General features: G+C 48.8%; 6 protein-coding genes and 1 non-coding gene across 24 annotated transcripts; 5 read left to right on the forward strand and 2 right to left on the reverse strand.

The window, feature by feature from the left end:
- Positions 1-2,149: 2,149 nt before the first annotated feature.
- Positions 2,150-35,254, forward strand: Tango2 (transport and golgi organization 2 homolog). 6 transcript variants are annotated; one of them, XM_047562846.1, is made up of 9 exons: positions 2,150-2,206; positions 16,700-16,794; positions 19,412-19,500; positions 22,812-22,931; positions 23,608-23,722; positions 26,052-26,122; positions 31,495-31,648; positions 32,932-32,994; positions 34,137-35,254. In XM_047562846.1, the coding sequence occupies exons 2-9, from the start codon at positions 16,739-16,741 to the stop codon at positions 34,255-34,257; spliced, it is 789 nt and encodes a 262-aa protein (XP_047418802.1). In that variant the 5' UTR covers positions 2,150-2,206; positions 16,700-16,738; the 3' UTR covers positions 34,258-35,254. The 6 variants fall into 6 exon arrangements, with proteins under 6 accessions (XP_047418802.1, XP_047418803.1, XP_047418804.1 ...); XM_047562844.1 differs by having other exon boundaries at positions 2,151-2,206; positions 32,932-33,036; XM_047562845.1 differs by lacking the exon at positions 2,150-2,206 and adding an exon at positions 2,445-2,670 and having other exon boundaries at positions 32,932-33,036.
- Positions 35,255-39,698: 4,444 nt separating this feature from the next.
- Positions 39,699-76,604, forward strand: Dgcr8 (DGCR8 microprocessor complex subunit). 2 transcript variants are annotated; one of them, XM_047560189.1, is made up of 15 exons: positions 39,710-39,852; positions 40,232-40,405; positions 44,465-45,464; positions 45,925-46,084; positions 48,954-49,096; positions 49,255-49,537; positions 51,289-51,486; positions 51,743-51,844; positions 52,612-52,710; positions 54,514-54,596; positions 69,930-70,030; positions 70,326-70,432; positions 71,892-72,019; positions 73,560-73,673; positions 74,734-76,604. In XM_047560189.1, the coding sequence occupies exons 3-15, from the start codon at positions 44,745-44,747 to the stop codon at positions 74,815-74,817; spliced, it is 2,322 nt and encodes a 773-aa protein (XP_047416145.1). In that variant the 5' UTR covers positions 39,710-39,852; positions 40,232-40,405; positions 44,465-44,744; the 3' UTR covers positions 74,818-76,604. The 2 variants fall into 2 exon arrangements, with proteins under 2 accessions (XP_047416144.1, XP_047416145.1); XM_047560188.1 differs by lacking the exon at positions 40,232-40,405 and having other exon boundaries at positions 39,699-39,852.
- Positions 76,605-77,207: 603 nt separating this feature from the next.
- Trmt2a (tRNA methyltransferase 2 homolog A) lies at positions 77,208-82,388 on the reverse strand. Of its 7 annotated transcripts, none has more exons than XM_047560191.1 (12): positions 82,073-82,388; positions 81,247-81,800; positions 80,897-81,023; positions 80,349-80,530; positions 80,025-80,139; positions 79,827-79,939; positions 79,635-79,746; positions 78,673-78,795; positions 78,420-78,495; positions 78,031-78,147; positions 77,839-77,935; positions 77,208-77,724 (listed from the first exon to the last, which is right to left on the reverse strand). In XM_047560191.1, exons 1-12 carry the CDS (start codon positions 82,094-82,096, stop codon positions 77,493-77,495), a joined length of 1,872 nt encoding a protein of 623 aa, XP_047416147.1. In that variant the 5' UTR covers positions 82,097-82,388; the 3' UTR covers positions 77,208-77,492. The 7 variants fall into 7 exon arrangements, with proteins under 7 accessions (XP_047416147.1, XP_047416151.1, XP_047416150.1 ...); XM_047560195.1 differs by lacking the exon at positions 80,349-80,530 and adding an exon at positions 80,574-80,644 and having other exon boundaries at positions 79,824-79,939; XM_047560194.1 differs by having other exon boundaries at positions 77,209-77,724; positions 79,824-79,939; positions 82,093-82,388.
- A 281-nt stretch (positions 82,389-82,669) lies between these two features.
- On the forward strand, positions 82,670-90,748 carry Ranbp1 (RAN binding protein 1). Of its 3 annotated transcripts, none has more exons than XM_047560198.1 (6): positions 82,670-82,836; positions 84,146-84,282; positions 86,878-87,035; positions 88,939-89,067; positions 89,749-89,880; positions 90,341-90,748. In XM_047560198.1, exons 1-6 carry the CDS (start codon positions 82,822-82,824, stop codon positions 90,454-90,456), a joined length of 687 nt encoding a protein of 228 aa, XP_047416154.1. In that variant the 5' UTR covers positions 82,670-82,821; the 3' UTR covers positions 90,457-90,748. The 3 variants fall into 3 exon arrangements, with proteins under 3 accessions (XP_047416154.1, XP_047416155.1, XP_047416156.1); XM_047560199.1 differs by having other exon boundaries at positions 82,672-82,836; positions 89,749-89,814; positions 90,338-90,748; XM_047560200.1 differs by having other exon boundaries at positions 82,672-82,836; positions 89,749-89,814.
- On the forward strand, positions 89,848-89,973 carry LOC124992035 (small nucleolar RNA SNORA77). Its single transcript, XR_007110040.1, has one exon. It is a non-coding gene; the product is annotated as a small nucleolar RNA SNORA77 (small nucleolar RNA).
- Positions 90,749-94,519: 3,771 nt separating the features above from the next.
- Positions 94,520-110,834, forward strand: Zdhhc8 (zinc finger DHHC-type palmitoyltransferase 8). 4 transcript variants are annotated; one of them, XM_047562300.1, is made up of 12 exons: positions 95,130-95,263; positions 96,025-96,146; positions 102,280-102,401; positions 102,578-102,735; positions 102,826-102,998; positions 103,228-103,330; positions 103,692-103,783; positions 103,955-104,096; positions 104,304-104,424; positions 104,495-104,604; positions 105,846-106,846; positions 109,843-110,834. In XM_047562300.1, the coding sequence occupies exons 3-12, from the start codon at positions 102,365-102,367 to the stop codon at positions 110,051-110,053; spliced, it is 2,148 nt and encodes a 715-aa protein (XP_047418256.1). In that variant the 5' UTR covers positions 95,130-95,263; positions 96,025-96,146; positions 102,280-102,364; the 3' UTR covers positions 110,054-110,834. The 4 variants fall into 4 exon arrangements, with proteins under 4 accessions (XP_047418255.1, XP_047418253.1, XP_047418254.1 ...); XM_047562297.1 differs by lacking the exon at positions 96,025-96,146 and having other exon boundaries at positions 94,522-95,263; XM_047562298.1 differs by lacking the exon at positions 96,025-96,146 and having other exon boundaries at positions 94,525-95,263; positions 108,128-109,986.
- Positions 110,835-111,270: 436 nt separating this feature from the next.
- Positions 111,271-117,259, reverse strand: Ccdc188 (coiled-coil domain containing 188). The gene is made up of 11 exons (XM_047562562.1): positions 117,122-117,259; positions 116,922-117,043; positions 113,181-114,038; positions 112,923-113,030; positions 112,706-112,810; positions 112,579-112,635; positions 112,435-112,494; positions 112,255-112,319; positions 112,064-112,121; positions 111,711-111,760; positions 111,271-111,627 (listed from the first exon to the last, which is right to left on the reverse strand). Exons 3-11 carry the CDS (start codon positions 113,712-113,714, stop codon positions 111,441-111,443), a joined length of 1,224 nt encoding a protein of 407 aa, XP_047418518.1. The 5' UTR covers positions 113,715-114,038; positions 116,922-117,043; positions 117,122-117,259; the 3' UTR covers positions 111,271-111,440.
- Between the last annotated feature and the right edge of the window lie 21,500 nt (positions 117,260-138,759).

The following is a 138,759-nucleotide window of genomic DNA, read 5'->3' on the forward strand; positions in this document are numbered from 1 at the left end:
ATCCTGGTGCCCCTTTCCTTGGTATTACCTGGAGTGGTGGAGGAGCATTGTGGGACTTTGGCTACCTCCTGTTGAGATCAGCACAAGTCACATTTCCCTCGTGGTACCATAACCCTGTGCCAGCTCCACTTTCCTTTGTGGTGTGAGGGGAACCAGCAAGGATGCTACCCAGGAGGGCTAGTTTTGGGGGAGTCAGTGAACCTGGCTCATATTTGGTTCTAAACCTTTCCTGCCCTGATGAACCTGGAGATGACTAGTTCCTGGGTTCCTTGCATTCCCCAAGGCCACCAGAGGAACATATTTGTTTGCAGACAGTACTAATGGAAGTACAGGGGACCCAGACACTTAGATGTAATCTACCCATTTGGAGACTCCAGTTCCTTCACCCAAGTTGCTTGATCAGAACAAAGAAAGTGGCCTGGGCCAAAAACTCACCCTGGTACCACCATGGGGTCCACCTGAGTCCTGGCAGTCATGACGAATTGATTTCAGCACACTTTCAGAGAGACACAGCCACTACCAATCCATTGTAGTTGCCATTTGATATGAAAGCCATTTGGCATCTAGGAATAGGGATGCTGTTTGCATCTGGGAGGGGGGCAAAATGAAGCATCTCTCCGGGGAACACATGGGCCCCCATGAACAAGATAGCTCTCTTCCTGTGGAGCAGCACTGTGGGTAACTTCTTGGCTGAGATCCTATGTGGCTGGGTGGAGGGTGTTTGTTTTATTCCATATGGTAGATTTAATAAGTCTGTCACAGGGTTTCTCTTCAAGGACATCAGTCATATACTGCCTCTTCCCCAAAGACCCAGATCCTGCTTGTTCAACATCACTACATTTTGGTTCTATGGACGGTATGGTCTGGCTAGGTAGAGGGAGATCACTGGCACTAGCCAAGCATGATGGTGCTGCTGTTCTATAGGAGGGTGAGCAGCATGTCTGGGTATGTCTGCCACCTACTGGCCGTGAGTCCCAGAGTGTCTGGAGTTCTGTTTTGTTACCTGTAAAAGGTAATAGGTTACTGAGGAATACAAATGAGACAGCTAAAGAGCTGGGCAGAATGTGCTTTGAGTCAGTTCTGGGTTAGATTTTTGCCTTTGCCTCTCTGAGCTGCAGTTTACCACACGGTGTTAGAGACCCAGCTAAAGGTCAGGACATTTAGGTCTTCAACACAGGCCTGTGGGTATAATCCAGTCACTATTTTGACTTCAACCAGATGGCATAACTGCTCAGTGTTTGTCTGTAAACTGGATGAATAAGAAGTGTGGACTGAGGCACTTGGGTATAGTGTCTTTGGCACATTGTCATATCCTTAAGGTAGTTGTTATAGTTTGTTCAACACTCACTTTGGGGCTGGTCCTGGGCCTTTGGCCCTTGACTCTCCACTTTTGCAGTGCTCAGGCCCCTGACACACCTCAGAGGCCACTGGGGACAGGGAACCCCCAGGGAATGTCTCTTTTTGAGACCAGCCTGTGTCATCTGCTCACCTGGTACAGCTCAAGGTGGGCCACCCCCTCATCCTTGAGGCCCGGACCTGTAGAAAAATAGTTCCCATGTGGGCTCAAAAGCTTTAATCCAGGTATGGCTGAATGGCCTGGTCTGGGCTGTGTCCTGATACAGGAACATCAAGGCTTAGGGCTGCAGTGGGGAGGGGGCCAGAGGCTATAGAGGCAAACTGAGGGCAATAAAGCGAAGGAAGGGATGTCCAGAACGGAGGATGGATGAGTCCCGAGGTTGGGGTTAGGGGCCAGGGATTGGGAGACCAGGACCCAGCCTAAGAGGGGCGGGTTCTGAAGCAAGCAACCCTGTTCTCTTCCAGGAAGGGCTGCAGGGTGGACAGGTGACATGGTGCCCGCGAGGGGATAGGCTCAGGCGATGTTCGAACTTCTGAAGATACCTCAGCTGTCTGAGGAGCCCTGGAAGGTAGAAAGGCCGCGGAGTCACTTGGGATCCAGACGCCAGCGCAGCCTCCAGATTTGACGCAGCCCTGGAGGCGGGGCATCGGGAGGTGCAGCCTCTGAGCGACAGCGCTCAAAGCCAACCGGGCCCCGTCCTTAGGTACCTCGCCTCGCCCCTCGCCTCCTAGTCCAATGACTAGCGCACTGGCGGAGGGTGGGGCGGGGTCTGAACTGACTGCTGTGGTGCGCTGGCTCGCCACCCGGAAGTCGGCGGCGGCTGCGGCGGCGGCGGCGGAGGCGGAGGCGGTGAGTGCGCGGCTGGCGTCCTGGACTGGTCAACTGTGCTCCCTGCGGGGTCGGCCTGGGCCCAGGAACTCAAGGCTCTGGGGGCGCTGGTGGGGCTAGGCTGCACCAGGGCGAGGCGGGCCGCACTTACTCTCCCTGTCTCAGTTTCCCTTTTCCAAGGCGCAGAATGGAAATCTGGCGACTTGGCTCACGGATTCTTTTGGGTCCAGGGAGACCAGACCACCCCAGTCAACGAAAGCATCCCACGCAGTATTGGAAAGCGTTTGCAGTGATCCCACCCCAACAGTGTGCGGGTTGAGACCACTAGCAGACTGGAGCAGACTCGCTGCGGGAATGCTTAGAATGAAGGGTTAGGGATCTTCGTGTTGTCTGCGGCCTCAACCAGCATTAGGGACTACTCTGCTGACTGGCCCATCTCCCATGCTGTCGCCCCACAGCAGGATGACAGCTGTTGTCCCGTTAGAGTAAGTAGCAAGTGCTGGGTCATCCCTGTGTCTGGATGCGGCCTTCCGGGGTGACTTGAATAGTCAAACCCCACCTCAACCCTACCTGGAAGGCATCAGGGGTGTGGACTGGGCAGGGCTTCACCCAGGCCAGGCCTGGTCTTACTGCTGGGCTGGGCCTCTATTCTCTTGGGACACAAAGGGCCAATTACCGAGACTCCCTACCTTGTGCCTAACACCTCTCCTGTACTTCTTGGCTTCCTCCTGGGCAACAGCTTTGGAGTGAACCTCCTACCCTTGGACGAGTCCCTGAGCCTCTCAGGTCCCCTTTCTCCAACGGAACATTACATGCTTAGTGTGGGCCAGGTCTTTCATGCCTCTTTGGACCTGCTGACTGCTATTTTGCTACCACTTTGGGCTCAGAGCCATCTTCCATGAGGCAGATGTGATGGCAGCAATAAGGGGCAGCTGGGTAGTACTTTGGAAAGTATTCTCAAACTTGCTCATTAACCCTCTGGGTAACCTTGTGAGGTAAGTATATATTAGTCCAACCCTTTTCACAGTAAAGAAAATTCAGGCTAAGGGGACAGCTGGGTATTTCCAAGGTTGTTTAGGGCCAGGACTGGCTCTCAGTGCTTCTGCTCCTCCTGGTTCCCATCCCAGTAGCCCTCCTGCATCAGGTGACCTGTCTGGTGGGGTGGTGGCAGCTGGGGAGAGTGATTGTGTGATTGAATGGGCACAGCAAAACCTCTGCCTCTACCCCCAATATATTAGCACCTTGGCAGGGTTGAGTGAGATGTCCTGGTATTCCCACTTCCTTGGGACCCTATGGCATGGGTTCTCAGTTCCACATTTTCATGTTACTTGCTTATCTTTGGACTGCAGTTCTCAGTCTGAGCTTCTACCTGCTCTGATGTGTGATGATGATAATAGCCTTTTCCTAAATGAAGGTGACTGGCTACCAGCTCTACCTGGGTTGCCCTGCCCCTATGCTTCATTGATGTCTTTTCTTGTGTGTTGTATTCCAGTCATGTTCCATGATGGATATAATCACTTGCAATGCTGTGGGGTCTGGGTCTGTGCCTAACTTCTGTGTCAGATGGTGGGCTCTGCTGGCATCCTAATGTCTGCCCTCAAGTGCTCTTTTGAGGACATCTGTGGAGAAAGTGGATCTGCAGAGAAATAGTGTAGGACAGGGAGGCCTGGAGGACTTCTAGAAGTGGGGCCATGCTTGTCATTGACACTCTAGGTGGGTGAGAACTGGGGTCCATCCTTTGGTAATGTATCAATCAGCACATTATAGCAACACAGCTGAGTATGGCATTTGTTAGTTCTTACCATGGGGTTTGACAGTGTGCTCTGTGAAAACAAGGTTATCCTGAATCAACTGAGCTGCTCTTTGAGGTTATCTGTGCGGCTTCTCCCCTCCCCTTTATCTCTGTTTCCTTTTTAGACTGAAAAAATAATATATGAAAAAGGCTGACCGCCATCTCCTGATGACTGGTGCACCTGCTGACATTTGAAAGTGCATTGGCAAGGTCTTCAGTACCATGCTAACCATTTTTTTTGTGTGTGTGTGTGTGTGGTGGTACTGGAGATTAAAGCCAGGAGCACTGTGCCTCTGAACTACATTCTTAGCAGCACCTGTCCCCCCTTTTTTGAGATAGAGTCTCATTAAGTTGCTTGGGCTAGACTTGAACTTACAGTCCTGCCTCCTAAGTAGCTAGGCACATGCCACCATGCTCAACTCCGTGCATTTTTTTTGTGTGTGTTGTTGCCATACTGGGGATGGAACCTTGGTGTTCTCTACCACTGAGCTACATCCCCAGCTGTTTTTATTTTTTATTTTGAGAGGGTCTTGCTAAGCTGCTGAGGATGATCTTGAATTTGCAATCCTGGCCTTGAATTTGCAACCCTTCTGAATTGCTGGTATTACAGACGTGTGCTACTATGCCTGACCATGCTAACTTTTAAGTGCTTGCTTTTGTCCTTTTTGGAGCAGTTGTTAAGAATGTCTTTTTTTTTTTTTCTTAAATACATCACATAGGTTGCAAGGGCCACCTTAAAGCTGAACCTGTCTCTCTGTTGTGGGAAAGCCAGGTATTCCTGCCAGAAGTGTGAGATGGCAAGGGTCATTCTCTGTCTAGAGCTTTGCATCATGACCATGATGTGTCTTGTTTGTGCTGCTCCTTTGAACTATGAAAGGGCAATGATGACATCATGATGTCAGGCTGAAAAAATTTCCTTAAAACTTTGCAAAGATCCAAGGGGAGAGTATCACTGTAGACAATCTGTCATGGTAAAAAATGCCATGTAATAGTTAAAATGAGAAAGTGTAGCTTGCTAAGCTCTCTCACTGCCAAGATGGGAGGAGAGTAGGGCATTGATATGGATTGGCCACTCAGAGGATTTCCGGACGTCAGGGCTTTCTCAGCCAAGGCCCCAGGGACATGATACTGTGTTCCTGTGTATGTTTACCTCCTCTGCTGGCAGCTGCTGGGAGCCCACATCACATAACATCACCCTTCTGTGTCTGACCTGTCCTACCAAAAGAGCAACTCTGCCCCCCTGGGGGATGCCACGGTTGACAGTGATAGCCATCACAGTGACAGCTGTGCTATCAGCCATGTGGTTGCAGTTAGGCTGTTAGTGGAGTTAGGCACCTGGCTGCTCAGCCCTGCTGAGTCACTCTCTAGAAGTCTCTGGGTCTCTGTTCTCTTCTTGGCCACTCCAGACAGAGTTTGGATTGCCTGTAAAACATACACCCTACATGTTCTAAAGTACTTGGTGTAGATTGAATGTGTCAGCTCTTTGTGGGGCTCAGGTAACCTCTGTCCAGAGCCTTGATACATGCATCTCTGGTAGACCATCTTGATGGGAAGTGTGAGCCCTACTTTTCCATATGTGTTGGCCCTGTGTTTAAAAATACCTCTGTTCCCTTGTGTGTGTATCCCTGCATCTGTTGTTGCTGCATCCTGATTCTGCACTTTTCCCTTGTGCCACATGCCCTTTTTGCCTTTTCAGCTGACAAAGGGAAGTGCTTCCTCAAGGGCCCTAGGGTGACCAGGTGAGCAGTATTGTTGAAAGGCCAGCCGTGCGCCACCCTCTCTACCAAGGTGTTTTGCAGGGCTGATCTGTTCTTGTCCAGTCGTCTGTGTGCAGGCAACTCACCTTAAGTTATCTCCACCTTCCCATGTCCCTCACCTCTTCTACCTGTACCAGCAGGGTGAAGAGGGCAAGGTGTGCACACTTTCTGATGGTAGCTTTTGGGGCTGGAAAATTACTCTTTTACCTGCCATGAAATGTACATATTGAGAACACACAAGTTCTCAGTTTCTAGCCAGATGGATTGTACAAAAGGAGCCCAGTCAGGAAACCACCATCCATGCCAGGGCATGTGAGCTATCACCTGCACTCACCTATCTCCCTCATGTCTCCCAGTTGTCCCAGAGACTAGGTGGTTCTAGAAGCCTTGCCTTCTGTCCCTATGGGTCTTGTTTATTTCTGATCTCTGAACAAATGACTGAGGTGATGAGCTTTCTCCCAGGTGAATCTCCCCGCTACCCCAGGAGCTGGGCTTGTTGCTGTTTGCCACTGCATGCTTCTCTAGGGTAGAGATACCATTTTGGAAGGACACAGACTAGCTTCAAGTTCTAGGCTATGGGACCTGTAGGCGTATCTCAGTGATGGAATGCTTATCTAGCATGCAAGGCCCTGGGTTCGAGGCACTGCAAAAAAAAGAAAAAAAAAATCCAGGCTGGCACAGCTCTTGGCATGGCCAGCAGAGGGTGGGGCATGGCATGATCCAGTCAGGGTTTTAGAATATTCTGTTGTATTAATCTTTTTCATAACCATAATGAAATACTTGAGTCAGGCTAACTATAAAAAGAGGTTTATAATACATAGTTTGGATGCTAAAATGTCAGGCTCTGGCAAGAGCATATGTGGGAGCAAGCAATCAATCACATACCCAAGTTGGAGGCCAGAAGGGGATTCAGGGATGGGCTTACCCTTACGACAACTTGCTCTTTCAAGAGCTCAGGGTCATAAGAGCCACCATAATCTCTTTCAAGGACAGTGTCCTCAGTGATGTAGGGAGCATCTTTTCTTTTTTCTTTCCTTTTCTTTTTTCTTCTCTTCTTTTCTTGGCACTGGGGATTGTACTTAGGGATTCTTAACCACTGAGCCATAACTCTAGCCCTTTTTTACTTGTTATTTTGAGACCAGGTCTTGATAAGTTGCTTTAGGCCTTGCTGAATTGCTGACGCTGACTTTGAACTTGGAATCCTCCTGCCTCAACCTCCAGAGTTGCTGGAATTATAAGCATGTGCCACCATGCCTGGCAGGAGCCTTTGTTAAAGGTTCCACCACCTTTTAACACCACTGTACTGAAGACCAAACTCTCAACACATGGATCCTGAGTTTCGGGGCACACTCAAACCATAGCTTCTGGGAAAAACTAAAGGAGAAACTTGTTTTCCAGGCACCAGAGTATGCACTGGAACTAAGGTAAAACTACTGTAGCATCTGAGACCTGGTGACATATGCAGGGCTCTGAGGGACTGGGAACCTAGGGTATGACTGAGGTGGGACAGATTTGATGGCCCAGCAGCCTGTCTGGGGAGTAGTGACTGTGCTTTAGGGAAGCGTGGGTTGGGTCTTTGCCTCATACTGTCCACACAAGCAGACAGGGCAGATCCAAGAACTAAGCACATGTGCAGTCATACAAGGAAGTCAAGAAAAAGGGGTTCTCACTTTGGGACAGATAGGGTCTTATATAACAGAATGGGACACAAACACTGTGATTAGGAAATTTGCCATATAAGACCATTTTTGATAGCTTTGCAGGCAAAGCTGGAAGGCAGGGGATAGACAGGTAAAAGCAGTTGCAGGTTATGGGACACATGTGTGGATGCCCACATCCTGCCAGCCTCACTACAGGTCCATGAGACAAAGTCCCAGGAGTCAGTGACAAAGTGGCAATCTAAGAGCAAGGGCAGACAAGTGGCCAGCAGTCCTAAAACTCAGTCACTGGGAATTGCCAACAGAACTATGGTGAGAGCATTTCCTGCCACCGCATACATGTTGTCAGCTTTTGGCACTGGACGTTTGGGGACAGTTAGCCAGGTTTGCTTACAGGATACAGTCTATTTGTATATGTATGTGGGTACTTGCTGAGAAACCAATGTCACACAGCTCTCCAGATGGGACTTCTGCCTGACTTGTCATTAGAAGAATGTTCCCAGCAAGTGTGTGCTCCTGAATGGCCCAGGCAATGGAAGCAACAACTGTATAGTCCCCACTGGCTCCACAGAGCTGCCAGTTGTGGCAACTGGAGATGTGGAGTCTTGGACTACGACATGTAGAAGCTAAATGGAGTGGGGGACAAGCCAGCAGTGAGTGCAAGAGAATGGGGTGGGACAGGCTATTGGTGAAATTCCAGAGGAGGTAATGCTGGTCAGTGTTGGGTGGATAGCTGACTTGGTCAGTGTGTGATGCCTATTAACTCCTGGAAGCAGGTTAGGTCTGGAGTGCACAGGAGGGTGGCTTTGATGCCTTTCCAGGCTAAACCATACCCTGCAGTGTTGAAGCCTTCTGTGTGTCCCACTAGGGGCTGGCAGTGACTACAAAGCAGTGACATGGTTCGTGGGCCCCTCTCTTCTCTCCTCCTAGTGGACCACTCTGTCAGGTTGTTGGTCTGTGACCTGTGGACCCATTCTTCAGAGTGATGGGTCTTATCTTCACGTGGCTCTTGTCAGAGTGACTGTCATCATTGCCATGTGTCCTGGACATGTGACAAGTCTTTGACCAGGCCTGCCTGTCTGTGTCATTTTCTTGTTGTGCTCCTTTTAGACAATGCATGGAGTGAGGTTTGGGACTTGGCTCCCCTGGAAAGTCTTGTCCTTCTTGGAGAGGTGGTTTAGCCCTTTTCTACTTGGCCTTTGGGAAGAAAAGGTCCCACTGATTCCTTTGAGAATTCAAGAGAGAGGGAAGGAGCCCCAGGCTGGACCGGGGGTACCAAGGGGAGTTGCTGTCAGAGGTAGTTGGTGGGCAGATAGGACGGTGCATTTTGGGAGAGTTCTTAAAAGCATTATTAGCCGATAGGCCAGGAATGCCTGAAATCTCTGTTCCTCTCAGCCAGCACCATGCACCAAGGATAACTTGAGCCAAATCCAGGATGCTTACTTCCTGTTTTGCAGAATAACCAGTTGTTAGGCCAGGGGGACTTGAACTGTGTTTCTGGTAAGAGTTTCACTGACATTCATAGAGGATAGGAAGCCCTTGGCTATGATATGAAGGGGGCTGTTTCTTTCCTTTCACATCTTGCACATCTTCTTGCCCAGGGCCCAGTTATGTTCAGGGACTCCCAGGTGTGTGTAGAAAGCACTGGGAGTTTCCTTCTGAGAGTGACCTGTGCTATATTCCTGTATGGGCTCTGGCAGCACTCAAGATTCAATCTTGGTGATCATCTCTGTGACCTGCCTGGCAGGGTCAGCAGAGGCAGTGAGTGTCAGGTACCAAGCAGGTTTATTCCCAGGCTTCCCTGAACACAAACTATACATGTCCATTGGGCATTTGTTCTGGTAGGGGTTGGACCCTGCAGGAAGGCAGAATGCCTGGCCCAGCACCAACTCACTGGTGCCAGCCTCAGTACCTAAACTTTGGTCAGTGATGAGGTGACTAGAGATGGGGTAGCCCTGTGGCCAATGGAGGCCCATAGAGAGTTGGAGTGTCCTTTTGGGATAGTGTTGACTGTCACAGGACACTGAGACCTTCCTTTGTCATCCCATCTTCGTAAGAGGAACTTGACTTTCCTCAGACATAGAGCCTCATAACACATATGTGCATGCTCCTATTATGTTTCTGCCAGGTTCCTTTATGCCCTGGGAGGCAGGCAGGAAGGACTGTGTGAGCCATGGCACAGAACTGTGTGTGTCTTTTATTTGTTTATTTATTTTATTTTGTATCCATCAACAAGAAATTGTACTTTATTTGATGTGATACCCTTCCATGTGTTTTAGAGGGTACACCAGGGCTTTGGGAAGGAAAGATTCTCATGTAGGCAATTACTTAAAAAAAAAAAAAAAAGAATGTATATTTTGTAAATACTGAAAAAGCTCTGGCCAATTTGACTTAGATGGATTGTAACTTTGCTTACAAAGATTGCCATTAAACTCTTGCTTAAGGCACTCTGATTTTCTATAAGCATGCTAAAGGCAAAAAATTAATGTGAATAAAGTGGGGAAACAAAAAGACTGTAACTGATAATATGCAGTCACATAAAAAATGTCTTGTCTGGTTCCCTGTAATGGATCCTGGGGTGGCCCCACCCCTCAAAGAGTTGTGTTCTAGGTATCTTCTGCCCCTTGCCTCTAAAGTTACTTGAGTGGTTTGACTGTGCAGGGAAATTGTGATTCAGCTTGGACCTTACCTAGTCAGGCAGCCCATGATCAGTGGCAAATTCCAGCATCGAGATTTCTGGCCCTGTGAGGACCTCTAGGGTGATGTTTCACTAGAGCAAAGAGGCAGGTGTAATTGGGCTGAGCTGGACTGGTTTGGGCTGGGCTGGTTTGGGCCGAGAGAGCAGATTGCCCAGAATGGAGTCTGCCTATAGGCTCTGAGGCCCAGGCCCTCATAAGAAGTTTAGTGAAGTCAGCATCTCACAGGATGGAGGGGGACATGGGGTTTCAGGAAACAAAGAGCTACTTTGTAGCCTTAGCCCAGTGTGCTCACCTCTGTGAGCTACTGTGCCTTCACCCCCATAGAGTCATTATTACAGTGCTATTGAGAGACCCCAAAGCCACCCTTAACTTCAGTGATTCACTAGGAGGACTCAGAACTCAGGCCATTAAATTCAAGGAACAGATACCAATTAAGATCAGCAATGGAAAAGGTACAGAGGACAGTGTCTAGGAGAGACCATGCACCAGCTTCCAGCTTCCAGTTGCCCTCTCCCAGTGGAGTTATGTGTACCTGTTTAGTTCTCTCAGCAGTCACGTGTGACAACATATGGGGTGTTGCTGTGGTGAAACTTACCCCAACCTGGGTGTTCCCAGGTTTTTATTGGGAGTTGGTCATTTAGCTTGATTGACTACCTGTGTGGTTGACCTTACTTCCTTTTCAACCCCTCCAGAGATTGAGCTGATGCAATGTGGCCTAAGACCCTCACCATAAGTCACATTGTTAGCATAGACTATGAGGTATTGCCCAAGGCTCCAGTTGAATAAGGACACTCTTGCTAGATAGGATATTCCAGAGGCTTAGAGGATACCTCCAGGAACAGCTGTACAAGGTCAGAGCTTTTTTTGGAGTATGTAGGGTATGAAATCCTGGGCCTGCTGAACTATCCCTACATTGCACACATGGTCACCCTGGGCCCACCTGGCTGCAGGTGGGAGCACTTAGAAAAGGTACATATTTGAGTTGGTGGGTATTACCCCAGGAGATGTGGTGTTTTCTCACTTGTTACTAGTCAGGCCAAGGACACAGTGGTAGTACCCTGTCCAGGTATTGGTGGACAGATGAGAATTGTGGCTACTCTGGCCTCATTCATGCACTCACAACCTCAAGTACCTGCCCTGTCTAAATCATAGTCCCTGGGCTGGAGATCTTTGCTGGGTGTTTTCAGAGAAAGCATACTTTCCAGGGCCACAACCTCTGGTGCTCAGCAGGACTTCATGCTGGCTCCTTTTCATTTTTAGAACTTGCCAGGTAGTTTTTAAAAAGACCTTAGAACTTGGCAAAACTCACAAGAGTTGGCTTTTTAGGTGATATCTTGGTTTGACAAAGATTACCTAGTAGTCATGTACAGTGAAGTGGAGTCTATGTGAGTTGTGGAACATGGCATCACAAGGAAACCATGACAAGGAGACTCCAGAGTATAATGTTTAGGCCACTGATGGAGCCAGCTGCTGTGCTGATAGGCTCAGCTCCCTGATTTTCTTTGCAGAGCAGCTCAGGCCACAATAAGGATCCATTGAGATTCACAATGAGCATGAAGTAGAAAGCTTCCCCACACAGTGCTAAGAGAGCCACTTCTCTTGCCTTCCTGATTGGGAACCTCATCACTGTGCTATGCCATATTGCCCTTGCATCTTGACAAATGTCAGGATGTTTGGCCAAAACTCACAGACTTTGCTCTCAGCTCCTACATGTGACTTTTCCTGACTGCCACCCACATGGCCTCATTTCTTCAACTTGGACCACGCATCTGGGTTCTTCCATTCCTGTGGGCCTGAACAAGATTGACCTGTACCCCTGTGTCAAGGCTGTTGCCCTTAGGACAGTGTCGTCAGTGGGACCACCATGATGACCAGGGGAAGGCTGCTGCTCTGTCACCCCTGTTTCTCTTCCTTTGGGCAGGGTTGGAAGCCTGGCTGCAGGGAGATAAGTGAGGCGACAGGGCCTCACTACAAGTGGCATGCCAGCTTTTCGGAGATCAGTGAGGCAACAGGGCCTCACTGCAAGTGGCATGCCAGCTTCTCGTAGTTCCGTGACGTGACTGGGCAAAACAATTGTGGATCTGCTGGGGTAAAGCAGATGGGTAGAACCAGTACTGGGGGTGTCCTGGTACTGGGAGGGAAGTAGTTGCCAGGAGCAAGTGCAGGGTCCAGGAGGCCCATTTGACCCCAGCATCCCATGTATGCCCACTCTCAGTAACCAGCTCATCAATCCTTCACACCAACTCCAGTGGTCAGGCGAACCTCACTAGGCCCATCTTGTCACATCCCCACTGTGTGACCTTGGATGTGTTGCTAGAGCTCTCTGTGAGAGGGATCATACCTGTGAAACTTGAAGCCTGGGGATGACACTCCTTAGCTGTCCCCTCCCCTACCTTGTGATGCCCTGGGCTAGCCTCCTCCAGGTCAGTATGCGTGGCACCTGCACCATTTTGTTGGGGCCCCCCTCCCCTCTCCTATGACCTGGCTGTTATTCTGGTTATCTGAGGTTAAGAGAGAAAGGATGAAGGAGGGTGAACCTTTTACACCAGGAGAGTATGGGTGTGTGACCATTTGATTGCCGTTGGCAGTGTGTGTAGCTTGGTATTGTGTTCTTATTTGTTGGGCCAGGAACTGCTTGTCATAGGACATGATTTCTAGCAGAAACTCAGATGCTGCCAAACCGGGGCTCCTAAAGCCCCTGGGTGAGGCTACTTGCCAGACCCCTGGCTCTCTTCTCTGTTTCTTCCTTTACCTGCTTTTGCAGGTCTGGCTACCTGACCCTCAGAGGTCCTAAAACCCTGTGTGATCCTGACCAGGCTGCCAAAGACCTGTGGAGTTTCTACTTAGTCCATGAGCTAAGCCCAGAATTGGGGCCAGATGGTGGAGATATCAATAGGAAAATCAGGCATATTTCTCTCCTGGATACCACCCTTTCCTGCATGACTCAGGTATCCTTTAAGGTGAGGTCCTTGTGGCCCATGTAGATACCCCTGAGGATGAGCCCCAACCTCTCCTGTGGCACAGTGGATTTTCCCACAGAAGGTGTGGAAAGTAGCCTTAGGAAGTATGTAGGTGCACAGCAATGTGATCAGGATGCCCTGGGGTTTATCCTATAGGGTGATTCTGGCTGCCCGTGTGCCCAACTGCCCCTATTCTGCCCACTATGCCATGACTAGGAGGCTGGGTTTTGTACCCAGGACTTGCTCTCAGAGCTTGCAGGTCCACAGGAGTGGGAAGTGGTCCATTGAGTAGGGTATCAGGAAGGACTTTGTCAGGCCCTGAAGAAGGTGGCAGAGCTTGGGGTTGGTGGGTGGGAGCCTGGGTGGAAGATCACTGGGTCAAGGGGACCTGCCAAGAGTTTACTGATAGAGTGTATGGAGGCATGGGTTAAGGAGTGGGGTATGCTTGGGGAGCTAAAGTGGGAAAGGAAAGGGAGGTGGCCTGCTGACCAGAGCGGTTGGAGGGTCCAGTGGGCAGCGGGCCTGGCTTGAGTGGGGGGTGAGGGATTGGAGAGAAAGGCAGTTCCTGATGGTCCCCTCCCCAGGGGCTGGCTTTCCTCTGGTCTTTCCCTCCCAATGACCGCGTCTTCATCGAGACTGCAGCTCTGGGCTCTACGCCAGCATCTACAGCATCAGGCTACCTGGAGACCCATCATTGGCCTTCCTGTGGAGAGTGGAGCCCTTCCCATCACTGCTTTCTGGAGGGCTGGTGTGCTAGGATAGCAGGGTCTTAAAGCTAAAGCAGGGGGCCTTTCTGTCTGACAGTGGACAAATGCTGCTCCTGTCAGCAGACCTTGCTGAGTAGCTGGAGTCTTAAGTTATCCTGAGATAATGGTCCCAGTGGGCACTGTCAGGGTGCCCAGGGAGGGAATCCAGTCTGCTCTTGACCTCTGACTTCATTCTGTACATGACCATTCTATGTTAGTCATCCCTTTGGCTCACTGTCCTATGAAGGGCAGTGACCAGCAACCCATTTGCAATGACTGAATATCTCCTAGCACCCTGTGCTTCTGCAGAGGGTTCTCATAACCATGGTGACAACTCAGTTACACAGCCGCCGGCTCCTTCCTGGGGCAGAATATTGGTCCTCAGTGGTCATCACTAACTCCTGTGCCTGCCAGGCCCTGGTACAGAGCAGGAGCCATGGAGGAAAGATGTGTGGGTAGGTGGAGGAACACAGGTTGAAGTGCCCTGAGCCTCAGCTCAATCCTGAGGGCTTTCTCCAGAGCCAGGTGGGTTTGGATCCTTGGTAGTCCCAATGTGTAGTCTGTGGGAGCTGGCAGGGAAAGTAGCAGTTCATGAATGGAGAGTGGATCCTTTGTGCTTCTTCCTCTACCCCAGGCCTGACCAGTGAGCTGGGAACAACATTACGTTGCCTCGAAGGCCTGTGAGCTTGGCAGTGTTCCCATGACTGCGAACCCAGATATTCACTGAAGGCTGTGGCCAAAGCCCCTGCTGTCCCCATGATGCTGGCTCTGGCTTTGATGGCAGGGTTGGTGCACTGAAAATGCCCTTGTTTTGTGGTGAGATGCAGAGTCTGAAAAGTTGTCTTGTCAGATTCCTAAGAATTGGGAGTAATGGTATCAGTATCAGAGGGGGAGGTTTCAGTGAGGCCTCTTTTTTAAGAGGCTTTCTTTGGCAGTTGTTGGGGGCTCCTGGCCTGAAACAGTGATCCAGAGCCTTCCCCAGCTTATGCCTGCTGCTTATATACTCATAGGGAGGCTTTGAGGCCTGAGGTAGAGGGGACAGGAATGCTTATGACCTGTTGAAACTTGGAGATAGAATGGACCTCACTTACATAACTCTGGCTTTCTGCTTCAGCAAGGACCTGGATACACAGACCCACTTTCCAGGTATGCTGCCTCTTGAGGAGGAACCCAAGGTCTGATTGGTACCATGTGCTTAACATCTGGGACCAAGGCCACTGCAGGGATCCTCCTTATCCCAATGGTGCTCCAAGATAGAGCACAGTGCTTCCTGATTCCTAGGACTCCCCAGAGTATGGCATGACCCTCCCAAACCACCAAGGTTAACCAAGATAGGGCACAACCCACTCAGACCTCTAGGGTATCTTTGGCCAGTGCACTTGGAGCTCACTGGCCTCCATGAGATATACATAGGCTCATAAACGCAGGTGTATACGGATGCCACACACATGTGTACACACTGATACATGTATACATACACACAAGTACATATGTTAGTTGACTTTCTGTCACTGTGACAAGATAACTGAAAATCAAAGGAGGAAAGATTTATTATGGTTGATGGTTTAAGTTCATGGTTGGTTCCTTTGTTCCTGGGCTTATGGTGAGGCAGAGCATCACAGTGGAGAGGATGTGGTGAAAGGAGTTGCTCACCTTATGGAACCTGAGAGTGAGAGACAGAGACAGGCAGACAGACGAAGGTGGAGGGGAAGGGACAAGGGACAAATATACCCTTCAAAGATAGGTACCCAGTGGCCTACTTCCACCAACTAGGCCCTACCTCCTAAAGGTTGCACCATCTAGGAGCACCACAACCTGGTAGTCAAACTTTAGCACTTGGCCTTTGGGGGACACTTCAGATCCAAACCATAACACATGTACAAAGAAACAAAGACATGTTCATGCATTTACATACCTCAGCAGACTTACCTCTGTGCACTGAATACCCACACACATACCAGTTTGTTAGACTTTTTGGGGAAGAATGTTTGGCTCCCTCAGTATTAAAACAGCTTCTTGATTGTTTTATGTCTTGGCTGCAGGCATTAGCTCTGCCTGAAGCTGTCACTGAATCATTGCACACATGTAGACTTCAGTGACCTTTGAGTCACTTTTACAGGTTGGTGGCATCAGTATCTAATATTTTTTCAACTTGGTGGTGGGAAAATATCTGCTCGGCTCCAGGGACTCCTAGGCACAGGTCTGGGGTCTGTGTGGCAAGGGGGTGGGCACTTAATCCATGATCGCCCAGCACCTAGGTGTGTATACACATTGCCAGCACATTTCCTTGCCTGCTGATGTGGATGTCCAGGGCTCTTGGGTCCTGTGAGGTGTTGGGCATGAGCTGGATGAATCCCTGCTAGGAAAATATGCTGTAGAGCATCTCAGGTGGGTGGGGTGTGGTGTCCTGCTTTGATGTGCCATGGCCTGAGATGAAGGTGCCTCCCTTGGTTGCTTGTGGGGAGGATTTGGTGCCATTTCACAGGAGGTTATGCCACAGCTACCTGTGTGGTTCCTAGTCTCACTGTTGCCATTCCCTCAACACCCACTCACTATCCCCACATGGTGTATCCAGGGCCAGTGAACATCATGGGTAGCTGAGATACAGAGAGACTATGCTGATGAGTACACAGGTGAAGGGAGATGTTTTGGTTTTTTTTTTTTTTTTTTTTTTTTTGGTGCTGGGAATCGAACCCGTGGCCTTGTGCTTACAAGGCAAGCACTTTATCAACTGAACTATCTCCCCAGCCCGAAGGGAGATGTTTATGCAGTGCCAGCAAGCATGTGGTTTTTGTCCATTCATCCCTGCTTGCTGGTGTTTCTGTTGTAGGCTATTGTAAGTTCAGTGAGGCTATTCTATCATCAGCCATTTATTCAACTTATTATTTTCCTTTTCCCACAGACCTCATTGAACCTGTTGCAAAGCCATCCTTCACAACCCATGTGCATCATCTTCTTTAAGTTCGATCCTCACCCTGTTTCCAAAAATGCGTACAGGTAACACTCTAGCTCTGCATCTGTCATGCTCTGATGAATCTGGGATGCCTGGCTGGTTCTCTCCCAGCCCTGTGCACCACATGCAGGAGGGGCAAGAGCAGGTCAGAGAGCATGTGGACTGGGCCCTGGATGACTGAGTCCTGGGTTTAATCTCCAGCACCTTAAAACGAACAAACAAACAAACAACAACAACAACAACAAAAACTAAATCACTATGTTTGCAGTAATTTGATATCTGTCATAGAAAACCTAGAAAGTTCAGCAAGATAACATGATCACACTATCACATAACCACCATCTTTTTAAAAAACGTTGTTTTACACTTTCATGCTTAAGTCCTTTGTTGCCTACAACCTGGAGTGGCTGCTGGACAGAGTGTCATCCCTTGTGGTAGCTTCTGTGGGGTTATCACTGAGGGTCTGATCACTGGATCACAGCACAGGGCACCTGCTGTCTGCTGCCATACCACTCCCCAGGTGGCAACTGATCCACCCCCAAATGGTGACAGACATACCCTTCCATGATACACATATGTACCCACAGATGTTGCACACACTCACCCCCAACCATTGCACAGACACATACCAGATGTTGCACACTCTTACCTCCCTGTAACAGTGTATACTTTCACCTCCAGATGTTGCATATGCTCACCCCTCCCCCCAACTGTGTGAAGAGTTCTTGGTGGTGATGGATAATTAGTGGTTTCAATTAATGGAACAGAACAAAACCAGTGGTTGGCTTGCCATTTGCATAGTCCTTCACCATGGTGTTGTAGCCCTAAGTCCCTGAACACTGGGCATAGATCAACTTTCATCTGCATTGCAGTCCCAAGTGTTGACTGAGGGAGTTACTTCTTCCTTTCATCTAGGCCTCAGTGTAGGTAGTCATCATACTTATTTCTTTCTGAATTATGTATTTAATGAAATCCCAGGCAAGGTAGATCACTGGCAATTCAGCTAAATGCTGACTCCTATGATAAAAATAATCTAGAAATTAATGTTTCTGAATTATTAGGCAAATACATTCCTTATTTAAAAATAGACTGTTGAACATCTTAGGGTAGAAGACTGTTTTAATAAACTTTTCATTTCCTTATTATTATTATTACAATTTTTTCCTTTCCTGGAGTCTTATGTAAGAACTGGCACCCAAAGTCAACAGCCTCAGCCTGACTTTGGACTGCGGAATTTATCATCCTCTCCTTGGGAGTGCTGGTTTTATCTAATGGACCTGCCAGCTACCCCATCCCTTACTCACCCTCAGGGGTCTGGGAAGTGAGAAAAGAGAAGGAACATTCTGTATTTAAGAGAGAACACTTGAATAGACCATGTGGAAATTGACATCCCCTCCCCACCCACATAGGGACTTTTAGCCCAGTCCCTGCTGTGTCTTTACTATAGCTTATCTGTCTCCTCCCACTCAGGAGCCTCCTCTTAACCACTATCCAGACCACAGGCGAAGCAAGGACTGACTTAAGCAGGCCCAGGGACAGACATACTGCCTGTTAGAAGGTGTCTGCTAGGATGGGCCTGGGGCCAGGGAAGGTGGGCACTGCCTCTGTTGCAGAGGTGGGGGGAACTTCTGACTAGAAGAGACTTCTGAGATGTAGTGGGAGATGTAGGCTGGGGTCTGGGTTGAAACTTGGCAGTTGAAGGTGCAAAGGATTTTTTTTTTTTTTTTTGGTTGTGCTGGGGATTCAAACCCTGGCCCTTGCACTTGTGCAGAGGCTTTTGTGAATGTCTGGGGCTTATATCAGGGACAGTGCCACCCCCTCTCTACCCTGGGTGGCACATCCTTGAAACCTGATGCAGCCCTGGAACCAGCTATGTGGATAGGATAGAGAGGGGCCAAATGGGGTGCCCTGAAGGTGGTGAAGCTTCTGCAGGAGACCCAGAGGGCTCAAGGGCAATGCACAGTTCTTGGCTAGACCTGACCCCTCCCTCAAAAGAAACACACTATAAAATATGATGGAGCAGCCCTTGGAAGGCTGCTGTCATTCAGCATACATCCTCAAGTTCCTTTTGATGCATTCTTACATTCCAGGAAGCCCACAGGCTTACTGTGAGTATTCCCAAGAAATGGGACAGATAGAAGAAGGAATGGTTCCCCATCCTCCAGTCTGGGTTCCCAGTATGTGCTTGATGATTCCACTTAGGATCCTCACTTGCCCAACACTTGGTCCTGCTACTGGCTGGGAACTTTTTGGGTGGGCAGGGGCTCTGTGTAGCATGGAACAAGGGTGTCCCATGGGCCTTGGCAGACCTGTCTCTTAGCACTAAGCGAAGTAGACCTGCATCTTTGCCCAGAACCTGTCTATTTCTTGGGTAGGGCCTCTGAGTGCAATCTCCCTGGAGGCTACCTGGAATCTCTGTATACTTTTGTCTGCTATAGTTTTGGCAAGGGCTGGAGGGTTTCTGTCCTCTTTAGGGCTTGTCCCTATTGCTACTCCTTTAAGTTTCATATATTAATAAGAGAAGTTGGGAGTGTAACTTAGTGGTAGAGTGCATGCTAAGCATGTGCAAGGCCCTGAGCTCAATCCCCAGCACCAAAAGAAAGAGAGAATGTGACTTTTCTATTTCAGTCTGAGATGGCCAGTCATACTTTCTTCTCCCAGGTTCATTCTGGCAGCTAACAGGGATGAGTTCTACCACAGACCATGCAAATTGGCAGACTTCTGGGGGAACAACAATGAGATCCTCAGTGGTAAGTCTTATTTCATACTTGGTGGGCAACCATTCAGCACGGCCCCACCCAGACTCCTGGGTTGGCATGAAAGTGCAAGTCCCAGAATGATCCTAATAATGTCCTTACTTCCAAGTGTAAGTGCTAAATGTGTGCATGGATATGATGAATCTCGAGGTCTGGGTCAGTATTAGGTTATCCAGCCCCAGCATTGAGCATCCCTTGAAATTGTCCACCCAGTACTGTCCTTGTGGTTTTACATGCCCTGTGGCTCCTGAAGAAGTAAGTAATCAGTCTATACACAGGAGCTATGCTATTTGTGAGGCATCCTAATTGTGTGTGCATGCACACACATGTATGTTTGTGTCTGCATTAGTGTTTCCGCTTATCTTCTCTTGCTCCAGGGAAGATGGACTGAATTGGTGAAGCAAAGGCTTGGATGGGGCTTGTTTTGTATACTAGAAATATTATCTTTGAACTTTGTTTTAGATTAGGTAAGTTATTACGAGACCATGTTGAGTCTGGGTACATGCCTGTTGATCCCAGTGACTGGAGGCTGAGGCAGGATGATTACAAGTATGAAGACAGCCTGGGCCACTTAGTGAGACTCTTCCTTAAAACAAAATTAAAAGAGCTGGGGATGTAGGTGTCCCTGGGTTCAGTCCTTAGTATTGGGGGAAAGAAAGAGAGAGAGACACACAGTTTAAGCTGTGTGCACGCACTTGAAATGCCATGTACTCAGAGAGGCAGGAACATTTTAAGTTTGAGGCCAGCTTCAGAAACCTAGAGAGAACCTGTCTCAAAATAAAAAGGACTGAGGATGTTGCTCAGTGGTAAAATGCACCTGGGTTCAATCCCAGTACAAATGAATGAAATGAATGAATGAATGAATGCCATTTTGGTCCTTTTGTGTCTTCCGCTTAAGATTTATTTGGTAGGTGTAGAACTCGAGCCTGGCCAGGGCTAATTATTATGTGTTTTTTTCTAATCTGGCTTCTGGGAGAAGCTACTATTCCCTGTGTAAGCACTGTCCCTTCTAATCCTTCTGGTTGATTCTTTTCTGGCTTCAGTTTGTGCACTGATTAGAACTCTGGTGTTCTCTGTGTGTCTGTCCTCTCTGGTCTTTTCATGAACTCTCGCTGCCTATGTCTCCCCCAATTCTCAGTCCCTGCCCTCAGCTGGGGGACTCTGCCTATCTCTTTCTGGGTCCCCACCTCCCCTTTTCTGGATCCTGGGGACTTTCCAGTCATAGAACTCACCTCATTTGTTTCTTATCTCTCATCTCCTTTATCCTAAAACCCATTTTTTTTCACATATTTTATTTTTTGGTTATTTTATTCAGGAGAGAAAAATCTGAACCCTGTTGCTTGGCCAGATGGGAAAGTCTTGTTCATTTTTAAATTATGGTTTGTAGGATTTCTTTATGCATTCTGGATTTGAGGGTTTTTTTTATTGGTAAATGTACTGCTTACTCATTTCTTCAGTGATTTCTTCTTTCAGAAGATTTTAGCAAAATGCAGTTTATCTACTCTTTTATGGTTTGTTCTTTTTGTGTTGTATTTAAGAAAACTTTACCTTCACTAAGGTCATAAATTGCTTTCCTCTGTTTTGCTCCCAGAAGCCTTTTGATTTTGGGATCTGTGCTTTGTTTTATGATTTATCTCAAATTAATTTTTATACATTGTAGAAGATAAGGGTTGAGGTCATCTCCCCTCCATCTCTCTGGTTGTTCCAGCATTATTTATTAAATGGATATTCTTTTGCCTGTTAGCATTTTAGTTATATCAGTTGAACATATATATATCCTGTTGATCTATGTGCATCTCTCTCTCTCTCTCTCTCTCTCTTTTTTTTTTTTTGGCAGTGTTGGGGATCAAACCCAGGGCCTCATGCATGCTAGGCAAGCACTTTACCACTGAGCCATACCCAGGCCACCTCTTTGTGTCTTTTTGATGCCAGCACCACACTGTCTCAACATCCTTTTGAGCCAAGTGCAGGGGCAAATGCCTGTAGTCTTAGCTACTAAGGAGGCTGAGACAGGAGGATCACTTGAACACAGAAGTTCAAAACCAGTATGGGCAACAAAGTGAAATCCCATCTCAAAACAACAGCAACAAAAAAATTAGTTCTTTTTACTGAGTCTTAAAGTGGTGTGAGTCCTCTAGCTTTGTTCTTTCTCAGGATCGTTGGGCAATCCCCATTCCTTCATATGTTCATATAGATTTTAGAGTCAGTTTGCCAATCTCTTTGTAATTAAAAAAAAAAAAACCTGTTGCAATTTTGATTGGGGTGGTATCGAATTCATGGGTCATTTGGGGGAAAAGTGTCATGTTAACAATATTGGGTATCCCATTTGGCAAACAACACAGTATACTTCTCTTTGGTCAGCTTGACTTCTTTCTGCAGTGTTTTTTGGCTTTCTGTCTTTAGGTGTCATGTATTTTTCATTAAATGTTTTCCTAAGTATTTTAAAAATCATAAGTATGCATTTTTTTAACACTTGTGAATTGTATATTTAAGTTTTCTTTTTCTAATTCTTGCTAATGTTTATGCAACATTAGTAGATTGTTTTGGGTATTCCTTTTGGATTTTCTTAGTATTATATAATCTTGTCATCTACAAATAAAGATAATTTTGTTTCTTCCTTTCCATGTTTACATTTTTATTTCTTTTTCTGTTATAACTGATCTTTGTTATAAAAATGACATTTTCGTGACTTAGTAAAATGGCCATCTAGTCTAGCAAGGCTCCCTCTCCTGTGACTCTTTGCTTTTGTGGCAGGTGCTGTAGGCCTAACCCAGGGCCTCCTGCATGGTAGGCAAGCACTTTACCACTGAGCACACTCCCCCACCCCTACTCCTGTGTTTTTAAAGGCCTAACAGATCTTGTGGTATGGTCTGGTAACCCATGCAGGACTGACCACTGACTGGGCCTCTGCCAGTTTCCAGTAGATGTAGTAGCCTGACCTGGTTTCTGTAAGGAAGTGATCTCTAACACTGGTTCAAGCATGAGGTATGTTCTATAGAAGTCACAAATGGACTATCTGGTTTCAGGACCCCCTTTGTTGGTGTCATGATGGGTATGGTTGGTGCCCATGTTGCTCTGTAGGGCTGAGTATCACCTGTACCTCTTGTATCCCCAGGAGCTGCCTCACCTTGCAGAGTTAGAGCCATTTGATAGGTTGCGCTTTTAGACCAAGCTGTGTGTCACTGTGTGTCCTTATTGAGTAAGGGAGTTTGTTTCACAGGGGAAAGGAAGGGAGACCAGAATGGGTTGATGCCCCTCATGGTGAGTGTGCTGGTGGTAACACTGTTGCCTGCTACCTGCCATAGGGCTTGACATGGAAGAAGGCAAAGAAGGAGGCACATGGCTGGGCATCAGCACACGGGGGAAGCTGGGGGCACTCACTAACTACCTGCAGCCACGACAGAACCCAGAGGCCCGTGGCAGAGGTAGGTAGGCAGGGCAGAGCCAAGGCATAGTGGGTGGGGTGCGTGGACTGGGGATTAGCAAGGCAGTCAGGAGGCATCCCATGAGGGCTTCGGCTGATATACCCCAACCCCACTTGTTCTGCTTCTGGGACATGTGGCAGAGACAGGAGAGGAGCAAGAAGGGATGGACCTCAGGCATCACCATGGGAGTCATCTGAGACTTGTTTATCTCAGTGAATGAGCTTCAAGCTTGTTATTCCCAAAGTGTCACTTTAAGGGGCTTGGTGGCAAAGCGCTTGTGCCAGCATGTGTGAGGCCCTGGGTTCAATCCCCAGCACTGGATAAAAACAAAATACTACAGTGTCACTCCTGACCACTGTGTCATTGTCCCCAGCCTCTTGAATGTTTGCAGAGCAGATGTCTGCCCCAAGATCACACATATTGTTCCCACTGAAGTTTTTTCCTTTCATGCTGAATTTCCCTTTGGGGATATGGTAGAGAAAACTTTTTTTAAATTGAAAAATCAGAGTTCTTGATGTCAGCCTCAGTCGCAGCTCAGTCAATGAGGTGTGACTGACTTCAGTTTGTGGGACCCTTTTTCTTCCTACATCCTCATGAAGGGGCTCCACTGCAGTATTCCCAGGAAGATAGGCTCACTCTGTTTCCTCAACCATGTGTGTCTGTGCCCTGCCTACAGGAGAACTTGTGGCCCACTTTCTGACCACTGATATGGACAGCTTGTCCTACCTGAAGAAGGTCTCCACAGAAGGCCACCTATACAACGGCTTCAACCTCATAGCAGCTGACTTGAGGTGGGTCTGCCAGCAGGGGAACAGTAGCACTACCCAGCACTACCTTGAGGGCCATGTGTTCAGCTCGTTGGGAAGCAGGATTCCATTCCACCAATCAGCTTGGCAGCCTTTCCTAGACTTTGCTTCCAGTGGACTTGGCAGACATTCTGAGGACCTACCCTATTTCAGATCCACCAACTTGGGAACTGAGAACAAGGCTGAGGGCTTCCTGTGATAGTGAGGCTTCTTGCTTCCTGACTCAGGAGAATGAGGTGGGGAGCTGGCAGTGTAGGACTGTGAAGGACCTCCTGTGTGGAGAGGCCTGGCTAGGTGCCGCTCCCTTCCCATAAGAAGGCTCCACAATGCATACTATGGCAGCCCTAACCAAATACTATGCTCCCAGGTGACTCTCATATAATTGAGATGTAGCCATAGGAACTGCAGAAGTTTTGTATGTTTTGCCTTTCAGTGAAGGGAGCATCCTTCTTCCTGTGCTCCCCCTTCCCCTCCTGGATCCTCTTCCTTCCCTCTCCAAAGCCCAGAAACCAGTGAATGTTGTTAGCCTAGGGGCTTCCTCCAGTACAGACAGATAGTGAGGGAGGCCATTAGTACCCTCTGGTTAGCCCATATTCAGATGCCCATCCCGAGGTGCTTCATTCCATGAGGGGAGGTCAATGGATCTCTGGACTCTTGAGCCCCAGGCCCATTATTCCTTTGAGCATCGATTTCATGTGTCATTCTCTGCCCACCTCTGTCCCACATGAGTAGACATACTCAGTGTGGAGGTTGAGCAAGCTGTAGTAACCTATAAGAGGAAGGCCCAGGGTAGAGGCTGATGATGGTTTTGCTGGCTAGAGCTCTCCTCCCTGCTGACCTTCAGCTTCTGAATACCAAGTCCATGTGCTCTCTAGGCTCCCCACACTTGGTTATCACACTCAGTAGTTCCATGCTTATCTGACCCAACCCCAAGAAACCAGACTAGTAACTATAATGCTGGTGGGACTAGGTGCTCAGCAGTTGCGTTGAGTGTCCAGGGAACAAGGGAGCTGTGCTCTGAATGGATGTATGATCAAATGTGAGGTGTGGCTCCTGCAGTTGTGGAAAGTGAGGGCCTATATCTTTGGGAGCCTGAGTAGCACTTCTGGTTCCTGGTTCAGGGCATGCCATCTCAACACTGCACAAGAATGCTGACAGTGGCCAGAAGAGTAGGTCAGGTGGAAGATGGAGCCAGCCCTGTTGGTGGGTGCTGAAGAAGAAACCAAGTCCTGTTATGGGTCAGGCCCTTCTTTTGCCTGGCCTGTGTTGATACTAGCATCAGCCCCAGCATCTATTTCTGTAGGTCCTTAGGCAAAAAGTTTAAAAGAACTTTTACCAGCAAACAAAATCTCTGAAGTTATTAACCAAACATCTTGAAGAAATTGCCAAGGATTGTAGTGAGAAAGAATGTGAAAGAAATGTGAACACAGACTAGGGGTTCTAGATGGCTGTGTGGACTGGGGGCTGGTTGGAGAGTTGGGGGGGGGGCGTTCTACCTGGTAGCATCATGAAGCAGGAAGAAGGGCAGGTACTCATGTCTGCCCTTTGCTCTGCATTTGTCTATATGGAAGACAAGGGTCTCCTTGTCCAGTTTTTTGGCTTGGGAAGATGTCTCATAGGTCATAAAGAGTCCCTGTTTATTTATTTGAGACAGGATCTTGGTCAGTTGTCTATGTGGGCCTCAACTCACAATCCTCTTCCTTCAACCTTCCAAGTAGCTGGGATTACAGGGGAGTCCCTCTTTAGTTTCCATAAAAGGCATTCTAAGTTCTAGCAGAAAGACTTACTGAAATATTGAGGAACTGGGATATCTTCAGCAGTGGAGCAGTTTAAACTATTTTTAAAATGTGCAGTCAGTATGTAAAAGTATATTTTCATATGATATTTTGTTGAGAAGCCTATGTCACCCTGAGGACAACTGCCCAGGAACAGTTTGAGATGAACTGTGGAGGTGAGGACCTTGGCCCCCTGTAGTGTTCTGGTGTTTTTCAGGGTGGGGCTCAGCTCTGCAATTGTCACCACATACCTGTGCTATGAGGCATTCAGCCAGCCAGGAGGGTCTTTTACATGCTGCTGCCTCCCAGGCTGGTATTACCCAAGGTGAGCTAGGAATGTACTTGTGATGTTAGACAGGAGCCAGGGTCTCTATGACTCTGCCTTCCAGTACCCCAGCCTGGATAAAGTGGGCCATTGTTTTTATGCTGGCTGCCATTGGGGCTCTGGGAATAGGGCCATGAGATCAAACTGGGTAATGTGGTGGCAGGATACCCTGTGGCTCCCATTTTACCTTCTTCTCCCCTTCCTCCACCCACAGCACAACAAAAGGAGACTTGGTTTGCTACTATGGAAACCGGGGGAAGCCTGAGCCCATTGTCCTGAAACCAGGTGAGTCTGTACTGGGAGCCTGACAGAGTAGGGGGCTGCTCTTAATGCAGGGGACACCCTGTACTTTTCAGAGACCAAACTCCTTTTGCAGTACTCTCCTGGGACTTTTTGACCATTTGATGCCTAATGGTCTGTACAAGATTGTGGCCCATATCTGCCACAAGAGAGCCCTGTACCCTCCCTGCCACCTTCCTTGTGCTTTTCCTACAGAGTAAGACTGCACTTGCTCTGAACTTCCCACCTTAGCCCCAAAACCCAGCTGGTGACCCCCAACCCCATCTCACAGCCCCATCACCAGCCCCACCTCATAGCCCCATCTTTCTCTCAGATCCTTTGGGCTATCCCACCCAGGCTCCTCCCTGGGACCTCTTCCCTGATGCACAAACACCACACTCCAACTTCTCACAAATACATATCTCCTGCATCTGGCCCTATGCCTGGCCAATGTCCTTGGAGACTTGTCTCTCTCATCATCTGCCTGCCTCACCCCTGTACCCCACAGCACACTCGACCTAGATAACCCCTCACCCTCTAGCTACATCTTTGCCTAGGCTGGGCCTTCTGTTGCTCTACTCTTCTGTTCCTTTCCTCTTTATGTATTATGATTTCCTGGAAGTCTCCTTTTCCAGCACCCCTCCCCATAATTTGGGCAGAGAGTGTTACATTGCCTTCCCTGCTATAAACCACTTTGGGAAGAAGGAGGTCTGGGTCTTCAGGTCTGGAAAGTAGCACAAATGGGGTCTAGCACAGTATACCAGGTGAGCAAAACTACTGGGACCAGAACCCAGGCTTTAGACCTGCTTCCTCCCTCCCCAGCTTGCTGCTTGAGGCCTATTCTCATTCATGATATCTTGGGACTGTAGACCTCAGACACCTACTCTGGTCCCTGTATCTGAGCTGTTAGCCCATATCTGATGACCTAGCCCATGGATAGAGTATCAACATTCTTGTCATCACCCTCATCCCTGCCTCTATGAGCTCTTTTGTAGCACAGTTTGTGTGTTCCCCAGGTCCCAGGGATTTTCTTTGCAGTTGGCACCAGTCACTAAGTGAGGTTGTAGGACACAAGTCATCCATTCCCATTGGGGGTTAATGGTGCACATGCCCGCTGGCACCCATTCCTCAGGTGGGGCTCTGTGCCAGCCACAAGGTGCTCTGGAGCCACAGCAGGACCCCAGCTGCTCTCTGTGATGCTAGTTTTTCCTTTTCTCACCTTAGAGCCATGGGGACCCAGAGTGGGCCCAGCCAAGCTCCCAAGAGCTGGGTGATGCCTAACCAGCAGCAAGGAACAGGGACATGGTGCTCAGGGATCCTGGGTTTGGGAAGAATCATTATGGCTCATCTTGTGACTGTTCTCACCATTTTGTTTGCCTCAGTGTCTCCCATCAGTTCAACCTTTTTGGGATTTGGGTATGTGGTGAGGTAGGTTTGTACCCTGGAGTCAGTCTCTCCTTCCACATTTTGTTGAGGCTGTCCTGAGCCAGTGATTTCCTAGCAGAGAATTGGAAACCAAAACCCCAAAGGATGGAAATAGCTTCACTTCTCTTTTTAAAAACATTGGCCCAGAGGCCTTTGCGGAAGCATCTAGAAGCTTTTTCTTCTCAGCGTGAGACCCCCTGACTGGAGACACTTGTTTTCTGCTAAGTCATTTTTGATAGAAATTCTTCATCTACCTCCTATTTTTATCCCTGAGTCTGCCCCCATCTGATCTGCGTTCTTCCTTTACTTTTTTTAGGAATTGAACCAGGCACCTCATGCCTGCTAAGTACACATTCTTACTACTGAACTATACCCCCAGCTACTGCTTTTCCTTTTTTTTTTTTTTTTTTTAAACAGGCAAAGTACAGACTTGTCAAAGGTGAAAGTGGAAGTAGCATTCCATTAGGTGGAAAGTAAAGGTGAAAGTAGCACTTTGTAAGGTGGAGCCGAGTGGGCTGAGTAAGAGAGAGGCTCATGGCCCAGCTATCATTTTTTACAATAACAGTTTTACTGAGATATGGCTCACATGCTGTACGGTTCACCCATTTAAAGTGTATCAAATTCAATGCATTTTAGTATATGCACAAGATTATGCAACTATCACTACTAATTCCAGAAAATTTTCATCATCTCTCAAAGAAGTCTCACATCCATTTGCACATATCCTCCTTCCCCCTTGTTCCCCAGCCTCTGGCAACCTTTATTTTATTTATTTTTCTTTTTGGTACTAGAGATTGAACCCAGGGGCACTCTATCACAGAACTATAACCCCAACCCTTTTTATGTTTTGAGATAGGATCTTACTAAGTGGCCCAGATTGGCCTCAGACTTGAGATCCTCTTTCTTCAGCCTCCTGAGTCTCTGGGATTATAGTTGTGGGCTACCATGTCTGCCCCCTGGCAACTTTTAATTTGCTGTCTCTATGGACTTGCTCATTCTGGATGTTTCATATAGATGGAATCATGTACTGTGTGGTCTTGGGGACTGACTTCTGACTTCTTTCACTTACTTAATGTTTTCAAGATTCATCTTGTAGCCTGAAACAGCTTGTTGATTCTTTTTAAGGCTGAGTAGTACTGTATGGATATATATTTTGTTTCTCTATCTACCCATTAATGAATACTTTTGGCTATTGTGAATAATGCTGCTATGAACATTTGTTTAAAGTTTTTGTGTGGACATGTTTTTACCTCTCTTGGGGTGAACAGTACAGACACACATACATATACCTTGTAGTGGAATGGCTGGATCATGTGGTAACTTTGTTAGCTTTTTGAGGAACTTCTAAAATGTTTTACAAAGCATCTATACCATTTTACATTTCTTTTTTAAAATTTTTAAATTTGTAGATGGACACAATACCTTTATTTTATTTATTTTTGTGTGATGCTGAGACTTAGAACCCATTGGTCACACATGATAGGCAAGCACTGTACCACTGACTTATAACCACAGCCCCCCATTTTACATTTTACATTTCTAACAGCAATGTAAAAGGGTTTCAGTTTCTCTGAATCCTCACCAATACTTGTTATTGTCTTTTTTTTTTTTTTGCAGTGCAGAGATGTAGATGCTGGGATTGAATCCAGGCCTGGTGCTTGCTAAGCTCATGTACTAGTGAGCTGCATTCCCCAGCCTTCCTTCTTTGTGTGTGTGTGTGTGTGTGTGTGTGTGTGTGTGTGTGTGGTGTTGGGGATTGAACCCAGGGCTTCAACACATTAGGCAAGAGCTCTACTGCTGAGTCATATCCCAGCTCTGGACTCTTTTTGATTATAGCTGTCCTAGCAGGTATGAAGTGGCATCTCATTGTGGTTTTTATTACATTTGTCTGGTGGTTATTGATGTTGAGCATATTTTCATGTACTTTTTGGTCACTTTTTCTGCAGAGAAATGTTTATTCGGGTCTTTGCTCATTTTAAAATTTGGTTCTCTGCCTGGTGCAGTAGAGCATGCCTGTAACTCAGAAGGCTGAGGCAGGAGGATCCCAAGTTCAAAGCCCAGCAACTTATTGAGGCCCTAATCAACCTAGTGAGACCTTGTCTCAAAAAAATTAAAAAGGACTGAGGATGTGGCTCAGTGGTTAAGTGCCTCTGGGTTCAATCCCCTAATGAATGAATAAATAAATAAATAAAGAGGTAATAAATAGGTTTTCTCTTTGAGTTTTAGAATTTCTTTATTCTAACAATGTGACAAGTCTCTTAGATATTTGATTTGCAAAAATTCTTTCCCATTTCATGGATTTTTTTTTTTTTACTTTCTTGGTATCTTTTGAAGCACAAAGCTTTAAGTTTGGATGAAGCCCCAACTATCTATTTTTTTCTTCTGTTGCTTATGTTTTTGCTGTCTTATCTAATAAGTTATTGCCTGATCCAAGGTTATAATGTTTTCTACTCATGTTTTCTTCTAAGGGTTCATAGTTTTAGCTCTTTCATTAGGTCTTTGGTCCAATTTGAGTTAGTTTTTCTGTATGGTGTGAGGTAAGATCAAACTCCAGTCTTTGCCTGTGGCTACCTAATTTCCTAGCTCCGATTATTAAATTGCCTTCCCAGTTGCTCCTGAAGGAAAAAACACAGTGACATCAGGGACTGGCAACTTGACTGTGGGGGCTCGAGCAGAGCTAGGGCAATCTTCCTGGACTTTACTGGAACTGGAGCTGCTTCAGACTCTGCTTCATTGGTGCCTTATCCAGGATGCAGAGCTGTGTGCTCCCTGACCACCTGGACCTCTGGAGAAGAGGCTCTGAGGGGCTTCTCTCCCTCAAGTATGTGTCCCTCACTTTTGTAACATGAGAAACCCTTTCTCTTTTGGTCACACCTTCTATCACCACTTTAGAACTTCCTTGTTCTGAGAAACTATAGCTCAGAGTCCTTGTATTGAGTCCACCTGCTCCCTTAGCTAGGAACCTAGCCAGTATACAGAGGTGGGTCAGGCTCCACCCAGGCTCTCCATGTACCCACTGGCTGGAGCTGTCTTTGTCCCCACTGTCTAGGATTTCCTAACTGTTACGTGTGTCAGGACCTATCATGGTGGGTGCCCTCCTGCCCTTGGGTTGCTGGTTGTGCCACCCTTGATTTTGGCAGGTAACCCTTATATTGTAGCTTATAAATGGATGCCCATTAGAGTTCAGGTTTTTTATTCTATGTTAGTCTGTCCACCTAGTCCCCTAGGCATCTGTACTTTGTGAACTCTCGAGGTTGCCACTTGCCTCTGCCCTGCCTTGAGTTCTGTACCCCTTGCTACAGATGAATCAGGTATAGAGTATGAGAGAGAGTGTCAAGTGTGGGGGCAGCTTGGATGCAATCTGATTTGGTTTTGCTGTCACCTGCTATACCCCTGTCATCTTTTTTTTTTTTTTTTTCGGTACCAGGAATTGAACCCAGGGGTGCTTAACCACTGAGCCATATCCCTAGCCCTTTTTATATTTTATTTCGAGATAAGGTCTTGCTAAGTTACTTAGGACCTTGAAAAGTTGCTGAGGCTGGCCTTGAACTTGGGATCCTCCTGCCTCAACCACCTGAGTGATTGGGATTACAGGCATGTGCCACCACACCTGGCTACCCCTGACAATTTTTTTTTGTGTGCCAGGGATTGAACCCAGGGGTGCTTAACCACTGAGCCACATCCTCAGCCCTTTTTATATTTTATTTAAAAATTTTTTTTCTTTGTAGTCGAGATGGACAGCATGCTTGTATTTTATTTGCTTATTTTTGTATGAGGTGCTAAGGATTGAATCCAGTGCCTCACACGTGGTAGGCAAGCGCTCAGCCACTGAGCCCCAGCCCCAGTCCCACACCCCTGACATCTTATGTTGGGTGAACCAGTAGGTGTTAGAAGCTTACTTTGAAATCACATAGTTGGACCTCTGCATGGCTAAACTGGCCTCCTCCCTGCAGGGACCTATGGGCTGAGCAATGCGCTGCTGGAGACACCCTGGAGGAAGCTATGCTTTGGCAAACAGCTCTTCCTGGAGGTTGTGGAGCAGAGCCATGTGCTCCCCAAGGATACTCTTGTTACCCAGCTCCTGGATGTGCTCAACAATGAGGAGGCGTAAGTGGACAGACCCTTCTGGGGTGGCCACTCAGGCTTTGAGGCAGAGAGGAAGGCAGACTGTGCTACCCTAGAGGCCTATGAAAGTAACCAGGGCTGTCTTCTCAGATTCAAAGAGCCTGACAAATAAACTGTCCTTGACCCTGTGCTACTCTCCACCTGCTTCCCTTGATTTCTAGTAAGGGCCTTTGATGATGAGAGATGGGGCAGCCAGGATCCTGTTTACTGGGAGGCTCAGTGCTCACGGAGATCTGATACATGTTGGCCTGAGGCCAGAACTGCTAGGGGTTCTCTTCTGTGTGAGAAGGGATAGTGAGAGATTCTGTAACGTTCCAGATATTTAAGTCCTGAGGGGAAGAACCACAGAATGGAGCAGCGAGAGTCAGCAGGTTTGGGATTAGACAGAGCTTCCCACATGCTGTTCCCCTAGTGACTTTAGGGTTGAACATTGGGCACAGACACACCTGTTCCTGGGGGTAGGGGAGCCCCCTCCCCAACCCTCTTCCTTGCCCATAGGCCTCTGCACAAGGCACCCTCAGATACTGGGCACTTAGGTCTTAGCTGTCCCAGCCAGGGATCCTGGTGCTCATCAACCTGGCTTTTGTCCCACAAGTGGCCCCATCTGCCCCTTCCCCATACCTACCCATGCTATTTTCCTGCCCAGATAACCCAGCATCCACCCCCACCCTGTGGGTCACACTTCCTCCAGTGGACCCTCAAAGGAAACCTCACAGCCTGTGTCCTGCTCTTTTCTCTCTGTCCTCCCACAATTGCCTCCAGGCCTCTGAGCCAGGATTACCCTTCAGCCTCAGAATCACCACACCCTTGGGGGAGCTGTGCTGGCCCAGCCCTCTGCTCAGCTCTAAGTCTACATAGTCCTCAGTCAGTGTGTTATCCTGGGCAGAGCCATGATAGGCCCTGGCTGCCCTTATTGATTACTGTGGCTGTGGTGCCCGTTGTGGTGGCTGGCAAGTCTCAATGCTGGAGTGGACACTTGTCATATGAACAGATGCCCACAGGGCTCTTCTAGGGGCACTAAGAGAATATACATACTATCTGGCTGCCTGGGCTCAGTGATGGAGTCATAAATAGATGGGTGGACAGAGATGTGAGGCATTGTGTATGAAAGAGAATAAACCAACACTTCCCAGTTACTTCCCAAGACCAGAGAGCTCACTAGGAACCTCAAGGCTATAAGCATATTAGGCAAGTCTACCTGGCTACACAGGGTTGTGGACAGGCAGCAGAGGGAATGATGGTCTTTTTTTCTCTCTGTCTTCCAGACAGCTGCCAGACCCAGCTATTGAAGACCAGGGCCGGGAGTATGTGCAGCCTATACTGAGCAAGTATGCAGCTGTGTGTGTGCGCTGCCCCAACTATGGTACCAGGTATGGAGTGGCTGGAGGCGCTGGCTGCGTCACCTTCCTGCCCTACTCTCCAACATCCCAGGCTGGAGTGGGAACAAAGAAACTGAGCTTCCCTATGTTCCATAGCTAGTCAGGACCTGGCTGTTTCCCTAACTGAGTAGATTCCAAAGCCTTTGCCCTGTCTAGACTAAGGGCTACAGAGACAAGCAACTCCCCAGTTAAGGGCTTGCATAAATAAGCATCAATTCCTAGGGGCTCTGTAGATCAGGGCTTGAGGTCCCCGAGGTTTCAGTTGTTTCTAGATTGGAGCCCTTGGACTGCCCTCTTATGGTGAGGCGTCAGTATACAACTGCCAGGGAGCCAGGGATGAGATTAGGGATGCTGCTCCTGTCTGCAAATTCTGGTGGGCAAATGCCCTGGTACTGATACTCCAGGGACTCTCAGTTACATATGTGGAAGGTGGCTGCAGGCTGGTCATTCCTCTGTGTGTGTGTGTGTGTGTGTGTGTGTGTGTGTTTGTACAAACTCTTTCTGTAGGAGACAGGCACTTACAACATGAGGACCCACTGTGGGAAGGGTTAGGCAAGAGGGGAGGAGGGTGCACTGAGTATTTGAGGTAGCCAGCAGAGTTATGGATGGCCTGAATGGTGAGAGAATAAGGGGACAGAGAAAGTGTTCAGGTGGGCAAGTCCTGGGCCCCAAGTGGTTGAGAGTTTGATTTCTTGGAAGAACTGAGTATGGCCAAGTGTCTGGAATCCTGGGGCACTGAGTGTGGAAATGCATGGTCAGCCCATGTGAAGGTGTTGGGCAGGCAGGTGGGGCTCTTCCTGCAGAGGGGAGGCAGGGCAGGCTGGGGATGTTGCAGAGTAGAGGTAATAGGACTCACCCAGTGTGGACCTGTAGGGCTGATCAGGAAGCTTCGATGCCCCTGACAAGCCCTTCCACGTCCTTAAGACTGAGGTTTCTTCTCATTTGTGACCTACTGCAAAGCTGGAGCCAGGTGCCCAGTACAGACTCTACACCTGGTGAATCTTCCCTTTCCTGCCTCAAGTCTGGCACAAGCTGTGACTTTGACAAACAGGACTGGGGGTAAGGGATACAGGGTGAACACTGTCTTTCAGAACCAACACCATCATCCTTGTGGACGCAGATGGTCATGTGACCTTCACGGAGCGCAGCATGCTGAACAAGGACCCCTCCTGCTGGGAGACCAACACCTATGAATTCATGTTACAGAGCTAATCCTCCACTCCTGGGTATGGTCAGCAGGCTCTTGGGAGGCCCTGTCTCAAGGGCCAGTGTGGACAGGAACCTGCCATGGCCACACTGCACTACTGATGACTTGACTAACATCCTCCAGGACCTGAGCCTTCTGATTTGTTTATTATCCATCCATGTCTTGTACCCAGCTCAGGGTCTGCCTTTATGCCAATGGGGAGTTACAGAGTCTAATGTCAGGTCTGGGACAGAACCAGGTGTGCCCTATGTGTGGGAATGCATCTGGGCCTACCTTGTCCACATGTGGAGGCACACACACACATTTAGGACACATGCCCATACACATACACACCCACATGTGCACAGACGCATATAAGCACACAAAGTTGCACTAGTGTATACATATTTGAACACTTGCTCAGGAGTGTACACACACGTGTGCATGCCAAGCAGGCAGAGGAGAACTTCTTACCTTACATACACTTGTAATCAGTGACTCTTTGCTCTGGTCAAATGACAGGAGTAGACTTTTATTTAAATGGTGCCTTAAGTGATATTTAAAGTGGTGCATAGGACACCACTGTGCTTTACTTCCTGACAACCATAACTGCTCCTGAGAGGATATGGGCCATATTTGGAATCACACACGGAGAGGACCAGAGAAAAACTCACTTTTACAATAGAAGCTTAGCCTTATTAGAGATCCAATGGTCCTGTGTATGCCAGAGTCCCATGTGCATTGGATAGTCTTGAATTGGGGAGGTGGCCCCATGTATGCTGGGTGTTTTTTTTTGCACCAGGGGTCCTCCTGAATGGTCAGTTCCATGGTGGAGGATGATTGTGTGTGTGCCAGGGGCTCTTAGGCCTCCACTTACCCAAGTGGGCATTATGGGTTCTGGGTAGGCCCATCTCAGCAAGTGGACTTAGCTACCCCTTGCTGTCTCCCTTCTTGGTATGTCAAACTTCATAGGACTCTGAACTTGAATGTGAGCTGTTGATAATAAAACTTTAAACTGTGGTGAGTAAATGGGTTTCAAGGTCCTTCCTTTGTGTGATAGTTATGACAGGAACTCCTGTGGTGGCACAGATGCCCACATGAGGCTCTTTCTACCTCCTTTTGTCACAGCCTCCTGAGTACCATGATGGAAGCCTCTGGGTCAGGCTATCTGTGGGCAGAGTCCAGGGTGCAAGAGAGCCCATTTATATGGGACCCAGGTGTTGATTACTGGGTGAGCCCACCCACCACCAGAGATTCGTTAGCAGGAGCCCCCAGAGAGAGAGGCATGGGATGGTGGAAAGGGGTAGAATCAAGGGCTAGAGGACAAATAGAGTTACCCTCAGCCCTGGCACTGGGGAACTGAAGTCCTTAGCACTGACAAGCACAAGTCCCACATATCCATTGCTTAGTTCCATGCTTCCTTTTGCCTTTGGAGCTGACCCCTGAGCAATGAGTAGAGTGGATATGGACCTGCACTGGATATCCCAGCCTAGGTATGACAGTTTGCTAGTCCATCTGGGAATGAGTAGAGGTCTGACTTCCCTCTTCCTGTCCCTCCACCCCCCTGGAGTCTGAGGGCCTCCATGCTTCACTTTAAACTCAGAAGAAAAGTGGTTAAGCCAGGCCAGGCTTGAAAGGGACTTCCAGTGGTGATAAAACCCATGTCTAGGCCAAAGGTCTCAAGATCCACATGTGTCTGGCAGTCAGAATGACAGGTTTCCAGCCACTTCCACTGCCAACATTCTCCATGTGCCTCAGTGGGTTGCCCCATGTCTTGTACCCATGTTCCATGCCAGCACTCACCCCAGCCAGGCACACTGCTTTCATGCAGAGCCTCCCCAGATGTTCGTCTCTGCCCTAGAGACTGGGTCTGCCCAGGGAAAGCTTTTAAGCCCTTGTCATGAACCCCTCTGCCCCGCCACCCCTTCCTTACAGCCTAGCCAGGGCTCCCCAATAGCCTCCACCTCCTGAGGTGGTGCTGGGTGCATCACCTTCTTGCCCTAGTCTCTTGAAGCAGCCCAAGATGTAGATTCTATTGTTATGGATTGAGTTCTGTCCACCCCACACCCCCAAGTTGGAGTCCTAACTCCACCACCTCAGAATGTGACTATTTGGAGACAAGGTCTTTCCAGATATAATCAAGATAAAATTAGGCTAAGCCCTAATCCAATGTGACTCTTGACCTTATCTGAAATGAAACTTGGATTTAGGATTGCAGATAGGGAGAACAGTGCTTGAAGTTCTATTGTACCAGAATAAGCCAGGAGTGTACCAGAAGCTGGGAGAGAGACTGGATGATAGCTTCCCTAGAGTGTCCAGAAAGAGCATGAATCTGCTGCCCCTTGATCTCAAACTTCCAACCTCCATAGCTGTGAGACAACAGATTATTATTTAAGCCACTCTATTTGTCATATTTTGTTATGTCAGCCCTAGCAGACTAAAACAACTGTGATCCTTACTACATAGGTGGAGAAATAGATTTGAGGAGACACCTTAATAGTCCTCCACTTCCCAGTGAGGTGGGGAGGCAGAGCCATGAGGCCAGGATGGACAGGACAAGGACTGGTGGCACCTCGGGGGGGTACCTTCTCTGTCAGCCAGTGGTCCTCCCACAGAGGTCTCACCACAATGCCTGGCACCCCTCCTATCTTCACTTTACATGTCCCCGACCCTTTCCAGTGCTCATAGTCACAATTCTTGCCTGAGGGTGTTTGCACTCACGCTCCCCTATGCCTGAAAAATTCCTCCCGTAGACATCCAAACCATGCTGTCCCTCACTTCCTACAGGTCTTTGCTAAAGTCTCTGGGGTGGGGGGGAAGTACCTGTTTAAAGTTATTTGTATTTTTTTTTTTTTTTGGTACCTTAGGCACTGGGGGTATAGCTCAGTGCTAGACTGCTTGCATTGCATGTGCAAGGTCCAGTCCCCAGCACTGCAAAAATAAATAAAGTTGCAGCCTTCCGTAGAGAGCATTACCTGGTGTATACATATTTTTAAAAAACATTTTTTAGTTGTAGATGGACACAATACCTTTATTTTATTTATTTTTATGTAGTGCTGAGGATTGAACCCAGTGCCTCACACACTCTAGGCTAGCACTTTACCACTGAGCCACATCCCTGGCCCTATTTATTTTTTATTTTAAAACAGGGTCTTGCTAAGTTGCTTAGGGCCTCGCTAATTTGCTGAGGCTGGCTTTGAACTTGAACTTGAAATCCTCCTGCTTCAGCCTCCTGAGTCACTGGGATTACACCTGGCAACTTAACCTTTTTCATATAAAAATGATTTCAACTTAATAAAGCAACTAAAAAATAGAGCAAAGAATTCCATTATCTTTCACTTAGTTTCTCCAAATGTTAACAACACAGCTCCAAACTGCAGTAAAATGATTATAACCAGAAAATTAACATTGATTCTGTTAAAATATGATTCAGAAATACTAATTAAAGCATGGTAAGGAATACTTTATTCAGGACCATCACCATAGTTATAGGGATCACTAGTTATACCTCTGACTTTACAATGGGAGGGGAGAGATTGGGTGCAGCTCTGAAAACAGCCTGGACAAGTGGGAATTTGTCTCTAAGGAGCAGGGTGGGGGTCAGTGGGTAGAAAATTGCTAAGAGAAAATAGAGGGGTATGGGGGGATTCCAGCAACCTAAGAGGGTTCTTGCTAAGGGCAGGCCAGGTGATCAGTCATCCCCTGGGGGATGTTTGAAGATACTGTTCAGATACAAAAGTTGGGAGAGAGGGTTTTTGCCAAACTAACTTGGAGTGCTTAGCTAAAACTGGAATTTATAAGGAAGAACACAAATGGTCTTAAGAGAAGGTTGACCAAGTGAAGAATCTTTCAATAGAATAGTATTAACTAATCAATAGACTTTATTTGAATTTTACCATTCATCCCACTATGTCCATTTTCTAAGCCAGGATTCCATTTAGGGTCTAGACTTTACATTGTGCTTAGTTGTGTGTGTCTCTCTCTTTTTTTGGGGGGGGGGTTACCCAGGATTAACTCAGGTATTTGACCATTGAGTCACATTGCCAGCTCTATTTTGCATTTTATTTAGAGACAGGGTCTCACTGAGTTATTTAGTTTCTCACTTTTGCTGAGGCTGGCTTTGAACTTGTCCTCCAGCCTCAGCCTCCAGAGCTCCTGGGATTACAGGCATGCGACATGGCGCCCAACAGTTGTCTCTTTTAATTGAAGATGACTCCTCTTTCTTGACACTTTTGAAAAGTGTTGGCTGGTAATTCTAATTTGGGATTTGTCTGATCTTCATTCATGTTTTGCTTTTGGGAAGAAATATCTACATGTGAACCTATCTCCTTTTCAGGAGACTCACAATATATCTGTCCATTGATTAGTGTTCCCCCCCTTCATTTCTGTTGAAAGTATAAGTAATATACAATGCAACACACATATTTAAAGTGTACAACTTACTAATGCTAAGTTTGGAGGTGCTGGTGACCTTGATGAATTGCTTAAGGTGGCACCTTCTCAGATTTTCTTTCTCCCTGCAAAGCTACTATTTCCCCTTTGCAATTACTGAATATCTAGGGGGGAGAAATTTTGAAACTATGTTAAAAAACAAAACAAAACAAAAAACTGGGAGTTGTAGCTCTGTGTTCCAGCAGCAGGTTCAGCACCGGAGAGGCTTTAGGGTCAGTCTTCAGCACCAAAAACACTAAAAACAAAACCTTGTGACTGGACATACAGTTCAGTGGTAAAACACTTGCCTAGCAAACCGGAGGCCCTGGGTTTGATCCCAGCATCATAAGAAGAGAACCTATTTCTCACTTTCGGCACGATATATGTGTGTGTGTGTGTTTATTTTTTTTTTTGGTACCCTATTTTTAGCACCTGATTTTCGTATCCAGCAATTACAGAGGTGCTGCCAATGGCTGGCATCATCTTCCCCTCTCTATATATTGACAGGAATGCTAATTCTAGGGAAAAACTGTTCCTTCTCCATTTATTTCTATCCTTCCTTTTTTTAAGGTTCCAGATAATAGTATTAGCAAATGGAAAGCTGTCAGTTGAGCATACTTGATTTTTTTAGAAGTGACTGTTTGAACGACTAATGCTTTTAACTGGAGACTCTCCTGTGCCTAAGTGTGCACGGCCTCTTCCACACAGACTACAACGGAGGCGGCCCGTTTACTCGGTTCCAGCTGGGCGTCTGTAACAATTCCCGCGCTCCTTTGCTCCCGGCATCCCCCGCTCTCGCGCTCCCGGCCCTCCTCGCGGCCGCCGCCCTCCTGGCGCGTAGCCCCTCCCCGGCGATGACCGTTAGTGCGGCCTCGGTCTCGGCCTCGGCACCTGGTCCCGCCTGCGCAGTCGAGCTATTGGGCCGCGCGCTCCGGCCGCGCGCGCCACTCGCCTCGGATTGGCAGCCTCCGCAGCCGGCTCCGCGGCTCCACCAATGTGGGGTAAACCGAGCGAGGGGATTGGCCACACGCTTCAGAGGCCCGCCCTCCGATCGCCCGGCGCGGCAGGCGGGTCCCGTACACCGGAGGGCTTGGGTGGCTTTTCCAGATGGCGGCGGCGGTGGCGGTGCGGTGAGGGTCTTTCTGCTGTGGTTGGGCTGCGGGAGGCTCCGGCAGGCCACGGCGCCGCAGGTAGGTGCGGGGCGCGAGGGGCGCCCCGCGGGCGGGCTGCGCGGCCTGCGCGAGGGCGCGCCCTTCTCTCCCTCCTCCCTCCGGGGCTGAGGCCTTGTGCCCGGGCTCGGGGCGGGGCGGAGGGCACGAGGCGGGCCGGGCCCGTAAGGAGTCCCGGCCTTTGTGAAGCAACATGGCGGTGGGCAGTGGAGGGAGCCCAGAGCTCAGGGCGGGCGCTGGGACCGGGACTGGAGCTGGGATACGGGTCCGGGCCCGGGCCCTGGCGTCGCAGACTCTCCTAGTCTGTCTGTGTAACGAGCCTGCTTGTCAGGTGGGCCCATAGCCATATCATCGCCCTCAGGCGGGATCGGTATGGACAGGACCCTATCTGCTTTAACAGTTTGGGAAATCTGAGAAATCGCGTCTTCATCAAATGCTGGTGGATTGAGTGTCATGTAGATAACCAGGATGTGGTTTTATTGTAACAATGAACGTGGTAGAAATAAATGGAAAGTGGCAACCTGTTGACAGCGGTATCTGTCAAGTATCATCCAGTGGACTTAGGTTGCTCATGGTAGGAATTTGATTTTGCCATTTTGCATGCTTGCATGTACCTTGTTACCTTGATGCATAACAATCCCAACTAGGACTGTCGACTCTTGGAGAACAATCACTAGGCGAGGGCCCTCCATTTGTTGACCTTCTAGTTGTGGGAGTGGCCCAGCCCCTGTTGCAAGGCCTCACTCACTGAAGGGAGTGAATGGCTAGTTTGGGATGCCGAGTGAGTAGTGCCGCCTGTGAGTATAGGATGTGAGGCCTGTTGGAGGATGACAAAAGGAATGGATGAGGTCATACTGCTGCTGGGTCGGGTGGGAGGCTGCAGCAGGAGAAGCATGATTGAAAGGCTGCAATCACAATACTGGACGCTATAGCTGGTGCTTCCATGTCTGTCCATCAAATGGACTCCAGCAAGGAGTGCTCTCCAATTGTGTTGGGTTTACTTACACCTGTGCAGGAGTCCCGGAAAGCCTACTATGGGTCTGCTGCTGGCTCACAGTCCAAATTGCAAGGCAAGGTTTGTGTCCATGTGTTCAGTCTGCTCAAGCATCAGTGGGACTGAAGAGCCAGAGAGCCACTCTTTGAGCCCTGCATGACCAGGCATGGTCTGGAGCACTCTTCAGGGGGTGGTTTTTATAGTCTTATGGTGACCTTGGGGCGGGAAACCTGATTTTGGCTGGGTTGCAAAGTTTTGGACTTCTTTTGTTGTAGCTTGCTCCTCCCATGTGATCTCATCCAGCCTCCTGGCTTTAATGCCAACTTTCCTTGATATCATCCATGTCTTCCATCTCCAACCCTGTCCTCCTTTCTGAGCTCTAGCTTCATATTGTCACTTTACTTTGGTGCCAAGTAGCCATGTCCAAACCAAACTCCAGTCTTCACCCACATCAAAATGATCCTTGTGCCTTTCTAAAGTCTGATCCCTCTTTTTCTTATGCCTTCGTGTTTCCCCAGGAAGCCCTGTTGACTCATCTTCTGTTTTCAACAACAGACCATTTCTGAGCACTTTCAACTTAAATGTCTTACTCAAGCTTCCTAGTGGGCCTCTTAATTCTTCTCTTTGTTCCCCACTCCCACCCACCTATAGTTTTTCTGGATATAGAGTTATTCTTTAAAACTGTAAGACAGTATAAAACTGAGGCAGTACAAACAGACCAGTTTGCTTGAATGCACCACATCCTAGCTGTGTAACCTTGAGTAACTTGTTTGACCTTTCTCTATGTGCTGTGTAATTTGTAGTGTATAAAGTGCTTAGAGCAGAGCCTGACTGAGGGCTGGATGCCACTGCTTATCTTGGATCATGTGTTATCATTGTTTGGACCCTCCTGTCCAGTGGCCTGTCTCTCAAAATAAAAGAAAACTTTCTTGACCTGGCCTACTTTCACTCCACCTCAGTGCATTGCCCTAATTTGGCCATACCACATCTGGTCCTTTGCTTTTCCTCCAGATGTCACCTGGAATGTCCCCTTCTTCCACCTCCGCTACCCACTTAGCTCCCTTTCCTCTGCTGTCAGAAGGGTATTGGCTAGGGAGCCTTCTCTTATCACCCTTTTGGAAGCTGCCTCCAGTTCCCCAACCCTTTACTTTGTTTTAGCTTGTGTACTTCTTAGTATGTGATGAGGTAGATGCTTGTTTTAGTTGTAACTTTTCTTCCTTACAAAATGTGAGATCTGTGGGATGGGTTTTGTCTATCTTGTCTGTTCATAGCTTCTAGAATGGCGTTTGTGCTACATGGAAGGCATTCAGCAAATTCTAGTTGAGTGAATAGAGTAAGCTTATAGAGGGAAAGTAATGAGTTTGCCATGACTGCCCACTGCTGATTTCTGGGGCTGGGCAGCTTTCTTGTTCTTCCAAGGAGCACTTTCTTCCTTGCCAGAGTTCCCATATTCTTTGCTGTGCACTTCTTCAAGGTCCCCTTCACCACCTATTATCATCTTTGTTTTGTGCTTCTATGCTTGCAGTTTTCCCCATCCTGTGCCATCATTTGCCTCTAACTCCCACCTCCTTCTTCCCTTTAACTTTTTTTGTCCCTGAATCCTGAATTGCCTCCCTCGAGTCTCTGTACAATTGCCAGATTCCGGTCCAGTCCTAACTAGTCTTATTCAAGGTCTGTAGCACTGAGCATGCTGACCTGCCCTCTGCAGTGGTCTTTCTTGGTTGCCAGGAGACTGGCCTTATGTTCTTGATGTCCCTTGTGCCCATCTGGGTATAGCCTTCTTAGCAATTGCTGCTTTTATCTTTTTATCAAACTTCCTCAGTCCTAAGCAGTTTGATGGACATACCTTTAGGGAGTTATTGTGTTAAATTCCCATGGAATTCAGAAGTCTTAGGAAATCCTAGGATCTAGGAAATAAAGTGATAGTGTTGTGGTCATTGCTCTACAACCATGTCCAGGCTGTGGGGACTTTGTCTCTTGTTTGTGGTAGGACCTCCCTCAGTAGATAGTCAGTGAATATTTAAGTGAATTTAACCTAAACAAGACTCTGGCTTTGTGTTGTGCCCCCTTTGAAGTATAACTACCACACTCCATCCCGTCACTGTAATATCTTAAATGGGTGATGTCTATTGTCTCCTGTTCTTTCTGGGGTCTTTGGAATATGAATTATGTTACATGCAACTGACTGAGCTGTCACCCATGGGTCTGGCCATGTGTGTATATCTGTACTGGCGTGCATGGCATGTGCATACATGTATGTTTCTGTGCATGGTGTAGGAGTTTTAATGCATGTGAGTGTGTGTGTGTGTGTGTGTGTGTGTGTGTGTGTGTATATATCTGCATGTGCTTCTGCTGATGGGCCTCTCTTCCTGTGGACCTCGAGTTTTTTGTTCCCCCATCCCCCACCCCTACCTTTGCCACCTTGGGCCATCTTTTTTTTTTTTTTTTTTTTTTTTTTGTGCTTCCTTTGTGGTGAAGCTTCCTAGAGTTACATCCTTCCCTCTCTAGTACTTCCCTTGTGTGGTTTTGGCACTTACCTCCTTGTTAATGTGATCTGGCTTACCAGAGCTGTCTGGGCCAGTCAGGACTCCAGAGCTGTGACCTCAGCCCTGTCAGACAGGTCTGCCTGGAGCTTCCCGTCATCCTCCTCTCCAGGTTCCTTCCTAGATGCTGGAATGGAAAGGAGAAGCCTTCCTTGTCTCTAGTTCCCTCTTATCTCTGTTCTCTATCCCCATTGAGTCAACAAGTACAGTCAGTTCTGTGACACTGTTCTTGTGTATCCAGAGCTTCTTTCATACCTTTGTCCTCTGGCTTAGAGGACTGTCCTGGGCACAGCTGCTTATAACTGGCACATCTGTGAATCTCCTTTCTGACTAGAGTCACTTCACATTGGTGCCTCATTATTGCCTCCAGGATGGAGCCAGGCTTCAGGTGGTACCCAGGACTCTTTATATCTTGGCTCCAGCTCTCTCCTACAACTACCCCCCAGAAATCCTAGCAGGCTCCCTTCCCAGCAGCCACCTCCCCCTTTCCTCTACTGGGAACAGAACTATGCCGCCACCTCTGGTGACCTCAGCAAGCTGCATCACTCTCCTGTCCACGTGCCACGTTGTGGGCCCAGGAGAGGGGGTCCCTGGGTAGCAGAGCACCTGACCATACCTCTGAGGCCCTTAGCTGCAGAGTTGAACTGAGGGTCTCATGCTCACCCTTTGACTGACACGGCCCTTGCAGGTGAGTGGATTGATTTCGCTCTGATGGCCTGAGGGAGGCCACACACTTTGTGTGTTCCAGAAAGGGCGGCCTCCCACTGCATGCTTGATTACCTACTTAAATAGGATGAGTTAGTGGAACACTATGGTAGAGTTTAGTGTAGTTTTTAAAAACCTTTTTGAGCCTTATTATATTATTTTTGTGCTTCTAAAATAGAAATTAAAGTGGACAGTTTAAATATTTAACTTAAATTATAATTTAGGTGCTGAAGGAAAACAGTGAGGTTAGTGTGTTCTGATGTCTAAGAGGTTCTTGTAGGCAGTATTATTTTAAGCACTTTACTATGCTGTTAATAGCACTTGATTCTTCGTACCAGGGAAGTGGAAGGTTTTTGTCATTTCGTGACGGTATTTTTAAATTTCTTTGCAGGTGGAAGAAGAAAGGTGCCACTTTGGCATGAAGACAGACTTACTTAGTCGTCAGTCTTTTAAGCTGAGTGCATTGTGATTTCCAATAATTGAGGCAGTGGTTCTAAAAGCTGTCTACATTAATGAAAAGAGCAATGTGGCCAGCTTGACTAAGCAGCCAGTGTGCACAGCGTGGGCAGGACGGCACCGGGTCTCGACGGACTTGTGCATGTTAGCTGTATAGATTTATGTAAGGTGTTTTAAAACTTTGGTCTTTTAAAATAGTCTTAACTGCTTTTAATATGGAGACATATGAGAGTCCCTCTCCTCTCCCGCGTGAGCCCGCAGGAGAAGCGATGATGGAGAACCGAGCTTGCCCTTTCCAAGTGCTGCCCTGTGAACAGTCTCCACCACCTCCCCTGCAAACGTCCAGTGATGCAGAGGTAATGGACGTTGGCTCTGGTGGTGATGGACAGTCCGAACCCCCTGCTGAGGACCCATTCAACTTCTGCGGAGCTTCTCTTCTCTCCAAAGGATCCTTCTCTAAGGGCCGCCTCCTCATAGACCCGAACTGTAGTGGCCACAGCCCACGCACCGCCCGGCACGCACCTGCGGTCCGGAAGTTCTCCCCTGACCTTAAGTTGCTTAAGGATGTAAAGATTAGTGTGAGCTTTACCGAGAGCTGCAGGAGTAAGGACAGGAAAGTGCTGTACACAGGAGTGGAGCGCGACACTCGGGCCGAATGTGGTCTGCTCCTTAGCCCTGTCAGTGGAGACATGCATGCTTGTCCCTTTGGCGGGAGTGTTGGTAATGGGGTAGGTGTAGGGGGTGAGAGTGCGGATAAGAAGGATGAGGAGAATGAGCTGGATCAGGAAAAGAGAGTGGAGTATGCAGTGCTCGATGAGTTAGAAGATTTTACTGACAATTTGGAGCTAGATGAAGAAGGAACAGGCGGGTTCACGGCTAAAGCAATCGTTCAAAGAGACAGAGTGGATGAAGAAGCCTTGAATTTCTCCTACGAGGTATGTTGGCGACCCCTTCTCTGGAGGGCTCTGAGCAAAACCCAAAGAGAAGTTTGGGAATGGCTGTATCTTTTGAAAGCAGGAAAATGAAAAACTAAAACAGGAGCCAAACCCATGTGAGGTTTCTCAGCAGCACTTGAGAAGAGAAGGATGTAAGGAGTCCACATTTTTAAGTTTCTTAATGAAAAGTTTGGCTGATATCTGGCCTTGTATCCTCTTTCCAATCTGATTTGGCAGGTGCTGCTGAGTAAGCCTCCTTAGCAGGGTGTGCACCTGGACCAGGTGTCTTGGTTTCACTTGTTTTATCCTGTTTGTTTTTCAGATGATCATGCACTATCAGGGCACACCTAGGCCCCCTTGAGCACCGCTGCTCTGTGTCTGTCCTAATGTTGTTAAACTTGCCTGTGGTGCAGGAGAACAGGCACTGGGGTCTGTGAGGTCTGAACACCTTGTTTTGCAGGATGATTTTGACAATGATGTGGATGCTTTGCTGGAAGAAGGCCTTTGTGCTCCCAAGAAGAGGCGAACAGAGGAAAAATATGGAGGAGACAGTGACCATCCATCTGATGGAGAGACAACTGTGCAGCCCATGATGACCAAGATTAAAACAGTGCTGAAAAGTAAGTTGGTGGGTCACAAAGTAGTATTTCCAGGCATTAGAAGTACCATTGTTTTCTTCACAAAAAATGTTTTGAGAACCCTCTGGTACCAGGCATCAGTTGGGTAGAGACATGTGTTTGAGTATAGCAGTCATGTCTGATAAAAGGGAAAACATTGGACATGAGGACACACACATGTGCACAACCCAGGTACAGATCCTCTTAACCACAGAGCCTTAGACCCTTGAGGAGAGAGCATCAGTATGTACCAGAAGACAAGAAAACTGGCAGCCAAAGGACGTGGAAGCCCTAGGGTGGGTGTTTAGCAAGGTGGCAGGTGATGGTTATGGTTCAGGTTCTGTACCAGGTGACATGGGAAACCATTGGAGATAGGCCTTTGTTGTTACCCAGTTTTTATTTAGAACTTGACTCCTGGAGCTCAGCATAGCATGTGCACTTTAGGTGGGCAAGGTGGAATATTCTTTGAGAGATATGGTAGTGTTTTAGGTGTGTATGCAGTAGGTCTTCCACTTGGATATGAGGACCATTAATGGGACAGCAGTTGGGAGGTACCCAGAATTGTGCTGTGAGGTTCTGACATTAAAGTGGGGCAGGTGTAGAATGAGTTGGGATTAATTTCAGTCTGTACTTGCCTAGAGGCACCTATGATTGTCCTGGTAGAGAGGTTGGACTCAGAAGAAGGGTTCAAGAGAGGCATGAGGTCTCAGGCACATGGATGATACTCTGGGGTGCCAGAGATGATGAGTGACTGGGGTAGAAAATGAGAATTAGATGGCATGTGACTGCCCTCCTTGGGCCACTCGAGACAAGTGAGCAGATACCTTTTGTTTGCTGGCAGATGGGTGTCAGGATAGGTAATTGCAGATGTAATGAACCTGGGGATATAGATTCTAGAAGATGTGTGAGGCAAGAGGTGGTGCCTTTGGAAGGTTGGCATTGTGTTCTTCCTGTAGTTTCAGCAGTCTTATTCTGAGCATATCAACCTAAGTCCATTCTATGTAACCCATAGATCAGCAGTAGACCTGGCCTGCCAAACTGCCTAGTAAGAGCCATAGCAGGGAGCTCAGTGCTTACAGCTGCTGTGAGGCCTTCAGACTGCTGGACTGGTTATGATTGCTCATTATCATAGATGAATGGTCAGGATGAACGTGTATTGTCTATTATGCTTGGCTTTGCATTGTTAACTTCTCCAGAGTTAACCCAAAGATGCTATGAAGAAGCTCCACCTTGACCCAAACTCTGGGAGGGAGTGACCACAGGGTATACTCTGAACTGCAGCACACCCTTCTGGGCCATGTCTGATAGTGGCCTCTTTGTTAGGTACAGGGCCCAGGGTCAGGTCTGCTTGGTGGGGTCTTACCCAGAGGTGCCACTACATTTCCTTGAGAGTCACTGATACTTTTTTTCTTTTTAAAAATATTCATTTATTTATTTGGTAAAAGGGATTGGACCCAGGAGCACTTAACTACTAAGCCATATTACCAGCCCTTTTTATATTTGTGAGATAGGGTGTTGCTAAGTAGTAGAGAGCTTCACTAAGTTGTTTGAACTTATGATCCTCCTGCCTCAGCCTCCTGAACGGCTGCGGTTACAAGTATGTAATTATTTTTTCCATCATATATAGTATGTTGAGTTTCATTTGCATTTTTTTCTTTAGTTTCTAAATTTTATTTTGCTTTTAATATCAGTAAGAACATTGTTTTAGTTAAGTTTTTGCCTTGTGCTTTTCTAGCAGTCAGGTCTGTCAGTGATGAGTGGCAAGTGAATAAAAAGTCTGAAATTTGCAGATATGTTGATGCACACCTGTAATCTGTTACTAGGGAGGCCGAGGCAATAGGATCACAAATTCAAGACCAGTGTGGGCAACTTAGCAAGACTTTGTCTCAAAAATAATAAAAGGACTAGGGATGTAGCTCAGTGGTAGAGTTCTTTTTTTTTTTTAATTAAAAAAAATTTTTAGCTGTAGACAGACACAGTACTTTTACTTTATTTTTATGTGATGCTGAGGATCAAACACAAGTGCCTCACACATCTTAGGCAAGTGCTCTACCACTGAGCTACACCCCCAACCCCAGTGGTAGAATTCTTGCCAAGTGTGTAAGGCCCTGGGGAGCCCTAGCATTCACATGTTAAAAAAAAGAGAGAGAGAGAAAAATCCTGATATCTTTTTCTTATGGCCTATAAAGAAAGGAAGGGATTGGGAGTAGTGTCTTAAAATCAATATGGAACTGGGTGCGGTAGCACATGCCGGTCATCCCAGCGACTTGGGAGACTGAGACAGGAGGATTGTGAGTTCAAAGCCAGCTTCATCAACTTAGCAAGGCCCTAAGCAACTTAGTGAGATACTGTCTCAAAGTATAAAATGAAAAGGGCTGAGGATGTGGCTCTGGTTCAATTCCTGCTACCAAAACCAACCAACCAAACAAAAAACAACAAACTCACCAATATAAAATTTATTAATTTGAAGTAGTGTTTTATAATGGCATGCCACCTGGTCACTGGGAATACTGGTTGACAGTATTGCAGTTTGTTAGCAAAGCATACCTGGCCCCTGGGTTGTGTGTGGCCTTGGTTGAGCAGGCAGTAGAGAAATAACAATGCTCACCAGAAGTAGTGACAAGAGCTGAGATGAGAACTCTTATCTTGCACAGCCCTATTCCAGGCTCCTCATATACTGATTCTTCATGTATAAATTCCTATCTTACACCAAATGCTGACTTAGAACTGGTAGGGAGCAAGACATAGAAACTTGAATTCTCTGGAAAGACCCAAATATACAAATACACAAACAGAAAGTTTGATGTGCAGGAGGCTCTGTGGTGACAGTGTTTTTAAAAGTAATTGCAAGATGTTCTCATCTTCCATATAGGTCGTGGCCGCCCACCTACAGAGCCTCTGCCTGACGGCTGGATCATGACTTTCCATAACTCTGGCGTCCCTGTGTACCTGCACAGAGAATCTCGAGTGGTCACCTGGTCCAGGCCCTACTTCTTGGGAACAGGAAGCATACGGGTAGGGGAGGCATCAGTCATGAATTTAGGGTGCCTGTCTGACTGAAATGTGCCTGTCTGCAGTGTTTTGCACTATAGCCAAATGGAGGCTGGTGAAAGGCATCAGGTTTTCAGACTTTGGGTTGTTCTTGTAACCTCTTGTAAATTCGTTGTCCACAGAAACATGACCCTCCTCTGAGTAGCATTCCCTGCCTGCATTATAAGAAAATGAAGGACAATGAGGAACGGGAGCAGAGCAGTGAACTTAACCCCAGTGGGGAGGTGTCCCCTATCAAACCCCTGAGCCGATCTACAGAACTGGAGTTCTCCCTGGAAGAACCTGACCCGATGGGCGCAGACTCCGGGCCACCAGATGAAAAGGACCTGCTGGGAGCTGAGGCAGCCCCTGGGGCCCTGGGGCAGGTGAAGGCCAAAGTTGAGGTGTGCAAAGATGAGTCAGTTGGTAAGTTTTCCTAGGGAGTTTTCTTCATTCTTTGCCACCTAGAACCCATCTACAAGGGTGCTTCTGCATCCCAGTCTTACTCTGAGAACTTATTCCTCCCACCAAACCATCATTTCTTTCTCTTTTTTTTTAATATACTTTTTAGTTGTCAATGAATCTTTTGTTTAATTTTATTTGTTTGTATATGGTCCTGAGTATTGAACCCAGGGCCTCACACATGCCAGGCAAGTGTTCTACCACTGAGCCACAACTCCAGCCCCAAACCATCGTTTCTTGTTCCTAGTTGCATCTATGTGTGTGTCTGTTCCTGCTTGACTGGAAAGGCCTGTCTCCCTACTTTTTTTTTTTTTAATATTTTTGTAGTTGTCAATGGACCTTTATTTTATTTATTTGTACATAGTGCTAAGAATTGAACTCAGTGCCTCACACGTGCTAGGCAAGCGCTGTACCACTGAGCCACACCCCAGCCCCCTGTCTCCCTACTTTTGAGAGAACCTGGCTGAGTGAGGCATTGACAAGTTCCTGTGCCCAGGCTCTGCAGAATATATGTGGTTTGGGCTGCCATGGAGAAAGGACCAGCAGTGCCTACCAGCCCTTTCCTTTCTGGTTGCTTATATGATCTTTCCTGAACCCTGAGTTTTTTGGTAGAATGTGCTTATGTGGTATTGTTTGAATTTATCCTGAGTCGCTCAGAATGAGCTTTCAGTCTCTACGCTTCAATCCGTGTATTTCTTAAAATTTCCAGTTGCTTTTTGGATATGTATTGGTGTTTCCCGGTCTCTCTTCCACATCTTTTAGCTTAGTTCTGTCCTCTCAAGTAATAGACCTCTCTTTAGTGGTGGGAGATCTCTTTGAGCCTACCTGCTGGATCACTTTGAAAGAGGACTTTTTGTTTTCAGGAATTATGCTTGTCTGTGTATTGTGCACAGATTATGCTATAACTCAGATGAGTGTGAGGTGTTCTGGAAGAGGTGTGGAGAGGAGAGAACTGTTGCTGAGGTAGGGGAAGTGGCCTGGGAAGAGGCTTGACAAATACAAAGGCCCCAAGGAAGGGTGCTTTCTGGATGTGTTAGTGAATGCAGAAGTGGCAGGGTGAAAGGAAAGAGTGAGAAGATAAGAGTAGTACAGGAAAGCTGCTATTGGAAGTCAGATACTTCTCATTTTCTTTCTATCTTTCTTGTTTTTGAGGTGCTAGCAATCAAACAGGGCCTTGTACATGCTAGGCAAATGCTCTACAAGCTGAATTATATCTCAGCCTTAGGTACTTTTTTTTTTTTTTTTTTCTTTAGTTGTAGACAGACACAATACCTTTGTTTTATTTATTTATTTTTATGTGGTGCTGAGGATTGAACCCCATGCTTCACGTATGCTAGGCAAGTGTTCTACAACTTAGTTACAACCCCAGCCTCTAGGTACTTATTTTGATAAAGGGAGAGGTCTGAAGATTGTGTGATTTTTGTTTTTTCTTTCTTTTAAGCTTTTTTTCCCCATTTTTGTTTTTGCTCCAAATAAGATAAAAGGGCATCCCAAGAATCTAACCATATGGGACCTGCCAGAATAATTTGAACTGCCAGAGTGAGACTTGATTCCTCACTTTCTTTATACTTTGAAGGGGACAGGGAAAGGGAAATGGGTATCATGTGGCATGGGCCTATTTGACAAGTAGCCTTTCACTGTCCTGTGTACAGGGCTGAGGGAACATGACTCTTGCTTTGAAAGTTTAGTCGGGTTCTCTTGTAAATCTTGCACAGATCTGGAGGAATTTCGAAACTACCTGGAGAAGCGTTTTGACTTTGAGCAAGTTACTGTGAAAAAATTTAGGACCTGGGCGGAGCGACGGCAGTTCAACCGTGAGATGAAGCGGAAGCAGGCTGAGTCTGAGAGACCAATCCTACCAGCCAATCAGAAACTCATCACTTTATCCGTGCAAGATGCGCCTACAAAGAAAGGTGAATTGGGCTTGTAAATGTCAACATCAGCACACTAGTTTTTTTTCTTTTAATTCCATTTGTTTAGTGTGTGTATTTTGTGGGTGAATTGCACTTAATTTGGAGCTTATGTTTATCCTATGAATGCAGAGGTCTGCCACATTCACAGTGGGGAGCCCCTAACGAATGATTCAGTAATGCAGATGGTGCCAGGTCCCTGAATGCTAACTTGTGGCATCTCCTCACACTGTTGCTGAGATGGTCCTTCTTGTCACAGAGTTTGTTATTAACCCCAACGGGAAATCCGAAGTCTGCATCCTTCATGAGTACATGCAGCGTGTCCTCAAAGTTCGCCCTGTTTATAATTTCTTTGAATGTGGTAAGTTTGACTTTCTCCATTTCATTCCTAAAGAATCATGCATGTCACTTTGGTCTGGGATGGGGAGGTGGCAGCTGAGTATTCATCCTATTCAAATGGAATAGAAGTATAAAGGAAAGTCAAAGAAGTGTGTTACAGATAGGTACTTTGTTTTCAAAGAGATGTGCCCTGTCTGAGGGTGAATGGCTCTGCTTTCTGTGTCTCCCCTGTTTCCTGACCACCTTTCTTTAGTTCTTCCCATTTGCCTTGCTGGCTCTTGACCTTGTGTTGTCTCAGAGCCTTGTGAGGAAGGCCTCCCCACTGTGCCTTGGGTCCTTTCCTGGTCCTTGGTATCCCCAGTGGATGAATAGGCCTTGGGCCCCCACATCCCACCAGCTGTCTTCCATGACATTCTCCTCACACTTTTGTGTAAACTAGTCTGTCTTTGGAAGTCAAAGCCTGGTTGTGTCTCTGGTTCACTGCATCCTGTGATTCCCCACTCCTAGCAGTCCTGTGTCCATCTTTCAGAGGCTTTATCCCTGTCCCAGGAGGCTCTGTCTCTAGCTCCTGCATCCCCTTTGACTCAGTCTCTCATAGTTCCCCATTTCTGTCAATTTTCCCAGCTGTGCCCTCTGTACCTAACCATCCTCAGCCCTGTCTTCATACCTCAGGGAGTCTGTAATCTTTGCAGATGAGCAAAATTGACTGTCAGTGTGGGCAGATTGTGTGTGTGCACACACTTTATGTCTTGGCAAGTGTGTTTTAAAACAAGTAATTTTAATTTTAAGAGAATCCAAGTGAACCTTTTGGTGCCTCGGTGACCATTGATGGTGTGACTTATGGATCTGGAACTGCAAGCAGCAAAAAACTTGCGAAGAATAAAGCTGGTAATGTGCTTGCTTCAGTGTCCTAGAGACATATGATGCCTGCTGGGTCTGCCTTCCCCTTGTTAGGGGCGGGGCTGAGCAGTGGCAACAGGTGTGGGTGTGTGGGTGGGGCACATTGATATTATTTATGTAATCATCTACTTGATTTTTACTATTATGTTTGCATTGGAATCGACTGAAATAGGGTAAAGTATGAGACTTGAAAGTAAAACAGAAAGTCCCTCTCTGCTGAATGACAGCTGGGCCAGTGTCTACTATGCGTGTCTTGGCCATGCACTGGTTAGACTATACTTGCAGCCAATTGGGCCATGCCTGGTGCATGTTGTACACAGGTTTGTTTTTAAACTGAGCAAAATATGGGCATGTTAGTAGAGAGAAGAGGCGGATCAGCATGCTGCCACCATTCTTAAGTGGTTTTGACAGTTTTAGGTCTATTTCTTGAGTTCTTACCACATTAGGGACTAATTGCTCATTGTACACAGCATAACTCATCTCCTGGAAAAATGGTGTTTACTGATTCAAATCCATTGCTCTTTTGGACCATGTACTTCCTATTCACTTCCATACCTAGCCCTAGTAATAGTTGGCATTCTTTCACTAAAGCCATTTTACTCTAATATTTGGTTATTTGGCCTCTGGTGGGTGCACGTAGCAGAGTAATGTTTGTTGTCCCCTTAGCCCTTAAGTTCACAGGCCTATTCTTAAGGTTTCTCTCATGATCGTGTTGTCTTCCAGAGCAGGTCTGCCCTGTATAGAGCAGAAAGTGTGTATAGTTTTACTGGATTTCAGGGGCAGCGAAAATCTTTTCTGCTTCTGGAACTCAAGAGTGTCCCTCTGTTGCTTTTTTTGGTAGTGAATGCTGAGAACAATGGGAAACCTTTCTGCATCGTGTTTATTGTCTGTTATTTCCTCTGCATGACTGATCCAAGGCTTACACTGTCCACTTCAGTCCCCAGGAAGGCCTGCTGTCAGTGTTAGGGAGATTCTACCTAAAACTGGTGTCACCAAGGTTTTGAGCATATAATCTACAGAATGGGGCCTGGTGTAGGGGTGGAAATGTCCTGGAGAGTGGTCTGGGCTGTTCCCTTGGCAGGGTCACCTTTTGCTGCCCAAGTGCTGGAATTTGCTTCCTCCACCCTGACTCTAGCACTAGACATCTGCATTGGAATGTCTTTTTTACTTATTTATTTTGCTGCGATATCTTGCTGGCAATTGAACTTTGACTGGGTCAGACTAAGTCATCAGCACATGGGCTATTGCACTTACCTCTCCTCCCCAGTGGTGGGTAGCAGCCCTGTTCACTTGGGTGTCGTCCCTTTGCTCTGCCCTGCTTATGTTCTCCCCAGAATGTACCTCAGGTGTGGTTGCCTCTCCCTGCCCAAGGCAGCCACTGCCCTGAGCCCTGTTCTGGATACCTGTAGTAGGGCCTCTCTCCTGGCCTTCTCAAGCTAATTTTTCACACACCATCAAAGCAGTTCTTATAAAACAGATCTCAGCTCCTCCCTTGCCTGTGATGAGGACTTCATGGTAAAAGTGTACACACTTGGGGTGGCTTGTGAAGCTTCCTGTAGCCTGTCCCACTATCTCCCTTCCTCAGGGTATGCTTTTTTCCCCCATCCTATCCTGACCCTGCCTCTAAAATGCTCCCCCAAGACCTTTGCTTACTCCTCTGAACTGTGGGGATGGGAGCTAGCATATGGCACACTCTATAGGCCAGGCAGTATACCTGGCTTCCCTTTTAGCTGGAGCCCCAGAAAGAGGACTGCATTTACTCTCTCACCCTTGGGCTTTTTCTTTTTATAGCCCGAGCCACACTGGAAATCCTCATTCCTGATTTTGTTAAACAGACCTCTGAGGAGAAGCCAAAAGACAGTGAAGAACTGGAGGTGAGTTCTCATGGTCCTGCCCTGTCTAGAGCTGTGGCTGCAGTATAGCCACCTCTCTATTGACTTGATCTGAGACTTGCCCACAGGCCGTGCCCATGTCCTCTGTGCCCTGTGCCAAGGATGTAGTCATGCAGCCCCAGATTATTGTTCATATTTCATAAAAGAGAAAATTTGCTTGTCTTTTGTGCAAGCAGGGAAAATTTGTCCTTTTTGTTGGAGATTTTTGTCCCTTGTGTTTTGCAACGTTGAGTGTACACTATAAACGTAGATCGGTGGTGGGAATGAACCTTTGAGGTAGAATCTATAAGATTTCGATTGTTCTCTGTGCTTTAAGAACCATTTAAAACTATTTCTAAACTTCTTAGGGTAAATATGATTTTATGGTTACTTCTAGCCAACGCTTTTCAAACTCTGAAGGAGGGATTCTTTTTTAATGACAGTTTTATTCAGATGATATGTATACTATAAAATTGGAACTTTTTAAAAAAATACAACTCAGTGGATTTTTGTGTATTCAGAGTTGGAACACCATCACAATTGTCTAATTTTAGAATATTTTTATTACTCCAAAAAGAAACTCCAAACCTATTAGCAAGTCACTCCCAGGTTCTTCCTGGTTTTCAGTCCCTGACAACCACTAATCTGATTTCTGATCCTGTATTTTGCCAGTTCCAAACATTTCATATAAATGGAGTCATACCATATGTGGTCTTTTGTGACTAGTTTCTTTGCTTAGCATGCTGTATTGTTAGCTGTAGGTTTTTATCAGAATGAGGATGTTTCCTCCTATTTCTGGTTGTGCTGAATTTTTTTATTTTTTTGAGACAGAGTCTCACTGTGTTGTCTAGGTTGGATATGGACTCTTGGGCTCAAGGGAGCCTTCTACCTCAGCCTCTAGAGTAGCTGGGATTATTGACATGTACCACCCCATCCTGTTTACTACTGAGAATTTCCTTTTCTTTCTTTTTTTTTGTTTTTGGTAATGCTGGGGAATCAAACCTAAGGCCTCATGCATGCTTGGCAGGTGCTTTACCACTGAGCTATATCACAACCCCCTGCTGAGAATTTTTATTAGAGATTATTGTTGGATTTTGTCAGATGCCTTTTCTACTTGTATGGAGATAGGTGATCATGTGGTTTTGTCTTTTGTTTTACTATGGTTTATTTTAGTATGGTATATTATTACCGAGTTTTGGATATTAAACCAACTTTGTATTCTTGAGTAAATTTCACTTTGTCATACCATATAATCATTTTTATGTATTGCTGGACTTGGTTTGTTAGTATTTTGCATCTATATTTATAAAAGATATTGGTCTGTAGTTTTCTTGTGATGTCTTTGTCTAGTGTTGTTATCAGGGTAATATTTGCTTTCTGGAACAAGTTGAAAAGTGCTTCTTCTAGTATGTGGAATGCCTGTGAAGGATTAGTATTCATTTTTAAAAATGTTTGATAGAATTTACCCAGTGAAATGTTCTGAGCCAATTTTCTGTTTGAAGTTATTTAATTACTAATTTAATCTTACTTGTTATAGGTCTGTATAGGTTTTCTCTTTCTTCTTGTGATAGTTTTAATAGTTGTGTCTTTCTAGGAATTTTCCATTTAATCTAGGTTATTTCTTTCATTAGCATATTGATAATGTTCCCTTGTGATCCTTTTTTTATTTGTATAAGGTAGTGATGGTCCCAGATTTATTATTGATTTTACTAATTTTTTAGTGTTCCTTTTTTTATCATATTGTTGATCTTCTGAAGTGTCCACTTGTTTTGTTGATTTTTTTAAATTCTTTTGTATTAATTTCCACTGTAGTCTTTATTATTTCCTTCTTTTTGCCAGCTTTGTGTTTAGGTTTTGCTTTGATTCCTCATTTTCTGGTGTCTTTTTCAAGTTAGGTTATTTAAAAAAATTTTTTTTAGTTGTTGATGGACCTTTTATTTTATTAATTTATTTATATGCAGTGCTGAGAATCGAACCGAGTGCCTCACATGTGCTAGTCAAGTGCTCTACCACTGAGTCACAACCCCAACCTTCAAGTTAGGTTATTGATTGGTGATCTTTTTAAATGTAGTTGACTTTCATATATATTACATATAAGTAATCTCTACATTATTTGTAACAACACAATATAAATAGTAGCTGTACTATATTGTTTAGGGGATGATGACAACCAAGCAAGGTTTGTACATCTTCGGTGTACAGATGTAATACTGAGGGACAGCTATATAGGATTTTCATCTATAATTGTACTTCTGTATACTACTTTAGCCACAACTTTTATTTTTGATCAATCCCAGGGCACTTTATTACTGAGCTACACCCACTAGCCCTATATATATATTTATTTGGTACTGGGGTTGACCCAGGGGCAGTTTACCACTGAGCTATATCCCCAGCTCTTTTTAGCTTTTATTTTGAGACAGGGTCTCATTAAGTTGCTTAAGGCCTCGCTAAATTGCTGATACTGGTTTCAAACTTGCAATCCTCCTGTAACCTCCCAAGTTGCTGGGATTATAGGTTTGCATCAGTGTACTTGCCTGCCTTTCATTCTAAATAGAATTTTCTTTCCTTTTTTTTTTTTTTAAAGTAGAACTTTATAATGTACCTTCCTTTACTATTTTTTGAGATATTTTCTTGGTGGTTGTTCTAGGAATTCCAATAACATCTAAACTTATTAAAACAGCTAGTTCAGATTAATACCAACTTTAATTGCATGTAAAAATTTGTTCCTGTGTAATAGGTACTAGAATTGAACCCAGGACCTTATGTTTACCACTGAGCTATATCCCCATCCCCTCCTTACCTTTAAAAAAATTTTTACTTTGAGACAAGGTCTTACTAAATTTCCCATGCTGACCTTGAACTCAGCCTTCAGAGAAGCCTGGATCAGAGGTATACATCACTATGTCCAGCTTAGAGCAGATTTCTTGATTTTCAGTCTTTTTCTTGATATTGAGAATATGTCATCTACTGCTCTCTGACCTTTGTGGTTTCTGAAGAGAATTGCTGTTAATCTTATTGAATTTTGCTTGTATTTACTGAATCCCCTTTTTTTTTTTTTTTTTTTTGCTGTTTTCAAGATTCTCTTCTTTGACCTTCAGCAAATGTGTCTAGGTGTGGGTTTCTTTGAGTTGAGTTTCTTTGACTTGTAAATGAATGTTTTTCATACAACTTGGAAAGTTCCAGGCACTGTTTCCTTAAATATACTTTTTACCTTTTTATTTCTCTGCTTTCTGGAACTCTAATTAATGTAGATTGTTATATCTAATAGTAAATTATTCCACGGATTTCTGAGTCTGTTTTTCTTCATTCTTTTTTCCTTTCTGTTCTTCAGACTGAATAATCTCAGTTGATCAATTTGCTGTTCTTTCTTCTGACTGCTTGAATCTCCTGGGGAACCTCTCTAGTGACTATTTTATAATTCCTCTCTTTCTCTAGCCCCCCCCCCCCCAATTTAGCATTGTTGGGGATTGAACCCATGACATGATGCTATGCAAGCACTTAGCCATTGGGCTATACCCCCAGTTTCTGTCTCTTTATTGATACTCTCTATTTCGCAACATATTTTTAAATTGCCTTTTTTTTTTTGGTACTGGGGATTAAACCCAGGGGCACTTAACCACTGAGCCACATCCCCAGCCCTTTTTTTGTATTTTATTTAGAAACAGGATCTCACTGAGTTGTGCCTCACTAAGTTGCTGAGGCTGCTTTGAACTCATGATCCTCCTGCCTCAGCCTCCTGAGTCGCTGGGATTACAGATGTATGCCACTGTGCCCGGCTTAAATTGCCCTTTAAATCTTTCTTTTTAAGCACTCCTCTACAAGTTTTTTTAATGTTATTTCATCTGTATCTTACCGTAACATTGCCATCAATGGTGCTGCACACCTATAATCTCAGCCTTGAGGCATGAGGATCTCAAGTCCGAGGCCAGCCTCAGCAACCTACTGAGACCTTAAGCAACTTAATGTCTCAAAATAAAAAATATAAAATAAAAATAAAAAAGGCTGGGGATGTGGCTCAGTGGTTGAATTTGCAGTATCCCACCCCCAAAAAAACAACAATAAAAAATACAACGTAAATTTTTAGAACATTAAGTAACCAATGTCACATGGCTAGAGAGAAAACCAACATTCAACTCAGACCGTAAGACTTCTTTACCAAATAAAACTGTAAGTCTTCTTCTCTCTCTCTCTCTCTCTCTTTTTTTCAATACTGAAACCCAGTACTGAACTCAGAGGCATTTTAATACTGAGCCACATCTCCAGCTTTTTTTGTTTTTTAAATTTGTTCTAATTAGTTATACATGACAATAGAATGAACTTTGACACATTATACATAAATGGAGTATAACTTCTTATTCTTCTAGTTGTACATGATGTAGAATCACACTGGTCGGTCGTGTAATGATTTTTGTAGGTAGGTTAATAACATCTGATTCATTCTACTATCCTTCCTCATGTCTCCTCCCCTCCTTTCACTTGCCTCTGCCTAATCCAAAGTACCTCTCTTTTTCCCTAGCCTTGCCCACCCCTGCCCTTATTGTGAATTAGCATCTGCATAACAGAGAAAACATTTGGCCTTTAGTTTTTTACAGTTGGTTATTTCGCTTACCATGATATTCTCCAGCTCCATTCTTTAGACATAATTTCTTTTAGTTTGAATGAGTCTGGTAAGTCCAACTTCCTTAGGGATATGTCATTTGTATTAACTGCTCTTCCCCTGACATTTGCACTATATGTACTTTCTTCTTTTTTTTTTTTTTTTGCATGTTTGGCCATTTAAAGTAATATGTGACAACTCTGAAAATCAGATCCTTCCCCTCCCCCAAAGGTTATTATATATACTATTTTTTATTGTTGTTCTCTGTTTAGTGCCTGTATTAGTTTGCTAGACTACTGTAACAAAATGCAAGACAAGTGACTTAACAGAAATTTATGATCTCATAGTTCTGGAGGCTAGAAATCCAAATTCAAAGTGTCAGACCAGTTAGTTCCTTTGAGGGCTGTGAGTGAAGGCTTATCTCCTTGGATTGGAGATGACTGTCTTCATGTTCATGCCTTTCTCCTTGGAGGCATGTTTGTATCCAAATTTCCCCTTTTTTTTTTTTTTAAATAAGGACACACATCATATTGGATTAGGGCTTATCCTGATGACCTCCTTTTATGTAATGTGGGTCTGTAAAGACTCTGTCTTTAAGTATATTCACATTATGAGGTTCTGAGGGTTGGGACTTCAACATGTAAATTTTGGGGGGAATAATTCAACCTGTAATTATAATGACTTTCCCAGACTAACTTTGAGAAGTCTATGTTTTTTTTAACATGTACCTACCAAGTGAGTTACTGTCAAATTAGCTCAGTGGCCAATTGATGATTGGACAGAGAATTCCTTAAATTGTCCAGACCAGTAGGTCTCCCAGCCTGTGCTGAGGGCCTGTATATGCTTGTTGGGGCCTCTCATGTGGTGCTCCAGGTATTGGCAGTAGCCTTTCCTTCCACCCACACACAGCCTTAAAGCCACCCAGATGGAACAGTTAAGGCTTTCTCAGGTCTTTCCTATGCCATTTAGATCCCTAGACATTGGAGCTTTTCAAAGTCCCCTATAGATCTCATTCCTCAGCTTTTCCTTTTAAGGTTTTTGGCCAACTTCTTTGCCCCACTGGTAGCACAGGCTCAAGCAACTGCAGTATGAGGCTGTTGTCACTGATTACTTTTGCCAAAATGCCATGGGGGAACTGGGCTATTTTCCCTCAGTGAGCTGTAAGTCAGGGCAAACAGAGACAAGTCCTACCATGAAGCTTTTCTAGAGAGCTGCTAGGCCAAAGAGTGACAGTTTTCTGGGGTTAGGATCTTGGGAACACATTCAGCCTTCAGTGACCGCCACAGAACTGGTGAGATTGGATGGGAAAGGGCAGGTTAAAGTGCCTTGGGTTTACTGTTCTTATCAAGATTTAACTGTTTTTCTTGAATAAACACTGCTCAGATTTTGGAAAGCCTTCATTAAGTTTTAGGTTCTGAAAAAGTTGATTTTTAACAGTTTTTGCTACTGTTATTGTTGCATTTGTGGAGGAGCAGATTTTAAAGATCATTATTCCACCATTCCAAAAGTTGTTTAGACTGCATTTAAATTTTTTTCTAATCTTTGTGGACTGATTAATATAAATGTGGTAATCTGTCTTTGGTAGTATTAAATTGCTCTTAAGTTTCTAAATGCTTTCTGTGCCTTACGAAACTTATTTTGTCTTGGATGGTCTACAGACAGATCAAAGACACCATTCTGAGCAGTCTTATCAAAAGACAAAATTACAACAAATTTAGTTTGAAGATCTTAATTGGTTTTATTTGCAGATCTATAATTGGGCAACTTGTAATTCCATATAGAGTAATTGATCTGAAAGGCTGAGCAGAGGAATTTGGTTGAAGAAAGAAGGAACAAAGAACAAAAAGTGATTGGTCATTTCAAAGTTACTTTCCTTATTAGACAGAGGAATAGAAAAATAACTTTTTTTAGGGCGGTTGGGGTGGGGAGTACTGGGGATTGAACCCAGGGGCACTTAACCAGTGAGCCATATCCCTGACCCTTTTATATATTTTAGAGACAGGGACTCACTAAGTTGCTTAGGGCCTTACTGCTGAGGCTAATTTTAAACTTAGTGATCCTTCTGCCTCAGCCTCCTCTGTGGTTAGGATTACAGGTGTGTGGCATTATGCTCGGCAAAATAACTTTCTTAATTTCAGGTTACTTTTTGTAAATGTTAAAGTATGTAAGAATTAAAGCAATTAAACTGACCTGATTTCTTGGAAGGTCAAGCAACTATTTAGTTTTGTTGCTAATTTTTACTCCCAAACTGGGTCCTTTTCCCTCTCAGAATTGTAGACCTGAATATTAAGACTGAGTGCTAATTGAGCAGTGAAAGAAGATTTATTCTTAAGATAATAGGAAAAATGGGGAGAAAGGCTCACAGACCCACTTCTGAGACTATAGATATAGGGTAAAAGAAATGAGGGAGAGGATAAACTAATTAAATTCATGTCTTTTCTAGGAATGGACAAAGATTTTTCTAAGAATTTGGGTGTCACTTCCTTTCATTCCTTTTATAGTTCTTTCCTGTTCTTGTCATGGCAGTTGTCAACTGTTACGGTTGTCATTTATCATGCAGATGGGACTATATGAAGTTAAAATGTTTGGCAGTCACTGTGGCAACTGTCTTAGAGCCAGAAGGCTTACTGGCATTTTATCTTCAAAGACAGACAAGATTAGGGCAGAATTCTTAGCTAGACCTTAAGCAATTTATGAAGACCCTGTCTCAAAGTAAAAAATAACCCTAGGTTCAATCTCTCATAATGACCAAAAAAAAAAAAAAAAAGATTAGGGCAGGGCAGAAATTCATTTAGGTCACCTAGGCAGTACAAGATTAGGATGGGTTAACAGTTTTGGTTTTGAAATATGGATTTATAGCATGGATGGCTACATTTTGATTTTTTAGTCTTTTTTTTTTTTTGGTGTATGTGGGGATGTCTTTAACTTAGTCCAAACCAATTGCATCCTGTAAATTTTTTTATTTTTTATTTTTATACTGGGGATTGAACCTAGAGGTGCTTAACCACTGAGCCACATCCCCAGCCCCTTTTCTTTTTTATATTTTATTTTGAGACAGGGCCTCACTAAGTTGTTTAGGGCCTTGATAAGTTGCTGAGGCTGGCTTTGAACTCGTGATCCTCCTGCCTCAGCTTCCTGAGCCTCTGGGATTACAAACAGGCACCACTGCTCCCAGTGCATCCTGTCATTTTTAATAGTCTCCAAGTACTAACTTCTCCAGGAAAAGTTGCATTTCAGCTTAGTTTCTGAATGACTCAACTGTGGGGAAGATGGTTTTTAGGGCAGCCTTCTGGATACTGTCTGCTAAAACTCCCCTGTGGCCAGTGGCACTCTGAGGGCGAGATATCAGGTTGATGGCACTTGGCTGTGTAGGGTTCACAGCACCATCCTGAATGGTGACTCTCCCTGTGCTGTGATATAGAGCACTGTGAGAGAGAGAGAGAGCGCACGTGCACATGCACTGAAATATGAGTAAGTGGGTTCTGGCACTGGGGATGGTCCAGTTGGAAGTCAGTTTCTTAGCATGTACTCTGGGACTTGTCTGGGAAGTAGTCCAGAACTGTACTGGAAAGTAGCCCTAGAAAGAGATTTTCCTGGGTGAAGAAGGGCATGTGGGGGAGGGGTGCTGCTCAAGTAGCTTCAACTAGGTTTGGAACCTCCCAAAATTTCCCTTATGTGGTGTCTTTTCCATACCAGTCCTCTAGTTCTGTGAAACCAACTGTGTCTGACAATTCAGTTCTGACACTGTCTACTTGCAGATAATGTCAGATCTTACAGGGCTTATCCCACTACAAATGCCAGCTACAAATGGGGGGCCCCTGGCTACTGACATTTCTACCCAGCCAGCTACAAATTTGGTGATTCCCACAACCCCCTGTCAAGTTCATTAGTTTGCTAGAATAACTTCCAGAACTCAGGAAAACATTTTTCTTATTACATTTGTTATTAGAGGATAAATGGACAACCAGAAGAAAAGCTTTATGTGATGAAGTTTGGAAGGATCCTAAGTCCAAGAACATTTGTGTCTGGGGAGTTGGGGGGTGCACTGTCCTTCTGTCATGTGATGTGTTCATCAATCAGGGAGCTCCCTGAATATCCAGATTTTGACTTACTCCTCTCCCCTTGTGGTCAGGATTAGGGTTGAAGGTTCCTACCCTGTTACCTCATGTTTGACCTTTCTGGGTACCAGCCCCAATCTTGATACTCTAAAGGGACCCCTTTACCTATATCATTAGCATAAGCTTGGATATGGGTGGTTCAGGTTGTTTTGTTTTGGGGTGGTTTTTTTTTTTTTTATTATTGTTGTTGTTCTGGGATTTAACCCAGGGTCTTCCCTTGCTTTGCCACTTTGCCTTTGCCACTGAGCTACATCCTTAGCCCCTGGTGGGTCATTTTGAATAATAAAGGATACTGGCATCACTCAGGAATAACTAAGGTTTTAGGAGCTCTGTGCTTGAAATTGGAGACCATATGAAATGTATCTTTTATTATACCACACCTTGGTGTAAGGAATACTTTTATATAGTGCCCCAGGTGCTCTGGAGAAGTTTTTGATCCTTCTAACTTAATTGGATATTAATTGCATATCTCTGTAGTTTCACATACCTCTTGTCAGAGGAGAAAGTAGCTTTTCCTTCAGCAGGGTGGGCATTTGAATAGCACATGCCTAACTGATAGGGATGGCCATCCTGTTTCTGGAAAGTCACCTGGGATCTGGCAGTTTGTCATGCTTATGAATTGCTCTAGGTTGGAGTGGTCAGTGGTGTGCCATTCTCCCCTAAGCCTTCCTGGCAGAGGTGTGGAGATGTGGGAATAGTGTTGTCTCTTTGAGTGACCTGGGGCAGGGTTGCTTTGGGAGTCCTTGGGTGATGCTTATGAGATACAGTGACCAGAGGATCCACCAGGAGGGCCTGAGTCCCTGCCACCATAGGATAGAGAGCCTTGGCACAAAGCATGTGAATTGCATGATTAAAAGGAGGAAACGACAAACAGAATTGGTACCATTTGCTTTTCATGAAACTTGTAATCCCTTCATCATATTTTGTTGCTAGCTGTGGGTTGGTTGATTCATGGCTGTATGAGAATTTAGATATTAGTGAGCAGGTATGTGTCTCAGTTTTTTCAACTTTTTCATTATCATAAAGTTAAATACACTTTTTGGTATAATTCTAGGAGTTTTGACAAGCGCATAGAATCATGCGACCAATACCACAATTAATAACAGAATATTCCCTCACTCCCCACATACTCTCTCAACTCCCAATCTGTGTCTGCTGAAGAGTACTAGAATTTTCCCTATAGTTTGATAGTTCCAGAATTTCCTATCAGTAGAGCCACTGGCAGCCTTTGAACCTGGCTTCTGTGGCTGTGCATGTTTATCCATGTTGGTGCATATGTCTTTAGGTCTTTTTCCTACTGAGTAGTTGCTACCATATGGTCATGCTACATTGTAACTCCATTCTTGCAAGTGAGGGACACTGATGCATTTCCAGTGGTTCATTGGCAATAAAGTTGCTCTGAGGCTGCTGTGAAGATTGTGTGATCCTTGGGATTGATTTCTTTTAGGTGAATAACCTAGGATGGAATGGCTGAACCAGATGACAGTTGTGTTTCATTTGGATTGCCCTTGTGCCTTTCTTGCTAATTTGGTGACCATGAGCTGCGTGTCTGTCCCTTAAATGAAACCACATTATCTTGATGCCTTGAAGTCTTGAAATTAGATGGTATGAATCCTCTGGCTTTGTTCTTGTCAAAATTTTTGGCTACTCCAGCTCCTTTGTCTTTTCATTAAAGTCTGTATTAAATAGGATTTAGAAACAGTACATTGATTCCTATAACATTTTTTGATTAGACTAGTACTGATCTATAGATTTAATTTGAGGGGAATTGATATCCTAACAATATTATTTTTATTTTTATTTGTTCTAATTAGTTAAACATGACAGCAGAATGCATTTTGATTCATTGTACATGAATGGAGCACAACTTTTCATTTCTCTGGTTGTACATGTTGTAGAGTCATACCATTCATGTGATTATACATTTACCTGGGGTAATGATGTCAATCTTATTCCACCATCTTTCTCATCCCCATGCCCCCTCCTCTTCCCTCTCTTTTCTCTACCCAATCCAAAGTTCCTCCATTTTTCCCTTGCTCAGCCCCCCATCTATCAGCATCCACATATCAGAGAAAACATTTGGCCTTTGTTTTTTTGGGATGGGTTTATTTCACTTAGCATGATACTCCAACTCCATTCATTTACCTTCAAATGTCATAATTTTATTCTTCTTTAAGGCTGAGTAGTATTCCATTGTGTATATTATATACCACAGTTTCTTTATCCATTCATCTATTGAAGGGCATCTAGGTTGGTTCCACAATCTAGCTATTGTGAATTGAGCTCCTGTAAACACTGATATGACTGCATCACTCTAGTATGCTGATTTTAAGTCCTTTTGGTTTAAACCAAGCAGTGGGATAGCTGGGTCAAATGGTGGTTCATTCCAAGTTTTCTGAGGAATCTCTATACTGCTTTTCAAAGTGGTTGCACCAATTTGCAGTCCCACCAGCAATATATGAGTATACCTCTTCCCCCACATCCTCACCAACACTTACTGTTGCTTTTATTCTTGATAATTGCCATTTTGACTGGAGTGAGATGAAATCTTAGAGTAGTTTTGATTTGCCTTTCTCTAATTACTAGAGACATTGAACATTTTTTCATACATATATTTGTTGATTGATTGTTTAACTTCTGTGAAGTGTCTGCTCAGTTCCTTACCATTTATTGATGAGTTACTTGTTTTTTTGGTGTTAAGTTTTTTGAGTTCTTTATATATCCTGGAGATTAGTGCTCTATCTGAGTGAGTGTGGTAAAGATTTTCTCCCATTCTGTAGGCTCTCTCTTCATGTTATTGTTTCCTTTGCTGAGAAGAAGCTTTTTGTTTGAATCCATCCCATTTATTTTTATTTTTTTAAAAATTTTTTCAGATGTTGATAGACTTTTATTTTATTCATTTATTTTTATGTGATGTTGAGAATTGAACTCAGTGCCTCACACATGCTAGACAAGTGCTCTCTACCACTGAGCCACAACTCCAGCCCCGAATTCATCCCATTTATTGATTCTTGATTTTATTTTTTGTGCTTTAGGAGTCTTGTTAAGGAAGTCAGGTCCTAAGCCAACATGATGAAGATTTGGACCTACTTTTTCTTCTGTTAGTTGCAGGGTCTCTGGTCTAATTCCTAGGTCCTTGATCCACTTTCAGTTGAGTTTTGTGCAGGTTGAGAGATAGGACATCTTAACAATATTGTCTTCTAAATTATAAATAGTCTGTCTCTCCATTTATTTACATCTTTGATGTTTTTCACCAAAGGTTGGTAGTTTCAGCACACAGATCCTGCTTATATTTTATTAGATTTATAATTTAAGTATTTCATGTTTTGGCACTATTATGAGTAGGACTTTGCTTTCAGTTCCAATTATTCATTGCTAGAATGTAGAGATACAATATATTGTTTATATATTGATCTTGTGTCCTGTCATTTTGTTAACTTATTAGGTTTAGTAGTTTTTTCTGTAGATTTTAAAAAATTTTCTATGTATAGAGTCGTGTTAAAACACTATGAGTAAAAATGGTGTGATTTCTGTCTTTACAATCTGGATGTCTTTTATTTCATGTTCTTACCTAACTGCCTTGGCTAGAGCCATTATTGAATAGAAGTGATGAAAACAGACATCCTTGTTCCTCATCTCAGGGGAAGCATCTGCCTCTCACCATTGAGTGTGATGTAAGCTGTGGATTTTTTGTAGATGTCCCTTATCAGGTTGAAAAAGGTCTTCTCTGTTCCTGATTTATTCCTGAGTGTTTTATCATGAAAGGATGTTGGATTTTTGCCAAAAGCCTTCTGCATCTTTGACTTCATCTTTTGATTTTCTTCTTAATTTGTCAATATAGTTAATTATGTTGATTTAAAAAAAAATTCTTGGGATAAGTCCTACCTGGGCACTACACACACACACACACACACACACACACCCCTTTTATATATAGGTATATATATCCCTTTTTATATGTTAATAGTTTCCATTTGCTAAATGCTGTTTAGAATTTTTGCATCTGTTTGTAAGAGATATTTTATAGTTTGTGTGTGTGTATATGTGTGTGCGTGTGTGTGCATGCATGTGCATGCGTCTGCAGTCATTGCCTGATGTTAATGTCATGGTATTGTTAGTATCATAAGATGAGTTGGGAAGTGTCCTTCTTGAGTTTTTTTTTTTTTTTATAGAATTGGTGTTTTTTTTCCTTACTCAGTAGACATCACTAATGAAGCTCTCTGGACCTGGTGTTTTCCTGGTGGGAAAATTTGTAACTACAGAGTTGTTTTCCTGGTGGGAAAGTTTGTAACTACAGAGTTGATTTCTTGAATAGATAATGGGCCTAATCAGACTATGTCAATGACTTTTGACCCTTCAAGTGCTGGTCTGTGTTGTCTAGATAGGAGTTAATGGGCATTGGGCTGTCCATGTGTTCCTCATGGTTCTTTACTGTCCACAAAGCACTGATCACTTGGGTTTGTCCTAGGCTGTTTGTCAAGAGTGATTGTCTGAAGGTCACTTCTGCTGTTTGTGTGCTTTCCCTAGCTGGAGCTTCCACACTTCCCTGGCAGGTTAACCCTCAACATGTATGGCCTGTGGCAACTTGATGTGTGTCTTCATGGCATGACTCTTTTACAGAGACTTATGTCTTTGTGCTTCTGAGCTTGTGCTCTCCAGCATACATGCTGGCTGGGCTCTGCCAGATAGGAATGTGAAGCCAGAGGGTAGGCAGCCTATCTGCCTAGCCCTGACACCTAGGGCTAGGTGGTTAGAGCCCACAACCCATGGTTAGAGCGTAGGTCCTTACAGCTGAGAGCACTATACATTGTTAATTGGTTGGCTACCTTGCCAGCCCTTGCTGACGGTTCCAGGGCCTGACGTCCTGGTGAGTGACTTTCCCACACTGATGCGGGCACTTGAGAGTAGAGGCGTCTTTTGGCAACCTGTTTGAAGACAACAGCCAAACCATGGCAGTTGGAGTTCCTGCTCGCCATCCTCAGCAGTCCTCTTCAGAGATGCATCTTCCTCCGTGCAGTCCATGGTGAGTCTGCTTCCTCGCCAGAGCAGAGCGAGGGCAGAGGAGCCTATGTCAGTGCGGAGAAGTTTTGGCACACCTTCGGACCTGCCACAGCAAGGCATTTAAATTGTTTGAGTCTAAGATTCTTCATGTGCCTCCAGGCCCCAGGTATTTCTCCCATCCATGGCTCCAGGCCTCTGTAGACCCCTTCAGACCAAGTTAGTGGGGGAAGCTCTGTGAGGGCTATGAGCTCCTGGTGGACTCCCTCTGGCTGGTGGGTCCCACTGTTTCTTGTCTATTTTAATCTCTTCATACATGTTTGCTGTCAAGTGGGAAAAGCTAACCTTTGCTAAGAATCTCAGGGGGACCCTGTTCTGGGTTGCATTGTGTCCTCTAAAAAGCCATTGAACAGGCATTCTTAGAAGAAGAGGGGGAGAGACCGGGAGAAAACACCATGTGAAGATTGGACTGGTGCTGCTACAAGTCCAGGGATCCTGGACCTCCAGAAGCTGGAAGAGATTCTAGGAAGGATTTCCTAGAGCCTCCAGAGAGAACCTGGCTTTGATACATTTTTTTTTTTTTAACTTTTGACCTTCAGAATTGTTAGACAATAAACTTCTGTTGTTTAGAGCACCCTACTTTGCTGTGCAGTCATGTGTTAATGGGGACACATTCTGAGAAATGTGTCATTAGGTGATTTTGTTGTATGAACATCACTATGTGCTACACTGAGATGGCTATGATGCCACTAGGTGATAGAATCTTATGGGCCCACCATGGTAGGTGTGGTACATTATTGGCACATTTGTCCTCATTGATGCATGACCTTGCTTTATTACTACAGTCCCTCTAGATAGGTGGTCTATGTGCCAGAAAGGGCTGGACAGCATCTTCCATTCATCTGATGCTAGGTTATCCAAAGACCGAGGCAGGGAAAGGCAAGGTCAGGTGTGAGGTCTGTCCCTGTAACCTGTGCATGGCGTAGTCTTACACACTTCATGGCTGCCTCTTTCTAGCTCAAATTTCCTGTGACTTGCTGTGCAAAATTTTGCTTTTTCCCTTTGATGATTATCTTGGTTCCCTGTTAATCTTTCTTGTCTTTTCTGTTCTTTGGTCTAAGTGATCTGATTGCATAGGCAGGACAATGACACTGTTGGAGACTAGCCAGACCAGGCCCTTCCTGACTTTCTTAGATTGGTGTCTTTGTGAGATTTCAGCTCTTGGAGAGCCAGCTTTAATATGGCTGGCTTCCTTTCTCCTACAGTCTGAATTATGAGAATATTAAGAATTTCTCAGAAGATGGTTTATCATTCGTTTCTGTTGAATTGTTCATGGTTAATCAGAATCAGATTGAGAGGAGATGTTCCAGGTCTTCTATGTACTCAGACTCTTTGTCATGCCATGCTTAGGGGAGTGGGATGAGGACATGGGCAACTGGTCAGTGAGGTGTAGTGTCACTGATCCTCCACACCTGATAGCTTTCTAGCAGGTCTGTAGGGGGCATAATGTGAGGTAACAAGAAAAGATGCTAAGCATCTTGGGGAAGTTAACAGCAGGGGGCCAGCTCTGTGAGGCTGTGGGGTTGGTCAGGACTAATGAGCGTCTGCTTTGTGTTGTAGTATTTTAACCACATCAGTATTGAGGACTCTCGGGTTTATGAGCTGACCAGCAAAGCCGGGCTGTTGTCTCCATATCAGATTCTCCACGAGTGCCTTAAAAGGTAGGGTGCGAGGTGCTTCTTGTCCTAAATCAGGTCATGGGAGCTCCTGGGCATTCTGTGTCCTCATTGGCTTTGGGGTGGAGTCATTGCCAGTTTTCCCTAGATTCAGGAGCCCCTCAGCCATGGATGTCAGGCAGAGCCCCATGGGATTAAATCAGATGTATGGATAATTCTTTTTTGTCAGCCTGGAAGCAGTTTGGGGAGAGTTTGACTTTTCCAAAGAGCCCTCCTCCCCAGAAGCTGCCATTTTGCCTCCTTGGTTCATGCCCCTTGTTATGTCTGTTTTCTCTTGAAGAAACCATGGAATGGGTGACACATCCATCAAGTTTGAAGTAGTTCCTGGGAAAAACCAGAAGAGTGAATATGTCATGGCATGTGGCAAGCACACAGTGCGCGGATGGTGTAAGGCTCCTCTTCTGATTCCCACGTAGGCTGATGTGCTTTCAGATAACTGCTGGGGAATAATGCCAGGTTGTGTGGCCTCAGCCTCCTGCCTCCATGGCTTGGCCCCTCTACAATTGCCCTGGTATCAGTCCTGAGCCCCAGCTATTCTTGATGGCTGCCACACGTTTGCCTGAGGCTGGTTGTTGTCTTGCCTGCATGTCTTCTTCCTTTTCTATTCCTGTCACAACTCTCTTCATTTAGCCCCTATCCTTGTGGGAGGAGGGGCCAAACTCTTGGAGCAGCAAGCAGAGGTTCCCATCTACTAGCTGGCTACTGCCTACCCCTCTGCATTCTGATCTCTGTGGGTACTACCTATACTCTTCTTACTTTTTTTTTTTGGTGTGGTACTGGGGATTGAATCCCCAGGGGCCCTCCACCACCAAGCTATGTTGCCACCTCTTTTCATATTTTATTTTGAGACAGGCACTCACCAAGTTGCTTTGAACTTTCAATTCTCCTGCCTCAGCCTCCTAAATTGCTGGGATTATAGGCATGTGCTAGTATGCCTGGTTCTGAAGTAACTAGTTTTAAAAGCTAATTTAAGCTGGGCATGGTGGTACACCCCTGTAGTCTCAGTTACTTGGGAGACTGAGGGGGTAGGATTGCTTGAGGCCATGAGTTTGAGACCAATCTGGGCAATATAGTGAGATCCCATCTTTAAAAAAAAAAAAAAAAAAAATCTAACTTAATTGTGAAAGAAAACTACAATAAACACAAACCAGTTTTATATGAATTAGAAGGTGGTATTCAGTGGGTCCTGGGAAATTGCAGAACCACATTTAGATCCATGTGTGCCCTGCTACCTCTGGGCTTTCCCTGTACCCTGAAGACTACAGTCCCCACTAAGACAGGTCCCTGAGCAGGCTGGGTAGGCATGAGCCACTTGGCCCAGCTATTGGGAAGTATGACTGACCTGTTTGGAAGGGCTACACAAGACCTTTTACTAGATCCCCCACCCCATATCACCTGCCTTTATTTCTGCAATCACACGGTGCTGGGGACTCGAACCCAGGCCTCGAGCATGTGAGGCAGGCACTCTACGTGATGGGCTATATCGCCAGCACTCACCTACCTTTAAGAAGCAGCATGCTTGCAAGGTAGGTTGCTACTAATCTGTATGACAGAGAAGTAGGGTGGAGGATGGAGACTTCTCAGCTGTCTGACCTGGGGAACACACCCTTACCTGGAGTGTCTAAGGACATACTATAGGCAGTAGCTGTTGTTTGGTCATGGGACTGTGACTCTTGGATACCCAGCACAGAAGTGGAACATTGCCTACTCTCCTGTAGAATGCCCCAGCTGATCCCTGGGGAAAATGGGGGTGGCAGGTCCTATCCTGTCTGTGTGAAGTGACCATGTGAACACCAGATAATTCATACCCAGATTCCCTCTCTTCTTTTGCTTGCTCTTTTCACAGGTAAGAATAAGAGAGTCGGGAAACAGTTAGCCTCTCAGAAAATCCTTCAGCTGCTGCACCCACATGTCAAGAACTGGGGGTCTTTACTGCGCATGTATGGTCGTGAGAGCAGCAAAATGGTCAAACAGGTAACTGGACTGCTTGTCAGAACCTAGCTTCTCTGCTTCTTTGCCTCATACCCTAGAGCTTGCATCTGAGGTCCTACTGTTAGAGGGTCACAGTTTGGCAGCACTGCTCTTGCTCATGACTGCCTTTGCTGTGTCATGCCTGTGACCATGTGGGCAGGAGGTAGGGTCCTCCAAGCCACATCTTCTGAACCTGTTATGAATGGTGAGTGTGAGTGATCAGGGGACATGGCCTGAGCCTGGCTCTGTGGCTTTGGGGGAGATGACTGGAGTGAGAGGCAGGGCTGCAAGGCCAGGCAGAAGATGTAGACCATGCCCCATTATTAAGGTTTGTGAAGGCTAGGTAGCCAGGCCCTTGGCCCTTCCCCGAGCAGTGTGCTCTTGTTCAGGACTTCCAGCAGCCTGAAGAATGTGTGTCATGTATTTTGTTTTCTTAAGTTTTTGCCAAGATTTCAAAATTTAAAACAATGCCCAAACCTAAGGGGTGGAGGGAGGTACTAGGAGGTGAGTATTGACATTTTCTATTTTTACCCCTGATATTTGCAGAAACCATCTGGGTTGTTGGCATCCCTGGTAGTTAAGGGGTAGAGGGTTGGTGGCTGCAGGTAGGGTGACCCTGAAGAGTATGTTGAGTCCTCATGCCACTCTTCCTTGGGCTGAGCCAGCATACAGGAACAATGCAGCCACCTTGAGATCATGGTCTCAGCCCTGTCCTTGCTCTGGACCTGACAAGGCAGGGTCCAAGAATTATATGAATGCATTAAGGAACTAAAGGGTATCTGATTATTTTGTGTTGTTTTATCCCATTTGTGGTGCTGAGGCTCAAACCTAGGGCCTTTCATGCTAGGCAAGTGCTGTACCACTGAGCTGTACTCCACGCCTCAGGATAGACATTTTAGGTAAAAGAGTTCAAATATAGGTTAAGTTTGCCTTTGCTGTGCATAGTTCTGGGCTGAGACTGAGGGAAAGAAGGCAAGCATTGCTTTGGTGGTGGGTAGAAACCTCTCTCAGAAGATCAGTAGGCCCAGCCCGACACCGGCACAGTGCAGGAGTAGTTCTGGTATCTTAAGGCGCAATGGGTGTCCTTGGCCATAGCATCTCAAGAGGATAAGCTGAGGACAGCTTATCCCACTTACTGTGCAAGTTGAGGGAGTACAGAGAGCTCAGTGTCTGGGGATGTATCTGACTGGCAGTGTGCTATCTCCACAGGCTGCAGCCATGATCTGGTCACTGCTCTGAGGGCTTCTGGCACAGCAAGCTCCTGGCCTCCCTGCTCTGCCCAATGCAGGAAGTGTGGCTTTCTGTCCATAGAGGAGGCAGTGGGATGGTATGTTCAGGGAGCTATGAACTGCTGCTCCACATGCTCTGCTGCTGTCAGCAGGCCAGGTGCCATCATGGGCAGGTGTTGATGTGCAGTTGCATGACCACAGCTCCTGAGTGCTATGTACCTGACAGGCTAGTGCTACTACCTCAAAGGGTTATAAGACACTGCTGCTAAGCAGTGGGAAGGTTGGGTCTAAGAGCAAGGCTTTGTATTCCCCAGGAAACTTCTGACAAGAGCGTGATTGAGTTGCAGCAATATGCCAAGAAGAACAAGCCCAATCTGCACATACTAAGCAAGCTGCAGGAGGAAATGAAGAGACTGGCTGAGGAGAGGGTGAGCACTATCCACAACTGTTGTCCCCTTTTATCACTCCTGCAAATAGGGTCACCAAGTCAGTACCATCCCTGTGGCAGCTGTGGAGGAACATTAGATGCTACAAACCTCTGGAAATACCTGAACCCTCCTTCCAAATGAGACTGGCTTTTCTTTGAGCTTCAACATATTATACTTTTGTAAAATGGCTTTATTTTTAGAAGGTATAGAGCTGGCAGGCCAGCCTGCCAGTGGGTAAAGGGCTCAATCTCTGAGGGCTGACTTTGAGCTGGGCGTTTGATGGCAGGGATGGTATACCAGCTTAGGTCTTGTAAGAAACTCCAAAGGGTCACAGAAAATTGAACCTGGGTAGGACTTTGTCTTGGTGAAGCTTCTTAAAGAAATTGTGGATACTCTGTCCCTAGGCACTGTCAATGTGACCATTTGTAACTCTACCTGGTCCTTCCAGGCTAGGAGCTCTTCAGTTCTGGCATCAGCCTGCACCCATATATAAACCCTTAGGACTAGGTGCCTGCTGCTTGCGGTCTGGGAGATGGCTTGCTTTTGCTCTCAGGTGAGGGGAGCTTTGTCTGCCTGAAACTAGTAGGGCTAACCAACCTGCACCTGGTTGGGAAATGGGCTTTGGGGGCCAAGGGCAACAGGGCTAGGACATGGTGACACTGGGAAAGCAAAGCAGATGAAGAGGCTGAGGAAAAGGTAAACATTGTCCATGTCATCTGCCCTCTTATTTTGCCCCTGCAAGTACCCATACCCTTTTGCTGGGATGAGACACTCCCTCTAAGGGGCGGGGTGAATCCTCGCTTTTTCTTGTTCACTCAAGTTCTTCACTTCTGGATGTATCCTGATTGCCAGGAAAGTGGCAGCACATGGTGTTCTTGGGAGATCCTCTTCAGTTCCAATTGAGCTCGCTCCTCAGGCCTTCCCTCCTAACTAAGCACTATAAGCACCTGTGCCCTCTGGAGTCCAGAGGCCTTCTGATGCTAGTCTGCTGGGTTTACCCTTCACTGTGCCCCTCTTCTGAGCCCACCTCACTAGTATCCCTGACCTTTTGTTCTTCCAGGAGGAGACTAGGAAGAAGCCCAAGATGTCTATTGTGGCATCTGCCCAGCCTGGTGGCGAGCCCCTTTGCACTGTGGACGTGTGAGGGACGCAGCCTGGGCTGAGGCAAGGGGCCATCAGCAGCACTGCCTGGGAGAATACCAGCCACCCACCGCTCACTCTGCAGCCTCAGGCCTCCAACCTAAGTTAATTTCCCTGCAGCCAGTGTGTCTGGGCCCAAACCAGAGGGTGGAGGCTCTGGTATGTGGGGACAGCCATGGCCAAACAGCACAGTGGTCAAGCAGCAGTTTTCTTCTGGAAGCTGCTCCCAGGCCTGAATGGATGTCTTTAAGGATAAATTCCAAATGACTACCCAAGTGGAAGCTGATAGCAACTGCTGCAGACTGCTCATATGCATCTGCTGCAGGCTTTTAATGAAGGTTTTCATGAATTTTAGTGTATTATATGCACTGACAAGAAATGTTACTTGGATGACAGTTAAGGACAGTTGAGTCCTGTGGCTGGCCCATGATGCCAGGTGGCCCCTGTGCCCTTAGCCACTGCAGGGACCTGGTTAGAAGGTACACGTGGCACTGTCCCTTACCACCTGCCTTCTGTTTTCCCTTTTTCTCTGAAAAAGTTATAAAAGAGTTAGGAATATTCCAGACCATTTTGGTTTAAAATAAACATAATTTTAGCATTGAACTACTTTTCAGAGATTGCAGGCAAACCATCAAGGTGGCTATTCTCTATTTGTGACTGAAGTTGCCAGAGGACACCAGACTCAGTCTTTGTCAACTTGGCTTGCTACTGGGCTTGGTCCACTTTTCTGATCAAGTTTTAATGTTGCCTCCCTGGACACTGAGGCCTTTGTTGGCATCTGGCAACAATTTTTTACAAAGATTTTTGCACAGTTGAATCCATCTGTCCACCCATCATTTTTTTAAAGCTTTTATGATATTTTAGCATTTGCAAAGAAACTTTTACAGTGAGAGTAGAAGGTAGATTTGGAATCATGCATTTTAGCAAGTGGACTTATTTCAAGAAGTACAGTGCAGTACACCAAGAGCTGGCTGAATACACAACTGGTGGCTGCCTCAACTTACAGTGACAGTGGTCTCCCTGGATTTCAAGGGCAGTTCCCATGTAGCCAGGTCCAGTGTCCAGCTGGCTCTTCAACTTGTCACCTGTGCTTACTGGGTAGCCCCTTTGAGTGTAAATGCACGAGTTGTTCAGGACCCTGGTGGTGGTGGCCAGCGATTGGTCCGTTCCCAACACCTCTTCAGGGGTTATGTGCTCACTGGACATCATAAGACACCACAGCCCAGCACTGGGCTGTACCCTCACTTTCCATGGCATCTGTCTCCTATCATATCCCTGCAATCTAGAAGGCATTTGTCCTGGAAACAGAATTTTCTGTCAGCTGTAAGGCACCTACACCATATCCCTCCTTTACCACCTGTGTGACTGAGGTTGACTTTTGTGTTGACCTTGAAAAAAAGAAAACCCCCAAATCAAGTTGCTGTAATTAGACACTTGCTTCTGTCTTGCCTCCTGTCTGCAGCTGTGAATAGTCATCTGACCATGACTGTTGTCCTTAAAACAGCCAGATTCACCATCGTGAACCAAAGCTTTGTGCACACATTACCCAAGAGGTCAGTGAGCTTCACTGGCCTGGTCTCTCCTAGGTGCCACCACAGTAGGTGCTGCCACACAGTTGTGGTCTCCAATGTTCTCCCTCCCTTTGCTACATATGGGCACAAGCCCTGTATGCATAGCCACACTGTGGGGCCTGTGCCAATGCCGCTTCTGTGCACTGGGCCACAGCTATAGAGTGAGCCTCAATGGTCTGAATACATAAAGCAAACTCTTCTAAGGGATTGGCTGGTGTTTATTTCTTCTGGGCATGGGTTGGCATTGTGGACCCTCAACTGGCCAGACTCCAGCCTCCTGTGGGCTGGAGTACCTACTAGACATCTGTCCACCCATTCATATTTTAAAATCTGCCCCTATTAGAGGGTCAGCAGCAACTTGGTGTGCACCTTTGGTCACTGTATTGAGGTAGCTTTCCTCCTGGTTTGAGGGCCAGGTTGACCTTGGGGAATAAGTTTAGGAGGGTCCTTTTCCTCAGGTGTAGGGACAGACTTCTGCCTGTGTGTAATACCCTGGAACATCCAGTTGATGCTTAGTTCTGAGGCTTGTATGTCTGCCTCTCCCTTGGGTCCAAGCATAAAACCCACCATTCTATTAAAAAAGCAAGCTCTGCACTGTTTAGGGGCTTGGAGAACTCCTTGGCAAGCCATGCAAATTGACCCCAGCCCCAACCCCAGCTGTGCACATTGATGCCCAGGCCTAGTAGGGTGTCACAGAGGTCAGATTAGAATGAAGGGCAGAAATTCCTAGGCAGCTAAGATAGGGTTGAGATACTTCACTCACCCTGTCCCTTTGTACCCACAGAATGGGGCAGAGGAGGAGCCCTTGATTGCCAAAGTTCTGGCTGTCACCACGGAAACATTCTTAATTCAGCAATTGTTTATTCTTGTCCTCATAGCCTGGCTATTCCAGAATGATGGGGTCAGGAATGGACAGGCCATAGGAGTCTACCTTCTTTTGAGCCATATCACATAGCAACAGGTTGGTTCTGGCAAGGCACCTAGGCCTTGTGTCCTGTGATTGCTCTCCTGAGCATCCTGAGACAAGCAAGGCTGTGGGAAGCCCCCTAGCCTCTGCCTCCATGATGGGCTCTGTTCTCGAAGAGCTGGCTTCTGCAGTTTCCAGGGCCTAGGATGAAAGGGAGGCCCCAGCTTCCAGTGTGGTATCATTAGGGAGCTCTAGTGAGGGTGGGGCTAGAGGGCCTTGATGCTCTAGGGCTCCTGTGCCATTGGGGTGTTCCACCCTCTCGAACAGAATGAGCATCTCACAGTGTGGGGTTTGTGGGAACAGGTCCACAGCCACAGCTTTGACTGGTCGGAATGGAGTGCCCTTGACCCGGTTAGATGGGGCCCTGCAGAGGCTGTAATGGGAAGAGAGTGCCAAAGTCATTCTCATAGGACTAGCCAGGGACTTCTGGGGGAGGCAGAAGGGAGCTGGGCTCTGGACCACCCCAGGCCCCTGTTTTAACACTCACTCTACAAAATTGGCCATGGCTGCCCGGGGGTTGCATGAGACATATAGGAGCCGCTTGAGGTTCTCAGCTCTTCGGATGGCCAGGATCACCTTGGAATCTGAGAAGGCACAGACACAGGCTAGGTCTTATGCAGGCCTTAAACTGCATAGCCTGGTGGGCCACCTGCCACCTCCCCAAATGTAAGTTACTCACGCAGGCCAGCTCGAGGTGGGTCCAAGATGGCCACAAGTTGTTGGGAGGCCAGTCTGCTCACCAGAGTGGGCACCAGGTCCTCAGCCCTCCCACAGTGGAACTCAACGTTGCTCAGCTCTGGAGATGCACCATAGTTATCAGTGGGCCTAGGATATCCTCCCCCATGGGTCTAGCCCTGAGTAGGGCCATAAGACTCTTTCGAAACCACTGGCCAAGGAGCTTCCTCTCCCCTGTTGGGTACCTACAGAGCTAAAGCATGCAGGTCTATAGGGTCCTCTGGGTCCTTCTGTCCCCCAGCAGGCCCTCAGAGCCATTGGGATAGGTTCCAGATACAATGGCTGAGGTATGCCCTGGACCACCAGCCTGCTGCATAGGCTACAGGCTCTCACCATTGGCATGGGCATTCACCCAAGCATCCTTCACAGCCTCCTGGCATAACTCGATCCCAATGACTCTCTTCACCTTCTGAAATGGAAAAAGGGCCAGATGATGTCTCCCTGCCTGAGGCAAAGTGGGCAGCTGAATCAGACAGTCTGGGACCTGGGACGGGACTCTTGAGCCTTCAAGTTAGGGGGTCAGTGGGAGTCATGGGGAAGAGTAGAGTAGGGAGAGGGCAACTTCAGCTGGGTCAGGAGGGCTTACCTGGGCAAGGGCCAGGCCAATGGTGCCAGTGCCACAGCACACATCCAACACTGTACTTTCCTTGTCCAGTTGGGCCCAATCTTGGATGACTGTGTAGAGCACCTCTGCTGCAGGTGTGTTCACCTGGAAGGTGGCCATGGCTCACCCAGTGCAGGCCTCTCCTGGGGCAGCCTCTCAGCCCAGAGGCAGGCCTAGCACCCCATGCACCTAGATTCCCAGCTCCATCCTGCTAAGACCTTCAGGGTCTATGTGACACACTCCCTGGCATCATACCAGTAATCTCACCCAGTTTCCTGACTTTAAGAACCAAATTTGTGCCAATGTGCACGACCCTAACCACACCCCCACTTATAAGAAGCATTTCTCTGGATCAGTGGATTTGTATGGCCCTCTCAACCCCATCCAGCTCCCCAGACTACAGCCTCCAATGGCCTCCTCCATGCCAGTAGAGAGTATATCCATCTCCCAAGGGAATTCACAATAGGGACTTAGAATCCCCTGACTCCATCTCCCAGCCCCACCTATGGCCCTCCAGCAGGTCCTGCCAGGCCTGTCTCCAAGACGGTCTTCAGCTGTTCCAAGTCTCCATACCTCCTACAAAGGTCTTTCCCATGGCAGCAACAGTGAGGGTGAAACTGTCCTCTAGCCCAAAGGCCACTGAGGCCTTCTTGTCAAGCCCAGAATAGTGTCCTATGGTAATAAAATGTGCCTGTTCCTCAACCTCCCTGTGACAAGAGAGGCCATCACCGTGTATACCTATGGTTTGTCACAAGTACTGAATCAGCAACAACCAACCACTTTCCCCCCCGAGTCCTTACCCTGTGGCTTCACCACCTAGATGCTCTCCTCTCCCCAGATCTTTGCAAGACTAGCTAGTTCTTTGTTGCCTCTTTGTTGTTTCCATCATGCTCTGATGCTGTGTTAGGCACAACATCATTCCTATGTCCTTGTGCCATACCTACCTGGAAAAAGGCATGAGGAGAGATCTGGAAGGTTAGCCCAAGTAGGTCCTCCTGGATGCATCGGTCCCCAGCCACATGCTCCAGGGGCAGGCCCTCCTGGCTGGGAGTCTTTCTGTGTGTGGAGAAACAAGTGTGTTAGGGTCACCAGCTCTTGCAGGGATCCCTCCTGTTCCCACTTGGGAGCCTCACCGCTGTCCCTCCTCCACGAAGTACAGGCAGGTCACCCCGCTGGCGATGCCTGGTCCCTCCATGAAATGTTGCACCAGGGAGGCCTTCAGCCCTGCCAGTTCCTCATGGCTCAGTTTCTAGAATAGGTGGTTCAAAAGCCCATCAGGCTGTGCCAAGGCACTCTAGGACAGGGACCCTCCCCGAACAGGGCCATCCTGAGACCTGTGGATGGAAGTAGGCAATGGCCATGGCCTGACCACGGCGGCTGGTGCGCACAGTCAGCTGCTTCCAGTGGCCTGCATATGTCTCAGGGTCATATGCCGAGTATGGGGTGGACCTGTGGGAATCATGATCAGCCATAAGTACCCAAAGTTTGCCAACTAGGGTGGAAGAACAGGCTTCCTGCTTTCTCCCCCTGGTAATCCCTCCCCTCACCCTCTCTTCATGTTTCCCAACAGCAGGTACTCCAGAACTCTGGGTAGGACCCACACCCTCTGCTCCCAGGTGGTCTTAGGACTTCCCAGGGGCCCACTCCCAGAACCTCACCGTATGAATTCCTGGAAGGATTTCACCACCCGTTTGGTGGCCTCAGGGATATGCACCGTGTCAAAGGGGGCTGCTACAGCACATGTCCCACCCTTGTATTTGCCGAGTCGGCAGCCAACAGTGTTATCTTCCCCATCCACCCCAACGCCAACCAGAAACTCACACTTATTGCGATACTCAGTCTGTGGGGAGAGAAGGAGGCAGAGAGAGGCAGCCAGACCTTACCCTGGCTGTCCAGCACTCGTGTCTGGAGGTAACACAGCAGCAAGAGCAAGACCCCGACTCCCCCACAGGGGCTAGCAGGCAAAAGACAAGAGAAACTACTAGTCACATGATGAAACCAAAGAAACCAGGAAGAAACAAAACAGGAAGAGACAGAAGAGCAAAAGGAAAGGTTTTAAAAAAAACAGGATGGGCTGTGGGTATAGTTCAGTGATGCAGTGCTTGCCCAACATGCTTTAGGCCCTGGGTTTGGTCCACAGAACTGCAACCCACCCCCACTCAAAAACACAGGATAGGGGCTTGTGGCCACCCCAGTCCAGCCTGACCTGCTGGGGTGACGGCCTGACCCCCTCCAGTGGGCAGCAGGCCTTGTTGTGCTTGTGCCTCTGTGTGAGCAGCCAGGGCAGTAGAGTGCGATTGGTGCTCCCAATTTCCCTGCAGAATGAGGTAGATCTGTGGTTTCAGTCAGTCCACTGCCCCCTACCCACATCGGGACACTTAAATGTCCAAACTCCTGGGCCCCTCCCTTGAGACCTCACTATTGCCACTGATAATCACAGAAGCCTTACTGGTCACCACCCTAAGAGACAGCTCAGATCCCATGGTGAACATCCCTCACAGGGCAGACAGAGCAGAGTTGAGTTCTGGTGCTTAGATTTCCCTGCCCTAAACTCACTTGGCAAGCCTCTGCAGCACCTGCTCACACTCCAGCCGCTTCCGCTCCAGCTGTTCAGCATAGGGCACTGTCCAAAGAGGGGTCACCACATCAGCAACTCGCATCGCTGGCGGCTCACCCTCTTGCTGCCTCTTCCTGGCCATGGGGTCTGCCTTGGGTCTGGCCAGGCGCACGCTGAGTGGTCGGCCTTTCCAGAGGGCTCCGTGTAGCACTCGAAGGGCCTTGTCCCGCTCAGCAGCACTGCGAAATGTCACAAAGGCGCAGGGTGGTTGCCCGAAGAGTTTTGTTTTATGGGGCTGCAGGCCAAAGCGGCCCAAAAAACGTCGGACATCGCTGAAGCTGGCGTGGCGAGGCACATTCTGCAGCTCTAGCTTGAAGATCTCCGAGGTGAACAAGTCATCCCTGATATAGCTGTAGAGTCCAGGTTGAGGACCAGACCCTGCAGCAGTCCCAGGCCCCTCTTCCTCCTCCTGCTCCTCCCGGGGTACTGGGGCTTCAGGGCTGCCCAGGACATTGCTGCCACCCTGGCTGCAATCTTCCATGGGCTCCGAGGCCTGCATGTGAATAGAAAGGCCAGACTGAGGACCAGATCCCAAGGTCTGCCACCCTCTTCCCCAGGATCCCTTTTCCAACATCCAGACCTTCAGCCCACCTGCACCTAGCCTCACCCCAACTGGCTTCTCCTTTCTATCCTCCTGACCCTACTCCCATCTCCTTCCCTACCCCGTGTCACCTTTTCATCCCACTTATTCTTCCAGGGGATTTCCACCCCACTCCAATTCCTCCCACCTCACCCCATCTCCGCCCGCGTCTCCCTTCACTTTACTTCGTTGTCCAGATGCTCACTCATCGTCGGGACCGTCTGCCGCTTGGATTGGGCACACCACAAGGGCCGTTTTGGAGCCCAGTCCTGGGCCTGTTACACAGAAGGTGCTCAGAAAGTAGGTGCGACGCCGCGAGGCCAACCTCCAGCTCTGCCCAGAGGGTGTGGAGACTGAGAAGTAGGGAGGGGCTCGAACCTCCGGTGCTCAGATTCTCGTTCCGGGCATGGGGCTACACCGCCTGCCCACCAGGGGCCCGCGCCCGCTGCTCGTAGCGCCAGACACTCTCCAATTCGCCAGCGCGTGCCTCCGGCGCCGCGCTTCTCTATGGTTCTGACTTCCGGTGACGACATCGCCACGCGCTGTGTCGGATCCTTACGCCAGCCCCTTTCGCCAGCACCAGGGGCGCGCGCGGTCGGTGGACAAAAATGCGCGCGGGGGCCGTCGGGAGAGCGCGCTCCTCCGGCTGATGGGCGGGCCGGGCATGCGCCGCGGGCATTTTGGCGGGAAGCACGGGGTGGGCGGGACAATGAGTGTTCGCTTCCTGCGCCAATAAAGCTGCACTGGTTTTGAATCGCGGCGCGTTTCCCGCCGCGGGGGTCAGGGGTCGGGGTTCGGGTCGCGGGGCGGAGGGAAGAGCGGGCAGGCGGGAGGCGCCGGCGCCAGACGCGGAGGAAAGAAGCTGCGACTAGCCGCCTAGAGGCCGCGGAGTCAGCGAGGACCGAACCAGCCGAGCTGCCGCCGCCGCGTCCCCATGGCGGCCGCCAAGGTGCGGCCTGTCCCGGGCGGGGACCAGGCGGGCGGGGGCCAGGAGGCCGGGGCCGCTATCGGCGGCCACGTGGGCGGCCCGTGCCTCCGCCACCAACCCCCGCCGGCCTGTGGATTCGGGGCCTGTGGAGCGAGGGGTTGGAGCGCGCGGGGCCTGGGGGCTCGAGGCCTGTGGAATCGGGACTCGCAGGACTTGGGGGCCCAAGCTTGGTTCGCGGGGGCTGGAGGGCGCTCGCGTGACCTTGGGGTGGGCGGGGGAAAAGCCTTTGCTACGCAGGGCAGCCCTGCTAGCCGGGGATAGGGGCAGGAGACCGGTTTCCTCCGGCTCGGCCCACTGGTGGGCTGTCCACTGGGACAGTATTCCTCCATCCCGTCGCCCACGCAGCACTTCATTCATTCGGTCCTTAGGTCTGGAACCGCCGCCGGCCTCCGTGGCGGAAGCTCGTGTTCCAGCGAGGGGGACGGGTCGTGGACACGCCGACCCAGGGCGGGGGCGGCTTTGTTGGCTGCTAGTGTCTGGTCGGATGCGGGCCGCAGCGGAGCCGCAGTGCTGTGAAACCAAAGGAAGAACAGCGAAGGGCTTATGTTTTCTTTTCCCGTTTGAGTCTGGTAGTGAGTCTGGGGTTCCTTCTGTATCGCCAAGGCATGTGTTTTGTAAAACTTAAACCTAAATGTGATCATTTGTGCTCTATAAATCTTTGAATTGGTTCAGAATCTTAATGACTTTGCCTTGTGGTTTTCTTAGCAACGTATCAACTTAATTTTCCAAGCCATGATAAAAATTTTGTCAGAATTGTGAATTCCGTATAAATTCTAGTAGTTTGGTAGCACCTTTTTCCTAGTAATATTTAAGAGCATGCATGGATATTCCTTAGTGAAAACTCTTAGATTTGCATTTTTGCCATAAGGCTAACACTTACTGAGTTCGTCATTGTGTCCTTTGATCTTCACATGGCAGGTATCATTATCTTCATTTTACCGGTGAGAAAACTGAGGCTCAGAGATGAGGGAGTGTCCCCTAGGCTACTCCTCAAGGAGCCACAGGCAGTCTGTGCATGGATCTGATTGATGTTTGTGGATCTGGGGGAGGGGTGCTGCAATCCAGTGTCTTGCTGCACACTTTGTGCTGTGATTTTTGTGGAGCTGGATGTAAATGCAAATATTTGCTGATGTGAAAGCCTGTGAGCTTAAATTCTGATTTGGGTTGAGGCCTGTCCTTGTTTTCCAGATGCCATTCACTATCATGGGGTGCCTGCTGTGGGCCAGGTTCTCCAGCCTGCATCATCACCTCTTTGCATCTTCCTGCACAGGACCCTCATCAGGACCATGATACCTCTACTGAGAATGCAGATGAGTCCAACCACGACCCCCAGTTCGAGCCGATAGTTTCGCTCCCTGAGCAAGAAATTAAAACGCTGGAGGAAGATGAAGAGGAACTTTTTAAGATGTAAGTATGTTGATGTCACTGGAGAAAAGGTTATCTTTAGTAATGTTGAACTTACAGTTTTTGTGTCACATCTTGGCTTAGGTTGATTGTGGCTATTTGAAGTGTTACTGGAGTTGGGAATCTATTGATTTGGAAAAAATAGAAATGATTTGAAGCCAAATATGAGCACACACATGCAAGGATTTAATTCTCTTTCAGTTGAAAGTAGAAAGGTTGAGTAAGGAGGGACTGGCTGCTCTCTGAACAAAGGAATATATAAGCTTTTTATTGACTTACTGGGATGGGCTAAAGTGGTAATTTTCTACTGGCATAGTTTTAGAAGATGGTTCATGTATGACTCTGGTACTACCAGGAGCCTTCCCTGGGCTCTCCCACTGTCCTTACTTGCCACCTCCCTTCTAGGAATCCAGTTTCTTTTCCTTGGTGGAGCTAGACGTCTTAATTGATTTTTATTTTTATTTTTTTTGCAGCATAGTTTTGTCTTACTTTTTTCTGTTGTTATATCAGAATGCCACAGAGTGGAATGTAGATAAAGAAGAGAAGTGGGTGGGGATGTAAAGCAATGGGGGAGCACCTGTCTAGCATGTGTTCAATTGCAAGTACTGCAAAAAAAAAAAAAAAGAAATTAAGAATAGAGGTTTAGTTTATGGTTCTGGACACTGGGAGGACCAAGAGTATAGTACTGGCATCAAATGAGGGCCTCATTATAATGTGACAGAGGACATCACATGGTAAGATAGCAGTCCTCCTAGTGCATCTTTTTTTTTTTGTGGTGCTGGGGACTGAACCCAGGGCTTTGCATATGTAAGTATTCTATCAGTGAGCTATTATGCCCAGCTCTTTTTATTTTTCATTTTGAGGCAGGGTCTTGCTAAAGTTGCCCGGGCTGGGCTTGAATTTGTGACCTCCTGTGTCAACCTCCCAGACAATTGGGATTACAAGTCCATGACACCATGATCACCTTCTTCCTTTTCTTAAAAAACCACTAGTGACATCATGAGGGCCCCATCTCATGACCTCATCTAATCCTATTTACTTTCCAAAGCCCCTCTCTCCAAATATGCTTAACATAATTTGGAGATAAGTTTTCAGCAATCTTGGGGTGCACATTTAAACAATAGCAGACTTTGGCAATCTGAAATTTTGTGAATTCCTGTTTTTCATGTACAAAATTGGAATTACAAGTGAAAATGGATGGTTTTATTTATGATGTGTATGTGTGTGTTTAATTACTTTTTGGTGGGGGATTGTTGGTCTGGGAATTGAACCCAGGATACTGAGCTACATCTGTACCCCTTTTTATTTTTTGAGACAGTGTTTTAAAACAAGGTCTCACTAAGTAGCCCAGGCTGGCCTTGAATTTGCAATCCTCCTGCCTCAGCCTTCTGAATAACTTAGGCTACAGATGAATATGCACTACCATACCTGGCTCAGGGTTACTTTTTAAAAAGTACTATACATATGCTAGTGGTGGACTAGTTTTGAAGTTCTGCTAGGTATGAGTTTTGTGTCTTATGACTATACCACTGCACTACAGAGACCAATCTCAGAATTGCCTGAGACATTAAATTCAGTTGCAATTTAGTGAAAGTAAAGTTGTAGTTTATTCCTTGTCCAAATTTGTGTCCTCTAGCCTCCACCCACTTCATATAGATCCAAGATGCCAGGTTTGACTGTTCTGAGGTGGATGAAGGAAGATGAGAAAATCCCCACACTGAGCCATTCCTCCAGGGATGGGGCTGGAGAGGGAGGCCTGGGCAAGGAAAGCCACAGGTGCCCTTTTGGTCCTAGAGGGTGGTGGGCATTTTCCTGAAGTACTGGATCACTGGTTTTTGTTCTACTTAGGGATTTCTGCTGCCACTTCCCCACCCCCTATGGGGTGGGAAGTGCTTTTTTCCTGGCCCTTGCTGTGGGACATGAGGACAGCTGGTTGAGCCTTTTTATCTTGACCCTTGGGTTTCCTGTTAGGTAGTCTTGTGAAAACATGGTATACCTTGACTGAATTGAGGTTGGAGGAGAGTAGAGTCTTTGGTGGGAGAGGGACAGGCAGAACTGGGGTGCAGAGGGAGGATGCTCACTTGAGCCCTCAGGATAGAGCTATTGGATTCACTGCTGGATCCTAGGTGCCCATTACTGCTTCTGGGCAGGGAGATTCATGTCCTGGTCCTCTGGGTTGAGGACACATGAGCATTTATCTCTGGGAAGACCTGGGCCTCTGGAAGATGAGGTCCTCACACCTTTACATGGCCATGGGATGCTATGGTAGACCCAGCCTACTGGGGGCTTTTTTTTAACTTACTTTTTCCTTTATATGAGAGTTCATATGTTTCTATTGGGGAAAATGTTGAAACTGTTGACATATTTTTTCATTTTGGTTGTGAAATAAAAATGGCCTAGAATTTGTTGGTGTTGTACTCTTGTGGGTAGTATTGGGTACCTAGTAATTCTTAGAACTCAAAGGAGGGAAGGGGTGTTTGTAGAGACATGGGATCCAGTGGCACACAGCTATACTGTGTTTAGTGCCCACAGTACAGATTGAGTTGTGTTTTCTCCTCTCTGCATGTGTAAACACTCACTTAATGCCTTTTCTCACAGGCGAGCAAAGCTATTTCGATTTGCTTCAGAAAATGATCTTCCAGAGTGGAAGGAACGAGGCACCGGCGATGTCAAGCTCCTGAAACATAAGGAGAAAGGGACCATACGCCTTCTCATGAGGAGGGATAAGACCCTGAAGATATGCGCCAACCACTATAGTAGGTGGCCTTTTAGGGTTGTATTTTCAATCTCAACCCCTGAACTATATTAGAATGACTTAGGACCTTCAGGAAGATTCTTTTAGGGCTGATTGGGAACCTGGGAATGTGTTGTTACATGGAGTGCATGTTTGTGGTGTTTATATTGTTTAAGATATGAAGTATATCTTTCAGTTGGGCTCAGTGGTGCATGCCTGTAATACCAGCTAATCGGGAGGCTGACGTAGGAGGATTGCATATTCTAGGGCAATTTAACAAGGCCCTGTCTTTGAAAGTAAAATTATAGAAAGGGCTGGGCATGTAGCTCAGTGGTAGAGCGCTTGGCTTAGCATGTGCAAGGTCCTGGATTCAATCCCCAGTGCTGGGAAGAAAAAAAATGTCTTTAAAATGTGCCTTTTAACTATGAGCAGGCCTGCAGTGAAACTTAGAGAACATGGGGTATGAGGTTTAATCAGATGGACCCTGATAAGATGGATGCAGAGCACCAGACCAGTCGTCAGACATGGAATGATTGTCCAAGGGATAGTTTAAGAGTAGAATGGAGTGTGTGTGTGTGGGGGGGGGGGGGCGGGTAGAGGTGGGTGGCTGAGGGTGTCAGAGTCCTTGGCCAGGTGTGGCCCTGTAAGGGTCTGGGAAAGGTCCTAGGAGGTCTGATTGGGAAAGAAGCAGTGGTAGGGTGTCCCCTACCACTTTTGTCTGGTGGCTGCCATGCAGATCCAGCTCATGCTCCTCCTGGTGGAAGCACGTGTGTCCTGGACCATCCCTTGGTAGACTTCTTAGTCTGCTGAGTCTGCTTTTTCCAGAGCTATCTTTGTGGTCCCTATTGCCTGGTACACATTTTTGGTCCTTGACATATAGGAAGGATGGTTGTGAGTGTAGGCCAGGCATCCAAGTCAGGCGTGGAGGAATATGGATGTGTACAGTGTACAAGAGGCCTGGACCCCATCATGTTGGGCTGCAGTAGATGAGATTTCTGAGCTCTTAGTTTACACTGATGTGTAGGAGTGACTGGGACTGGCCATGGGCCCCTTTGGAGTCTCTGGAGACTTCTGCCAGAAGCACAGGGGTCCTTGACTGGGCATAGACAGCATGGATACTCTTGGTTTTCAGGGAGCCATCCTGGTGAATTGTCACCTGCAGGGCCATCTGTAGACAAGGAGATTCTCCTTTGGGGGCAGATCCCTGCTTGGCTCTGGGACTTGTCTCCCTTCATCTCCCCTTGAGTCTCTATGGGACCTAAGGGGTTCAGGTTAAACCTGTTTATTCTGGGCCATTGCCCTGTCTTCATGACTTAGAAGCATTTATTATGGGACTCTGATATCAACTGTTCTCATCCCTCAGTGTCTTCTCAGTGGTTGTGCTGGCCTGATTATGTGTCCTAGGTAAGAGTCCTATTTTTGGACTTCTTCCCTTTCATTGCCTTCCACCTTCCAATCAGCCGGTTCCCTGACTAATAGTGTGGATGAGTGTCAACATAGCCACAGGTTGGGTACCATTAGGAAAGGTTGGCTCCCTTGACCTTTGCCTTGATGTTTGACTTTGGGCCTTGGGACTACAGTGCTTGGTGTGAGTAGTCAGTCACACTGGAATCAAAACTGAAGCTTGCTTTATCCTTGTCAACTTTTCTGGAGGTATGGGTATCTGTGCTGAGTGGTTCTTAAGATGGTTCAGGAAACCCTCAGAGATGTCCTCATGTTTTAAGTGAATATGGACCATTTTCAAAGAGGTTGGGGGAAATGTAAACTCTGTGGGATTTTTGTCTAGGCCTGGTTCTTAGACCCCAAATTGTCTGTGTTGCCTGAAATGGGTATTTCAGTTGGATGAGCAGAACTCTTTGTGGCCAAAGGGTGTATGGACTTGCCTAGGTAGCCCCCACCAGCCTCATAGGCTTCTCTCTTCCAAGTCACGCCAACGATGGAACTGAAGCCAAATGCCGGCAGTGACCGTGCCTGGGTTTGGAACACCCATGCTGACTTTGCTGATGAGTACCCTAAGCCGGAGCTGCTTGCCATCCGCTTCCTAAATGCTGAGAGTAAGTGGAAGGGGATACCCTGAGGATCTACTAATTGTGGCATTGCAGTGCAGTGTTGCTTTGGGGAAAAGGTGACCAAGTGACTGGAATGTGCAGTGGGGAGTTTTTGCCTGCTATTTGGGGCTGTGTAGGGTGTTTCCTCTTAGGTCCTAAGGGGTCAGTGCTGAGCAAGTGTCCACGGTGCAGTCCCAGATATAGCACTTAGTTTGCTCCTCAAGCTCCAGTTCCCGTTGGGTGTGTGGAACCTGAATCAAACCCCAAGATTTCCTTCCCGTTGCTGCTTCCACCAGGGTTATGGCTCCCTAAGGCTAGGTACAGTGAGGTCACCTGAGCACCAACAACCTGCAGAGACCTAGGCTGACATCTCCTCTGCTTAGGGGTCTTCCTGCATTTGTGAAGGCTAAGAAGTCAGTGATTGCCATGGCCAACACACCAGTGGCTAATGGTTTGGTGGAGTGGGGCTGTCCTTCCATCACAAGTGTAGAGCAGAGCCCTTTGGAAAAGTGTCCCACTGCCCCTTGGTTGCGTGAATAGTCAGTTGAAGGGAGATGGCCCAGCCCATCTTTAGGTCAGAAATTGCATAGGACAAGAATCCTCTGGTAATCCTGGTACTTCAGACACTCCAGGATGTGTCCATTCCATACTTGGGCTCTTAGGAAGTTATCTCTTTTCTTTCTACAGATGCACAAAAATTCAAAACAAAGTTTGAAGAATGCAGGAAAGCGATTGAAGAGAGAGAAAAGAAAGGTGAAAAGAAGCCCCTGGGTGGGGGGCTTTCTTGCAGACTCACTCTGCACCCAGCTGCAGCCCCAGGCAGGTGCTTTTTCAGTCTGCTAAAGAAACATTCCAGGGTGCTGTGGCTGCCTGAATCTGTCAGGGGCAATGCAGCTGCCTGGGGACACGGTGCTTCCTGGTGGGCCCCCTGAGCTCGTGCTCATCATGGCCTCACATTAGTCAGGTCCAGGTGGGCAGTTGAGTCATAATGTATAGAACCTACCAGGTGCTTTGGCATGATCCTCATTTTCTCTTTGTAGGGTTTGGTCTCCTGGTTCTCAGGGGCAGACAGTGGCTGTGGTAGTAAGTGACCAGATGTCATTGAGCAGCCCAGTGAGAGTGGACAGCAGTGTTTGCTCAGAGCCTCTGGGTCCAGCTGGGGAGATAAGTGGGCAGTGTTCAGGGACAACATATCCCCTAGGCTCTGGACCTGGTGAGGAGGCAGCATAATCTAATGAACTGGACTTCTGATTTCTTACTGTGCTCTCTTTTTTAGTAGGACTGGGCAAAAATGATAATGCTGAAAAAGTGACTGAAAAGCTGGAAGCTCTTTCTGTGAAGGAGGGGAACAAGGAGCCTGGAGAGGAGACCGGGGAGAAATCGGAGAAGCAATGAGTCGTCTTAATTTCTTTTCCTTTTTCTTTTTCTTCTTTTTCTTTTTTAATTTTGCCCTGCCCCTCCTTTTGGGTTTATTTTTATTCTGTTATGTTTTCATAAGGGACTTTATATAAAGAACTGAATTCCAACATTCAGGTTTTTTTCTTAAGTTTTTACCCTATTGAAGATGACTTGAGAAAATCCATTCCCCAGTCATGAAAATGTACTGTGCTAACTTTCTTTTCCATAGTGGAAACACTTATTTATAGTCATCAAAAATAGTGAATAAAAAATGCATTTGAAACCTGAACCGAATGGCAGGACTGCATATGTGTGGACAGTGCTATGAGCACTGTTGAACCCAGCCAGCTCCTGGGGGTGCCGGCCTGAGCCCTTTTGAGTATACACGTCTGGGTCTGCCTGCGGCTGTGATGGTGGGTCGTGATGTTGCAACAGGCTGTATCTTAGAAGACACCTTGCTTTGCTGAGGTGTGTTATGTGGGCCATGGAGAACTTGAGCTGCTGTTAGCCATTGCAGACATGTGTCAGCCAGTGCTGGGGCAAGGGCTGGTGCATGGGGCTGAGGTGTGTTTTGCCTCTTTAGGCCTGAACAGCTGTTGCTTTGCACTGTTGTGAGGGATAGGTAGGGTGTGTGTGCATGTGCGTGCGTGTGTGCGTGTGAGTGTGTTCGGGAGAGGAAAGAAGACCACGCAAGTACCCTGACTTTGGTTTAGAGAAGTGATAGACAGCTGAGCTGGTCTCCATACTTTGGTCAAGGTTACTTTTGGTTGGCCCCTGTTGCAGAGTGGTGGGCATGGTCCTTGCCAAGTGGGGTTTAGTCCTACATTCCTCCTGTGGGAAACCCCATCAGATACTTCACCACCTGGAGCAAACTCTTAACTCTGGACCTTCTGGACTTGAAATCTAAACTCAGCCTTCTTTGGATTGTGAGCATTTGCAGTAGCTTTATATAAAGAGGTGTTTTCAAGTATGCTGTTTGGTCTAGTAAAACAGATTCTCTGCAGACGTTTTCTTAAGAGGAGAAAGGTTTTGTTGTACAAGAGAGGCTTTTTAAAGCATTTTCTGACTGTCATGTGTCTGAGATGACCAAGAGACAAGGCTGTGAGTTGTGTCAGCCTGCCCACCAGGGACAGGATTGAGCAAGGACCTGACCTCCAGATTGGGCACAAGAGGAACTTCAGTCATGACTTGTGGCAATTTGCCCTTAACATCTAACCAGAGGTGCAGTGTGGGCATCTGCCACACTTGAGCTTTCGCTCTTGCTCTCTTCATTTATCAGTAGTATCTCCTACTAGCTGTTCTGTCTGACCTTCCTGTGTGCCTAGTCCTGCCTGGTGATTGTATGTCCTGTTTAAACACCAGTTTTTCATTCCTCTGGGAATCAGCTGCTCTTGTTTTAAAAACCCACCTGCATCGGCTGTCTTATCTGCTAGGAACATTGAGTTACCTCCAGCACATTGGTAGCAGCTTGGCGGAGCTCCATCCTAGGAGGAGTTGAGGATTGCACACAGCGACCATGAAGTTCTGATGCAGTAGAATTGTGATGCTATATAAACCATAGGTGGAACCTCTCTGTGCTATTTGCACTCCCTTGAAGCATGTAGGCACAGGAGTCAGATGGGTATGTTGCATACCATGGCTTGATCTTCCTTGAAGGAAGCCCTCTGCTAGGATAGAATGGATTTTTAACATTATCTTTGCTTTGGGTTTCAGTAATCCTCCGCTAACTTCCTTCATCTTGGGATGGGAGAAGTGTTTCCAAGGGGTGTCCCTGGCAGCAGAAAGACCCCTCAGAATGGCTGGGGGACACTACTATGCTCTGCTCAGGTTGTGGAGCACATTAAAGGATATAGCTTGTGACATTGCAGGAAGTTCTCAAAGGGAGACATGTAGGGGGGTTGAGGCAGGATTGGCCTGCTGGCCATCATGTAGGCTAAGTAAGGGTGCACACTGCTAATGTTCCCAGGTGATGTTCCTTTGGCAGAAGCAATGGAGGTCCTAATAGATGTTAGGGATCATGTGAGGAATGCATCAACGTATGGTAATCTGTGTCCCAGATATGTGCCAAGACCCCCCACCCCCAGTTGATGCCTCAGTATCAAATGTACTGTTACTTAATAGAGACAACTACAAACACATATTTATGGTAAAGTTTAAGTTAGGCATAATAAAAGATTAGCCATTCAAAAAGCGGATTATTACCATAATAGTTCAGTGAATGTAATGTCAAAATAATTGTACTGAATATCTTAGCAACTTAAACATTTTTTTTCTTTCCTAATTAGGTGGAAAACTCACCTTTTCATTTACAGGAAGAACTTCACATCTTCTTGACATATCCGAATTGCTAGCATTACTATTGAGCTTTGGGGCCATTATTAAATGAGGGTTACTTGAACAAAAGCACTATAGTGCCAGGACAGCTGATAACATAGAGGACTACCAAGAGTCAAATTAGGGTAGTAGTACAGTGTGAAGGGATAATTCACATAAGCTGTTTGGATCGGGATGGCATAAAATTTCATCATGCTATTCCAAACTCACAATTTAATACTCATTGTGGAATTTTCCATTTAATATTTTTGGATTGCATGTGACTGAAACCATTGAAAGCAAAACTGCTGATATGGGGCTGTATAGATAGCTTTATATCTCAGGTCTGTATGCTGGGTTGACTGAAGAAGTGCCCAACTTGCTTCATTTTCCCTTTCCCTGGCCCTTGGACAGAGGACTTGGGTGCTGGGCTGAGGAACAACACTGGCAAGTGAGGCCTGTTTTATCCACACAGTGCCCCAGGTTCCCCACTAGTAGCTCCATTGCCTTGTCTGCCCCTGCTGGTAGAAGTAAGTACTGTGGCTTACCTCACCAGGTTGTCTTCTGGACCCCTCTCTTCCCACTTAATCTGCATTAATCAGGAATCCAAACACTTTCTCCCCACGATGTGTTTTGACATTTTTTTCTGCATAGCTCTCCAGCCAGTGGGGGAAAATGAGTGTCCTGGCACCCTGTATAGAGGGTGGATGCAGAGTCAAGCCTGGACCCTGAGGGACTGGTGCAATGGGTGTGTCACACATGGAGCAACTGCAAGGTGGGGGCCACTCCTGATGATCAGAGCATTCTTCTCTATTCTGAACATGGAAGGGCAGAAACAAAGGCAAAGTCATGTGTTGGGTGTTTATGTGGAATGTGTTCCCAACCCTGAGGTTCCATTTGAGGCCACCTGAAAGCTGAGGCGAGGGGGAGTCCGGTCTTTGCTCACCAGTGTGCAGAGACCCCCTACCCTCTTGCAGTTCCCATTAGTGTTGGACCTCCTGGCCTATTTCATCCACACAGTGCCCCAGGTTCCCCTGCAGAAGTTTGGGAGGAAGCCCAAATACCATTTCTGTTAGATATCTATCTGCATTAAGAGCCCTGGTCCTCTAACATCCAGCCCTTCCCTGAGGAGCTTGTTTGGTGCTTCATAATGCTCACAAGGCAAAGACCCCAGGTTCTGACGGTGTGGCAGGGAGGAGGCAGCTGCTGGGCACTGGGTCCTGGCTGTGGAGGAGCAGATGCACTTGGCCTGGGATGAGGGCCCCCTCACTGGATTCCCCACCTGGGGAGGGCTCTAAAGGGTTTCAGAGAAGAGGACACGGGCATTTTGGAGTGGCCAGGACAGGCCCTTGCTAGGGAGGCAGTAAAGCTTGATGAGGTCTCCACTCAGGCAGGTGCTGTGTCCGCTCTGTCAGGGAGTCCAGTGCAGTTGCCCAACCCCCTTGTCCACGTCTCAGACGACCTCATTCTCGAATGCCGTTCTACCTTAAGTGATAGCAGCACTGGCACTGGAGGGTGGGATTTCCTGCAGGAGGTGGGCCTGTGCACCGGGCCTATCCTGAGCCTGGGCAGGGTGCTGGGGCTTCCCAAGGGGCATCCAGCCTCAGGGAGGAGTCCCTGGGTCTTCCACCGACACCCTTCCAAGCCTGCAGCCTGGGCCAAGACGCAGAGGGACCTGTGGCCCCTGGTCAGGTTCAGTCTAGGAGAATGACATGAGGGTTGCGAGGTGGGGAAGATGAATAAACAACCATGATGCCTTTGCAGTATCACAAAATCCACCCCACCCTCGTGACTGCCAGATGGCTCCAGATGAGGGGGCTGGCCCTGCCCAGGAACAGCGTGGACCTGTGGCCATCAGTCGGCGCCCGGATGCACCCGATGGTGTTTAGGGGAAGGAATTGTTTAAGAAAGATCTGTGCAAACAGGCACAGGAGGGGATTGCGGGCTAGGATCAGCGTTCCTGGCTTTCACCGTGGTGCCTCTCGTCGCGCAAAGCCTGAAGGGTCCAACTGGCTGCGCAGTCTCAGCCTCTGGCTGGGACACCCGAGGCAAGGAATGACACCACCCCTCCGAGGGTCTGGAAGGTCTGAGGCCGCTTGCGTAGGGCAGCAGGCGGGGCCGTAAGGACGTCCGCGCCCCGCCTCCGCCCCCCCCGCCCCCCCCCCCCCGCCAGCCCCCGGCAGCCGGGTCCACCTTAGGGGCGCGCTGACATCAGCGCGCCGCCGCCGCCGCCGCCTGTTGGGTGGGATTTCCTCCTCCTCCTCCGCCGCCGCCGCCGCCGCCGCGGGTCCTGCGCCGCGTCCAGCCCGCCTGCCCGACCCCGGCCCGACCCCGGCCGGCCCCGCCCGCCCGGCCCCGGGGAGGGATGCGGCGGCGCGGCGCCCAGGATGCCCCGCAGCCCCGGGACGCGCCTCAAACCCGCCAAGTACATCCCGGTGGCCACGGCCGCCGCGCTTTTGGTCGGCTCCAGCACCCTCTTCTTCGTGTTCACGTGAGTTGGCGTTGCGTCCGGGAGCCCGGGTGACAGGGAGAGGCATGCCGGACATAGACTCTTGGGAATACCGGGAGCAGCTATTGGGTGGGCCGGGCCAGGCAGGGGACTCGAATCGGCGGGCTGGGCGGGGCGCGGGCTGTAAGCAAGGCGAGCCCCCATCCTGGTATGAGCGACCGCATCCCAGAATGCGCGCGCGTTCTGGAACAGGTGAGCTGTGTGTGTGAAGACAGTGGTACGGACCGGGCATCTCAGAGTTGTGCCAGGCAGGCCCTGGGTGTGGCTGCAGCCCTTCCCTCCCACAAGGCTCAGGAGGGGATACGGGCTTCCCAGAACCACTAACCCTTCCCGCAAGCAGCCGTGGGTGCTTCTTGGGTCCCCTCCAGGATGCCACCCCAGGCCAGAGCCAAGTTATTCCCGCGTAGGTGTGGCCTGGTCTGGTTGCCACATGTTTACCCTACAGTTGCTGGTGACCCTGACCTGGTCGGGTCCTCTGCCCTCTGTTGGCCTTCTCTGGAAGACCTTGAATTTGAGGGACCAGGCTGGGCAGCACTCCTAGACAGATGTTTAAATAGCTCTTCTGTGGGCTTCCCATAGGGGACACTAAGACCTTTGAGGCTAAGCCTCTGGTTATAGGGACAGAATGCCCTTGCCCACAGGGCACCAGTTGGCTTCAGCTTCAGCTTCTTCATCTAAGACAGGCTGGCTTACAGCCTGGAGTGATCTGCTGACCTCCCTCTGTTGTCCTGGGGTCACCCCAGGGATTCTTCAGGCATGAGGAGGGATTGCAGGCCCCAGGCTTCATTTGTAAGGATCTTGGACCACTCAAGCCTTTCCACAAGTCCGAGCCCAGGTGGGCAGAGTGATGGCTGCTTATTTCCAGGTGGGTCAGCCTCTTGAGTGTGAGTGAGGCTGGGATGGGCAGGAGTCAGCCTAGTGCCCTTTCACCTTTGTAAGAGCTGGGGTGGCAGCCCATGTTCATGGCAAGTCTGAATTGGGTGCCTGTGGAGGCGGGAGAGTTCCTACCTGGAGGCTGGGGCTGCAGACTGCCAAGAATGTGTTTAAAAAAGGCCTGTGTGGATGGGCTTATTTCTGGTTCTGGAGAGTCGGTGTGTTCTTGTCATTCTGATGCTGCCGACTATGGGGCAGAGAGGGTGGGTGGTCATTGACATTGGGGATCTATTCCCTGGGGCTTCTGGAAGGGTGGGTCTCAACTTGGTCCTGAACTCTTAGGCACAGGGATGGTATGTCTATCTCAGGTCTTATTACCAGGTGCAATCCAGTGTCTTTTCTTATAACTTTAAAACGAAGACAGGTTCTCTATGGAAAGCTTATGAAATACAGAAGAAAAAAGTTTTAAAGAAGATGTGCATCATGGAGATCACCCATCTCTTTATCCTCAGAGAGCATCACCTTTATAGCACCCAGGCCATGCTGTAGGAGTGCTTGTGAGTCACTCACCTGTGATTTCAGAGTGTCTATTATGTGCCCTTTCCTGTGAATTTGACCCAGCCCCAGGACTTGGTTGCTGAGGCTGCTGCAGGGTGCCAGTACTTCCTTCCTCTGTTCACAAAGTTGGAGTTCTGGGGTCGTGAACAGTGGTGCTTTTGAGGTATGGGGTTCCCTTTGGAGGTAGCACTTCAATCTGTGTGTGGCCCATTCTGAACCCTGTTGGCCCTGTATCTGGGAGAAGGTATAATATGTGTCCCTGTGACAGGATGGAGACTCAGTGGTGTTCTTGGGTCCCATTTGTAGCAACCATCTAGTGAGGCTTAGTGGTTTCACCTGTCCCTTGGCAACCTGGAGGCCATATTTCCTTAGCTAAATTGGGACTTTAACCTGCCCCACCCTAGCTCTGCTGGAATGCTCTAGGTGGCTCAGATTTTGAGAAGGGGTCTCAGTAGAGTAGGCCATGCCATGCTAGTTCTGGTTAGGTGGAGTACTAGGCAGATCTGGTGGCCATGCTGAGTGGGTGTCCTTGGAACAGGCTTCAGTGGCTCCTCTGTGACTTTCTCATGCCCTGTGGCTTCCTCATGCCTGGGGCTACTTTGGCTTCTGTCAGAGAATGGCTTCCTACCCTGCTCTCAGGATCTATATAGGGTTTCTGTTTTCTTTTTGCTCCTTGAACTTTACCAGATGGTGAATGGACTCCAGTAATGTGAGTTGTGCCCTTTAGGGTAGATTCTATTTCCATACCAAGTGGGCTTGTTCCTGGGTATCATGCAAGATTAGGAGTCTGAGGCCTGGAGGACAGGGATCCCTTCCCTCAGCCAGTTCACCAAGGGGTGTGGAGCCAGTAGGACATTTGGACATCTCTCCAGGAAAGGCTGAGGTATGGGAAGTATGCCCAATGTGGGGGTGACCTTTTTTGAGGATGGAGTATATGCTGTAAAGAAGGTTCTTAGAGCCTTCTTGATGGGGTTTGTGTCTTCTGGGGTCTAGAAGGACTTCTCACTGTAGTGCAACACTAGGATGGGTCAGGTTCTGGGAGGGGTCCAAAAGCTTCCAGGGCAGTCCTCAGCTCTGTCTCTGTTCCGCCTCCCCCCAGAATCACTTTGCAGAATGACAGGGACCCTATGCATGCTAAAGGACTGGGGCTGGGGCTTCTCAGCAGGCTGCCAATCCCAGAGTTGGGTGGTCTTATCTCTGTTTGAGGCATCTGGGTTGATGTGACTGACCCTCGGATGGGACCAAGTCCTCTCCATGTTGGAGGCTTAGTCCAAGACAGCAGATGGTCTAGGCCTGGGACCCAGTCACCAGTAGGGTGGGGTTGGGGGCTAGGTAGAAGGTGGTGCTGATTGTGCCTTGTTGGGGAGAACCTGAGGGTGGAAACTCAGTGTGAACTTCCCTGCCAGGACATGATGCATGTGACCAGGGCCATCCCTGACCTCCTGAACCTGTTTCCCCTTCTGTCCAGGTGCCTATAGGAATCAAACAGGTAGGTATAGATGCTTCATGGTCTAGAGGTCTTGCTTGGAATGACCAGGGCAGAGTGGAGTCCTGGGCATCCCCATGGACCAGTACCACTCTCAAATGCAAACTGTTAGTGAAGAACCTGATACAAATGAAAATGTCTGAGTTAAAATTTTCCATTCCACATTTAGGTGTGTCAGACATTCTTCCCCTAAAGCTCCCTGCCTACCTTACTGGGTAACTCTCTGCTGGCCTAGGCAGGACTTAGGAATTCAACCCTCGTGAGGCACACTGTGATGGCTTGAGTCCTGGCTCATGTCTCCTGCTGCTCAGGAGGTAGAACTGGAACTGGAGGAGTGCTTGGAACCTCAGAATTAGGTCCCCTCCCAGTCCCCCATTTGGCCTACAGCATGGATTAAGTCAACCAGGAGTGGGAGTCATAGGGAAGTGGTGGGCAGGATTCATGGAAGGCTAGATGCTGTACTCATGGCTCAGAGGCCTGTAACCTGCCTTTCTCTTTCTGACCCTCCTGCAAACTCAGGTCTTGAGGTATGGCCTGCAGGGGAAGGTGGTGGCTCCAGCTGGGGTCCCTGGAACCAGACAAAGAAGGGCCAGCCTGGTGTGCATGAGTAGGGCATATCTGTGCAGGCATAGAATCCTCCTCAGGCCTAGTACTGGCACACACATGGACTGAGCACTGCTGCCCAGGAGACCTCACATGTCCTTTGTATACTCCTGTGTCCTTGTGTATCCTTGCATGTTTTTGTATGTCTTCCTGTGTCTTCACATATTTTACATGTCCTTGAGGGTCCGTGTGTGTACTCACATTTTCCCTGTCCACAGGGGAACAATGGGAAGCCCAGAGAGGCAGAGAGATTTGCCTAAGGCTCACAACTAGGAGCTATGGAGCTGAGGTTGGACAAGGCTGGGGGTAGTGGGAGTAGGGGTGTGTCTTTGTACGTATGTGTTCACATGTGCCTATGCTTAGGTCTCTGTGAATGAATGTGAGGCTATGCCCATGTGGCATGTGTGCATTCGTTCACCTGCTCACAAGTGTGTGTGCCTGTGCATATGTATGTTCTTGCATATATGTGTATCTTGCACATGGATATATTTGTGTATGTTCATGCATGTATACTTTCTGTGTACAGGAGTGGTTGTGTTTATGGGCCTAAATATTTGTGCTGGTGCATGTTTACACATACGTTCCTGTGCATGTGTACTTTGGAGCATGTTTGTGTGTGACATGCATGTGTGTCCACATGTGTGTGTGTGCATGCCTGTACATGCTCTTTGTCTCCTTCACTACTTAGCATGCTTGTTTCCTGATTTCTGGGCCCTGCCAGGGCCCTAATGGGTTGGCTAGTGGGTCTGTTCCCCTTAAGTGGGGGTCTAGGTTCTTGGGTCCCTGCAATAACACCTAGAGGGTGACAGGGAGGACAACTGCCTGGTCCTGGCCCTGAGTCAGGCCAATGGGGTGGAGATGATAGGAGAATGGTGACTTAGGTCACAGAGAACCTGTGTTTCAGACCTGTCTGACACCCAGCTAAGGCCACCTACACCCCTTCCCCTAGGGAATCTTACTCAGGGCAGCTGTCCAACCCGCTTGACTTGATGGGAGGAAATTGAGGTTCAAGGAGGTCACAGTGGTATAGGCCAGGCTCTGGACAGTGTAGGGGTTCAGGCCCTGCCTGCCCCAGGGGTGAGGGCACTCCTAAGACCAGTCTCAATTTGGGCCAGGGGACAGGTTGAAAACCCAGTACACTGGCCTCAAGGACTCTGATCCTCAGCTCCTTGTCTATAAAATGTGAGGACATCAACTTTCCCCCTTCTCACAGTTGGGAGAACGGGGATGTACCATACAGAATGAGAAGCCATGAATACAAGGACAGAGCCCGTGACTGGCCTCTTCATGTGCCCCTCTACCCTGGGTGCCTGCCTGCTGCCTCTCCTCCATGTCTGTTCATCCATCCACCTCATCTTCAGCCAGCTCCTTGACTCTTTGGTCCCTTGCTTTCCCAGAGCAGGCCAACTCTATGTGTTTCACAAGGGCTTAATTAATGACCTACTGTCACTGTCTTAATTTTTTTTTTTTTTTTTTTGTGGTACTAGGGATTGAACCTAGGGGTATTCTACCACTGAGCTGTATCCCTAGCCCTTTTTATTTTTATTTTGAGGCAGGTTCTCACTAAGTTGCCCAAGCTGATCTCAAACTTTCAATCCTCCTGCCTCAGCCTCTCAAGTCTTTGGAATTACAGGCGTGTACCACCATGCCTAGCATTGTTTTGTAATTCTTAATAACTTTTTAATAAGGCATCCACATTTTCCTTTCACAATGATTATGTAGTTAGCCCTTCCCAGAAAGTGCTGTTGGGATCTTGCTTGTGCCACCCAAGGGGTTGGGGTCTAAGGTGCCTTACCTCTCCCAGGCTGAGCTGGTTCTCTCAGTGTATCTCCTCTTTTTGGCATTGAGGTGTGTGCCTCCCATCATGCCAGGCTGGCCATGTCTCAGGGCCCCACTCTTGCCTTGCTGAACGGCATTAGTTCGGTGGTCACAGACATGTATTGAGTGCCATCTATTTACCAGGCAGGGATGGGGAATATGAAAGAAAGGCGTATATGGAGTCTGCACCCCAGGTCACCAGGGTGGTGGTGAGAGGGAAATCATGCTGGCAGAGAGACCCTTGCAACTGCAGACTGTCTACACACTGTCTATGCTGGGCTCTGGAGAAAGGGAAGGGGTAACTCATAGCTCTCGGCCCCACGGAGGACGCTGCCGTGGGAAGCAGAATCTTTAAATAGCCTCTTGCTTTCCACTAAAAATAGTTCTGCTGCCATGGAGGTGGTTGCTGGGGCGGCAAGGCTGGCACCTGGCCAAGGCAGGCGTGGGTGCACTAGTGTGGCTAATGTGAGCTTGGGTGGTGGGCAGGGCTGTGGGCCCTGTTTGTCTTGCTGGCAGCCACCATCGCTCCATCCCCATAGTTAGGTAGGGCTACTGTGGGGGAATCCCTACTGGTCCCTGATTCCAGGAGGGGCTCAAGTGCAGGGTGGGGAGGGGAGAGTGAACCCCCTATGTGCCTTACCATGTGTTACAACAGCTGGGTGCAGGGAAACTAACAAGAAAGACAACATGAGGGTCCAGGTGATTTTTAGGACCTGAGAGGTCATACTCGGAGACTTGCTGCAGGGTCAGGGTTAGGGGAATTGAGGACCAGTGAGTATCCTTGGAGGGAAGGCTCCATGAGGGCTGGGGCAGGTGCTCTATAGGGAGGTATTCAAGACCCTTTCAGGGAGACTGTGGAACCAAATGTTCTGGAAGGCTTCCTGGAAAAGGGGAAAGCCTTGGAACCAAGTGCTGCAGGGTGGTGAGAGGTGGCAAGGTGTAGGGGCCTTGTGTTTTTCCAGCTTCTTGAAGTGTTCTGCATTGCCCTCTGGAGAGCAAGGTGACTGAGAAGGGGCTGCCAATTGTGAGGGTGGGTTGCCATGCCCTCAGGGAAGAGCAGGGAGACTGTCCCTCAATGTATGGCTGAGGTTTGATGTTTTCCATACCCCAGAGTCTTCCCTTGTGAGGGGTCCCTGCCAGGCTGGGGACAGGTCTAGGTGAGGCCTGAACTGACTAGAGCTACCCAGGCAGGTCACTGGCCTCTGTCCATTGTATCACATGTGTGATGTCTTATTTTCTGTCTTGGTGTTCACTTCCTGTCTGTGACCCTCAGGGAAGGGGAGCCCAGAAAGGTTGTGCCTGGAGGAGAAGGATGTATGTGGCTTGGCTCTGGGCCACCCCTCTTAAATGATGTAACCCCAGTCAAATGGGACTCTCTGAGCCTCATTTCCCTCAATTGTGACTTATGTTCCAGACAGCTACCCTGGGGTGTTGTCAGGTCAGAACTGGCATGGTGGGAGGACTATACACTATGCACAGAGTGCGCAGCTTCTGATAGTTGAGCTAAGGAGCAAGGGACCGATGGGCAGGGGTCTCCCAGCAGGTCTGCAGCTGGTGGCCTGATGGGTCCAACCCACACACCTTTCCATGTCTTATGGATCTGCCCTTTGCCTTATACTGCACCCCCATACCTAGCTCTCTGCCTGACTCTCCATTGCAGGTGCCCGTGGTTGACAAGAGCTGTATCCCCAGCTGTTCCTGTCTACAATGGCATCATCTTCCTCTTTGTCCTGGCCAATTTCAGCATGGCCACCTTCATGGATCCTGGCGTCTTCCCCCGAGGTAGGGCTCTGTGCTGGGGCAGTTCATCTGCTCATTTTCATTGAAGTATGAGGGGTTAACTTGAAGGACTTGGTGGTTCCCAGTAGATAGGCTGGGTAGAGATTGGGGAGGGGCTTTCCTGATAGGGAAGTCACTTTCCTGTTCCCTTGCCATTCTGTCCATCTCCTGATCTGCAGCGGACGAGGACGAGGACAAAGAAGACGACTTCCGGGCCCCACTGTACAAGAATGTGGACGTGCGGGGCATCCAGGTTCGCATGAAATGGTGTGCCACGTGCCACTTCTACCGCCCACCACGCTGCTCACACTGCAGTGTCTGTGACAACTGTGTCGAGGTGACTATCTCATTGCTCCGTGCTTCCCCAACCAGACCCTGCACCTGATCCTTACCCCACTATATGCCCTGATGCACTGCCTCTGCCTAGGATTTTGACCACCACTGCCCCTGGGTCAACAATTGCATTGGGCGCCGGAACTACCGCTACTTCTTCCTGTTCCTGCTGTCACTCAGTGCACACATGGTGGGCGTCGTGGCCTTTGGCCTGGTCTACGTGCTGAACCATGCCGAGGGGTTGGGAGCTGCCCACACCACCATCACGTATCCTTGATCCCTGTGTGCCCCATCCCAAAGGCAGTGTAGACCAGGGATGTGTGTCACAGGGGAAATTGAGGCTCAGAGGGGTTGCTCAGCTGCCTGGGGGACCCAGTGGGTGAGTTGTTATTCTTAAGTGGGCAGAGGAGGGTATTTGGACACAGGCACCTACTCTGTGCCACTGTGATGGGGTCCACCCTGTCCTTGCCTGCAGCCATTGACCTTAACTGGTCAGCATGGCTGTCATGTGTGTGGCTGGCCTCTTCTTCATTCCTGTCATCGGCCTCACTGGTTTCCACGTGGTGCTGGTTACTCGGGGGCGCACCACTAATGAGCAGGTGCAGACCCCAACAGGGCTGGGCCTTGGGAACCCTTGTGTGAGGTGTCTTGTGCAACTGTGGTGGGAGGGGTCTCAGGTACAAGGCTGTGCCTGACCTGTCCCCCTGCATGCCCCATGCCTGTGGACACTGCAGTCACCAGCAGCTAATGGCCTGGAAATTCTACAGCTCCCTGTAGGGATAGGCTGGGGTGACCTGGGTAAGGGGCACCCCTGAGCTGACTGAGCAAGCTGCCTTCCATAAGCACCACTTCTGAGGAACCCCAGTTGCCCCTAAGGAACCTGTCCCTCTGCCTGTCCCTCTGCCTAGCCTGGCCTGTACCCTGGGTGACCAGGCTGGCTGAGGGGTCCCATATCCACAGGTGACTGGGAAGTTTCGTGGGGGTGTGAACCCCTTCACCCGAGGCTGCTATGGGAACGTGGAGCACGTGCTATGCAGCCCCTTGGCACCCCGGTGAGGCCTGGTCTGGGCAGGGGAGTGAAGTGGCTTGTGCTGGGTGCAGGGTGGGCAGCCTTGGACCCTTAGCCTGGTCACTTCTGCACTTACCAGGTGGGGTTGACCCTGCCTTTGGTGTGTGTTCATAGCCAGGTTGTCTGGCTGCTGATTCCTCTGTCCCTGGTGCAGGTACATGGTGGAACCACCCCGGTTGCCACTCTCAGCGAGCTTGAAGCCACCCTTCCTTCGACCTGAGCTCCTGGAGCGAGCTGCACCACTCAAGGTCAAGCTTAATGACAATGGGCTGAAGGCAGGACTGGGCCGCAGCAAGGTGGGGGCCTGGGCTGGAAAGGAAGAGGGGATGGGAGTCAGACCCTTAAAGGGAGAAAACAGGCATGTTGGATGGGGGCCCAGAAGAGGTGGAAGGTGGAGAAATTGGGAGAATCTGCGTAGAGGTCCCACTGCCCCAGGAAGGAATCCTCAGTTAAGTCCCACCCCTTATCCAAGTCCAACACACCACTGACCCCACCCCTCCCAGTCTAAGGGCAGTCTGGACCGGCTGGATGAAAAGCCACTGGACCTGGGGCCACCACTGCCCCCCAAGATAGAGGCCAGCACCTTTGGAGGTGACCTGAAGACCCCACGGCCTGGCAGTGCTGGTGAGGTTGGACAGCCAACTGGGGGAGGGACATGGACTGACCCCAGTCTAATAGTGGTCCTTTTCCCTAGAGAGTGCCCTGTCAGTGCCGAGGACCAGCCCCCCGACACCTGCCATGTACAAATTCCGGCCAACCTTCCCCACCGGTCCCAAGGCGCCATTCTGTGGGCCTACTGAGCAGGTGAGGAGACCAGGCCTTGCTCCTGGAAAGGCCCACTCACAGAGGGCCATGTGCATGCCAGTCGGATCCTACCCTGTTGGGACCCTGAACTGGGGTCAGTTGGAGGGGTACAGGGTGAGGTATCCTGGGAAGGGCTGATTCTAGTGGTCCTAAGCCTGGCATCTCTGTCTCTTGGCTGGCATTGCCATTGGTCCAGGTGGGAGGCTGCATCCAGGAGCAGTGTGTGCCAGGATGACTAGAATTTCACCATTAGTCACTCTTAAGGCCCATGGGAAACCTTCAGAAGAATTTGAGATTTGTTTGAGAAAGCACATTTATTTTTCCTGAGTTAAATATTCTGCTGTCCATCACTGTGGAGATGTAAGCAACACTGGACAGCCTTCAGAATAATCTAGACCCCTGAGTGTTCCCAGGCCTGTCATCCCTCCTCGAGGTCCAACCTGAGAGGTAGGCCTGGGTCTGGGCCCCATTCATCTAGAACAGTTTTTTCCCTTAGGATTCACATCCTGTTCCACCTCCCTCTTAGGGACTGTTGGATGGGGCAATGAGTCTGGGCTTACCTAGATGAGGGTCCAGTCCTGGTGGTATGCAGTGTTCCTGTCCCCCAGGAGTATGGTCAGCCCTGGTTGGGAATGAGGGTGCTCTATGTACATTCCATGCATCACCTCCTTCCCAGGACTGACCTGGATCCCATCAGGTTCAGTGTAGTTGGCTAAGTATACCAGGCCACATTTCACCCTCACCACCTTTAGGATTTGAGGTTCCTTGGGCTACTCTTCAGTCTAAGTCATCTGCCCCACAGAGACTAAAAGAGACCCCTCTTTCCTGTGGCCATGGCTGCCCTGAGAAGGTAGTCTCCTTGGATGAGGAGACTCTGAGGGCACTACTCTGGTCTTGAGTTGTGGAGTTCCCACCACTTTACCGCCTAGAGTCAGTGTTAACCTGGGTGTTGTCCCTGCAGCCCCTTCTCCCCACCTGGGGCTGGTGGGCAGTGGTAGGCCCTACATAGTTTTCCCTTGGGTGGCAACCTTTGGGGTCCTTGTCCTGGCTCCATTCTGTCCCAACTTCCTTCTGTGGTAGGCATGAGAAAAGGTGGGCATGGTCAGGAAGTAGGGAGCACTTTGTACCACATATTAGCAGCATCTGCTGCCATGGCCTATGTCACCAGCATTATAGTCTACACATGGGCTACAGGCTGGGGTGTGGTTGGGTAGGGGTGAGAGTGCTCTCTTTCTCCATAGGTCCCAGGCCCTGACTCCCTGACTCTGGGGGATGACAGCACCCACAGCCTGGACTTTGTGTCCGAGCCCAGCCTGGACCTCCCAGACCATGGGCCCAGTGGCCTGCACTCAGTCTACCCACCGTCCCCACCACTTAGTGCCACTGATGCCTTCTCAGGCGCTTTGCGCTCCCTGAGCCTCAAGGCTGCCAGCCGGCGGGGTGGGGACCACGTGGCCCTGCAGCCCCTACATTCTGAGGGTGGTCCTCCCACACCCCACCGGGGCCTCTTTGCCCCCCATGCACTACCCAACCGAAATGGCAGCCTGTCCTATGATAGCCTGCTTAACCCTGGCTCACCCAGTGGCCACACATGCCCAGCACACCCCTCTGTTGGTGTACCAGGCTACCGCTCACCCTACCTACACCCTGGGGCAGCAGGTGACCCACCACGGCCCCCACCCCGCAGCTTTAGTCCTGTGCTGGGTCCCCGACCTCGGGAGCCCTCACCAGTACGCTATGACAACCTGTCGAGGACCATCATGGCCTCCATCCAGGAACGCAAGGACAGGGAGGAGCGTGAGCGGCTACTGCGCTCCCAGGCTGACTCGCTCTTTGGCGACTCTGGAGTCTATGATGCACCCAGCTCCTACAGCCTGCAGCAGGCCAGTGTGCTGTCTGAGGGTCCTCGTGGCTCTGTGTTGCGCTATGGCTCCAGAGATGACCTTGTGGCTGGGCCTGGCTTTGGTGGTGCCCGCAACCCTGCCTTGCAGACATCACTGTCCTCACTGTCAAGCTCTGTGAGCCGGGCACCACGGACATCCTCCTCCTCCCTGCAGGCCGACCAGGCCAACAACAACACCCCTGGGCCCCGGCCTGGCAGCGGCTCACACAGGTCACCTGTGCGTCAGGGTTTGCCCTCCCCGCCTGGCACTCCCTGCTCACCCTCCTACGTGGGCCCCAAAGCTGTCGCCTTCATCCACACGGACCTCCCGGAACGGCCACCCTCACTGGCTGTGCAGAGGTGGGTGCCCAGAGGTGTGGGTGGGCTTCCCAGTGCAGGGCAGCCGTCCAACCACCTGCAAGGCCTCTCTTGGCCCAGTACTCAAGGGTTGTCCTGGAGCCCTTTGGTTATCTACAGGGATGGGACAAAGGGGTGGGCCTCATCCTGTCTTGAAGGCTCCTTAGTCACCCATGTGAGAGCAGCCCAATTCTGAGGATGCCCTGGGCATGCTTCATATATGGGGGAAGGGAAGAGTTGCACCCTAAGCTCAACATGTCACATTCTCCCAGAGCTGGTGCAGGCTCAAAATGTGGAAGGTCACTGGGCACTGATACCTCTTTTTCTGGAACTGGTACCATATGGCTGCTTGGGTTTCCTTTGTACCATGGACTGTGACCTTCCTTGATCTGTTTGATACTCTCCCTGGGCCTGCCTCCATGCTTGTCCAGAAGGCTGAGGCTGGGGAACATCTCCTTATAGTGAAATGTGCCACTTTGGGCACATAGTCTAAAACAGATGCTTCCCTGGCTCCAGGATTCTGGCGGGTTGGTAATGGATTCTGCCTCATAGGGCCAGGTCCATGTAGGCGAGCTGAGCCTAGTTTGGGTCAAGTTCTCATGTTGGGAAGGTCACAGAACTGCCATAAGCAAGTCTTGAGACCCTGAGTGCAGGCTCAGTTGTTTCAGATTGCCAGATAAGGCCCCAAGAGGAGACTTTTATCCGGGCCACTCGGCCACAAAGAACTGGGAGCATGGTTATGAGTGGTCTGGTCCTGAGCAAGGCCTCCCCACCCCACATATGGCTAGGAGTCCATTTACTTTCCTTGGGATCAGGGATGTGCCTATGGTAAGGCAAGGACAGTAGTTGGGGGAAGGAAGGGCTCCTGCCTTTATGAATGTTTAAGTAGTGAGGTCAGAAACACCATGGTCAGCACTGGCCAAGCCAAGTGGTAGGAGAGCAGTCCCTCATTTTCCTGAGAGGGAATGAGGAGGGAACCCAGTGGTGGCTTTCCCAGGTAAGAGCATCATGACATGGGCAGGACCTAGGACTACAGTTTGATGTCCACTTGCCTGCCCTAGTCTCTGGTCAGTGCCACCTGGGAGGTGTTGAGGCAACCAGGATGATGATAGCAATTCTGACATGTTTGTCCTTCCTGTAATGGCACAACCCTTTTTGGGGAAGGGGTTTCCCAGGGTCCAGGACAGAGGGTTCCAGTTCATGTCTGTATATGTCCTGTCACCCCACCATCCTGTGTTCACCGTGTGTGTATGTGTGTGTGTGTGTGTGCTTGTTTTAATGCAGGGACCACCCTCAGCTGAAGACCCCCCCAAGTAAGCTAAACGGGCAGTCCCCAGGCTTGGCCCGACTGGGGCCTGCTGCAGGCCCTCTGGGGCCCTCCGCCAGCCCTGCCCGGCACACGCTGGTTAAGAAGGTGTCCGGCGTGGGTGGGACTACGTACGAGATCTCGGTTTGAGAACTGACCGCCACCTGTCTGCTGTGGTGCCATGGGGACCAGGACCCCACGGTGGCTCTCCCCATCCCCACCGACTTCTCTACCCCAGAGAAAGGAGGCCGCCCAAGCCTGGTGTGGATCAGCAGGAGAGAAAGCCACGCCTCCACAAGCTTGTCCCTGCACCCTGTGCCTGTCCATCCACTCCTCATGGGGAAGACAGGATCTTGAGCAGCTGCTGCCAGGCTGCAGGCTTGTGTTTCTGTCCCTGCTGGGGCAGTGAGGGGGACCCAGACTGCCTCCTCCCTTGGCCAAGTTCAACACCACCACCCTGTCACCCTCATCCTACCAGGCTAGTCTCCAACGATCCCATGGGTCCACCTGCTTCCCTAACAGAGGGTGCCTGGGGCCCTGCCCTCCCAGCTGCTCCTAACATGTTGCCTTTCACTGACCCAGCTGGCAGCTTGTAGCTTGGCAAGGCCAATGCTTCTGCAGCCCTGGCCTACTCTGGGTTTTGACGGATGGATGGACAGACGGACAGCCAGCCAGCTGTGGCAGAGGTCCCAGCTCTGTGCGTTGTCTTGCCTGGCCAGTGGGCTTGTGTCCCTATGTCTGTGTGCTGTGCTGCCGTGCCACGTCTGATGTGTTAGTGCTCGGCCGCCGCTGTCCCTTTCATTGAAGCCTTAACTTCTGCTTTATGCTCTTGTGGGAGGCGACCGGGGGGAGGGGAGAGGAAGTAATGGGAGCAGGCACAGGGGCTACATACAACCCCAGGGGCCCAGTGAGACCTGGAGCACCCTCCCTGCCAAACTGGAGAATCCCCACCCCAGATCATACAAAGTCCCCGGCTCTAACCCGGCCGGTCCCACATGGAAAGCACATTGGGGAATGGGGGATCAGTGCTTCCCCTGGTGTCAGGGACCCGAGAGTAAGCACATGGCAGCGTCCGCTTGCGTTGTGTCTGTTTTATGTTTTTATATCTACATCTATATATCTATAATTTTATTAAAAAAAGAAAAAGAGTCATTTTGATCCTTTACTTGGGCAAGATCAGGGCTGTGGGTGCAGGGACCCCAGGGGGAAGGGGAGGACTTCAGTAGAGAGGGTAGCTGACTGGCTCAGGGTAGCACATTCTTTGTGTGCATTTCTGCTGATAAAGCCAAGTCAGGTGAGGACTGGCAAGCATGAGGTGTCATTCCTGACCAGAAAAACTGGGGCTGCAGCTGTCCCAGGAGCCCCCAGGAACCAAGTGCTTGAGGGAGTTGGAGTGGGGTGCAGTGGGCTCTCCTGCTGGCTCGTAATTGTATAAAGGTTGCTGTACTTCATGGAACTCGCTTTTGTCTGCCATATGCTAGAGATGGGATTGGGGAGTGCCAGGAATCCACAGCTTTTCAGGGCTAACACAGCCTGGGCAGGAACTGAGGGGACTGGGGCAGGCCCAGTGTAGGGGCAGTTGAGAGGTTCAGGGACCCAGAGGGAGGTTCCCTGAGCTTTGGACCCCACAGCTTTGCCCTACGCTGACCTCCATATCTTTCTGCTTCTCTCTCATGGATGCCGTGGCCCACAGGGGGCGAATGGGCACCTGTAGCCGTGGATGGGGGCGGCGTGGCCAGCCCAGGGGGACCCCTGGCCTGCACCTCTGCCATCTTGGCCTCCCTGAGGACCGCCCTCCACTGCGGGCCCCCTGGAGCCAGGCTGCTGGGGCACCCCCCCGTGGGACCATGTGCCGCCTACATTCAGCGGCCTCCAGCCTTTTCCCCAGCCTCTCGGGGCCCTAGTGGGATGCAAGTAGGCAGCTCTGGGGCCCTGGACAGTCCAACTGGAGACCCAGGAAGCCAGGCTGCGTGGACCCTGGAGTGGGACTGGGTATGGACTGTGGGTCCTGTCTCTACCAGCTATATCTTGACTGACTCAAGCCTGCCAGGGCCTGTGACCCTGCATCCAGGTGACCTCAGGAAGTCCCCCACCTGCTGCAGGGGGTCCAGCACCACTTAGGGTGGTCCTGGAGCTGCTGGGACCAGCATGACATTCACCCCAGCCTCCCTGCCCTGCCAAGCACTTTAGACTATGCCACTTCCTCCTAGGGAGCCTGGGCCTCTGTGGGTTGGGCTGGGGAGGGGGTCTCAGGTTTCCCCTGCCAGTTACTGCACTCCCCCCTACCCTGCCCCCAGCACATAAACAGATGCCTTAACTTCCTAGAGCCGCCAGCCTGGTGAGCCTTGGGATCCCAGCCATCCAGCTGGGTCCCTTGCCTGCCCACCAGATTTCCATCAGTGTCTCTGCTCTGGCTCCACCTGGTCTGTCTGCATCCAGGGATGAGTGATCCATGGTTCACAGTCCTGCAGTCTCTGAGCCTGCTGGATCTGGTTGTCCTCCAGAGTCAGAGAAGGATGGAGTCCCTGCCAGCCCTCGTGTGCAGGGTCCTTGTCCCAGGGTCCACCCTGGGCACTGGCTTTATTCTCCCATTTTGGGACAAGAAAGCCACAAAGCTATTCTCTGTTGTTCTAAAGGATACTTCCTCCTCCATTTTAATTCCCCCAATAAAATTTTTGGTGTTTACCTCCATGGTTCTGTCCACCAATGTGGTTCCCTTGTTTGAGCCTTGGGCAGTGCCAGGAAGCTGAACTGGGTTGAGGAGGGGCGTGGGGTGGTAGGATGGGAATGGTGGGTTATGTGAACACCATGAGGTTAGTGAGCAGACTCAGGAATCCAAACCTGACCTCTGAGGTACCTGGGAGGGCTTGACCTGGGGGTGCAGATACCTTTCAGGAGATACCATCCTGTGACACCGTTGGGGTGGAGGGCAGCAAAATGGAGCGTGGAGTCAACACTGATACTGGGGGCTGAGGCAGGGACCCTGCCCTGAAGGACCCCCGCCCTCCCAGATTGACAGGGATCCTCAGGATAGGGTGCCTAGGAAGTGCCAAAATGCCCCTCCCACACCATTTCCATGGAAACAAACTCACACACCAAGCATGTCACGACTATATGTCCAGCCACAGGCCCAGCCCTCAGGACAGACCCTGCCTCCACCCTTCTCCGCAGCTCCTGGCAGGGACGGTGTGCAGCAGTGCTGTGGCCAGGGGCTGACGGGGCCACTGGGCACCCAGGGCAGCACCGGCGGCCGCCTGGCCTCCTCCTCGCTGGGGCCGCTGGGCCTCCGGCCTAGAAGGGCAGGAAGTCATCCACCTCGAGGCGCAGGAAGGGGCCCAGTAGGGCCCGGAGCTTCCAGACAGCGGCTCGGCTCAGCAGGGGCGGCACCAACCCCTCGAAGGGTGCAGGGTCCACCACGTAAACGTAGGCAGCGGTACAGGCCAGCAGGGCGCCCAGCAGCAGCCTCAGGGCCAGCAGCCTGCAGGCGGTGGTGGTCAGGGGCAGAGGGTGCCCACAGGGACGTTCCCGGGGGGACTGGGCTCTGCCTGCAAAGTGACCTACCAGAACTGGCCCTTGAGGCCCTCGGAACATCCCAGGTGTGGCCTCCCTTTCTGTTGGGGAGGGGGCTGGGTCAGAGCCTGCCTTGAGGGCTGTGGCAGAGGGTGGAGTCCCCAACTCTGGAGGACCCGCAATAGATAGGGATTTCAATGTAGTCAACCCCATTGTGCCCCTGCCCCATCCCTTTGCCAGGAGCCACCTCCTGCAACTACTTTCCAGGGTGACTGGTCACCTGGTTCCTCAGAAGGATCCCACCTTGGGGCCTGCTCTCTGGACCCCATTTCTCTACCTCCCCCCAGCAGTGTCCCTGGGCCAGGTTTCCAAACTGGAAGGGTGGCCTTGGGTGGGGAGCTCACCTCCGTGCATGACATCTGTTGCTCCTTCCTGGCCTGAGTGTGGCACTGGGCCCGCTCCCTGGGGGGCCGCACTGTCAGGACCATGTGCCCCTCACCCCATCCTGGTGCCCCCCCGACTGTGGAACTGGGGGATCAAACATTGATCCACCCCATCCCAACCTGGTTCTGCAGGCCCTGGTCCCCTACGTCACCCCAGAATCTCCAGCTGAATGTCCTCCATTTGGTCTAGCACACCCCGGATGTCCTTCTTGAGGTTCTGGGGAATAGAAGAGGTAAGACGGGTCTTTCACCCCTGACTACCTGCTGTCCTTCCCCTGCTTCTCACCACCACCTACTCCTGCCCTGCCCTCCTCATCCTCCTGGGGACCTACCAGGAGCCCAGTGGCCTGGTTGTTCAGGGCCATGTGTACCTCGGCCACGCCATCCCATACCTAGGGGCAGGAAAGTCTGGGTTATGCTCAAGGAACAGGACCCACCAGGGTCACACCTTCTCCCACCCTGGTCTGGGTGGGCACCTCAGTGATGGCCATCTTCTTCCTCTCAAAGGACAGTCGTATTTGTTGTAGCTCATTCTGGGTGAGGAGAGACAGTATGGGCATGGGAACCCCCTCCCTGGGCCCAGGTCCCCCCTGCCAAACCCACCTGAGACTGCCGCACGAAGGCCTCCTCCCCCTGGCACAGCTCCCGTCGTAGCAGCTGAACAGGTGTCCTGTCCTCCAGGGGCCGGGTGCTGGCTGACTCAGGGGACTGTGGGAGAGCCCCTAGATCAGCCCCAAGTCTGTGGGCAGTGTCTGCAGCCTTGGGCAGCTGAGGGGGGATGTTGCTGTGCAGGGTCACAGGGCTGCGCACTTGTTCTCACCCAGGCCAAGGCTGTGCAGCTCGAGTGCTCTGGACACAGGGGTAGGAACTGCTGTCCTGGACCCAGGAGGACCCCCAGCTGCTCCCGAAGGTCCTGGTTCTGCCTTTTCTGGAGTTAGGAGACGAAGAGATGGGGTCATCTATCATGACTGATTTTCAGGTGGGAAACTGAGGCAGGGTCAGGGGCTTTGAGGTGAGATAAAGGCCTGGGCAGCTGGGATCAACCTGGAGCCCATCCAGCTGGTGGCTTTGTACTTACCAGACTGTGGTTCTCCTGCTCCAGCTGGAGAAAGGATTGTTCTGCAGACCCCAGTGGCCCGCTCTGGAGCTGAGAGGGGGCTATTCTGGGTGAGGCTGGGACCCCTCCTCCCAAAGGAAGGTTTGGACATGGGCAGGGTCTGGGCCCTAAACTGGGGGATCCCCCCTGCCTGTATGGCCCTTGCTCTAGCCCTTGGTGCAGGGGCCAGCCCCACCCCAGCCCTGCCTCCATTTCTCCTTGTCTTGGCCCCACTGGCTCTCTTGCTCTCTGTCGCTGCATCTCTCCTTCTTCACTTGAGAAAAAGACCCTGGTTGCCTCACCCCCCACCCTGGGTTCCCTGCCCCCTGCCCCCGGGACTGGTAAAATCCTCACAGACTCCAGTGAGTGAGTGGAGGGAATGGGGATCAGACAGGGCCACCTTACAAATCCCTGGCAGGGCTGATCCAAGCATCCTCCGTGGCTGCTCGAGGCTGGGGCTGGGGGACACTGGGAGTGGGAGTGGCCACAGGGTCCCAGAGTTTTTGGCCCCTCCATCCCTCCCTGTGACCCCTTCCTGACCCCAGGTCCAGGCTCTGGCCTGGCTGACCTGCCACCCTCTTACTGAGGGTACTTTGGGTGTCACTCTGGCTCACAGGTTTGCCTGAGTGACAGTCACAAAGGCCTAGGTACAGCCAGGGAGGTCATAATGGGTAGGGCCTGGGGAGGGAGCTGGGCCCTGGGGGCCCCTCCCACCACAGCACTGTCCTCTGCCCCTGAGTTCCTGTGACCCATTCCCTCCTCTTCTTTGTTTTCTTCCTTCATTCCATGGAAGTTCCTCAGTGACATCCTTTGTAAGCTGGTTCAGAAGAATCCTGAGTCCTGGTAGAAACCAAATTGGTAGAAATTGTCATTGATGTGGCTTCCCCTAAGGGTTCAGGCCACTGCAATATGTCCCAGCCAGATTCATATGCCTGAAGGAGGATGAGAAAGTCCACCAAAAGCCCTGAACAACCTGCTTCCAGGGTTAACCAAATCACCAACAAATACACTGCCAAGTCCTAGGTTAAATCATGATTGTTTTCACTTCTAAGTTTGGAGTATTCTGTCACATGGGAATAGATAATCATGAGACACTGTAGAGGTCTAGAAGCATCTTACTCTGTCTTCTTGCTTGCTGGGGAGATAATAAGATCCAAGGGTATCCCTGCTATCCCCACCCTGGGAACTCAAGGGCAGAAGGTAAGGTTCTCAGTGCTACTATGGAGACTCTGGAGCTCTCTCTGAGCTCTGTGGTCCTAGGATTTTATGCTTATTGAGGTTGTCTTATTGCCCATGACATTGGGCACTTGGTGGGCACATTCCATATTTTTATTTAGTTTTTGCAGTATGTGGGCTAGAGCCCAGGGTTTCATACATGATAGGCAAACACTACCAATGAGCTACATTCCCAGCCTGGCATGTTCCATCTTGAGACTTAGTATTTTGTTAATAAAAGCTCTTCTGCTTTTCCTGCCTTTTTTTTTTTTTTAACTCCCAGTAGTCAGATGTTAGGCCTTTTTGGATTGACTTAATGTGTTCTTTACTTTTTTCAATTTGTCTTTGTTATTTGTAGAGCATTTACTTGAGTTCTAATATTCTCTTTGTATACAGTTATGGATCACTTAGTGGTGAGAATGTGTTCTGAGAAATTTATCATTAGGTGATTTGGTTGTTTGAATATCATAAAGTGCACTTACACAAACCTAGATGGTATAACCTTCTAACCCAAAGCTATATAGTACCTATGCATGATACAGCCTCTTGCTCCTAGGGCCATAATGAACAAAACAACATGAGTTCCAATCAAGCACAAGAGAAAATGATGCAATCAGTAGGCACAATAAACATGAGATGCTACTAGCACAACAGAGTGTACTTTTTTTTTTTTTTACAAGTAGGAGTACTCTATAAAATAACAACAAAAAGTGTAGTATAGTAAATGCATAAACTAATAACATAGTAATTTATTATCTCATCCAGTATTCTGAAATATACCTAATTAATTGTATTGGACTTTTATATAACTGGCAATGCAGTAGGTTTGTTTACACCAGTATCACCACAAACACATGAAGTATACATTGTGCTATGATGTCATGAGGGTTACAACATTATTAGTTGATAGGAAAATTTCAGAGCTCTATTATAATTTTTTTTCAGTGCTGGAGATCAAACCCAGGGCCTTGCAAATGTGAGGCAAGCACCCTACCACTGAGCTATAACCCAGCCCTCTCCCTTATACTCTTATGAGATCTCCATCCTAAATGTGGCCTGTTGTTGACCAAAATGCTGGTATGCAGTGCATGACCATATATCTATGGTTTTTAAAAATGTTCTTTGAATTTCAGCAATCATATTTTAAATTGTGGTGGTGTCTCTATTGTTCCTTGGAATCCTCCTATTCTTTTCTCAGAACATCCTATTGTCTTTTAGCAATTCACTGGATTTTGAGGGGAAGGGGCATCTTTTGCTGACTTTTTTTTCTTTTCTCTTTTTGGTTCTTCTCCCTCTACCCACCCCCACTTTGTGTTTGGTCTTAGAGCTTCCCATTAGATTCTGTCCTCCATCTTCTGGCTTTTCTTTCTTTTATTTTCCCTGTTTATAAGGAAGGCAGGTAAGAGCCAGCAGGTACTTTCCTCTCCCCTTAACTGTAGGAAGCTGGGGTAGCTGAGCTCCTGGGAGGAAGGCCTCCTGACACCAACTCATGTCTCTCTGCTGCAGCTCTGAGGTTTGAAGTGGACACTGAATTTGGGGGTTTGTCTGGGTAGTTCCTATTGACACCTGCTGTCCTGGTGTAATTATTAAAAGAGTAAAACAGAATACAAACTAGTCCCAAACAGCCTGATTCTGTCCTTACCTGGTTTCCACACGGGCTATTCCCCTGTTACCCACTACTTCCTTCTGTAAATATTTGGTGAAATCCCTTGTCTGCATATGGCCTCTCTCCTATTCTCTTCTCCACGTGGGGAAGCCACTGAGGGTCTCACTGACAGAGGAGGGTGTACAAAGACTGCAGTGGTAGCTCATACTGGATTCAAGTGGATACATGTGCCCCTGGTGCAGAAGGCTACTGTGTGTTTCCAGGGACAGGGACAACATCTGTGCATCCTATATCAATGAGCTCTGACTGAGGACCAATGTGATAGGAAGCACCAGGAACCTGAATCAGTGACTTCCTGAGCTTCCCTTGAGTTTCCTGGGTGGTTGTTTGCTTAGCACCCAAGAGGGAGGTAGAAGCTTCCAAGGCCCTCTCCTGACACCTGCCTGTTATTTCCCCCCTGGGATTTGGTGGGTCTCCGGAGGTGCTCAACTCAGAGATGGGGACAAAGGAAGGGCTCTTGGAGGGCCTTTGAGGTGAGATGGGCTGTGGGTGGTAGTTGGGAGCATAGCACAGGCAAAATCCCTGAGCAGCTGGCATGGGGGGGGGGGCAGTGTGGGAGCTTTGTCCTGTGCTGTGTCCCCCAGGATGCTAGGTGCCCAGTAGGAGTCCAGGATGTTCAGTGACTCCTGTAATAATGACAATGACAGTTGGTGGCCACAACGGTAAACTGCTAAGTAAGATCCTCAGGTTGCACTGTAGGTGCCCTGCTGGGCTGTAGTCTTCTAGTGACCTTGAGGAAGTGCCTTAGGTACCCTACACATACTTATGTCCTCCTGCTGCCTAACACCCTAGGGTACTTCCCTTCTTAGCCTGGAAGCCCCACATGCTCTGATCACCCTTACCTTTCCTTGTGCTGTGCTTGGTCTGGAAGTCTGGTACCGAAGGAAGCCAAACCCTATTCCTGTGGTCTCTGCAATGTGGCCTTGAGATCCAGAACACCACGTGAGGTGTGTGTGTGGGGACTCTAAGAGAGAGAGAGGAACACTGTATCTGCAGCCATGGTGGGCTTCTCACTCACAGGGCAAGATATGCTAATGTATACCCAGTGCCATGTAAATAGGTGTCCTGGATTGGGGTGGGCATAGGGTGTCTGCATCCAGTGGGGGCTCCAGGATGTTCATGCAGGAAGGGGTGAGTCTGCTTCAGGTTGGAATACTGTCTAGATGCTGGAATTCCCAGCCTTGTGTGTGGAAAGTGTGGCCAGCCGGAGCGTATTGTTTGTGGGAGGGGGGAAACATAGCCCACGTTGCCAGGCAGCACGCCTCCCTGGACGCTAGTTACCATGGTAGCTGCTTCGTGCCCATGTTGTCATGACGCCCAGATGGCCTTGGAGAGCCTGGAGCAGTGAGAAGGGGCCTCCCCAGTCACCCTTGCCCCTCCTTGGCTTGTGCCCACGGTATGCTGAGGAGAGAGAAAAGAAGGCAGGACTGGCCACTGGCATGGAGACCCAGTTCTTTTTTGCCTAAAGTCAAGCTGGAGGCATGGGCAGGGGCAGGGTGGTGCACCCTTTCCCTACTCAATGTGGCTTTGACATTCAGTATTCTGAGCTCACTTCAAAAGCTGCAAAACAGGCCCTGAGTGAATGGACCATCCACAGCCCCTGGAGGGGGGACCCCATCTTTGTTCTCCTTAACTTAGTTTCCTTCAGGCTGCCCATCAGGGGAGCCTCTCCCACTTAGCCTTTGGAACTGACCTACAAGGAGGATCAGGAGTATCAGCAGACCCTGGAGAAATGTTCCTCAGTCCCTCCCAGCTTCTCTGGATCAACCCTCCTGTGGGCATTGCCTCCCTTCACCTATAACTTCAGGTCACTCCCTGCCCCTTTCACCACCTTCCCAGAGTCTGGATGTGCTTGGGAGCAAGTTCCTTTTGTTCTGAGCATCTAAGACATGAAGAGTGACACTTGGCCAGGGCTCATGGAACTTTGAGGATGGTTTGGCCTCTCAGGCACCCCAAGACTCATAGCCAGGAGAATGAGTCCACTGAAGGCTGGGTCAGGGACGGATGGGGTGGCTAAGGAGTGAACACCCCATTCCAGGTCCAGAAGGCAGAGAGTGCTGTACCTCCATTCTGGAAAGAGGACATGTGCCATTGAGTGCTGGGTGGCCTCTGTTGCCCTCCCCAGCCTACAGGGACAGAACAGGTTGGGTCCTGGGGATGAGGTGTAAGCAAAAGAGGGCCTTTGGTGGAGGATGTGTCCATGCAGTCAGTCCTCTTGGGGATTACTATTTCAGAGACTGAGATTCAGGAAGGGGAGGCATGCCTCAAGGCTGCCCTGTCCCTGGCATGGCCACAAAGCTCCTAAGGTGTTGGTGGTGGCAGATCATTTGTCTCCCCTCCCAGATGACTCTCTGGATATCTGCTGCTCACATTTTTTATTTAAGAATTGAAAAGATTATAAGAATGTCAAAGAAAATCCTCTTGTGAACAACACAGCCCCAATACATCACAGTCAGTCCAGGATGTTGACGGCTCCAAGGCCTAGAGAGTTAGTATGCTGGGACTTCCATGGCCCTTGTGCTTCAGGGTCACTGTGAGTGAGTTGAATGTACCCACCCCTGAGCCCAGAGGACACCCCTCCCCAGGATCTCACTCAGAGAGGCATAGTCCCCCTTATTTGTCCCCTTATTGGTCCCCTTCCAGCTGGATGGTGTTGCCTGAGAAGCCAGTGTGACTGAAGGACCTAATGATCAGAGCCAAGTTTACCTTACTGGGGTAAAAAACTGGGGTTACTGTTCACCCTGCTCTCCCCTTTGCTTTGCCCAGCTCCTGCTGGGTACTGGACTGTTTGTCAGCTTAGGGTACAGTGCCAGACTGTGACTTCCCAAAAGTGGTTTCTTTACCCTGGAAACAGGACCTTCTCATTCAGTTGAGACTATTGGTGGGTGAGGAACCCATCTCAAGTGGCCAAAGACTGGCCTGCCCTCTTCCAGGTTGAAGGTGCTGGCCAGAGTGAAGTTCAGTTCCCATATCTACCACCAGATGGAGCCAAGAGCCTGCAGACCAAATCAAATTTCTGGAACCTAGTACCCAGGTTTGGAAGGGCAGCCCCCTGAGAAGTGGAAGCTGGGGCAGAAGGGGAAGTCATTCAGGCTGAAGATTCTAGTAAGTCAGGACCAGTGCTGGGTCCTCTCCACTTGGATCTGTGGTTTCTGTGAGGGGCTAGCTACTTCTCTTGCTAGATTGAAGGTATCCTCCCCACTATTCAAACGAAAATAAAATATCCTGAGACTCACCCCAGCACTGTTTATGGCCCCCCTCGCCTTCCCTGAGATGGTTTCATGTTTCCCCTCTCCAGGGTCTTAGGACCATGTGAGCAGGTCTGTCCAGTTTCACTATAACCCTGGCCAGTTTATGTGAATCATTAGCCCAGGGTCTGTGAGACCTTGGCTAGAGAGTGGCCCAAGTTCTTGGTACTGTTCTTCATGGGGTGCTAAGGGTGGAGTGGAGAGAAAACTGTGCCCAGTGCTAAGGCAAACCTGGGCATCCAAAATCCTCTAGGAGGTCAGTGGGGTTCAGGATACAGTTTACCTGCAGGGTTTCTGAGAAGAAAACTGCATGTAAGGATCACCTGCAAGACTGGGGAGGACCAAGGAAGGCGAGGGCCCTAGAGGCAGGGTAGGGGAGGCTGGTACTTTGCCTAGAGAGATGATGCCTTAGGCCATGGTCTGGGATGACCCGTTAGGAAGACTGGACAGGGCTACTGTTCTGGAGTAACTACATGGTCACTTAGTGTGTGGCCCTAAGGCTCTACCTACCATGTTTTCTTCTTATCACCAGGGTCCCAAGGTTGCCACTTGAAGTGTTTATTTGTGTATTGGACTCAGGGCCCTTGGGGAGGGGTCTCAGTACAGATTCCATGGGGTCCAGAGCCCGCCCTGCACCTTCCTGATCTGGGCCTGGACCATCAAGTCTTCTGGGAAGCTCCACATGTCCTGACTCCTGGAGCCAGGCCAGGGTTCTGGGCTCTTCCTGGTGGGATGGAGGCTCTAGGGTGCAAGGCAGGAGTGGGGTGCCCAGATTGGTTGTCTAGATTCTGGGGAAATAGGCCTGTTTGGGATGACCGGAGGGTGGAGGTGAGTGGGCAGGGCCTGGGGGTGCTCTGAGAACTTATGGATTGGGGAATGGGGTTCTCTCAACCCTCGGCTCTCAATGAGGCCTGAGTATAGCCTTGACCCTAGATAGTCTTGTTTTCTTCACCCACAGATTCCTGTATTGATGAGGGACTGTTGCAGGCCTCCCTTGCCCCAGCCCATAGCACAGGGCTGGGAAGTGGACTGACCTCATGCTCTGCCATTTGATCCTGAGGGTCTCAGGCACTCACCCCCAAGGTTTTAGGCAAGCCCTTGACTTATGGAGGGGGATGAAGAGAGTGAGGGGAAGTGGGGGTAAACAGGAGAGAGTACAGAGGGGTGCACAGTTGCTGGATGGGGACATCTAGCCCTTTCTTGGTGCTGACTGTGTTTGACTGTGGTCTTCCCTACTCTAGTTCCTCAGCTGGCTCTGCAAGAGGGTGCTTCCCAGAGGCCACCTGCCTCTTCAGAAAGTCAGCCTTTCCAGCCTGTGTTCCAGGTTCCTGGTGACCCCAGAGTGTTGCCCTTGACCCTAAGTCTGTTTATACATCCAAGGTGAGAGGCTGCTTTTTGGGTCTCACCTCCTTCCATCCCCCAGGAGCAGATCCTCCATTCCAGTGACAGTACTCAAACCTCTACAGTGGGACAACAGGCAGCAAGTCCCAGCTACTCTTAGGGATTATTATTATTTTTCTCTCCTGAACAGTCTCACTACTGGGTCCTTTATTTAAGTTGGTTCTGCTGAGCACAGATTACCAACACTCATAGCAAACTCAGTCTTCAGTCTGGGAGGCTTCAGTTTCTCCACCACCAAATGGTCCCTTGGCCAGTGAGAGACATGAACTTACCCACTGTTATCACCAAACTCACCAATGTACCAGCTTATAAACTAACAAACCATTCAAACAACTGGTCACCTGCTGCCCAATTCACTTGGCAGTTCCCCTGCTGAGTATGGGTGACCAGGCTATGACGGACATACAGCAGAGCTACTCCTTGGCCCTGTACCCAGTCTTGCCTCCAATTTCTCTACCAGCAAAGCCTCTCAGATTCTGAACTTGAGATGCCAGGGTACCTGTGGATATCAACCCAGCTGGGTGGGTAGTGGGCTCTCTGTGGTCAACAAGATGGGGAGGCAGGGTAAATCTTCCTCTCTTCTCAGGCTAGTTGCTCCCCCTATAGCCCTCATCCTGTCTGGCTTCCCTAACTTCTCCCTCTCTCTGACTCCCTGGGTCATATTTCCCAGAAAGCTATAACTTTCCTGCCAGGGCCTCAGGCCTGGTTTTATAGGGAATTTGGGCTAAGACAGCCCTCCTACCAACCACCCACACCGTCACTCAACCAGCTGGCAAAGGAGCTAGCCCTCTACTGACCACCCACCCTGCCCAACCTATGGTTGGCTACAGCCTTTCCAACCAAACACTGCCCACTTAGGGCTGTGCTGTGAAGCTACCAGGTGCCTTCAGGGAGGCAGCTCGAGGCATTCTTCTTAGTAAGACCCTGCAATGATGATAAAGGCAGTATCAATCCCTTGCTGATGTGCCATGAGCAGGCTTGCTGTACGAGGGAGACACTTAATTTATCTCAGGAACTGGGTGCAAGTTATAAAAATGGTAATTTCTTGGAGATTCAATTACATGTTCTCATTGTTACCCTTGGTAATCAAGGAAACGATTTTTAAAGATAGGCTGCAGGATGATAACAATCTCAAGGGGGAAGGATGGGGGCTTGGCCAGTGGTTTGGGGATGAGGAGGAAGACTGTCCACTGAGGGCAGGCAGGGCTAGTGGGGCTGAGATGTCTGGTGCACCCTGGTTCCCTTCAGGCTTCTTTGAATTCAGTCTCCACACCTGCCAAGGCACCCATCTCCAGGGCCCTGCGGCTTAGAAGTGAGGGTCTGCATTTTGGAGTGGAGGGTAGTGAAGTGAGATTTGATTTCCTGGTCTCATGACTGCCAGAGATGAGTGCACGTCCTTACACCTTTCCCACCCAGTGCATGTCCATCTCCCCAGGCCTCTGTGGAGGACAGACAGGAGCTCCTCTAGGGGATTGGACTTGATTTTCCCCAAGTGATGTCTTGGCTCTAAATAACATCTCTAGGATTAATGGTGCTGGCAGCCAACAGCACCAGGTGATTGGAAAAAGGGTTTTATAGCCCCGCAGGTGATATTGAACTTACATCCGACTTGTATTTCCAAGATGGGATTTTCCTCCCTGGCAAATGTGGCACATTTCTTGCTAATTATAATGGTAGATCTTCACCACTCATCCCCTGCAGCAGGTGGGTACCCATTTGGGGGCATAGGGTTGAGTCTGCCTAACCTGAGTTTTGGGGCTAGGTCACCTCTAGGACTCCTAATCTCAGCAGACCCTCAGGTTGGATCTGGGGGAGGTGACCTTATCTGGTCAGGGACCAGGTGAGGGGAGAGAAGGCACCCACAAGACAAAGATGAGGTCAGCCTAGCTGGGCCACACCAAGGAGGAGGCTGGGAGGAGAACCTGGGCTGAAGGATGGGACTGCTTGGTACTTCCCAGGGACACATGGGCCCCTTGCTCAGCCGGACTCAGGGGAGTGACCTGGCTAATCCAGCAGCAGGGTCTGGGGTTCTTTACTGAGCTGGGCAGTTGACTTTGGGCCTGGCTTTACCTCCTCTGAAAGCACTTCTACCCTTGTCTTGGGTTTCTCTGACTCTTGTTTTTACAGCCTGCAGGATGCTGGCCTTGCCTGCATCCTGCTCAGAGGGGCTTCAAACCTCAGAGTTCTTGACTTACTACAAGGCTATGGGGACATGGGGCTCACCTCCATGTTGGTGGGGCAGGTGTCCATGGAGAACCCCTTGGGATGGGTTGGGGCCAGGGAAGGGAAGACAAGGCCCCACTTTCATACAGAGATGGACTGTGTCACAGGGCTCTGACCACCAGCAGTGACTTTCCCTTACCCACTGACCATGGGCAACTACCTTCATTCATTGTTGGTGCAGGGTTTATCTGGGATCACACTGAAAGTGAGCAACAGAGTGAGCAAGTGTTAGCCTGGGGACATCCTGCCAGGGGCTGAGGAGTGGATGTTGAGGAATTCTGGAGTCAGTGGGTCAGAGAAGCAGGGCATTGCCAGGAGGGAGCTGTATCCCTATGGAAGCTCTGGACAGGGTGATTCCACTCTGTTCCCTCCCACCAAGCCCTGGCAAGTGACCCCACCTGCCATGTAAACCTGACAGGAGGGGGAAGAGGGACAGTGCCTAGCATTCTGAAAGAGGACTTTTTCCAGAGTAATTACCTTCGATTTACTTGCAGTAAATACTAGGCTATTTTTCCCTTTCCAATAATTGCACTTATTTATTTTTAACTAAGATTAAATGTTCTCTGTGAGCTCAAGATATACTGACTGCCTTGTCAGGTTCAGTCAGAGCTCCGCTCTTCTTGCCTCCAGGGGCAGCCCACCAGGATGGTAAAGAACCCAGTGGCTCTGGGGCACAAATAAGTTGCTTGTCCACAAAACCCTGGGTCTTGGAGAATCAATTTACATCATCACTGCTGTCACCATGAACATGACTGTTATCACCACCAACAACCATCATCTCTATCACCACCACCGCCACCATCACCATCATCACTACCATCATCACCACCACCACCACCAGCTCCATCACTGTGATGACTATGACTGTGACCATCATCATCACTATTACTATCACTGTCATAGCAACAGCTCCACACTGGATTTGAGACTCTCCATCTCTTGGCTCTTGCTCCAGTATAGGAGCCTCCATGTTGGTCTGATTGCAATTGAGGAGTATCTCACACGATGGTTTGTGAGGGTGGATATTGTGGAGAGGGAAAATGGGCAGGCAGAGACAGGTCTTGAAGGACCTGGGCCACAGCACATGGACACTCTCCCCAGTGCCCTCTTCTGTCTCAGTACAAATCAACCTTTTGTTGTTGACCAAACTGGAGCTGAGGAAGCAGCAAAAGAAGGGGAGTAGGTGGAGGTTCCCTGGTCTTTCTGTTTGTCCACACCATATCCTCCCAAGCTAGAGACCTGGAAGAGTATCTTCCATGGCCTCCCCAGAGCTAAGGGCAGCCAGAGGAGGTGCACATTTATCTCACAAGCCTCAGCTACTCAGAACTTGTCACAGGCAAAGTGGTCACAGTCTGCTGTATTGGTCTCCTGCCCATAAGCCAGGGTTTGCTCCTCTGTGAGATGGGATGATGCAGTGCCCACTGCTAGTTGGCTCTGATAAAGTGCCAGGATGCCCATGAAGGGCCACATAAGGGGTGTTGTGGACTGGAGTTGGTGGGTTGCCCTTACTATGTCATCTGACAAATAGCAGCAGGTGAGTTGGGCAACTAGTCCACAGTGGTGCTAGGTCACTGGGGTCACATAATATCATCTCTGGTGCCTGCTATGTCATCCCCTGGCTTTTCAGCCCTACTCAGTCACTCATATAACCCATTCTGTCCTTATAGAGTCAGTCTGTGGGCACACAGTGGAGTTTCTCCTGGAAGTTCCTTTAGTACTTCTGGCCATAGAGTTGAAGGCTATTGGGAACACTGGAGATTCCAGCAGGGTTAAATGTGGTGGTGAGGCCTGCCTGGATCTGATGGTAGGGCAAACTGGACAGTAGGACCATGGGGGTGGGGCATCTTTTTGTGGTCAGCACTTTGCATTCTCCCCAACATAATCCTACTAGCAGGCCTCAGTGCTGGGGACTCCAGCTTATGGGCCTCATAGAGGACCCATATTGGCTTCTACAGGTCCAGAATGCATGATGGATGGGCTGGGAAACATGAGCAGGCCACACTCATGGCATCTAGGACTCAGGGCATGACTGGAGGAAAGATTCAGTTATCCTGGATTGACCAGAACCTTGCTGGCACTCAAGATGTGTTGGTGGGTAAGCAGCCCTGCCAGGTAGTGTGGGTAAGAAGCAGGTCTATCCCTATACCAGGAAGGCCCTTGCCTGTCTCACTCTGGGCAGAGGGAGAATATATGGAGGTGCATTAAATCTCTCTCATGTTTGGGAAATATTATTAACAATTAAAAATCTTAAATCTTGGTGACATTCCCGATGGCCAGATAATTAATACAAGAGTGGATAATAATTACTCATTGATTAATAACTGCACTTAATAGTTTTCTAAGTAATTTTGATAAAGAGAAAGTTAAATAAAAAGCCATCAAAGTTGCTGATTCCCTGCGTTGTGAGGGCACCTTGGTGCTAGAAGGTGGTAGAGCCCTGGCCTCTGGCCACCCTTGTCTCCTGATGTTATATGCCAGGGGTTGGTGTTATTCACCCTTACAAAGTAAGGACACTGCACATGAGTAGAAAGGCAGGGGGTTTCTCTGCTTGGTACTGGGCCAGGTGAGTGAAGCCTGTCTCTCTTCCTACTCTTTTTGGCTTGCAAGGTGGCCATGGGGTTGTCTCAGAGGATTAGCTCAAGAGTCAGAGACCCATCCCAAAATCTCAGGGGTAGTGAACTGGGGCATCCTCTGACATCATAAGCCAGTCCCTCATTCTCCTACTGCCTCAACCCTTCTGGTTCTTGGGTGTACCCCTTCATTATCAGACTTGTCCTACAATGTTCCTGGGATCTGGCCTAGGTCTGCTTCATCTACCAGTTCTCACTAAAGTGTGAGTGCTTGCATGATTCTGTCCTAATTCTCTAGGCTTACAGAATTAAGTATTTATTCGTGTGACGTCTTCATGTGCAAAAGGAGGAAGAGGGCAATTCTAGGCAGAGGAATTCTGGCACCCTCCATCCTGAGTCTACTGGACTATGGCCTAGAAGCTACTAGGAGCCCAGAGTGGAACAGGATCTGGGAGTCTTCTGCCTTTCATGGGAACAAGTTTCCCTCATCTTGGTTTCTCTTACCTCTTCCCCCTCCCAGCTGACTGCCATCTTGCTCTCCCAACCCCCACCATCCTCTGAGCAGAAACATCCTGAGTCATCACAGCTTCAGAGCCCTCAGAGTCACTTTGTCCCCTATCTGGGGACTGGTGCTATCTTTGCATGGTCTGCCATGAGTCTCAGAATTGGACCAGCTAGCTCTGGACATGGAGAACAAGGAAAGAGACTTTGCCCTCCAGGAAGGCCAGGCGCTCACCTTTGAAGCCCCATAGGGGAAAATGTAAACAAAAGTTAGAAAGGCTCATGGACCACCTTGGGTGCTTGGCCCTACCATGCTTCTGGGATCTGAACCAGGCTTGCTCCAGCTACCACTTCTCACTAAAATGTGAGTGGGTGTGCTTTGGAGGCCCTGGCTGTATTTCAACCCCAGTGGTAATAATAATTTGGGCAGGATCACAGCTGGGGCAAAAATCAGGAGATAGAGTCTGATAAGACAGGACTGTGACTAAGTTCAACTTCTCCACAATATTCTGAACTAATTCTAAAAAGGAAGAGAGTGGTCCCCTGGTAGGGAGACCTTGAAGCCTTATACCAGTGAAAGATATATGACACCCCTGTTGGGGTTACCACCCCAGATGTAAAGATGCAAAGACACCAGGAAACAGCAGAAAACCCCAGAAAGGAGAGGCAGATTATCCATAGCCACCTCTTTCCTAACTCAGAGTCATCATCACCTTAGTGATGGCAATGATGACAATGGGGCAGATATGACACTGGACTGTGGACCAGGCAAAGTGGGGTGGGTACTGAACTGCACTTGTTTTGAGAGTTTAACATTTTCAAGGTACAAGACTTAAGAAAAGATTGCTGCTAGAGAAATAAAGGGCCCAGAATGGTGGCTCTGTGGGAAGGAAGCTTTCTTTCAGGAGACAGTTCCCACAGGCTATTGGCTAGGTGGGTATGGCTGTGATCCTGGACTCGATTTCCCATTTTGAAGAGTTCTATTTCCTTCAAGGTCACATCTAGATGGATAAAATGAGGCCTGAGAAGGTCAGGGCTGCCCAAGGTTTTGAAGACCAGGTTGGGGCTGTCAGATACATGGCCCCTGACTTCCTCCTGTCTTTACCCCAACACAGACCCTCAGATCAGGGTCATGGTGCTGGAGTGTCCCTTGGTCAATACTTCCTCATTAACCCTGTCACAGATCTCCTACTATGGAAATAGAGGCCCTAAGGCCATTAGTGTGATAGCTGCTTCTCTGAGCCTGATTGCTCATTAAGTCTTCTTCAGTGGGATACCCCTCATACTCTACTGCCTGCCCTCCTCTCTCCATGTGCCAGGAAAATATCCTTTCCATGCAAGTACCTAGTGCCCTTGGTCCTGACCCCTTGGGCTTCACAGTGGTTTTGCCTGCCGCCCACACCCCTCCTCCTCTGTCATTGCTCTTCTCACCAGCCTGCTGAGCAGCTGCCACAAGTCCCTCCCCCACTGGTTTTTACTCCTTATAGGAGCCTGATGATCTAGTGGGGTAGTCCTGGAAGGCAACTTCTGCAGTAGCTTCTGGGGTAGCTGGGAGAGGTTTGGTCCCAGTCCTGGATCTGTATTTGAGACTGTCCACCCCTGTCCTGCTTCAGTTTCTCTATCTGTAGAGTGGGTTTTGAGATAGAAGGCAGAAACTATCATGGGTGCTGAGGTTTTTTTTGTTATTGATAGTCCTTGACACTGGGTCAAGTTAGGCAGACAGTTTCTTTGCAGTCCTTTAGGTTGGGGTTGGGACTGGCTCAGGGGATTCTGTCTAGGCTGCTGCTTCCATCTTTTTTTTTTTTTTTTTTTTTTTTTTGCTGCTTCCATCTTATAATGGTGCTGAGTTTCATTGCTAGGCTGTCAGGGTCAGAGTAGAGTCACTGGGAGGCACTATGTGCCAAGGTGACCTTGCTTCTGGGGGTTGCCCCTCTCAGATGAATCAGATTGGGGGTAGACAGGGAGAAAGAGAGCAGAGGGCCAAGGTCATGAGCCACCCTGTATTGTAGATATTTGCCACAGGGAGCTGCCATCTGGTGGATCCCCACTAGGTGCCCTGCTGCCCCTTGGGATCTGTGGACCTCAGGTCCATGTCTGCTCTGAGAGTCAATGCAGACATGCAGCTTCTTGTGGATACTGGGCTCAGCCTGTGGCAGGGAAAAATTGGAGGCTTCCAGGGCCATGATATCAGTGGTCTTTGAGCCCCTGCCTGAGACTCAAATGCCCCTGGGGTGGGTGCTGCTTCAGCACACAGGGACTCACTCAGAGGCCTGGCAGTCGCTTCCCAGGGCTCAGCCCTCCCCGCTTTAGTCCTTAGGGATTTGGGATGAGACCCAGTGATTTAGTGGTCTGCCTAGTTAGGCTTCCTCATTAATAATGCATTCCTGCTAATGACCTTCTCTCTTCTGTGTCATTAAATGTATCCTGCTGCTAGTGGGTGGTGGGAGTCAGCTGGAGAGGCTGGCTGGATAGGAGGAGTGGGTACTTGTGCATGAGGTAGGGTGGCTGCCATTTGGGGGCCAGGGAATATTCAGGGTCCCCAGCTCCTGACAGCATCATGATAAGCTGGGGAGGTCAAGATAGTCACCCAAAAAACAGCCCATAAGTGCCAGGCAAGGGGCCAGCAGTGAATCCATGGGTGCCCTCTTTATCCTGCAGTTGGAGGGCTGTGGGAATAGGGGTGAGGTCAGGGCAGTACTGGGAAACAGAGGCCCAGGGATGCTTATAGTATAAGGTTTGGGTAAAAGGAGAGTGGATGGCAGTTTCCTGGCCATAAGGTGACAGAAGAGAATAAAATGGCAGTGTTTCAGGTGCTTCTGAGGAAATTGAGGTTGGAAAGGAAGGACCCAGTTCTGTTTAAGGTCCAGGTAGGAAAGCTGGGCTTGGGCAGGGCTCCCCTGGTCAGCCAGGCTCTTTTTCTTAGAACTTGTCCCCTTCTTGGCCTCCACTCTAGCCACTTCTGCCTACGAATCTCATGGGGGCAGAATGTCAGATATAGTCTGGGGCTGAGGACATGGTTGGTCCTGGGGGTCAATGTGGGGATATCCCAGCATAGGACCCAAGGATGCCCAGGAGGCCTCCCTGAATTCTCATCAGGTAGCAAGAACCTAGTTCCCACCACCCCTCTGTAGTCAGCTGAGAGAAGTCCTCTGTTGGGCATGGTTACAAAACTCTAAGACTTAATTAAAATCAATCTCCAATTACTCAAATGCCATTGATTTGGGTCTCCACTGATGGGGAAAATATGATCATCATTGTGGGAAACGTCAATATTATAGCATTGAGCATTTGCCTGGGCACCAGGCAGGCCAGTACCCACCAAGTCCTGAAATCTGAACTCTGGGCCAGGGGACACAGAGTCATCCCTCAGATCCAGGTTCTTCCTGAGGTAGGTCTTTGGGGACAAAGGATGGCTCTGCCACTCACTGGCTAGGGTGTCTAAGGGATCACTTCTGTCTGAGCCCCAGGGGTCTCACAGAACTGAACCAGAGATGTGGTTCCACCGGGATGTGGGGAGGCTTGATAGTCTTTCTTTCTTTCTTTCTTTCTTTCTTTCTTTCTTTCTTTCTTTCTTCCTTCCTTCCTTCCTTCCTTCCTTCCTTTCCTTTCTTTCTTTCTTTCTTTGGGTACTGGGGATCGAACTCAGGGGCACTTGACCACTGAGCCACATCCCTAGACCTATTTTGTATTTTATTTAGAGACAGGGTCTCACTGAATAGCTTATCGCCTCCCTTTTGCTGAGGTTGGCTTTGAACTTGCGATCCTCCTGCCTCAGTCTCCTGAGCTACTGGGATTACAGGTGTGCACCACCTCACCCAGCAGCTTGACAGTGCAAGTCTGTGTGGGGTCAGGCCAGCATTGAGTGCTCCATGAAGACCATTCATTTACCATCATTATGTGACTAGAATCCTCTTAAGGGTGTAGTGAGGACTCCTGTCTTCTGGACCTGAGTCATTAGTGGTCCACAGTTCCTGCCCATTCAGCTTCTAGATGAGTAACTGCAGGAGGGAAGGGTCCCATGGTCTATCATAAACCCCTCTCACTTACAAAGGCTTCCAGGTGTGGACTCAGCCTAGGATCCCATTGGACACTATGTGTTGCCACCTCTGTGTTTGATATTATCCCACCGGTCAGACCTTTTAGTTACAGCCTTTGCAGGATGGAGAACAGAAGACATCAACAGATGTAGAACATTCAGCAGGAAGGATGTGACACTGTTCAGGGACTTAGGAAAAGTTCCTTAGACCCAAATACCTGAGGCTCTGGTGGCATAGCCCAGAGCCTGACCTGGGACCCAGGAACAGCCACAGCGTGGACATCTCAAGGGCAGAGGGAAACCCTGGGACACAGTTAATGTGGGGGAAGATTATCTAGGGGGCCATAATTTAGTTTTCTGTTTTCCTTCAAAAAAGAAATCTAAACCCTTCAACTCACCTGCCCTTAAAATAAAGTCACATGAGAGCTGGGGTGTAGCTCAGTGGTAGAGTACTTACTTTGCATTCGTGAAGTTCTGAGTTCAATTCCCAGTTCCAAAAATAAATAAATAAATAAATAAATAAATAAATAAATAAACAAACAAATAAATAAATAAAGTCACATGAGTATCACCCATAAATGCAGCAAATACTAAAACCTCCTGTGATTTTGCTCATTGCTGTGTAGGGACAAAGGTCTAGCAGAAGTGAGAGGAAGAGTTTGGAAAATGAGGGGATTCAGGTGGTTGAGGACGGGCTGAGGGTGGAGATGTGGGCAAGGCTGGCACCAGCTAGATGGGTGTCTCCTGTGACTTCTGTCCTTGGCAACTGTCCCTAGTCATCCCTTGGGCCTAAGCCTTTGTGCCCCTAGGGAGGGGTGCTCAGGATCTGAGTTCAGTATGGCGGTTAGACTTCTCCAGGGGCCAAGGGGAAGTGGGAGGAGGTTTTTGGCTCAGCTTAGCCCAAAGAGGCCCAGCCCTGTATTACCATGGCCAGCAAGGTCAGGGTGCAAGGCTCTGGGTGGGCTCTGGGGTGAGTGGTGAACTTGGGTGCATGGACACCTAGGTTAATGGTGATGACAGCCTATGGCCTTGTGTGAGGAGCCCTGCCCATGCTGGCTTTTCTTGGCCTTCCCTTTGCTCATGAACCACAGCCCTTCCAAGCAGAGTCCTTGCGTTGTGCTGAGTCTTTTGTTACTTTAATTAATGCCCAGCTTCCCGACGCCTAATTAAACTGGAATTGCTCCATGTCCAATAGCCGAGTGTCCCATTAGATACAAGTTAATGCAACTGTCGCATCGACAGTGAAATGAGGCTGTTGTGTCCCCAAGGAGGAACACGGAATGCACCAGGAAAATGTGCAGCCTGAGGGTGGGTGCACAGAGGCTGTACTGAGCCTTGTCCAGCAAGCTCTCAACTGACCCAGCACTGTGGATGTGGCCACTGGTTGGGTACTCCAAGTCTTGAGGGACCACCCCTTGGTCCTTGAGCCTCCTGTTGACATTTTCTGTTCTGACTACCTGAAAAACTCATGCCAGCATAAGAAAAGTTAGAAAATGAAGAAAAATTAGGAGAAAGTGAAGACTCCTCTAACCCAGAAATGTGTGGTCCTTCTGTGGAGTGACAGGTGCTCTTCATGGCCTGTGGGAGCTGGGGCAGGGACTTTGTGAAGGTGCTGGGTACAGATACCACACTGGGAGGAGATCCTGGTTCCTCAGGAACTGGCAGTTCCAGGTTGAGGTGCAGGGTGGGAGCCAGCTAGGGGTGGGGGAGTGCAGTATAGCAAACTGTACATGCTAGGCTTTGCAAGTGTCTAGGGTGTTGCCCCACTTTTGGGATCTCACCCTGATGGCCACACTGTTCAGAACAGAATAGGGGAGGGCTCTGCCACTGGCTAAGGTGCTCATGCTGTTTGGGATGTCACCCCAGAGCCTTCATTCACTCCCCCAGAACTCTTTAGTGGAGTGAAGAGTGGACAAGTGAACAACTAGAGGAGGCCATCCTGAGAAGGATTTACCCCCAACTCAGGGAGGTGCTTGTATACTGCACTAGGCTCTCACACTGGGCTAGTGGGTCCCTGAGGCAAAAGAAGCCATAGTACAAAGGTTGGTTCAGGGTGGTACTTATCATTCTGGCCAGTGGGTATGGCCAAGTCTGCTCTGGAGCCATGGAGGTGGGGTGGGCACAGGCACTGGGACAAGGATAGGTTTCTGGTTCATGGGCTGCTGGTACTGGCTCTCTCTCCCCAGCTTGTTCACTGTCTGGGTCCCCCTCGTTGGGGCTGGATCCACATCAACCTTGCTTTCTTCTGTACCTGGGTCCAGCCCAGAACTGTTGGGCAGAGTAAGCAGGCCTCTTAGGATACCCCACAGTTTGGTGTGACTGCCTCCCATGTTCCTGCCCCCTGGTAAGAAGGACAAGTTCCCTGAAGCTCCTGCTGTGGGTCAGGTTGTTCTCTGAGTCCCTCATTTGTGGTGTAGCATTTGCTGCTGTTTGCACAGAGATCAAATCCAGGGCATGTTTGTTTAGCAAGATTGCCTGTGCTGGAGCCCACCCTGAGGATCAGGCTGGGCACAGAGTGGATGTGTGTACAGGAGCATCTCTTGAGAGCCTCTCTAGAGAACGGGATGGGCATAGCCATGAATTAGCCATGTACAGTTGGTGCTATGCCTGCACAAATGTGACCAGTTGAGGGTCAAGTGGACAGATCCCAGCTGTACTGCTTAGTTTCTTTTGTGGGGGCAGGATACTGGAGATTGAACTCCAACTACTGAGCCACATCCCCAGACCTATTTTGTATTTTGTTTAGAGACAGGGTCTCACTGAGTTGCTTAGTGCCTCGCTTTTGCTGAAGCTGGCTTTGAACTCTTGATCCTCCTGCTTCGGCCTCCAGAGCCACTGGGATTACAGGTGTGCACAATCATGCCTGGCTGCACTGCTTAGTTTCTTCAGCCCTGGGTCCCCTCCCTGCATAGTGGCTCATCATACCCTGGCAACATTATACCCTGCCCTCCATATCTCTTCCCCAGGTACTGAGTGGCACATTGAAGGGACACTAGGCTAAGGGTTAGGAAGAAGAGTCTCACTTCCTCCTGCAATGGAACCTTAGCAGATCTTGTCTTTTTTTTTTTTCCTCATGGCTCTCATTTATTTATTTATATTTTATTTTATTATTATTTTTCCCACATTTTTTATTGGTACATTATTTTATTGTACATACTGATGGGATTTGTTGTTACCAGATCTTGTCTTATTGTGAGATAGTGGAAGCCCGAAAGACAGCAAAATTAGACACATTCTGAGGGTCTGACTGAGGATGGTAGGGGGCCCAGCCTGGGGCTAAGAACATGGCCTTGGAGCCAGGGACACTGGATTCATGTTCTTCTGTCACTCACAAGCTGGGTGACCTTGGGCAAATGGGTCTCCCTCTCTGAACCAGTTGGGTGGACAAGGAGGAATCTTTCCATCAGGGTAAGGATGATCCACATGGCAGCTCTGAGCAGACCAGGGGAGGCATTTTGGGGGTAGGGTGTCCAAGGAGAAGGGACTGCACTGCAGACAGCTTTGTCTGCTGAGCCCAAAGTCCACTTATGCCCTGAGACTCCACCTCAGTAACCATCCTGGAACTGGGCCGCATTTCCTGAGGGGCCTATCCTTGGTATACTGTATACCTTGTCCACTTAGGAGTTGGTAGGGTGAGGGGATGGAGCATTTTTAACTCATATCACTACTTGGATAACTAAAATCTTGAGGTTGCCCTTCTATTCATTTGGGGCATTTGAACTGGTCTATTTCCTGGGGAGATATAACATCTGTGGCTCCTGGATGAGTTCTAACTGGGCTCTGCTCCTTGCACCCACCTAAGCACTTTGTACTAAGCCTGCCTACAGGGACTCAGTGGGACCACAAAAAGTGGCCACACATTCTTTGACCCTCCATGACATGGGTTTTCATCCCTCCCTGGGCCCACATGGGCCTTGGAGAACCACGTGAGCCTTGGAAAGCACTGACTATCAACATAGGGTAGATGTGATGCTATGCCCAGACCCAGGCCTTCTAGGCCGAGAAGCTTCCATTTCCTGCTCTTGGCCCTGTGCTGCCACATAAGAAGAGACCATGTGGAGAGCAAAGGCTGGTAAGTGCTGCCCTACAGCCTGCATATCAAGGCCAGGCACACAAGCCTAGCCCCTGAGGGTCACTGAATGGCCCTTGCACTTGCCACATGGAGCAAAAGAACCACAGCACTGAGCCTTGCCTGAATTCCAGACTCTCCAGAGCAAGCATACACGAGAGACTGGGTTGCTTTGTGGTGCAACAGCAGATAATTGGCTACTAGTTCCCCTATTCCCCTGCCATTCAAGCTTTTGGGGTGGCAACTCTGGTCTGAGAGCTGGAACTTTGTGCCCATGGTCCTGGTACTGTGAAAAACATCCTAGTCAGGCTGGTCTGGGGTGTCCGGGTCCAGCAGGATATGGGGCAGGGTCTGATTTAGGACTCCCTTTCTAAGTTGAGTCTGATCCCATCCAGTGACAGTGGCGCAGAGGAAGGTAACTAGTGCTTCTCATACTGGTGTGCTTCTACCTATACCTCAAAGCCCAACTCTGTAAATTAAAGCACCCGCAATTCCTTTTCAGGGCACCACAGCACCTATGCTTTTTTTTCTACTACAGCATCAGCTTGGATGGTATTGGATGGTGTTTTTTGTGTTTCAGAAAGAGGCCCATGCGAAATTTAATTCACCTGTCTGTTGACTGGTGAGTTTAGGGCAGGTGTGGGTTGGGCTCTTCTCTGGGTCCCCATGTCTTGCTGGATACACAAGGGACACACAGACAAGTGTGTGGAGGAAGGGAAAGAGCTGGTGGGAGGATAGGGAAACTAGGCACCCACCCTGTACCTTTCATTGTTTCAACCACAGCCGAGGAGAAAACAAGGACTTTATGGCTGTCACAAATATTTCATTCCACACATTTTACAGTCCACAACTGCTGTGAACACTGGGCTCCTGTCGGAGCTGGAAGATTCATAAAATGCATGTGAATTTTTATGTTCAATTATTCCAGGTTCCCTGCTTGAGGCCCGTGTGTTGCCCCATGTACAACCCAGCTCCTAGGCTCCCATCAGTCTGGGACCCCACCTCCAGCTTAAGATCAGCAGAGAAGCCCCCCCCTCACACCCTGCATCTTCGTGACAGGCTCTAAACACTGCACTCTTATCTTCCTCTTGTATCCCTACTTCACCTGCAAGGAAGGGAAGGGCACTTTAGTCTATCTGAAGCTCTGTTGTGCCCAAAGCATTCCATAAGGGTTGAGCTGGGCTGGGGCATCCTGGATCACCTGATTTGTGCACCCACCAATGGTTGTTACTTGGGCTTAGTCTTCCTGTGCCTTGTTTTACTCTCCTGAAAAACGGGCTTATGATTGCATGGGGTTGCTGGGAAGATGCTGGGCATGGGCTCATCATTACTTGGGATCTGGGCCAACGTGGCTCAGTCAGGTTCAGGGCTCAAGACAGGGACTGCCCTGGGTCTGGCTGCTCAGGGGAGTGTCCAGCCCAGCAGGTGTGGCTGGGCACTGTAGGGAGCAGCTCATCAGTTGCAGCCTCACGTCCCTTCATTACGGTGCCTGCAGAAGATGTTCTCTGATTAGTCTGCTGAATTATGAATTAGGTTCCGGGTCCCTGTGCAGCTGTTCCCGGCTTGTCATCCCCACCACTTTATTTCCCCATCTGCTTATAAAACCAGGAGCGCCGTCCTGCAATAAACACTTCAAACACTTTTTTTAGGGGCTAATTAATTGTGTTGCATTTCTCCGACGCAGCATGCAGGCCGGACCTGCCCCGAATTCCCAATGTGGGTTGGCTCCTGCCTGAGTGCCTGGGGAGGGGGCTGGGCCCAAGAGTCTGTGTGTGGCCTCCCAAGCACACGCTTCTCAAAGGCAGTCCCCAACCCCCGCTCAACAGACTGGGCTGTCTTGCAACTGAGCTGGTCTAGTCAGATTCCCTCTGGGGTTTCCCTTGGCACCCTCTGGCTACAATTCCTTCACTGGGGTCAGCTGACATCTCCCTTCACCTCACCTGTGACATATCCAAGGTCAAATTCATGTCCTGCTGCCAATTGGCAGCACTGACTCTGTGGTCCCCCAACACCCACCCCCACCGCCAGTGTTCAGCCTTCACTAAACTCCCTCAGCGTCAATCTCCTGCCTCCTGCCTTTGCCCACGTGATTCACTCTGCCTGGAGCACCTTCTGCCCTCTTGCACCTGCTGGGCTACTCCTACTCTGGATACCTCCCTTGAGAGGGTCCCAAGGGTGGAACTCTCATTTTCTCTACCTCTCCGGGGGAAACCTTTGGGAGTCAAGGCTTGGTACTGCACTTTGAGGAGGCAATCCCTCTGAAGAGACCCAGAGAATATCCTGGAAAAGGTTTCAAACAACATTAATAAGAAAACAAAATCACAATTATCGAGTTACAAAACAGAACTCAGAGACAATTAAGTTACGGCAACCATTTGACTGTTCCCAGTGCCAGGAAAGTGGCATTTATTAACTTGATTCTTAAAGTAGGCTTACATCAAGTCAGTAAGAATTTTTGGTGTTTAACGTGTGGTCAGGTGTCTGTATTCCTGATCCAGCCCCCTATAGCAGCAAGACCCTCCCTACTGCAGATGGGACCTGGGCGGTATCTGTTGAATGTGGCCAATGGGGCTTGGAATTCTGTCCTCCAGGATAGCATGATTCTTATGGGCCACCATCATGTTTGTTGGAACTGGTCAATAAGACCCCTCAAATTCTTCAAATTCTTCTTGTTCTCAGATACTGAGGTGAGGTGGGTTCTCTGCCACCTCACCTTCTGTGTTGTTAGGGCCCTCAAACTGATGTCCCTATGGAGGACCCAGTCCCATCCTCACCCATAGTGCATGGGGAATAGTTGAGCCCAATGACTCCTCAACTGTGGGGCTTCCAGGCTCAGGGGCACAACCTTTTGTGGGAGCAACTTTCCCAACCCTCATGGATCTTATCCTCAAGCAGTTCTGATGCTGGAGACACCATGGAAAATCATGGGGTAGGATTTTGTCCCTTACCCAGGGGTAAAGGCCTTGTGATTGGCTGAGCCTCCATGTAGTCCTAAGGGAAGGACCTGAATCCAGAGAGGCCAGGGAAGGTCACACTTCCTCCCAATGAGTCTTGGATCCCTCATGCCCCAACACTGATCCTACCCAGGGTTCAGGGTAATGGCACTTGGCCAGTGAGGGCCCATGGGAGACTTAGGGATATGAGAGTCCATGGACATGTGGAGAGTCTGCTGACTACTCAGTATGAGTTCCCTAAAGAGGACCCCGTCATGAGGCTGAGGGTGGGAGCTTGTCTGGGCTTTATGACACCAGGAGCAATGACTAGAGGTTGGGGCAGGAGGTGATGTGGGTATGCCTGGTGTGGGACCCTGTGGGTTGCTGGGGCTCAGCCCTTGGCAAGCACCCCAAGGAACTCAGTGGAGCACATATCTACCCAAGGAGACTGGGGCTGGTGTTTTCTCTGAGTGTCGTGCTTGCTTGTGACTCCATATGCTCATGAGTAATCTCCTGGAGGCTGAGGGGTGAGAGGGTCCCTGACCTGCCTCACCAGAAATGGAGAGGGAGGCAGGTAGAGTTAAGGACCACTTGGGGCACTTGCCTAAACCAGGGGTGCACCTTGTTGCTAGGCACAAAGAGATCTGTCATTCTAGGACAGGGCAGCTTGGTCTTTCTTCACTGGGACAGAAAACATGGAATGTTATTGCCCCACCCCCGACAGGTCCAGTCAGCCTGCATGAGCTACACTAAGAGATGGAGGAGCACTTCCTCTGTTGGTGGGGCTCTGCTTTGAACATTTTTATGGGTTGTTAATTGTTATGCTTCCATTTAATTCTGGGTGTCATTCCGTGTCAGCCAAGCCCAGACAGGCTGGGATTTATGCCTCCAAATTATGGGGCTCAGGCTGTTCAGAGGTAAAACAATTACCCATCAATCAACTACCAATAGGCCTGCACTAGGGCTGGCAGCCCTGTTAGCAGGTGTGGGTGGCTATGGCCCCAGTAAGACCCCTTTGAGAGGCAGGATTTCTTTCGAGGACAGCTCAGGCTGGGTGGAGTTCCACCCCAATAAGCTTGTCCCTGTGTCAGAACTCAGGTCTCTGAGAGGCAGCTCTCATAGGGGAGGACCTGAGGTCAGTGCTCCCATCCCAATTGCTCAGAGCCTTAGTCTCCCACATGTATGACAGAGTCCCAAGTGAGTATAACTCTGGGTGGGTGGAGGGTGACCTGTTCAAAGATGCTGCAGGGTCATCAAGAGGGCAAGGCCATATGTTCAGTATGCTAAGGGGCCGCAACCAACCATGGTCACTTGGCTGGAGGGTCAAGATTGCCAGGAAGGAGAGATAGGTGTCAATACATCCCACAGAAGGAAAAACCAGGCTGTCTTCAGTGTAGAGAGCTCACCCATGAGGCCTGAGACCCATTTGAATCTGTGCAAATATAGATGCAGGGGACCCTACCAAACCAGAGGGTGAGTTATGCAGTAGGGAACTGTAGGGAAACAGCTTGCACAGAAGGACTTTGACTTAGTTTCTCTCCTGTGACCACTGAACACAGAGTAGAAAAAGTTTTGGGGGTGGGCAGGCTCCACAGACACCGAGATCAGAGCCTGAAAGGTTTTTCTTGGGGAGGTGGAATGGGCAGTGTCCTGGGAACTGGGGTAGTACAGGTGGAGATGGGACAGGTCTGGGGTACAG

This window comes from Sciurus carolinensis, chromosome 8 (genome assembly GCF_902686445.1).
Source record: "Sciurus carolinensis chromosome 8, mSciCar1.2, whole genome shotgun sequence".
NCBI classification, from domain to species: domain Eukaryota; kingdom Metazoa; phylum Chordata; class Mammalia; order Rodentia; family Sciuridae; genus Sciurus; species Sciurus carolinensis.

Excerpts from the sequence above, each read along its gene's own strand:
- Tango2 (XM_047562844.1), top strand. The coding sequence starts at position 16,739 with ATGTGCATCATCTTCTTTAAGTTCGATCCTCACCCTGTTTCCAAAAAT. Across the intron at positions 16,795-19,411 it reads GTTTCCAAAAATGCGTACAG|GTTCATTCTGGCAGCTAACA; the intron begins GTAACACTCTAG and ends TTCTTCTCCCAG. Across the intron at positions 31,649-32,931 it reads GTGCTCAACAATGAGGAGGC|ACAGCTGCCAGACCCAGCTA; the intron begins GTAAGTGGACAG and ends TCTGTCTTCCAG.
- Dgcr8 (XM_047560188.1), top strand. The coding sequence starts at position 44,745 with ATGGAGACATATGAGAGTCCCTCTCCTCTCCCGCGTGAGCCCGCAGGA. Across the intron at positions 51,845-52,611 it reads TTATAATTTCTTTGAATGTG|AGAATCCAAGTGAACCTTTT; the intron begins GTAAGTTTGACT and ends TTTAATTTTAAG. Across the intron at positions 70,031-70,325 it reads CTCCACGAGTGCCTTAAAAG|AAACCATGGAATGGGTGACA; the intron begins GTAGGGTGCGAG and ends TTTCTCTTGAAG.
- Ranbp1 (XM_047560198.1), top strand. Across the intron at positions 84,283-86,877 it reads GAAGAGGAACTTTTTAAGAT|GCGAGCAAAGCTATTTCGAT; the intron begins GTAAGTATGTTG and ends CTTTTCTCACAG. Across the intron at positions 89,881-90,340 it reads GCACCCAGCTGCAGCCCCAG|GACTGGGCAAAAATGATAAT; the intron begins GCAGGTGCTTTT and ends CTTTTTTAGTAG.
- Trmt2a (XM_047560190.1), bottom strand. The coding sequence starts at position 82,096 with ATGAGTGAGCATCTGGACAACGAA. Across the intron at positions 79,747-79,823 it reads TTCGTGGAGGAGGGACAGCG|AAAGACTCCCAGCCAGGAGG; the intron begins GTGAGGCTCCCA and ends CTCCACACACAG. Across the intron at positions 78,796-79,634 it reads CTCCTCATGCCTTTTTCCAG|GTGAACACACCTGCAGCAGA; the intron begins GTAGGTATGGCA and ends GCCACCTTCCAG.
- Zdhhc8 (XM_047562297.1), top strand. The coding sequence starts at position 95,160 with ATGCCCCGCAGCCCCGGGACGCGCCTCAAACCCGCCAAGTACATCCCG. Across the intron at positions 102,999-103,227 it reads GCTGCCCACACCACCATCAC|CATGGCTGTCATGTGTGTGG; the intron begins GTATCCTTGATC and ends TTAACTGGTCAG. Across the intron at positions 106,847-109,842 it reads CCCTCACTGGCTGTGCAGAG|GGGGCGAATGGGCACCTGTA; the intron begins GTGGGTGCCCAG and ends CGTGGCCCACAG.
- Ccdc188 (XM_047562562.1), bottom strand. The coding sequence starts at position 113,714 with ATGGAGGGGCCAAAAACTCTGGGACCCTGTGGCCACTCCCACTCCCAG. Across the intron at positions 113,031-113,180 it reads AGCAGGAGAACCACAGTCTG|AAAAGGCAGAACCAGGACCT; the intron begins GTAAGTACAAAG and ends TCCTAACTCCAG. Across the intron at positions 111,761-112,063 it reads AACAGATGTCATGCACGGAG|AAAGGGAGGCCACACCTGGG; the intron begins GTGAGCTCCCCA and ends CCTCCCCAACAG.